The 125,918-nt window shown below is 43.9% G+C and overlaps 1 protein-coding gene and 1 pseudogene across 3 annotated transcripts; one reads left to right on the top strand and one right to left on the bottom strand.

Moving 5' to 3' along the window:
* The first annotated feature begins 31,349 nt into the window (after nucleotides 1-31,349).
* Nucleotides 31,350-32,946, top strand: LOC709672 (E3 ubiquitin-protein ligase ARIH2 pseudogene; annotated as a pseudogene).
* Nucleotides 32,947-68,193: 35,247 nt separating this feature from the next.
* Nucleotides 68,194-125,073, bottom strand: HSPA4 (heat shock protein family A (Hsp70) member 4). 3 transcript variants are annotated; one of them, XM_078005174.1, is made up of 19 exons: nucleotides 124,120-125,073; nucleotides 111,993-112,050; nucleotides 109,481-109,621; nucleotides 106,490-106,612; nucleotides 103,349-103,448; nucleotides 102,549-102,682; nucleotides 99,763-100,007; nucleotides 89,244-89,320; nucleotides 87,566-87,717; nucleotides 86,955-87,061; nucleotides 86,425-86,558; nucleotides 84,777-84,958; nucleotides 83,382-83,471; nucleotides 79,932-80,084; nucleotides 78,547-78,672; nucleotides 75,543-75,650; nucleotides 72,707-72,826; nucleotides 70,587-70,748; nucleotides 68,194-70,379 (listed from the first exon to the last, which is right to left on the bottom strand). In XM_078005174.1, the coding sequence occupies exons 4-19, from the start codon at nucleotides 106,601-106,603 to the stop codon at nucleotides 70,176-70,178; spliced, it is 2,208 nt and encodes a 735-aa protein (XP_077861300.1). In that variant the 5' UTR covers nucleotides 106,604-106,612; nucleotides 109,481-109,621; nucleotides 111,993-112,050; nucleotides 124,120-125,073; the 3' UTR covers nucleotides 68,194-70,175. The 3 variants fall into 3 exon arrangements, with proteins under 3 accessions (XP_077861300.1, XP_014996262.2, XP_001106968.2); XM_015140776.3 differs by having other exon boundaries at nucleotides 124,696-125,073; XM_001106968.5 differs by having other exon boundaries at nucleotides 124,730-125,073.
* Nucleotides 125,074-125,918: the final 845 nt, after the last annotated feature.

Below are 125,918 nucleotides of genomic sequence, written 5' to 3'. Positions count from 1 at the left end.
GTGAAACCCCATCTCTACTAAAAATACAAAAAAATTAGCCAGGCGTGGTGTCATGCTCCTTTAGTCCCAGCTACTCACGAGGCTGACACAGGAGAATCGCTTGAACCCTGGAGGTGGAGGCTGCAGTGAGCCAAGATCACACCATTGCACTCCAGCCTGGGTGACAGAGTGAGACTCTGTCTCAAAAAAAAAAATTTTAAATAGAATTACCATATGATCCAGCAATTCTACTTCTGGGGATAAACACAAAAGAATTGAAAACAGGGTCTCAAAGAGATATTTGTACATTCATGTTGACAGCGGCATTATTCACCATAGCTAGAATGTGACAACAACCCAAGCATTCATCAGTAGATGAATGAATAAGCGAAATGTGGTATACATACTATTCAGCCATAAAAAGGTAAGAATGCCAGGCACGGTGGCTCACGCCTATAATCCCAGCACTCTGGGAGGCCGAGGCAGGAGGATCACTTGAGCCCATAGCAAGACCCAGTTTCTACAAAATAAAATTTTAAAATTAGCCAGGTGTGGTGGCATGCACCTTGTAGTCCCAGCTACTCGGGAGGCAGAGCTGGGAGGATTGCTTGAACTTGGCAAGTCGAGGAGTAAACCATGATGGCACCATTGCACTCTAGCTTGGGTTACAGAGCGAGACTCTGTCTCAAAAAACAACAACACAACAACAAAAGAAAAGGTAAGAAATTCTGATATATGCTACAACATGGATAAACCTTTAGACCATTATGTTAAGTGAAATAAGCCAGTCACAAAAAGACAAATACTTTATGATTCCACTTATATGAGGTCCTTAGAGTAGTGAAATTCATAGAAACAGAAAGTAGGATGGTGGCATCCAGGGGCTGTGAGGAGTGCTAATGGGATGTAGCTTAACAGGTATACAGTTTCACTTTTATCAGATGAAAAGTTTCTGGGAGAAAGATGGTGGTGATGTTTGCACAACATTATTAATGTATTTAATACCACTGAACTGTACATTTTAAAATGGCTAAGATGGTACATTTCATGTTATGTATATTCCAACATATTTTTAGTTGGGGAAAAAATTACCATGAATCCACCACGAATCTGGAAAAAAACTATTTCAAAATTTTAAAAAGGAAAGAAAAGAGAAAACACGATGAAGTTGCAGTTTCAAGATGATGAACTAAATCAAGGATAGTCTCCCACTCCTGCAACAAATCTATTCAAATACTGGACTAAATTTTAATAATTACTATATACTCATGCTCAAAACAAGAAGGGACACTCTGGCTGACCACAAAATGTAAGGAGTCCCTGAAAGACAAAAATAAAAGAAAGCGGCAAAGGAATGCCATTGGCCAGGAGAGAGAGAGAGAGAGAGAGAGAGAGAGAGAGAGAGAGAGAGAGAGAGAGAGGAAGGGAGCAAGGGAGGAAGGGAAAGAAAAAGAAAAGAAAATGATGGTAAAACACAAGATGTTTCATGCTCACAGTAGAAACCCAGAGCTAGAGAAGGCTTGGGTCAGAGGTGACTTAAGAGGGCAATTATCATAACAGGCAACAAACAAGCGCTAAAGGATTCTCCATTAAAAATAAGCACTCAATGACAGATCTCCAAACATTTGAGGACTGTCTACGACATGAAGGAGACACAAACTCACCAAACAGGAGAGCTCAAAGGAAACAGAGTCAATAGCATGACTGGATCAGAATCTTTTACCATAAGAATATTTTATATGCTTAGAAAAATGTGGGAGGATACAACATCCATTAAATAAAAAGAATAGGCCATGAAAAAAGAACCAATCTCAATAAAAATTGAACTGTTGATATTAAAAAGATAATAAAAGCGCTGAGTTGCAGAATGAACACATCTAAAGAATGAATCAGAGGCCTAGAGCTCTTCCAGAACTGGTCATCAAGGAATAGAATGATAGAAACTACCCAAGATAATTAGCAAAGGAAAAGAAGAGGGAAGAAAAACAAACACCTCCCACAACAGAAGATAGACATGTGTCTGCAGAATGAAAGGGCCCACTAAGTGCCAAAATAAATAAATCACACGCACCCAGCCCTACTAGGCATGAAAACTCATTATACGGCTTCTATGGTTAAGACAGTAGAGTACTGGGCATGACTAGACAGATCAACAGAAGAGAAAACTCAGTAATAAGAATATTTAGTTTACATTAGGACAGTATCTCAAATCAGTGGGGAAAGATAGGCTTTAGGGACAAAACGGAGTTGGTGCACTAGGATAGTCATGGAGCAGAAGATAAAACTGGGTCCATCCTTTACACCAAACCCCAGAATAAACGCCAAACAGATCAGAGGCCTACAAGTTAAAAAATGAAACCATACAAATATTAGAAAAAAACACAGGTAAATATCCAACATGATGACTGGGAGAAAACGTTCCTTCATATAATTTAAAACCTAGAGGCTATTAAAGTAAAAAAAACAAACATAAACTTGACTACAACTCCAACTAAGTCAAACTTCAGCAAAAAATCAATTGCTCCTCTATATTAGCACTAACCAGTTTTATAGTAGGAAAGATATCAGTACCATAATGTGCCTTGGCATTCACCTAGTAAGAAATGTGCAAGAAATAGTATCACTGTAAGACTTCACTGAACAATAATGAAAATGACCCAGAGAGAGAAACCATTTTCGAGAACAGGAAGTTTGTTATAATAATATTTTCAGCTCCCTTCCAATAATCTAAACATTCAATGCAAACACAATCCCAATACCAAAACAAGATTTGCAACGACTTGCATAAGGTGATTCTAAAATGCACATGAAAATGTAAATATGTGCAAGTAGCAAATAACTGTTTTGAAACGAAGAGAGGAGAATTTGTTCTACCAAATATCAAAACATGTTATGAAACTATCGGCATTAATATTGTTTGGTTTTAGAGTAAGGACAGATGGACCAAAGAAATGTAATTGAGATCTCAGAAATGGGTTCATGTGTAGATAGCATCACTTCAAGTCAGTGGGAGAAAACTGGACGTGTTAATAATGGTATTGAGGCAACTGACTCTCTATTTTTGAATAAAATTATGTCCCTACACACTATTCTCAAAAATAAATTCCAGATAGATGAAAGAACCTAAACATTCCAAAAAGTCAAAGCTTTAGAAGACAATATAAAGTTTGAGAAAATCTTCTTAAATCACAAACAGGCCAAGTGTAGTGGCTCATACCTATAATCCCAGTGCTTTGGGAGGCTGTGGCAAGAGGATCTCTTGAGGCCAGGAGTTCAAGACCAGCCTGGGCAACACAGCAAAACCCCTACCTCTACATAAAACTTTAAAAATTAGGCAGGGCATGGTGGCTCACACCAGCACTTTGGAAGGCTGAGACAGGTGGATCACCTGAGGTCAGGAGTTCGAGACCAGCCTGATATGGTGGAGTTCAAGACCACCAACATGGTGAAACTCTGTCTCTATTAAAAATTCAAAAATTAGCCAGGCGTGGTGGCACACACCCATAATCCCAGCTTCTCGGGAGGCTGAGACAGGAGAATCGCTTGAACCTGGGAGGCAGAGGTTACAGTGAGCCAAGATAGTGCTACTGCAGCCTGGGTGACAGAACGAGACCCCATCTCAAAAAAAAAAAATTAGCTGGCTATGGTGATGTGTGCCTATAGTCCTACCTCCTCCAGAGGCTGAGATAGAGGGATCGCCTGAGACTAGGATTCAAGTGAGCCATGATCAGGCCACCGCTCTCTAGCCTGGGTAACAGAATGAGACCCTGTCTCTAGAAACATACATAATAATCACAAATAGATGTATATAAAGAAAAAATAATAAAGTTGACTAAAAATGTAAAATTTTGGCAAAAAAAAAACAACATAAGCAACACAAAAAGTCATGCTACATACTGGAAAATATGTATGTATCATACACATAACTAGGTATCCAGTCTATATGAAGATCTCCCAGGAAAAAAGAGAACCCAGTAGGAAAGTGGACAGACAGGTAATTCATTAAAGAGGAAAAACACATAGACAATAATGTGAAAGTATGTTCCTTGCCTCTTCCAGCTCCTGGTGGTACTGGCATTTCTTGGCTTGTGGCTGCATCATGACAACCTCTGCCTCTGTGGCCACATTGCCTTCCCCTCCTCTACTATGTGGTACCTCCCTCTGCCTCCTTCTCATGAGAGTACTTATGATTACACTGGAGGCACACCCAAATAATTCAGGATAATTTCACCTCAATTATATATCTCACCATATAAAATCCATCCTTTAGTTATGTGAGGTAATATCCACAGGTTCCAGGAATAAGGATGTGATTATCTTTGGGTGGTGCATTATTTAACCTAGCACAAACTGGTTCACCCAGTTTTCTAGGTGTAGGGTAAGGTTAATAATAAAACTATCCAAAAGAGTTATTATGATAATTGCATTAGTTAATACACTTGGAATAGTGCCTAGCACACAGTAACTGTTCGAGAAATAGTAGCTGCTACTACTGGCAGCAATAGTAGTGAAGAATGTTTTAAACAAGGCACAAAAATTTCAAACCATTAAAAAAATTAATTTTAAAAATTCAACTCTGTTAAATTCAATTTATCTGCATAATAAAGAACACTATAAACAAAGAAGTTAAACTTCAGAATGGAAGAAGATATTTGCAATACACCAACAAAAGATTAGTGTCTATAATATATAAAGAATTTCTACACATCAATAAGAAAAAGACAACCCTACAAAAATGGGGAAAAGATTTAAACAGATAATTAGCACAGAAGAAAACCTAAACGGCCAATAAATATGAAGCAATGTTTAACCTAACTAGTAATCAGAAAAGTAAATTTAAAATTGCAATGAAATACCATTTCACATCTATCATGTTGGCAAATCACAAAAAACTGTAACGATGAACCTATTATTGGCAAGGATGGAAAGCAATGCTGAGAGTATAAATGGTTAAACTGATTCACAAATCAGTCCACACAGAATGTTCATCAACGTCTGTATCACATTTTATCAAAACTAAAGCAACACTGATTACAAGATGCATCGTTATTCTACATACTAAGAATAAAACTTTCAAATACTTGTAAGGTATCATAATAATATCAGAGATGATAAAATGAGGGGGGAAAAAAGTACATCTCAGACTATATAAAGTAATAGTGAAAAAATTAGAAATAACCTAAATGTTCATTCATCACAGAAATGGCTCAATAAAATGCACTATACATTTGTACAATGAAATTCTTATAGCAGTTAAAAGAAATTTATCAAAGAAAAGATACTGCAAAGTGAAAATAGCAAGATGTAGAATCATACACAGTTAATATTTATGTACACACACACCCAAGAAATCACACCAAACTTTTTTAAATTACCTTTTATGATAGATAGATTGCATTAAAGTCTCAATTTTTCATATTTCCCTGAATCCATGCCCTCTTGCAGTGCTGCCCATACTGACACTGGGCTTAGCTATGTATTTGCTTTGGCCAATGGGGCAATAGAAAACTTGGCATAAGCGGAAGCTTGAATGACCACTTGGCATTGCCTTATCGTTCCTGTCCCTGAAAAAAGGGAATCTAGGAGTCTTTAAAACATGTCTGACATGCCCAGAGCAGCAGTGGTTACGTCTAAAAAAGATAAAGTTCTCAAAAAATTATGGGTGTGGCTTTTGACAAATGGCATTAAATGCAATGAGAAGCCTAGAAAACCCACAATGTTTCTGAGGATGTTCCATTGTCATAAATGCCCCCAGCCTGAGTAGAAAATACTCAAAATGAAAAAAGGCCTGTGGACAGGAAGAAGGCTGAGAAGGACATTGCTTAAAGGGCGTATTTTCTCTTCAGAAGTGGGCAAGGAGGATAATGGAAAAAGAAGGACACCTCAAAGGGTGAAGTCAAGGGCCTTGGAAAATAGTGGATTTGAAAACTTCATAGAAACTAGAAGCCCTCTTTCAAAACAAAAAAAAAAAAACGAAGGAAAGCTACTCTGAGTGAGCAGAATTGGGTGTTCATCAAGGGATATTCACCACCCCTGTGGTAAGGGGTATCTGCAAGTGAAGTTCTTCCCAAAATAGGGGATCCTGACAATGTTTTCCAAGCTAGATTGTAGAATTGCTATGACAGTGATGCAATGTACCTCCCACTCTTTTAAGTGGGAGTATCTATTGCAATTTTCCTGTCCCTGTCTCACCACTGTATGTTGGGAGGGGGAGATAAATTATCTTTTTAGTTCATAGGTCCCCAGATCAAGAGAAATTGTATCCAAGGAGCCACAAGCAGAGCTGATACAGATCATGAGATGCTAGGCTTCAAACATAATTATGTGTTTGGATAACCTTTTGGGGATCCTAGAATGGGGGTGAGAATATTTTGCATATGGGAGGGATATGGTTAGTTGTGGCCAAAAGTGCACAATGGTAGACTATATTAGTGGCCCCAAAGTTTCATGCCTCCCTCTATCTGTGCCTTTTAGTAGTATCATTGCACACTAACTCTGTACTTAACCATATGACTTGCCTTGGCCAATGGAACAGAGGCAGAATTGACGCAAGAAGGGTCAAAAAGTGCCTGAATGTTTCTTGGACTCAAATGATTAGAACATTCCCAGAATACCCTAATGGAAAGATACGAAAGATAAGAGCAGGAAAGCAAAGTCGTTCCAATCCAGGCCGTCAGACCAACTACACTACAGGCATCCAGCTAGCTGACCAAGGTCATGATGCATGAGTAAGGTCAGCCCAAATCAGTTGAACCACCCAGCCAACCTGTAGACTCATGGATAAATGATTGTCATTTTAAGCAACTAAGTGTTGGGGTGATATGTTAAGAGACAGAATGGTATTCAAAGGGGACTTTAACCTTACCAGTAATTTTCCTTTTTAAAAAAGATAATTAAGAATAATAAGACAAGCTGGGCACAGTGTCCCATGCCTAAAATTCCAACATTTTGGGAGGCCAAGGCGGGTAGATGGCTTGAGTTCAGGAGTTCGAGACCACCCTGGACAACATGACAAAACCCCTTTGTTATCAGTCCATTGTCACACTGCTAATAAAGACATATTTGAGACTGCATAATTTATAAAGGAAAGAAGTTTAATTGACTCAGAGTTCTGCATGGCTGGGGAGGCTTCAGGAAACTTACAACCATGGCAGAAAGCGAGAGAGAAGCAAGGCACCTTCTTCGTAAGGCAGCAGGAAGGAGAAGTGTCCCATCAGATCTCATGAGAACTCACTATCACAGCATGGGGGTAACCACCCCCATGATTCAATAACCTCCCACCAGGTCCCTCCCATGACATGTGGAGATTATGGGAACTACAATTCAAGATGAGATTTAGGTGGAGACACAGCCAAACCAAATCACCCATCTCTACTAAAAATACAAAAATTAGCTGGCTGTGGTGGCACTGGCCTGTAATCACAGCTACTTGGGAGACTGAGGTAGGAGGATTCGCTTGAGCCTGGGAGGTAGAGGTTGCAATGAGCCAAGATGGTGCCACTGTACTCCAGCCTGGGCAACAGAGAGAGACTCTGTCTCAATAAATAAATAAATAAGATGTAAATTACTTGTGTGACTAAAGATTCATTTTTTAAGCAGCAAAAGCTACAGATAATTTTTTAGAATAAATAGAAATGCCCAAAACATTATAAAAAGATGCTTATCCTTACTAGTATTCAGTCAAATGCAGATTAAAATAGGTGGATCAATTGCGACTCATCAAATTGGAAAAAAAAAAAAAAGAATAAGGTTAATAACATTAAATATTTATGAAGGTATGTGGAAACAGAAACCCCAAAAAGTGCCAGAAGTATAAACTACTGTAGTCACTTTGTCTATGTCTGATTATTCAAAGACAAGAAATTTCAAAGCTTAGTATCCATTCGGCACTAAAAATCACCAAAAAATATTGTGCTTCTACCACATCTCCTACCAGACTAAGAAGTAACTCTCAAAATAAAAAACAATACACATGAAGATCATTTCACTGGAAAGAATATACAGATGGCAAATAAGCCCAAGAAAGATGTTCAACATCATTAGCCATTAGGGAAATGCAAATCAAGATTACAATGAGCTATCACTATAGCTGTTAGAGCAGTTAAAATAAATAGTGACAATGCCAACTGCTTTTGACAAGGAGGTGGAGAAACTGTATCTCTCTCACATTGCTCATATAGCCACTCTGGAAAGCAACTTAGCAATTTCTTTAAAAATTAAATATATACTTATCATATGACTCGCAATTGTGTTTGACCCAGAAATCAATGAGAAATAATAAAATATCCATATGACACTTGAACATGATTATTCATAACAGCTTTATTTACCATAGCCACAAATTAGAAACAATAAAAACCTCCCTTAATACAATGATGGTCAAACACCCATACCATGGAATACTACTCATCAGTAAAAAGGAATGAACTATTCATACATGCAACAACTTGGATGGAGCTCCAGGACATTATGCTAAGTGAAAAAACCCATCTTAAAAGGTCACATACTGTATTATTCCATCTACATAACATTCTCAAAATGACACATTTATCGAGACAGAAAATAGATTAGTGGCTCCAGAGGTTAGGAATGGCTGAGGAAGAGGCATGGGTCTGACTCTAAAGGGGTAGCACCAGGGAGATCTTTACAGGAAGGGACTAGTTCTGTATCTTGATTGCACTGATGCCTACAGGAATCCACACAACTGACAAAATGATATTAACCATACAATACATCATACCAATGTCAGTTTCCTGGTTTCAATCTTGTTCCATAATTATGTAAGATGTGGCTGGGTGTGGTGGCTCACACTTGTAATTCCAGGACTTTGGGAGGCCAAGATGGGTGGATCACCTCAGATCAGGAGTTCGAGACCAGCCTGGCCAACATGGCAAAATCCCATCTCTACTGAAAATACAAAAATTAGCCAGGCGTGGTGGCAGGTGCCTGTAATCCCAGCTACTTGGGAGGCTGAGGCAGGAGAATCGCTTGACCTCGGGAGGCAGAGGTTCCAGTGAGCTGAGATCATGCCATTGCACTCCAGCCTGAGCAACAAAGTGAGACTCCGTCTCTAAAAAAAATTCTGTAAGATGTCACCACTGGGGGAAATTGGATGATGGGTACACAGGACTTCTATGTACTGTCTTTGTAACTTCTTGGGACTCCATATTTCCAAATAAAAAGTTTTCAAATTTAATGAATAAGAGCAATACTAAACCATAAAACATATACTAAAATAAAATCACTTATTTCTAAATTTTCTGATGGCAGAATTGTAGATTATGTCATCAAAAATGACTCCTCAAAATTAAGAACCAAAAAAAAAAAAAAAAAAAAATGAATCCTCATTTTTTGGTGTCCCTGCTGGGCTGAGTGGTGGTCAGAGCACATGTTCACTTAGTTTATTTACCACATGATAGCCTAGGCAGGCAGCTTCTAGAGTAGTATTTTTTTTAGCTTTTGGTTGAAATCTATTCATTAACTGTGAAATAAAGTTGGTGTACCTGAAAGTGACGGGGAGAAAGGAACCCAGGTGGAAAACACTCTGCAGGATATTATCCAGGAGAACTTCCCCAACCTATCAAGGCAGGACAACATTCAAATTTAGGAAATACAGAGAACGCCACAAAGATACTCCTCGAGAAGAGCAGCTCTATAATTGTCAGATTCACCAAAGTTGAAATGAAGGAAAAAATGTTAAGGGCAGTCAGAGAGAAAGGTTGGGTTACCCACAAAGGGAAACCCATCAGACTAACTGTGGATCTCTTGGAAGAAACTCTACAAGCCAGAAGAGAGTGGGGGCCAATATTCAACATTCTTAAAGAAAAGAATTTTCAACCCAGAATTTCATATCCAGTCAAACTAAGCTTCATAAGTGAAGAAGAAATAAAATCCTTTACAGACAAGCAAATGCTTAGAGATTTTGTCACCACCAGGCCTGCCCTACAAGAGCTCCTGAAGGAAGCACTAAACATGGAAAGGAAAAACCGGTACCAGCCACTGTAAAAACATGCCAAATTGTGAAGACCATCGATGCTAGGAAGAAACCGCATCAACTAATGAGCAAAATAGCCAGCTAACATCATGACAGGATCAAGTTCACACATAACAATATTAACCTTAAATGTAAATGGACTAAATGGTCCAATTAAAAGACACAGACTGGCAAACTGGATAAAGAGTCAAGACCCATCAGTGTGCTGTATTCAGGAGACTCATCTCACATGCAGAGACACACATCGGCTCAAAATAAAGGGCTAGAGGAAGATCTACCAAGCAAATGGAAAGAAAAAAAAAAAAGCAGGGGTTGCAATCCTAGTCTCTGATAAAACAGACTTTAAACCATCAAAGATCAAAAGAGACAAAGAAGGCCATTACATAATGATAAAGGGATCAATTCATCAGGAAGAGCTAACTATCCTAAATATATATGCACCCAATACAGGAGCACCCAGATTCATAAAGCAAGTCCTTAGAGACTTACAGAGACTTAGACTCCCATACAATAATAATGGGAGACTTTAACACTCCACTGTCAACATTAGACAGATCAATGAGACAGAAAGTTAACAAGGATATCCAGGAATTGAACTCAGCTCTGCAACAAGCGGACCTAATAGACATCTACAGAACTCCCCACTCCAAATGAACAGAATATACATTCTTCTCAGCACCACATTGCACTTGTTCCAAAATTGACCACATAGTTGGAAGTAAAGCACTCCTCAGCAAATGTAAAATAATAGAAATTATAACAAACTGTCTCTCGACCACAGTGCAATCAAACTACAACTCAGGACTAAGAAACTCAACCAAAACCGCTCAACTACCTGGAAACAGAACAACCTGCTCCTGAATGACTACTGGGTACATAACAAAATGAAGGCAGAAATGAAGATGTTCTTTGAAACCAATGAGAACAAAGACACAACATACCAGAATCTCTGGGACACATTTAAAGCAGTGTGTAGAGGGAAATTTGCAGCACTAAATGCCCACAAGAGAAAGCAAGAAAGATCTAAAATTGACACCCTAACATCACAATTAAAAGAACTAGAGAAGCAAGAGCAAACACATTCAAAAGCTAGCAGAGAGCAAGAAATAACTAAGATCAGAGCAGAACTGAAGGAGATAGAGACACAAAAAACCCTCCAAAAAATCAATGAATCCAGGAGCTGGTTTTTTGAAAAGATCAACAAAATTGATAGGCTGCCAGCAAGACTAATAAAAGAGAGAATAATCAAATAGATGCAATAAAAAATGATAAAGGGGATATCACCACCGACCCCACAGAAATACAAACTACCATCAGAGAATACTATAAACACCTCTATGCAAATAAACTAGAAAACCTAGAGGAAATGGATAAATTCCTGGACACATACGGTCTCCCAAGACTAAACCAGGAAGAGGCTGAATCTCTGAATAGACCAATAACAGGCTCTGAAATTGAGGCAATAATTAATAGCCTACCAACCAAAAAAAGTCCAGGACCAGATGGATTCACAGCCAAATTCTACCAGAGGTACAAGGAGGAGCTGGTACCATTCCTTCTGAAACTACTCCAATCAACAGAAAAAGAGGGAATCCTCCCTAACTCAGTTTATGAGGCCAACATCATCCTGATACTAAAGCCTGGCAGAGACACAACAAAAAAAGAGAATTTTAGACCAATATCCCTGATGAACATTGATGCAAAAATCCTCAATAAAATACTGGCAAATCAAATCCAGCAGCACATCAAAAAGCTTATCCACCATGATCAAGTGGGCTTCATCCCTGGGATGCAAGGCTGGTTCAACATACGCAAATCAATAAACGTAATCCAGCATATAAACAGAACCAAAGACAAAAACCACATGATTATCTCAATGGATTCAGAAAAGGCCATCTATTTTCCTCAATAGATGCAGAAAAGCTGTTGACAAAATTCAACAGCTCTTCATGCTAAACACTCTCAATAAATTCAGTATTGATGGAACATATCTCAAAATAATAAGAGCTATTTATGACAAACCCACAGCCAATATCATACTGAATGGGCAAAAACTGGAACTATTCCCCTTGAAAACTGGCACAAGACAGGGATTCCCTCTCTCAACACTCCTATTCAACATAGTGTTGGAAGTTCTGGCCAGGGCAATCAGGCAAGGGAAAGAAATAAAGGGTATTCAATTAGGAAAAGAGGAAGTCAAATTGTCCCTGTTTGCAGATGACATGATTGTATATTTAGAAAACCCCATCGTCTCAGCCCCAAATCTCCTTAAGCTGATAAGCAACTTCAGCAAAGTCTCAGGATACAAAATCAATGAGCAAAAATCACAAGCATTCTTATACACCAATAACAGACAAACAGAGAGCCAAATCATGAGTGAACTCCCATTCACAATTGCTTCAAAGAGAATAAAATACCTAGGAATCCAACATACAAGGGATGTGAAGGACCTCTTCAAGGAGAACTACAAACCACTGCTCAGTGAAATAAAAGAGGACACAAACAAATGGAAGAACATACCATGCTCATGGATAGGAAGAATCAGTATCGTGAATATGGCCATACTGCGCAAGGTAATTTATAGATTTAATGCCATCCCCATCAAGCTACCAATGAATTTCTTCACAGAATTGGAAAAAACTACTTTAAAGTTCATATGGAACCAAAAAAGAGCCCATAGAGTGAAGACAATCCTAAGCAAAAAGACCAAAGATGGACGCATCACGCTACCTAACTTCAATCTATACTGCAAGGCTACAGCAACCAAAACACCATGATACTAGTACCAAAACAGATATACAGACCAATGAAACAGAACATAGGTCTCAGAAATAAAGCCACACATCTACAACTGTCTGATCTTTGACAAACCTGACAAAAACAAGCAATGGGAAAGGATTCCCTGTTTAATAAATGCTGCTGGGAAAACTGACTAGCCACAAGTAGAAAGCTGAAACTGGATCCCTTCCTTACACCTTATACAAAAATTAATTCAAGATGGATTAGAGATTTAAATGTTAGACCTAAAACCATAAAAACCCTAGAAGAAAACCTAGGTAATACCATTCAGGACATAGGCATGGGCAAGGACTTCATGTCTAAAATACCAAAAGCAATGGCAACAAGAGCCAAAATTGACAAATGGGATCTCATTAAACTAAAGAGCTTCTGCACAGCAAAAGAAACTACCATCAGAGTGAACAGGCAACCTACAGAATGGGAGAAAATTTTTGCAATCTACTCATCTGACAAAGGGCTAATATACAGAATCTACAAAGAACTTAAACAAATTTATAAGAAAAAAACAAACAACCCCATCAAAAAGTGGGCAAAGGATATGAACAGACACTTCTCAAAAGAAGACTTTTATGCAGCCAACAGGCACATGAAAAAACGCTCATCATCACTTGCCATCAGAGAAATGCAAATCAAAACCACAATGAGATACCATCTCACACCAGTTAGAATGGCAATCATTAAAAAGTCAGGAAACATCAGGTGCTGGAGAGGATGTGGAGAAATAGGAACACTTTTACACTGTTGGTGGGACTGTAAACTAGTTCAACCATTGTGGAAGACAGTGTGGCAATTCCTCAAGGATCTAGAACTAGAAATACCATTTGACCCAACCATCCCATTACTGGGGATATACCCAAAGGATTATAAGTCATGCTGCTATAAATGCACATGTACACGTATGTTTATTGCCACACTATTCACAATAGCAAAGACTTGGAACCAACCCAAATGTCCATCAATGACAGACTGGATTAAGAAAATGTGGCACATATACACTACGGAATACTATGCAGCCATAAAAAAGGATGAGTTCATGTCCTTTGTAGCGACATGGATGCAGCTGGAAACCATCCTTCTCAGCAAACTATGGCAAGAACAGAAAACCAAACACCGCATGTTCACACTCATAGGTGGAAATTGAACAATGAGAACACTTGGACACAGGAAAGGGAACATCACACACCAGGGCCTGTTGTGGGGTCGGGGGACTGGGGAGGGATAGCATTAGGAGATATACCTAATGTAAATGATCAGTTAATGGGTGCAGAACACCAACATGCCACATGTATACATATGTAACAAACCTGCACGTTATGCCTAGAACTTAAAAAGTATATTTAAAAAAAAAAAAAAGTTAGTGGCTGGCAACCAGCATTTGTTCTGAATGGAATAGAATAGAGTATTATCAGGAAAATAATCAGAATGTAACACAGGTAGTGAAGACAAGTATAGTTTCTTGAAGTTTTGTTTTTTATGTGGCTGTGTCCACTGGATCATTACATAAAATGTATTTCTTACTAGAGATTATCAAAGATATTTTCAGAAAACCCTGTCCTAGAACAACACCTTGCCTTGTGCGCAAGGAAGTGTGTACACTTCCCATAAAGCGTTCCATTAAAGAAAATGAGGAATGTAAACCTCCATCACCAACAGGGGAACAGCTAAATGAACCACGGGGAGGCCACCCCAAGGAACACCATTGCGGTCCTTTTCATTGCTGCCATGACAAATTACCAACTTAAAACAACACAAATGTATTCCTTTTCAGTTTTGGTGCTCAGAAGTCACTGTGTGTCTCCCCAGACTAAAATCAAGGTGTCTCCAGACTGTGTTCCTTTCTGGAGGCTTGAGGGGAGAATTCATTTCCTACTGATTTGTTCTTTTTCTTGCTGGCTGCAAGCCGAGAGCCATTCCCAGTTTCTAGAGGTTGTTGCATTACTTGGCTCATGGCCCAATTCCTCCATCCTCCAAACAGCAGGTCCTTCTCCCATCGCCTCTCTGTGACCCACCCTCTGCCTCCCTCTTCCACTTTTAATGCCCCCATTGATTAGATTGGGCCCACCTTCATAATCCAAAATAATCTCTTCCTCTCAAGGTCCTTACCCATAATCACATTTACAACGTTCCTCTGCCATGCAAGGTAATATATTCACAGGTTCTAGAGGACTGGGTGGCAGAGTGGATTATTCTGCCTACCACAATCCTGAAGCTGTTTTTTAAAAATAAGAGAACTTTAGATACTGATAATATGGCTGGATAGCCAAGAAATTTTGTTAAATGAAAAAAGCAAGTTTGTAGAATGTATAGATTACCTCTCCTATTTTTAAACACACATAAAACATACCCATAAATACTATGAATTTTCCATGGGTATTTTTGTATTTATGTAAATACATAGAATATACCATATATGTATATATGTATAAATATATTTGTACTGTACCTTTTCTATGTTTAGATACACAAATACTTAAGATTGTTTTACAAGTGCCTATCATAATCAGTACAGTAACATGCTGTACAGGTTGTAGCCTAGGAGGAACAGGCTGTATCATACAGCCTAGGTGTGTATTAGGCTGTATCATCTAGGTTTGTGCAAGTACACTCTATGATATTTGCACAATGATGAAATCACCTAATGACGCATTTCTCAGAATGCATCCCCATCCTAAGTGGTGCATGACTGTATATATGTTTGAGAGGCTTTTTTTTTTGAGACGGAATCTCACTCTGTTGCCCAGACCGGAGTGCAGTGGCACTCTCTCGGTTCCCTGCAACCTCCACCTCCTGGGTTCAAGCAATTCTCCTGCCTCAGCCACCCAAGTAGCGGGGATTACAAGCATGCACCACCATGCCCAGTTAATTTTTGTATTTTAGTAGAGACGGGGTTTTACCACATTGGCCAGGCTGGTCTCAAACTCCTGACCTCAGGTGATCCGCCCACCTCGGCCTCCCAAAGTGCAGGGAATACAGGCATGAGTCACCGAGCCTGGCCTGGGAGATGTTTTTTTGTTTGTTTGTTTGTTTTTGAGATGGAGTCTCGCTCTGTCGCCCAGGCTGGAGTGCAGTGGCATGATCTCGGCTCGCTGCAAGCCCCGCCTCCCAGGTTCACACCATTCTCCTGCCTCAGCCTCCCAAGTAGCTGGGACTACAGGTGCCTGCCACCCCACCCAGCTAATTTTTTGTATTTTTAGTAGAGACAGGGTTTCATGGTGTTAGCCAGGATGGTCTCGATCTCCTGATCTCGTGATCTGCCTGCCTCGGCCTCCCAAAGTGCTGGGATTACAGGCATGAGCCACCGCGCCCAGCCCTGGGAGAGGTTTTAAAGGAAGTGACACCTACCAGCACCTGCTGGTTTCCTGTTGTCTTTACTAGCCATGAGCTCAGTCCAATATTTAAGATCCTCTATCCCCTCCTAGTTGTGGCAACTCCCAGGCTCTCATGGTTCCAACCCTCAGGAAGGACAATCGTTGCCTTGGACAACCTTGCCTGCAAAGGGCAAAAAGACCAAGAAAGAGCCCTCCAAAATGGTTCTGACCTGAACAAATGCAGTCAAAAGTGAACTTCGTCCCTCGCACACTACTTTCCTGACTAAAGAACTGGCCTACCCCTCTGTCTAGTGCCTGGGGTGTGACCACAAAGATGACCCCTCCATCAGGATCCTCTACACAATCTCTTCTAGGCAAAGTCCCAGGGCCTGATCTGTGACACAACATTTAGGAAATGTCTTCCGGCAGGGCGTGGTGGCTCACGCCTGTAATCCCAGCACTTTGGGAGGCTGAGGCAGGAGGATCACGAGGTCAGAAGATCAAGACCATCTTGGCTAACACGGTGAAACCCCATCTCTACTAAAAGTACAAAAAATTAGCCGAGCATGGTGGCGGGTGCCTGTAGTCCCAGCTACTCGGGAGGCTGAGGCAGGAGAATGGCGTGAACCCGGGGGGTGGAGTTTGCAGTGAGCCGAGATTGCGCCACTGCACTCCAGCCTGGGAGACAGAGCAAGACTCTGTCTCAAAAAAAAAAAAAAAAAAAGAAATGAAAAAGAAAAAAAGAAACATCTTCCTCCTCATGCTCCCTCTGCTCATCTCTGGTGAATATGAAATTTGTGCTTGAGCCAGGTGCGGTGGCCTATACCTGTAATCCCAGCACTTTGGGAGGTCAAAGTGGGTGGATCACCTGAGGTCAGGAGTTCGAGACCAACCTGACGAACATGGTGAAATCCTGTCTCTACTAAAAACACAGAAATTAGCCGGGCATGGTAGCAGGTGCCTGTTATCTCAGCTACTCAGGAGGCTGAGGCAGGAGAGTTGCTTAAACCCAGGAGGTAGAGGTTGTAGTGAGCCAAGATCGTGCCATTGCACTCTAGCCTGGGTGACGGAGTAAGACTCCGTCTCAAAAAAAAAAAAAAAAATTATGCATGAAATTCCAATTCCTTTTGAAGACATTCATCAGCTCCTGGGCATTTTCTTCTCTCCAATTCCATGCTCTGATTGTGACACCTAAATTGATTTCTCTGGAAATTACAGGTATTAGCTGAATCTCTGTTGTACTCCCCTGCATCAGATGGTGTCACACTCCAGGCTGGAGAGACGTCCTGGTTCTGCTGCTCATGGGCCTGGCTACCCAGCCTGCATGTGGCACTTGGATGAAATTTGATTATCAAATCTGTATCTCCCACCTCAGACATGAGCCCCAGAGGATTTTCTGTCTTAATTATTTTTGCTCCCCTTGTTTTCAGCTTCAGGGCTGTGGGAACATTTTCTTTCTACCCATGATCGTTTTACTGAGCTCCAAGAGAAAATCCCCCTCACTGCACCCAGTCCTCAAATATCCCCAACCTGGTACTTCGTTAACCCCTGGAAGGGGCCAGGCACCAGGATACAGGCCCAAGCTTTGTGGTTCCCAGTCCAGAAACAGGGACATAACACAGGAGAGATGCATGCTGGGGAAGCTCAGGCAGAGCTTGGAATACAACTTCCTCAGGAGGGGGCCCTGACAGCCCCCAACAAAAGAGCTCTTTAGGTTTAGGAACACCCATCCCTACAAGCCACCCTGCTCTAGACACTCTGGCCTCCTGTCAGGGCTCAGGAGCCTAGGCCTTGCCCCTCACAGATACTAAGGCAGGACAAGGACACTGAGGAAAGCTGGGCCTTCCCACCCTAGCCAATCCTCAGCCTGAAGTTCAGCCCCTTTGCACACAGAGACCCACCGAAGGCCCTAGAGAGCCACCAGAAAACTCCAAGAGAAAAAAGTGGGGCTACCACAGCACTGATAGGACTGAGAGATTTTTTTGAGCCAGAGAAGCTGAGGAGCTGGCAAAGACCAATACAGAGCTAGAGAGGACGGAGGGACACCAAGGAGGAGAGGGGCCCAACTGCTAAGGGCATCCTCTTAAGGGAGACTGGGGAAGCTGGTGGTATAGGAAGTTAAGCGAGGACACAGGGAGCAGAGGCCAGCTGTCTGCACACAGCACCCACCTCTGGCAATCACCTTCCTCTAATCATCTTCTCTTCTCTGGGATTATGATTTGCAACAAACTTGGACCAGCTAAATCCATGTCACTTTTTTTTGTTTTTAATGGAGACAGGGTCCCACTCTGTCACCCAGTCTAGAGCGCAGTGGTGTGACCATAACTCACTGCAGTCTCGAACTCCTGGGTTCAAGTGATCCTCCCGCTTCAGGCTCCCGAGTTGCTGGGATTACAGGCACGTGCCACCATGTCCAGCTTCTTTTTTTTTTTTTAATTTGAGACGAAGTCTCGCTCTGCCACCCAGGCTGGAGTGCAGTGGCTCACTGCAACCTCCGCCTTGCAGGTTCAAGCGATTTTCCTGCCTCAGCCTCCCGAGTAGCTGGGATTACAGACACCCGCCACCATGCCCAGCTAATTTTTGTATTTTTAGTAGAGACGGGGTTTCACCATGTTGGCCAGGCTGGTCTCGAACTCCTGACCTCAAGTGACCCTCCCGCCTCAGCCTCCCAAAGTGTTGGGATTATAGGCATGAGCCACCACGCCTGGCTACCCCAGCTTTTTAAAATTTTTATAGAGATAAGGTCTTGCCATCTTGCCCAGGCTGGTCTCTAGCAATTCTCCTGCCCCTCCCAAAGTGTTGGGATTACAGCCATGAACCACTGCACCCAGCCTTGTCACTCTCCTTTTCAGCTCTTATAATCCCAGAATTTACTGAATCCCAGGGCCCAAGTCAAGCAGCCCCAGGAAACACCTTCACTCCAGTGACTAAGTTCTTCTTTAGCAACCTGGCGAGGACTGCATCACTCTGAAACAAACTGACAGTGTGACATGGGACAAAGCTCCCAGGCCCAGTAGGGCTTTGGAGATTCTACCTCTTCAGTCCCAGGGCCCAGCCCCGACCTTGGAGGAAGGAGCTGAACCACCAGTGTCCTCCAGCACCATGGTCATAGTTATATAGATGCTCCCTCATGGGGGGCGGGGGGTGTCTTAACACAAAAAGGGCAGAGCTCTAGGACGTCAAACACAAATGCAAGTTGGTGGGGACAGTGTTTCAGGGTAATGGGGAACTTTTCTGATGCCCTTGCAAACCTCACCACAAAGAGCCATGTACCTCTATAGGCTTGGGTCCAGGTAAGAGGAAAGCTAGCGACTGAGTACAACTTCTTTCCAGGCCAACAACACTCTCTGAGTTTTAGCAAAGTCATCTGCTATAAGCCTGCACTGCCTGCCCTGCAGGCCCACTCCTTGCCCTACAGACCAAGACATAGCTCCTGACACCAGGAAGGGGGTTCTCGCAGGAGAGTGGAAGGCCAGATGCACACATATGCCACCATCCCCTCAAGTCTGGGGATATGCCTGAGGAAGCCCTCAAAAGGAGATACGGGCTTTACAGATGAGTGGCCACACTTCTGTTGTGAGTTACTGTGAGGACCACTGCAGGCCCTAATGGATTCCATAACCGGAAATCCATCTCTTAACCAGTCAAGTGTTACACCAAAGAGTATCCCTGTGGCTACTGGGCAATTGAATTCTTGACCTTCAGTTCCACTTTACTAGAGCAAGTCACAGCACATTGATTTAATATATGAATACATAAGGAAGAATAAGATGAAATATGGAAATATTTGTCAAGATAAATAAGATTTTGCAAAGCTAGACAAACTAGATAAGGATCTTTTCAATATTTTTCTTGCTTTGGCTCAAACTATTTTTCTTTTTCTCACTTTTTCTTTTCCTTTTTTTTTTTTTTTTTTTTTGAAATGGAATTTCGCTCCTGTTGCCCAGGCTGGAGTGCAATGGCGCCATCTCAGCTCACTGCAACCTCTGCCTCCCGGGTTCAAGCGATTCTCCTGCCTCAGCCTCCCGCATAGCTAAGATTACAGGCATGAGTCACCATGCCCCGCTAATTTTGTATTTTTAGTAGAGACAGGGTTTCTCTACCTTGGTCAGGCTGGTCTTGAACTCCCGACCTCAGGTGATCCGTTTGCCTCTGCCTCCTAAAGTGCTGGGATTACAGTCATGAGCCACCGCGCCCAGCGCCTTTTTCTTGTTTTAAGAAAACTACCTACTAATGCTTTTGAAAAGAGGCAATATATCAGACACACAATGGAAAAGACAAAAGAAAAAAGAATTCTATGGCTAACCAGCAAACAAGGCTCCTGTGTCCTGAGAAGGAAGCATATCTGTTGGCATGACAGGCATTCCAGCTGCCTTTGCCACCATTCCTCAGACTTCTCCAGAATCCACTAAGAACAAAATACCCATGAGAGAGACCCCAGGAGACAGAACACAACGGGAGTTCGACAACCATTGCATCTTGTTTCCATTGCCAGTTTCCTAACCCCAGAATAGCCAGGCCTGAGAGGCAATCCTCTCAAGGGATCCATAACCCTGGCTGTTTGGAAGATAAATGGAAAGCTTTGGGAGCTTAGAGCACTGTCATCAAGAGTGGTGAGAGCTGAGTGATCACCCATTCTCCTCCATGAGACCAGAACTCTGCATCCAAGGGGCTGTGAGGGAATTTTCCATAATCTATATTATAAGAGGTAATGATATGGTCACAAGGCCAGGCCAGAGAGGCAAAATGGTTACACAGCAAACAAACAGCAGAGCCTGACTTCCAGGCCCAACTCTCCCTCTGACTCCACTCACCAGGGATTTTGCATATAAAAACTAGCAGGACTGAGATAAAGTGGAAACGGAAGGACACCTTTAGACACTTTTTAAAAAAGAACAACTTCTGCAGATCCTGGGAGCTCTGAGAGCAACTTGCGCCCTCGCAGGGCTGCTGCCCAGACAGTTCTCACACCATTATCTGATAAAATGTGTTCAATTGGTAGCAGATTACTGTCTCCAGGACTCTGGATTATCTGCCCATTAAATCAGATTGCTAATAAAGAAGTTTTAATGTAGAGTATGAATCTTCAAGCAGTAACTGCTTACCCCAAGTTCTTATACTAAATACTCCACAGTGAATCTGCAAGCAAAAGAACATCTGTCACAGCAGCAGCTTTAGTCAACATTAGACAGCTGGGCCAATCCCCAGGCCCCCAGCAGGCACAGTGAGGCCTCCATGGCCATGTACATACACATGCCCATGTGCATACGGCCCTGCCTGCTGAGGAGCACACAATTGATAGTATAGGGTCACCCAGACTTGCCACAAGAAGTCCTTTGTTACCTGCCCCAACCACACCAAACATTTCTCCTTCATGGTTGTATTGCCAAACACCTTAAGCAGGAATAACCTGAGACAGAAGAGTCTTCCCCAAGTGGGGAGGCACACAGCTGCCTGGAACGCCCTGCTGAAGATCTTTTATTCGATCACAGAATGGTCTCAGGATAGGAATCACGGATGATTCTAGTCTGGAAAGAAGAAAGAATATAGAAACCAGAGTCTGCCTGGTAGCACATGGGAGACTGCAACCCAAATTCAATGTGTATTAGCAATTCTAAGTCGCCACTGAACTAAAACTATACCTACTCTATACTTAACATTCGTGTTATGCCAGGCCTAGTGGTGAGCACTTGCTTTGTCTCATTTTGTTTTCACAACCACTCTAGGAGGTTGGAATTGTCACCTCCAACTTACAGATGAGGAAACTGAGGCCCAAAGAGGTAAGTAACATGCCCTAAGTCACAGAGCTAATAAGTGACAGAACCTGAACTCAAATCTAGCTCTATCTTAATCATTCACTGCTTTGTGGCAATTACAAATTTATAGACACATGTCTCTAAGATGCACCTTTGGGAGAGGACTCAGTAAAGGAAAGAGACATGAGGGGCTCTGACTTTCCCAAGCTGCATGTCAGTCCTCTGTTCACAATGATGGACTGTGCTGGTCATGCTTCTTCCATGTCAAGACCTCACGATGGAAACTTGAACTCTGACCCTGAGACATCACCAAGGACTTTCCCTGGATGGCTGGATCCCTCTTGGTGCTTTTCATTGAGTTCTTTATGTAAGATCCAGGCCCGTCACACAGTATTTACATCATAATTTTCTCACCCACCACACGAAACAGATAACAAGGCAGAAATAGGATATCTCTGTTTCATTTCAAACTGAAATAACATTTGTAGGTTTAGGAAAATTAAAATTCACTTTGCTCACAGTCCCCCAGCAACCACAACAGGAAACAAGGAAGACTCACAGCTCACACGTGCAGCCAGGAATCCCAGCTGAGGAGCAAACTTCAGAAGGAAACAAACTGAGTCGTGACCTGAACTCACTGAATTTCAACAAATACCCATTTCTGTGCAACACAATACACTTCCCCCTCAGGGAGCCAAAGTGCAGCCTCTGAGCAGGGGTGATCGGCAGCCTCCTCCCCTTTCCATCCCTTCTCTATGGACCCTCCATATACATCTATTCCCAGAAGTCCATGTGTTTGGGCGACCCTGTGAGCACAGGAGCATGGGGACTCGGGCACATGCCAGTCAAAATAGGCAGAGAAGGGGCCATGTACTGTGATTTTCTCCAGGGTTCAGAGGCTATGGAGGGAATTCATCCCACTTACCGAATAACAACTATGTGCTAGGCATGGTGCCAATGATGGGGGCTGCAGCCGTGAATGGGACCTGGGTCTGCCTCACACAACCCCTGAGCTGGGAGGACGGAGGGACCAGTGAGCAGATGCCAGCAGCGCAGTGTGATCAGAGCTGGGGTATAAGACACACGGAACACCCTGGGAGGATGCTGGATACCACACCAGGCAGAGGAGGGGCACCCTGGCAGAACCAGTGAAGCTTCCTGGAAGAACTTCTCAGCCAAGACTTGAAGAATTATAAGTTAGCTCTGCAAAGCAGAAGAGACAGTGAGGGGCCAGTGTTCTTGAAAGAAGCACCAACATGTCCAAATGCCTGGAAGCCAGGAAGGCTGTGGCCCACTCACAAAACTAGAAGCAGCTGCTGCAGTTGGTGTGCAATATGGGAGGATTTACCCTCCACGTGCTCGTTCCATCCTGAGCCCTGACAGGATGAGGAACGCAGCCAGCAGCCAGCACATGGCCTTCGCAGGGGAAGCAGGCCTACCGCAGCCTGATGGCAGGTGTCCAGCCTTCTCTGAGAACGACCTCCTTGTGATGTTGTTACCAGAAAGGAGTTCCAGTCTAGACCCCAAGAGAGGGTTCTTAGATCTAGCACAAGAAAGAATTCGGGGCGAGTCCATCTTGAAAGCAACTTTATTAGGAAAGTAAAGGAATAAAAGAATGTCTACTCCATAGGAAGAGCAGCCACAAGGGCTGCTGGCTGCCCATTTTTATGGTTATTTCTTAATGATGTGCTAAACAAAGGGTGGACTATTCATGCCTCCCCTTTTTAGACCATATAGGGTAACCTCCTAACGTTGCCATAGCATCTGTAAACTGTCATGGCGCTGGTGGGACTGTAGCAGTGAGGATGACCAGGGGTCACTCTTGTCGCCGTCTTGGTTTTAGCGGAGTTTGGTCAGCTTCTTTATTGCAACCTGTTTTATCAGCAAGGTCTTACAACCTGTATCTCCTGCCGACCTCCTATATTATCCCATGACTTAGAATGCCTAACGGTCTGGGAATGCAGCCCAGTAAGTCTTAGTCTTATTTTTCCCAGCTCCTATTCAAGACAGAGTTGCTGTATCTTCTGCCGACCTCCTATATTATCCCGTGACTTAGAATGCCTAATGGTCTGGGAATGCAGCCCAGTAGGTCTTGGCCTTATTTTACCCAGCTCCTATTCAAGATGGAGTTGCTGTGGTTCAAATGCCTCTGAGAACGTTCTGGGGGTCCAGAGGTGTTTCCAGCCAGCCTGCCCAGGTCTGTATGCCATGAGGAATCAGCATAATGAGGACAGCAGACCTTGTCATCAATGAGCACTTTGGGAACTGGGGTGAGGTAGAGGTGACATTAGTGTTATGAAATTTGGCCCAGGCAAATTCCTGGAGATAGAAAGAATAGTAGGGGCCACCAGAGAGTGGGAGAGACTGGAAATTTACTGTTTAATATTAATATGTACAGAGTTTGTTTGAAATGATGAAAAGGATCTGGAAATGGATGGTAGTAATGGTTGCACAGTGTTGTAAATTTGCTTCATGCTACTTAATCTTACACTTCAAAATAATTAAAATGGTAAATTTTATGTCATTTTAGCATGATTTTTTCAACTGGCCAAAGCAAGGGACTGCCAGTTCTTCGTGGTCTCCAAGAACAGTGATCTAAATGCTCATCAGATAGATACAGGTTCAAGTCCATTATCTGACACATGGTAGGTGCCCAACACATAAGAGTAATTATTGTTACTGTTATTGAATTTATGTGTTTTTTCTTGTGATCACCTAAGTTATGAATCAGTCTATCTGGTATTAATGTTCCTAAAGTGCTGTTAGAGAGTTTCTATTACAATTAAGTATTAATTAACTTAATGATCATCGTAGAATCCCTATTACAATTCCACATCATGAGTTTTCCAATTTCAAATTCAGTTCTCCTTCCATTACGTACTTCCATCTCTCACAATAAGCTGTTTACCCTTTCAATTATTTTCATTCCAACCACTGTGATCACTGTACTTAAAATTCAATCAGGCTTCTAATTTTAAGCATCTTTTTTTGTGTATCGCGCCAACAATTGACAAGCGTCCTGAATTTAACATCTGTTCCCAGCAGTAAATGGTTTTAAATTTGAGAACTGAAAACATATATGAGGCAATTATGAGCAGTTCTCACACTGTGATTCATGGCTGTGCATCAGCAACTTCTTCCATGACGGCAACAGTTCTGATAGATGGGGCCTGCAGCAGCAGTGTTTGTGCGACAAGAAGGCTAGACAAGCTGCTCGGACATCCCACTGCCAGAAGAATGCCTTCAACTAGCAAAACACACAACCTACTATGCACCAAGCAACTTGCTAAACATTTTTATAGGCTCTCTCCCATTTGATCCTCAAGTAAGATTTCCCCAGAAATATGAGTAAAAATAGGGTCTCTGGGGCAATCTCTCATGAGGCCAAACAGCCCTCTCTGGGAGTGACAGGGCCTCACTCCTGCCACTGCTGCCCATGTCCAGGGCCTGCTGTTCAGAAGGATGGTGGCTGGGAAGAATCCAGCCGGAAGCTGTCTTGGATACTGGCCCCCAGCTGGGCTCATGGATTCTGGTGTGAATTTACGGAAAGAGGGGATGCAATTAGAGCAGAAGGTACTTTTACTCAGATTTGGGAGGTGACATGCCAACTGAGACAACAGTGGAATCATAAAGTGTATAGAAAGAAAGCAGGAATTTGGCCTCAATCAGATGCTAATTATACTTAGATTGATAAACTGTGAAGGGAAATAAGTATAAATATGATAAATACATTAAGGATGACTGAAATTTTCTTTTTTTGAAATCAAGTTTCACTCTGTCATCCAGGCTGGAGTGCAATGGCACGATCTCAGCTCACTGCAATCTCCGCCTCCTGGGTTCAAGCGATTCTCTTGCCTCAGTCTCCTGAGTAGCTGGGACTGCAGGTGCACACCACCACACCCAGGTAGTTTGTTGTATTTTTAGTAGAGATGGGGTTTCACCATGTTGGCCAGGCTGGTCTCAAACTCCTGACCTCAAGTGATTCGCCCACCTTGTCCTCCCAAAGTGCTGGGATCACAGGCGTGAGTCACTGCGCCTGGCCTAGGATGTCTGAAATTTTCAATTAAGACTTTTACTATTTGCAGCTCTGTAGGACAGGCTCTCTTAACACCCCAGCCTTCCTCTGGGCCTTCCAGAGCTGCAGCTCCACAACTCAAAAACCTTTCCATATCACCAGCCTCTACTCAAAACCCTTCCACATCACCAGCCTTCAGGCCTTCTCTGCCTTGAATGAAACCTGGCTTTCCACAGTGGATGCCACCTCCCCAGGGCCCTCAGGGATGGGAAGTGGAGTCCCTGTCCTCTCTGCTCTTACATCATTACTTCCCCACCACCAGGACCCTCCTCACTGTGTTGTGAGGAGGGTCATCTGAGACTTGGGCACCTGGTGCCCACCTTCCCCTCCAGCCTCAGTCCTTCCTTCCTCCTAGGCAACCAACATCCACATGGATGGCCCAACCTGCACCCTGACCTTCACTTCCTTCACCACCTGTATTAGTCTATTTTCATGCTGCTAATGAAGACATACCCGAGCCTGGACAATTTACAAAACAAAAAGGTTTAATTGGACTTACAGTTCCACATGGCTGGGGAAGCCTCACAACCATGGCAGAAGGCAAGAAGGAGCAAGTCACATCTTACATTGATGGCAGCAGGCAAAAAGAGAATGAGGAAGACACAAAAGCAGAAATCTCTGATAAAACCATCAGATCTCGTGAGACTTACTACCACGAGAACAGTATGGGGGAAACCACCCCCGTGATTCAATTATCTCTCAACGGGTCCCTCCCATGACATGTGGGAATTATGGGAGTACAATTCAAGATGAAATTTGGTGAGGACACAGAGCCAAGCCATATCACCACCTCACTCCAGTGTCCTTGCTCACTCCATCTTGGCCGCTCAGCATCCCATCTTGGACTTTGTCATCCAACAATAATACTCCCCTATCAGTATCATTAATTCAAACCATGCCCTCCCTTTCGAGCTTGTTAGACTACTGCCACACTGGACAATCACTGACCACTCTAGACCCTCCAGTTCTTTGTCTTTTCTCTTTCTTCCCGGACCATCAGTGCAGGTACGTAAGTACCTCATTTAATTTGAATGCTTTTATTGTTTTATCAGTAAGTATAATGCCAGCTTTGACTTGGGGTACATGTGTAGATTATTTTCTAAACTCGCCTTAAGAAATCATATCAGTCTACAGAGAGGGAGGGAGGGAAGGCCTTCACTGACATTTGAGCAAAAATCTGAAAGGAAGTAAGAGTGCGAGCCACCTGGCTTTCTGGAAAGAACTTTACAGGCAGTAGGAATGGTAAGTCCTAAGGCCCAGAGATAGCAGCAGGCCTGGCAAGTCCAAAGGACACCAAGGAGGCCAGCATGGCAGGGGCAGAGAAAACAATGGGAAGATGAAGCCAAAGACACAGAGCAGGACGGCAGGAGGACAGGGGCATGGAGGGCCTCCGAGCTGTGGGACGGCTGGACTTTAACTCTGATGGGAGGGAAGCCATAAGAGGGTTTGAGCAGAGAAGTGCCATGATGCAACTTGCATTTTGAAAGGCCCACTACACCTGCTGGGTTCAGAACAGGCTATAGGGCAGGACCAGGGCAGAAGCAGGGATTCCAGGTAGGAGGCTATGATAATAGTCCACATCAGAGACGGACAAGGTGAGAGAAGCGGTAAGATCTACTTTGAAGATTATATTTGGAAGACAGAACTGACTATGCAAATAAACAGAAAGAGATAAAACAGAGATGAAAGAAATGTCAGTGAGAGCTAGGTCAATAGGCAATAGATAGAATGATGTAGGTGCATACATATACCTGAGTGAACATCCACAATTTATTGAGTGAAAAAGCACATCAGTATGTATGATTCTACTGACATGTTTTCAGTGTACATACATCTAGCATAGGAAGGTATTTGGAATGATACACACCCAACTGCTGACAGTGATTTCCTCTGAGGAATAGGATTAGCAGGGGCATAGGAGAGGCCATCATCTTTTACTTTATATGCATTTTTGGTTTAAACAATGGGTGTATACTAATCATGCTGAGTGGAACAGGTCACTGCCAGTGAGCACCACTCCACAAGAGGTGTTTAAGCCTGGGCTAGATGACCTCATCATGGGTAAGTCACCAAAGGGAGCCAGGCCAGGCGTCGTGGCTCACACCTGTAATCCTAGCATGTTGGGAGGGCAAGACAAGAGGATCACTTGAGCCTGAAGTTGGAGATCAGCCCGAGCAATATGGCGAAACTCTGTCTGTACAAAAAAATTTTTTAATAAACTGGGAGTGATGGCACAGGTTTGTGGTGCCAGCTACTTAGGAGGGTAAGGTGGGAGGATCACTTGAGACCAGGAGGTCAAAGCTGCAGTGAGCATTGTTCACCACTGCATTCTAGCCTGGGTGACACAATGAGACCCTGTCTCAAAAAAAGAAAAAAAGGGAGTGGTGGAGAGGGGTCGAACATCTAAGGGTATATGGCATATTGAACCTAAAGATTCTCTCCAGTTGTAGGCTTCCTTCCCAAGCTTGCAGAAATCCTTTCATCTCTCTGAGCTTCCATCTCCTCCCTGGCCACACGGGGATGACAGTACCTGCCCAGTCAGAGGCTGCAATCAAGTGCGTGAAATGTGCAGCAGAGGGACCGGAGCACATCAACACTCAGTAAGGAACAGCCTCCTTCCCCTCCCCAACAAGGTCTCCAAGGACGACCAGGAGGAGAGGCGGCTCCAAAAGACTAGAGGTGCCCTAGCGCTCCAGGGAGGCAGGAAGGTTCCTGGGCTAAAGGTATGCTAGCACACATACCCCAAAAAGAGAATGTGTCTCAAAGGAAAGAGCAGAGCTGCCTCCCCAAGACCCACTCCAGAAGGTGGCAAAGAGTAATGTAGAAATACCCCTACTCCGCCAGGAAGAGCGCATATGGCTGACCTCCCACCTGAAATTCTAAGTCAAGGTCAGAAGTTCCTGATGATTTGTAATTTTCCTCTCTTGGCTTGCAAGAAAGCCATGGGGAAAGGGAAAGAAGAGCTGAATGCTATTTATCTAAAATCACTGATACTTCTTGAGAAGCCATAAAATGTGCATGCTTCTGCCAAATGGATGTTGAAAGAGCTTTGATCTCCATTTTGGCCGGAAATGATCCGTTCCCTTCCTAATGCAGATATATGGTTTTTGTGCCTCAACTCTGCCCACTCAGATGCACAGCACATTCTTAATTATTTTGAAATGATTTAAAATGGAACTATAAATCTATGCTTTGACATGACATGGTGATTTGACCCCCAGACATATCATAATGGGTTATTAACAATGCTTCCCAAACCTATTGAAACTTTTTTCCAAAGCTATTCACTAATTAATAGCTGTTCACACAATGATCATTTCTGAGTAATTATGGAACTGTGCCACATTATTTTGGGATAAGAACGTAATTATGTCCATAAAAATTATTTGTATAGTTTTTAACCTTCTGCCAGAAATAAATGAGGCTAATCTGAGGGTAACACAAACTTCGTGACAATACCTAGAGGTTGTCTCCTTCGCAACACTTACTTCCCAAAGCTTACTTTCTAGCCCAGGAAGTTAGAATTTGACCTTCAGCTTTTCCAGAGCACCTCAGATTAGATAGCACCAAGGAAGTACCTGGGAGGCGGGGCTCAGGACCTTCCTGCTTTGCCCCTCCCACTGTACACCATCGGGCTGCTCCCCTTGGCCTCTGCCTGCCCCTCCTCCCCACCTCACCTTCCAGCCCACCATTCTGATTGTGCCCCTCACCCCTAGGTTACAGAAGCCCACCAGCCTGCCTAGACTCCTATTTACAGGGCCTATGCCTCACTTGCTCTGACTGACTGTGGCTTGCTGGAAAGTGAGCACTCCTCAGGCTCTTCTCTGTGTCCAGCAGAGCCCATAAAGCTGGCCAGAAGGCCACCCCCAAGCAGAGGAGTATGTAGAGAGTATGCTTAGTTCACACCTCCATTTGAGAAGCAAGAATGGATGAGGGAGGAGGGGTATTGCTCTTTTGCAGCTAAAGATTCCCTTTTGCTGAGAATATCTTAGGGGGATATGGGGTAGAGGGAGGCGCCTTCCTGCCTTCCCAGTGAGAAGCCTCTCCCAGGTCCTGGGAGTCCCCTGCCTCAGAGATGGGTAAATCAAGAGGTCCCAAATCCATGGGACAAACTCATACTAAAGAAATATTGCTCATCATTTATGTGAAATTCTAATTTAACTGGATATCCTGCATTTTATCTGGCAACTCCCAATGATGAGACGAAGGCAGGTGTCCACCTTCAGGGCCTCTCCTGGCCAGCCCACAGGGCCCCCCCTCATCCCTAAGGCAGAGTCTGATGCAGTCACCCTCATGGTCAGCAGCCACAGCTCACCTATCCTAGGCTCAAGCTCAGAGCTTTCCAGGACCAGAAGTTCAACCTCACCTAAAGTAACTGTCTTCTTACCTCAACCCCTGTCCCAAGACCTCCTCCACCCAGCCCCCTATCCCAGTGACTCATCTCCTGCCCTAGCGGTCACCTTCTCCTCCTCCAGGAGCCCGCCTGTCTCCCCACCATCATGCTCCTGCCTGCGCATCTCGTGATCAGAAGGCCTCACTGCCCTGAAGGCTCAGGCCTGGGAACAGGGAGCTCAGTGGGGATGGTCCCTTACACCAGTCACCCACCACCAGCTCCAAGAAAGAATTCCGTTTGAACTGTATGGTCGGTGGTCGTGGGTGGGTGAGGTGGGGAGTGGCAATAGCAAAAGTTCACCTTTGTAGACAATAGAAGACCTGTTGCTTACTTCTTTCTGTCCTTATGAGGTCTTCCCTGAAAAGGAGGCTTCTGGCAACTTCTCACCTGTTTCCCACAGTCATTTTTTCATTTGCCCAACGAATAAGTATTGCGCCCCTACTATGGCCAGGAAGTGTTCTAGATGCTCAAGAAACTTCATAGACTGAAAGAACAAAGTCCCTTTCCCCTTAGCATTTACTCATGGAACAATCCAGAAACACCAAAACACAGCAGCAAAACAGTCACAGGTCAAACTGGGAGCCCAATTCTCGCTACCTGTCAAAAAAAAAAAAAAAAAAAAAAAAAAAAGGCCAGGGGCGGTGGCTCACGCGTGTAATCCCAGCACTTTGGGAGGCGGAGGTGAGCGGATCACGAGGTCAGGAGATTGAGACCATCCTGGCTAAGACGGTGAAACCCTGTCTCGCTTCTGGAGGAAGCAGCGCGGGTTTGACCGGTGTCAGCCCGCCACCTCCGCCGCCGCTTCTCCCCAGTGTGGTCCCTCTGGCCCGGCCTGACCCGGTCTGGCTTGTCTGGGCTCAGCAGCCGCGAGGGCGCAGCTCCCGATGGAAATCCTATTACGTAGAATACTTGGGTGACATCTGCCTGAGAGATCTCCAAGAATTACAGAAGACAAAAATACTAATGCATTTGAAAAAGCAGCAGTTTTGTGGGGAGGGGGAAAAAGCAACTGCTTTCCTGATCTGTAACTTGGCTAGATGCTAAGATGTCGGTGGACATGAATAGCCAAGGGTCTGACAGCAATGAAGAGTACTGTGACCCAAATTGTTAGGAAGAGGAAGAAGAGGATGAAGACCCTGGGGACATAGAGGACTATTACGTGGGAGTAGCCAGTGATGTGGAGCAGCAGGGGGCTGATGCCTTTGATCCCGAGGAGTACCAGTTCACCTGCTTGACCTACAAGGAATCTGAGGGTGCCCTCAATGAGCACATGACCATCTTAGCTTCTGTCCTAAAGGTATCTCATTCAGTTGCTAAACTTATATTAGTTAATTTCTACTGGCAAGTTTCAGAAATATTGGACAGATTCAAGTCCAATTCTGCTCAACTGCTTGTTGAGGCTCGAGTTCAGCCTAATCCATCAAAACATGTTTCCACATCCCATCCCCCTCACCACTGTGCAGTGTGTATGCAGTTTGTGCGAAAGGAAAACCTACTCTCTCTGGCCTGTCAGCACCAGTTTTGCTGCAGCTGCTGGGAGCAGCACTGCTCAGTTCTCATCAAGGATGGCGTGGGCATGGGAGTCTCTCATATGGCTTAGGACTGTCCACTCCATACACCAGAGGACTTTGTTTCCATTGCTTCCCAATGAAGAATTGAGAAAGAAATACAGGCGCTACCTCTTCAGGGACTATGTGGAGAGTCATTACCAGCTCCAGCTGTGCCCTGGTGCAGACTGCCCCATGGTTATTTGGGTACAGGAGCCTAGAGCTTGCCGAGTACAATGCAATCGGTGCAACGAGGTCTTCTGTTTCAAGTGTCATCAGACGTATCATGCACCCACAGACACGCCACAATCCGGAAATGGCTCACAAAGTGTGCAGACAACTCTGAAACAGCCAACTACATTAGTGCCCACACTAAAGACTGTCCCAAGTGCAACATCTGCATTGAGAAGAATGGAGGCTGCAATCACATGCACTGCTCCAAATGTAAACATGACTTCTGCTGGATGTGTCTAGGAGATTGGAAGACTCATGGCAGTGAATACTATGAGTGCAGTCGTTACAAGGAGAATTCTGACATTGTGAACCAGAGCCAACAAGCCCAGGCGAGGGAAGCCCTCAAGAAGTACTTATTCTACTTGGAGAGGTGGGAAAAACCACAACAAAAGCTTGCAGCTTGAGGCACAGACATACCAGTGGATTCACGAGAAGATTCAGGAGAGGGTCATGAACAATCTGGGGACATGGATCGACTGGCAGTACCTACAGAATGCTGCCAAGCTCTTGGCCAAGTGTCGATACACCTACCCATATGCATATTACATGGAGTCCGGACCCAGGAAGAAGCTGTTTGAATACCAGCAGGCTCAGCTGGAGACTGAGATCGAAAACCTCTCACGGAAAGTGGAGCGTGCAGACAGCTATGACAGAGGGGACTTGGAGAACCAGATGCATATAGCAGAGCAGCGGAGGAGAACCCTGCTGAAAGATTTCCATGACACCTAAGTTGGGATGTGGATGTGCCGGAGTGAGGAAGATGTGGCTGCAAGGTCTCCCGGCTGCCATACTGCATGCCACAGGCTCTGCCTTTCATGACCCCAGGCGACAGCCAGGGCCCCACTCCTGAGAGACACTGGCAACACCTCTTAGTTGATCTCTGTTTTCTTCTCTTTTCACTTTCTGTTTCTGCCAGAGTAGAGGCCATATTGAACTGGCCTCTTTTCAGGACTTTTATTTCCCCCTGGATGGTTGTTGGGAGGGAGGGAAAGTGTTTTCTGAATGGCTATTAATAGTACTAGATCATTACAACTTATGTAACTTTCAAAGGTTGTACAATTATACAAAAAAAAAAAAAGGCAAACTATAGGATAACACAGAGCCCTTTTTGAAAATAACTTGGCGTTGGAGTATTTTACCCTCTAGCTGTTTTACTTAGAATGTAACATATGCTGCCTACCCACCTCAAAATGTCTGTACTGCAAGAGGGCCCTGGGCCTCTGTTTCCAGATTCACATTTGTCTGGCCAGAGTTGGAATCCCAAAGGAAGAGCATGGGTGGCAGATGGTAGGGAATTGAACTGGCCTGTGCAGTGGGCACGGAGCACAAGGAGTCACAGCACGCCTCCTGCCTTACCATGGCAGTACGGAGACAGTCCAGAGGCTGGCCTTCTTGCCACGGGGTGTTGTTGTCTCTGGTGGTGCTGCATGTCTGTGGCTCACCTTTATTCTTGAAACTGAGGTTTACCTGGATCTGGCTACTGAGACTAGAGCCCACAGCAGCATGAGGGTGGGCCTGTGGCCCCCCAAACTAGGGGCCGTAGGTTCATCACAGTGTTTCCTTTTGTCTCCTAAAGATAGGGATCTACTTTTGAAGGGAATTGTTCCTCCCAAATAAATTTGCTTTATCTTGGTAAAAAAAAGAAAAAAAAAAGAAAAAAAAGAAACCCCATCTCTACTAAAAACACAAAAAACATTAGCCGGGCGTGGTGGCAGGTACCCATAGTCCCAACTACTCAGGAGGCTGAGGCAGGAGAATGGCATGAACCCGGGAGGTGGAAGTTGCAGTGAGCCGAGATCACGCCACTGCACTCCAGCCTGGGCAACAGAGCGAGACTCCATCAAAAAAAGAAAAGAAAAGAGAAGAAAAGAGACGAGACGAGATGAGGCATAACACGTATTGGATTGAGAGCATTAGATGACTTCAATAAAAGCAGAGAGGAGCTAAGTAAATTAATTCAAAAATAATAAAACAGGCTGGGTGCAGTGGCTCACGCCTGTAATCCCATCACTTTGGGAGACTGAGATGGGTGGATTACTTGAGGCCAGGAGTTGGAGACAAGCCTGGCCAACATGGTGAAAGGGTCCGTCTCTACTAAAAATACAAAAGTCAGCCAGGCATCGTGGCGCATGCCTATAATCCCAGCGACTAGGGAGGCTAAGGCAGGAGAATTGCTTGAACCCAGGAGGCAGAGGTTGCAGAGAACCTAGATCACGCAACTGCACTGCAGCCTGGGTAACAGAGCGAGACACTGTCTCAAAATAAAATAAATAAAATAAAAAATAAATAAATGAAACAGATGAAGGGAAGACTTAAAAATTATGAGACACTTCACTGTTATTTGCTAACGAATTTGAAGATCTCAGTGACAAGAATTTCTGTGGGAAAATATAAATTCTCAAAATTGACCCTATAAGGCTTTTTAAGACCAATAATCAAGAAAAAAGTTGAAGATGTTACCAAATATTTACTTCCGCAAAAGACTCTAGTTCCAGATGTTGAATTAGCTTTCAAGAACTGCTAATTTTTGTCATATAAACTGTTCTACCACATTGAAAAAAGATGCACAGTAATCGAGTTTATGTGATGAAATGATCATAACTGTTACACCACAATCTGACAGGAATAGGCAAAAAAAAAAAAAAAAGAAAAAAATCCCATGGATCCTCCTCACTTAGGAAAATAGCTGTAATAATCCTAAATAAAATACCAGAAATAGAATTCAACAGACTATTAAAAGAATAATACAGAGCAATAAAGTAAGGTTTATCCCAGGATTGCAAAAATGGTTTAGCATTAGGAAATTATTCATATCAGGGCATCAATCTTTCTAATGATAGCCTTCTGCTTAGACTCTTGTTAAATTCAACATCCATTTCTCATGAAAATTCTAAAAACTGGGAATAGAATGTTGCTTGCTGAATATCATAAAGTATATACTGTATAAAGAATTTATCTGGCCAGGCACCGAGGCTCACGCCTGTAATGCCAACACTTTGGGAGGCTGAGGTGGGTGGGCCACCTGAGGTCAGGAGTTTGAGACCAGCCTGGACAACAATGGTGAAACCCCATCTCTACTAAAAATACAGAAATTAGCAGGGCGTAGTGGCAGGCGCCTGTAATCCCAGCTATTTGGAAGACTGAGGGAGGAGAATCGCTTCAACCCAAGAGGCAGAGGTTGTAGTAAGCTGAGATCGTGCCACTGCACTCCACCCTGGGTGACACAGCGAGACTCCAACTCAGGAGAAAAAAAAAAAAAAAAGAACTTATCTTCTGTGAGGATACTGCTTACATCAAGTGAGTGTGTATTTAATTATGACACTAACAATGGGAGGGAAAAAATTTTATATATAATTTTTCCTTTAGTTATTCTAAGGTACATTTGTTTCACATTTGCCATCATTGCAATAAGAATATCTTTCAGTCAATGTGTATGGTTAATATTAAGTAGCTTTTTCCTCTCCCCACTCCACCCTCCAAAAGCTGTTATTAAGTTGGTGCATCTTATAAGCAATAGCTTAATTTGAGAAAATAAGATATATCTCAAATGAACAACTCACATCACACATACCAAAACAACACTGTAGTTTTGAAATTAAAATCAGGAAAACACAAGGATGTTCATCACCACCACTATTATCAAACACTGTTCAGAAAGGCCTGATCAATACAGTAACATAAAAATAATACTTGGGGCGCGCCCAAGATGGCCGAATAGGAACAGCTCCAGCCTCCAGCTCCCAGCGTGAGCAACACAGAAGATGGGTGATTTCTGCATTTTCAACTGAGGTACCAGGTTCATCTCACTGGGGTGTGTCGGACAGTTGGTGCTGGTCTGCGAGTGCAGCCCGACCAGTGAGAGCTGAAGCAGGGTGAGGCATCGCCTCACCTGTGAAGCACAAGGGGGAAGGGAATTCCTTTTCCTAGCCAAAGGAAATTGAGACTCAAAACACCTGGAAAATCGGGTAACTCCCACCCTAATACTACGCTTTACCAAGGGTTTTAGCAAACGGCACACCAGGAGATTACATCCCACACCTGGTCCAGAGGGTCCCACGCCCACAGAGCCTCCCTCATTGCTAGCACAGCAGCCTGAGATCTAACTGCAAGGTGGCAGCGAGGCTTGGGAGGGGCGCCCACCATTGCTGAGGCTTAAGTAGGTAAACAAAGCCGCTGGGAAGCTCAATTGGGTGGAGCCGACCACAGCTCAAGGAGGCCTTCCTGCCTCTGTAGACTCCTACTCTGGGGACAGGGCATAGCTAAACAAAAAGCAGCAGAAACCTCGGCAGAGGTAAATGCCCCTGTCTGTTAGCTATGAAGAGAGCAGTGGATCTCCCAGCATGGGAGTTGAGATCTGAGAACGACAGACTGCCTGCTCAAGTGGGTCCCTGACCCCTGAGTAGCCTAACTGGGAGACATTCCCCACTAGGTGCAGACCGACACCTCACACCTCACACAGCAGGGTACGCCCCTGAGACGAAGCTTCCAGAGCAAGAATCAGACAGCAACACTCACTGTTCAGCAATATTCTATCTTGTGCAGCCTCCGCTGCTGATACCCAGGCAAACAGGGTCTGGAGTGGACCTCAAGCAAACTCCAACACACCTACAGCTGAGGGTCCTGACTGTTAGAAGGAAAACTAACAAAGAGAAAGGACACCCACACCAAAACCCCATAAGTACGTCACCATCATCAAAGACCAAAGGCAGATAAAGGTGCAAAGATGGGGAAAAAGCAGTGCAGAAAAGCTGAAAATTCAAAAGATCAGAGCTCATCTCCCCCTCCAAAGAAATGCAGCTCATCGCCAGCAACGGAACAAAGTTGGATGGAGAATGACTTTGACGAGTTGAGAGAAGGCGGCTTCGGTCGATCAAAGTTCTCAGAGCTAAAGGAGGAACTATGTAACCAGCGCAAAGAAACTAAAAACTTGAAAAAAGAATGGATGCATGGATAATTAGAATAATCAATGCAGAGAAGACCTTAAAAGAACTGATAGAGATGAAAACCATAACACAAGAACTACGTGACAAATTCACAAGTTTCATTAACCTGTCAGGCCTCTGAGCCCAAGCCAAGCCGTCGCATCCCCTGTGACTTGCACATATACCCTAAGATGGCCTGAAGTAACTGAAGAATCACAAAAGAAGTGAAAATGCTCTGCTGTGCCTTAACTGATGACATTCCACCATAAAAGAAGTTAAAATGGCCAGTCCTTGCCTTAAGTGATGACATTACCTTGTGAAATTCCTTTTTCTGGCTCATCCTGGCTCAAAAAGCTCCCCCACTGAGCACCTTGTAACTCCCACTCCTATGCACCAGAGAACAACCCCACTTTGACTGGAATTTTCCTTTACCTACCCAAATCCTATAAAACGGCCCCACCCTTATCTCCCCTCATTGACTCTCTTTTCGGACTCAGCCCGCCTGCACCCAGGTGAAATAAACAGCCATGTTGCTCACACAAAGCCTGTTTGGTGGTCTCTTCACATGGACGCGCATAACATAACCAACTCGATCAACTGGAAGAAAGAGTATCAGCGATTGAAGATCAAATGAATGAAATGAAGTGAGAAGAGAAGTGTAGAGAAAAAAGAGTAAAAAGAAATGAACAAAGCCTCCAACAAATATGGGATTATGTGAAAAGACCAAATCTATGTCTGATTGGTGTGCCTGAAAATGACAGGGAAAATGGAACCAAGTTGGAAAACACTCTGCGGGATATCATCCAGGAGAACTTCCCCAACCTAGTCAGGCAGGCCAACATTCAAATTCAGGAAATACAGAGACCACCACAAAGATACTCCTCAAGAAGAGCAACTCCAAGACACATAATTCTCAGATTCACCAAAGTTGAAATGAAGGAAAAAATGTTAAGGGCAGCCAGAGAGAAAGGTCGGGTTACACACAAAGGGAAGCCCATCAGACTAACAGCAGATCTCTCAGCAGAAAGTCTCCCAGCCAGAAGAGAGTGGGGGCCAAAATTCAACATTCTTAAAGAAAGGAATTTTCAACCCAGAATTTCATATCCAGCCAAACTAAGTTTCATAAGTGAAGGAGAAATAAAATCCTTTAGAGACAAGCAAATGCTTAGAGATTTTGTCACCACCAGGCCTGCCCTACAAGAGATCCTGAAGGAAGCACTAAACATGGAAAGGAACAACAGGTATCAGCCATTGCAAAAACATGTCAAAATGTACAGTCCATCGGTGCTAGGAAGAAACTGCATCAACTAGCGAGCAAAATAGCCAGCTAATATCATAATGACAGGATCAAGTTCACACATAACAATATTAACCTTAAATGTAAATGGACTAAATGGTCCAATTAAAAGACACAGACTGGCAAACTGGATAAAGAGTCAAGACCCATCAGTTTGCCATATTCAGGAGACCCATCTCACATGCAGAGACATACATAGGCCCAAAATAAAGGGATGGAGGAAGATCTACCAAGCAAATGGAAAACAAAAAAAGAGCAGGGGTTGCAACCCTAGTCTCTGATAAAACAGACTTTAAACCATCAAAGATCAAAAGAGACAAAGAAGGCAATTACATAATGGTAAATGGATCAATTCATCAGGAAGAGCTAACTATCCTAAATATATATGCACCCAATACAGGAGCACCCAGATTCATAAAGCAAGTCCTTAGAGACTTACAGAGACTTAGACTCCCATACAATAATAATGGGAGACTTTAACACCCCACTGTCAACATTAGACAGATCAATGAGACAGAAAGTTAACAAGGATATCCAGGAATTGAACTCAACTCTGCAATAAGCGGACCTAATAGACATCTACAGAACTCTCCACCCCAAATCAACAGAATATCCATTCTTCTCAGCACCACATCACACTTATTCCAAAACTGACCACATAGTTGGAAGTAAAGCACTCCTCAGCAAATGTAAAATAATAGAAATTATAACAAACTGTCTCTCAGACCACAGTGCAATCAAACTAGAACTCAGGACTAACAAACTCAATCAAAATCGCTCAACTACATGGAAACTGAACAACCTGCTCCTGAATGACTACTGGGTACATAACGAAATGAAGGCAGAAATAAAGATGTTCTTTGAAACCAATGAGAACAAAGATACAACATACCAGAATCTCTGGGACACATTTAAAGCAGTGTGTAGAGGGAAATTTATAGCACTAAATGCCCACAAGAGAAAGCAGGAAAGATCTAAAATTGACACTCTAACATCACAATTAAAAGAACTAGAGAAGCAAGAGCAAACACATTCAAAAGCTAGCAGAAGGCAAGAAATAACTAAGATCAGAGCAGAATTGAGGGAGATAGAGACACAAAAAACCCTCCAAAAAAATCAATGAATCCAGGAGTTGGTTTTTTGAAAAGATCAACAAAATTGATAGACCGCCAGCAAGCCTAATAAAGAATAAAAGAGAGAAGAATCAAATAGATGCAATAAAAAATGATAAAGGGGATATCACCACTGACCCCACAGGAATACAAACTACCATCAGAGAATACTATAAACACCTCTACACAAATAAACTAGAAAACCTAGAGGAAATGGATAAATTCCTGGATACATACACTCTCCCAAGACTAAACCAGGAAGAAGTTGAATCCCTGAATAGACAATAGACGAATAGCAGGCTGTGAAATTGAGGCAATAATTAATAGCCTACCAACCAAAAAAAGTCCAGGACCAGACGGATTCACAGCCAAATTCTACCAGAGGTACAAGGAGGAGTTGGTACCATTCCTTCTGAAGCTATTCCAATCAATAGAAAAAGAGGGAATCCTCCCTAACTCATTTTAGGAGGCCAACATCATCCTGATACCAAAGCCTGACAGAGATACAACCAAAAAAAGAGAATTTTAGAACAACATCCCTGATGAACATCGATGCAAAACTCCTCAATAAAATACTGGCAAACCGAATCCAGCAGCACATCAAAAAGCATATCCACCATGATCAAGTGGGCTTCATCCCTGGGATACAAGGCTGGCTCAACGTATGCGAATCAATAAATGTAATCCAGCATGTAAACAGAACCAAAGACAAAAACCACATGACTATCTCAATAGATGCAGAAAAGGCCTTTGACAAAATTCAACAGACCTTCATGCTAAAAACTCTCAATAAATTAGGTATTGATGGAACGTATCTCAATAAGAGCTATTTATGAAAAACCCACAACCAATATCATACTGATGGGCAAAAACTGGAAGCATTTCCCTTGAAAACTGGCACAAGACAGGGATGCCCTCTCTCACCACTCCTATTCAACATAGTGTTGGAAGTTCTGGCTAGGGCAATCAGGCAAGAGAAAGAAATAAAGGGTATTCAGTTAGGAAAAGAAGAAGTCAAATTGTCCCTGTTTGCAGATGACATGATTGCATATTTAGAAAACCCCATTGTCTCAGCCCAAAATCTCCTTAAGCTGATAAGCAACTTCAGCAAAGTCTCAGGATATAAAATCAATGTGCAAAAATCGCAAGCATTCTTATACACCAGTAATAGACAAACAGAGAGCCAAATCATGAATGAACTCCCATTCACAATAGCTTCAAAGAGAATAAAATACCTAGGAATCCAACTTACAAGGGATGTGAAGGACCTCTTCAAGGAGAACTACAAACCACTGCTCAGTGAAATAAAAGAGGACACAAACAAATGGAAGAACATACCATGCTCATGGATAGGAAGAATCAATATTGTGAAAATGGCCATACTGCCCAAGGTAATTTATAGATTCAATGCCATCCCCATCAAGCTACCAATGACTTTCTTCACAGAATTGGAAAAAACTGCTTTAAACTTCATATGGAACCAAAAAAGACCCTGCATTGCCAAAACAATCCTAAGCCAAAAGAACAAAGCTGTAGGCATCACACTACCTGACTTCAAACTATACTGCAAGGCTACAGTAACCAAAACAGCATGGTACTGGTACCAAAACAGAGATATACACCAATGGAACAGAACAGACCCTTCAGAAATAATAACACACATCTACAGCCATCTGATCTTTGACAAACCTGACAAAAACAAGAAATAGGGAAATGATTCCCTATTTAATAAATGGTGCTGGGAAAATTGGCTAGCCATAAGTAGAAAGCTGAAACTGGATCCTTTCCTCACTCCTTATACGAAAATTAATTCAAGATGGATTAGAGACTTAAATGTTAGACCTAAAACCATAAAAACCCTAGAAGAAAACCTAGGTAATACCATTCAGGACATAGGCATGGGCAAGGACTTCATGTCTAAAACACCAAAAGCAACGGCAACAAAAGCCAAAATTGACAAATGGGATCTCATTAAACTAAAGAGTTTCGGCACAGCAAAAGAAACTACCATCAGAGTGAACAGGCAACCTACAGAATGGGAGAAAATTTTTGCAATCTACTCATCTGACAAAGGGCTAATACCCAGAACCTATAAAGAACTCAATCAAATTTACAAGAAAAAAACAAACAACCCCATCAAAAAGTGGGCAAAGGATATGAACAGACACTTCTCAAAAGAAGACATTTATGCAGCCAACAGACACATGAAAAAATGCTCATCATCACTCACCATCAGAAAAATGCAAATCAAAACCACAATGAGATACCATCTCACACCAGTTAGAATGGCAATCATTAAAAAGTCAGGAAACAACAGGTGCTGGAGAGAATGTGGAGAAATAGGAACACTTTTACACTGTTGGTGGGACTGAAAACTAGTTCAACCATTGTGGAAAATAGTGTGGCGATTTCTCAAGGATCTAGAACTAGAAATACCATTTGACCCAGCCATTCCATTACTGGGGATATACCCAGAGGATTATAAGTCATGCTGCTATAAAGTCACATGCACACGTATGTTTATTGTGACACTATTCACAATAGCAAAGACTTGGAATCAACCCAAATGTCCATCAGTGACAGACTGGATTAAGGAAATTGGCACATATACACCATGGAATACTATGCAGCCATAAAAAAGGATGAGTTCGTGTCCTTTGTAGGGACATGGATGCAGCTGGAAACCATCATTCTCAGGAAACTATCGCAAGAACGGAAAACCAAATACTGCATGTTCTCACTCATAGGTAGGAATTGAACAATGAGATCACTTGGACACGGGAAGGGGATCATCACACACGGGGTCCTATTGTGGGTGGGGGGTAGGAATAGCATTAGGAGATATACCTAACGTAAATGACGAGTTAATGGGTGCAGCACACCAACATGGCACATACATATATATGTAACAAACCTGCACGTTGTGCACCTGTACCCTAGAACTTAAAGTATAATGTAAAAAATAATACTTAAAAATGTAACCATTAAAAATGAGACTAAAATCATTTCCACGTATTCATTCATAAGATTGTATTTCTATAAAATTCAAGGTCATTTAATCTAAAAAACTATCAGAACTACTAAGAATAGAGTTCAGTACCACGGTTATAAATAAATATGTGAAACTAGCTGGCAAAGATGTGCTAAAACATATAGACCCATACGCTGTTCATAAGAATTTAAGTTGGTACAACCATTTTGGAGATAGTATCTGAGGCCGGGCACAGTGGCTTATACCTGTAATCCCAACACTTTGGGAGGCCAAGGCGGGAGGATCACCTGCACTGGAGTGCAGTGGTACGATCTCGGCTCCCTGCAACCTCCACCTCCTGGGTTCAAGCTAGTCTCCTGCCTCAGCCTCCCAAGTAGCTGGGATTACAGGTGCGCACCACCACACCTGGCTAATACATACACACACACATATATGTGTGTGTGTGTGTGTGTATATGTGTGTGTGTGTGTATATGTATGTGTGTGTGTGTGTGTGTGTGTGTGTGTGTGTGTGTGTATTCAGAGTTTCACCATGTTGCTCAAGCTGGTCTCAAACTCCTGGGCTCAAATGATCCTCCCACCTCAGCCTCCCAAATTGCTGAGATTACAGGCATGAGCCACCGTGCCCAGCCCTGTTGGAGACTTTGATTCCTGGAAAGGGAGAGCTCTTAAGAATAAATCCCCTTTGCTCCCATACTTTCCTTTCCTCCTTGGGATTCTACAAACAAGGATGTGATACTTGGCACTGTGGGAGCTGTTTTGGGCCATGATGGGACACTCTGTCAACACATTGGAAGAGAGAAAGCACCTGAGCTTTTGACGATATCACTGAGCCATTGTTCCAGCCTGTATAGTTTTTCCTCTAAACTTACATCTGAACACATAGTAGGTATCCACTATTCATAGACAACTGGCATCTTTTTAATAACTCCTTGATATTTTGGCAGTTTCATGAGTCCTACCTTCCTGTACCACAAAGTCAAAGCCCACTTATCAGACAACCTTACTCTACACTGAGGACAAGTGTCGCAGGTTCTGCCAATCAGACCCATCCATATGGATGGAACGGGAGATGAATTGACAGTCATGTGCAGGCAGCTCAGTCTTCTAGTAGTACGATGTTGGAGAAAACTGGTCTTTTTAGAGAATCTATGGCAGAGCTTCTAAAGACCAGCCCTGGGGTCATTCGTGCCAGGCAGCAGGTCGCAGCAGCAGCGATATTTCACTGGAAAGTCCCATAATGGGGCAGAGCACTCATCCTAGCAACATCATTCCTTGCTGTCATATCCCAACCTGGTTCTTTGCACCCATCTCCCCAAGTGGCTAAGTATCTTCTATGAAGACTCCTTTCTCCTTAAACATCTACGTCTAAGAAAGTGGATTCGCTCATTTACAAATAAAAACCCTAACCTATAATTTCACCTCTGGCAATCTATTTCAAAGAAAATAATCCAAAACCTAGATAGAGGCCTATACATAAGGATGACTACTGCTATATTACCTGTAATGGTGGAAACAAAATTAAAACGTGTCCCACAATGAGATACTTATTAAGTAATTTGTAATAAAGTCACTTAAAGTCTCTATTATAAAATGTTTGTAATAACATGGAAAACTGCTCAGACAATAGTGCAAAATCCTATGTAGTCTGATTCGCCACATTAATAGCAACAGCAGCCCCATAAGCGTTTCCCCTACTTGGGTGATGTATTCCTCGTATTTGTCACATAAGTGCCTCCTGTGGGAAACACCTTAAAGGGATGACTCACCCAGCCCGTGGGTCATCCCATCATCCTGAGAACTGCCTTCCCACACCACAAGTGTGGGTCACAGCAGCCATGTGTGCACCTCAGAAGCACATCTCCCTGGCCAGAGGTGACAGGACCTATTACCTGGGAAGATTACCTGCCCCAAGGTGGGTCAGTGAGAATCTTCTCCAGGTAGACTCAGTTATTAACTTCCTTGTGTGACTGGAACTAAGGGCCAAGTAGAACTCAAAGAGTGTGGGATGGCCATCTTCCCCCTTATGGCCAGAGAAAGCTGGTCTACAGAGAAAAAAAGAGGGGAGGAGAGAGAAGAGAGCAAGTGGAAGGGGGGAGAGAGAGAGAAGAATTGAAGAGAGGAGAAGGAGAGAGCAAGGGAGCAAGTGAGGAAACTGACAGCTGTCCAGGTTCTAGTCTCAGCCCATTCCCGAGTTCCAGCTTCCTTCCTGGTCTTAGGCTCTGAAACCAACACCTATGTCTTTATAATGATTTTTCCCATAAGTGGGTTTCTGTTACTCGAGGACAATTTTCTAACATATTTCTAAAGGTGAAATCTCAGGATGCCAGGAGCACTCTGAGGGCACCTCATTCAGCATCCTGACTTCTCTCCATCTCAGCCTTCACCTTCCAGAGGCTGCCACTCCTAGCTCAGCCTGTACATCCAAAAGGTAGAATTACCCCCACACGCGTTTGGCCAAACCAGCTTGGCCGGCTCCCTTCATCAGACTGATCAGGGTGAGAAACAAGAAGAGAACAGGAATGAGCCAGAGTCTAAATCATCTGCATAAGGATGGACTTGACTTTGCTGGAAGGAAAACAAAACTGTGGAGCTGGGAGTTGTTTAAATGGTCTTGGCCAGAGCCAGAGAGAAGAAAGCCAGCCCAGAGATTGAGCATTTTGAAGAGAAAGCTGAGAGCTCAGCAGTTGCTAGAAAATTCAGGCATCAAGGAGATAAACCAGTAAGAGAGAACATTTAGGAAATTTGCCAAATAACTCCCCATTGGCAACCCCCCTAAGGAAACCTTCAGCAACACTGTTCATGACCCTCGCAAGGCTTCTAGGGCCTTGTGCCTTTCCTTTGGATGTTTAATTGTACTGAGATTGCATTAATAAAAGAAAGTCCAGTTTTCTTTCAATTATACAGTAGGGAAAGTGATTTGTTTGCTACTTAGAGTATTAAAGATGAGATTTGGTGGTTGTAATCTTAAAAATAAGAGGAAAGGGAGGTAGAGAAAGGTTTGGGTATCTCCTGAGAAAAGTACTGCTGGCAACTACACATTCAGACTACTCCCCAGCATGCAGAACAAGCTGTGGTATGCAGAAGAGCTCCAGCCATCCTTCTGCATCATTTGCAGTGGAACCTCTCCAGGAAGCTTGTTTGAAATACAATTCAATTAATGGTGATGAGTTGACTGCTGATCACAACAATTAAAGCCTTTGCAGATGCAGAAAATTCAGGCGCCCCCACCCACTGTCCTGGGCAGTGATGCAGCCTCACTAGCTAACAATGAATGACTGTTCTCTCCTCTGTATTGTTAGGATCCCTGTCACTAGAGAGGCTATGAGCTTCCCATCCAGCACCCACTCCTGCCACCTCCAGAGAAACCACTCAAATCCAGAAATGCCAAGGCAGTACTTTCTTCTGAGACTCATTTTCTCCAAAGGAGACTTGAGCTTTCCATGTGGCCTTCTAGGACATGAAAAAGGAGAATGGGCTATCAGAGAAAGGACTTTCTGAAAGGTCATAGTCATGTGTGTACATGTGAAGGCAGTTATACTCCAACAAATTCAGGGATAGGGTTGTAAAAAGAAATCTCTTTCTTCTCTCCCCTATCCCATTCATTCAGAATCCTTCCAGTCGCTTTCTCTTCTCTCTTCCTCTCTCACACTCTTGACTCCTTGATTATTTGGAGAATCCTGTGATGTTTGTATAAAACAATGATTGTCATAAAGAATTCCCCACACATCATCTGCACCCTCATACACATGTCCCAGCCTGCCAACCTGCTCTCCAACCCCCAGAATGACAGAGGTGGCCCACCAGGGAGCTGACAGTTCTAATTAGGGAGAGAGACTTGATTAGCACAGCTACAGCAATGAGAACTCTCCAGAGAATCCAATGAAAGCCTGGAGAAGCTCCAGACATGTCTGAGCAAAACAAAAAGAGTTAGGGAAAGTTGCTGCATGCTGAGCAGAAGAGGTAAAATGTCCTTAACAAACTTTGACCAATGCTTGCTTGTGTTGGGATGAGCCCCTTCATTCTTTTTCCATCCTCCATCAACCTACCATTCAATTATCTACCTGCCTAATCATCCATCTTCCTTTTACCCATCCCATTTATTTATCCATCCATCCATCCATCTTCCTTTCATGTATCTGCCCCCAGATTCACCATCCTCTATCTCCATCTACCCCTTCATTCATTCATCTTTTCACCCAGCCATCCATCTGTCCATCTCTCTGAGCCTTATCCAGCCACCTTTCATCCAGCTGCACTGTCTTTAGTCTCTATGTTCCATTCATGTCCTTTAAAAACCATCCTGCCACCTGTCCACCTATCCATCCAGTCAGCCTACTGTATGCAAGATCTGTGCCAGGTTTTGTGGCTATAAGAATGAATATGAGCTGCTCCCCATCCAGAGAGACCTCTGTCTAATGAATAGGAGCCTTTATGAATAAAGGCCATGCAGTAACCTTCTCTGTAGGCCTGAATATGTCCTCTGTCTGGGATCCTCAATACTTTTTGGTTGTCCCAGCCCCATCACTGTCTGGCCCAGAGACAGTTTCCTAGCAGACTCAGAAAACAGAAGAGGGGAACAATCACCCATGTGGGGCTGCCATTAACTGAGTGCCCAGCCTCCCAGAGCAGCTGCCACTCAAGTGCCCAGTCTAGGCAGGAGGAAGTCCTCTTTGGAGATGCAAAGAGCTCTTCATCTACAATGCTTCCTCCCTTCAGCCTCTAGACCAGCACTGTCCAATTGAAATATAGTGCGAATCACATTTAATTTTAAATTTTCTAGTAGCCATGTTAAAAAGTAAAAAGAAACAGGTTAAATTATAATACTATATTTTATATATATTTCATTTCATTCAACCCAATGTATCTAAAATATTATTTCACCATGTACTCAGCTTATATTTTTTGTACAAAGTCATCAAAATCCAGTGTGTATCTTTATGCTTACAGCACATCTTAATTCAGTCCAGGCACATTTCACATGCTCAACAGTCACATGTGGCTAGTGGCTACCACACTGACCAGCGCAGCTCTAGACCCTACCACCACTATTTTAAGTCCAGACCAAGACATGAGGCCACCCTAACCATTTGGGACCTTTTTGAACTGACATTTGCTAACTATTTGCTTGGCAGCTAGTCAGAAGAACAGCCAAGCACCATGGCAAAGACAGAAAGCAAAGGGTACTGAAGATGACTCACAGGACCTCCACTGTCCTGAGCAACTAAGGTCTAGCCCCAGATTTGCACACCCCCCTCAGCAAAGCCCAGGCCCCACAGTTGCCAGGCTGGCCTCCTCCAGGCATTCTAGTCACCCTCCATGTACTGAACTTTGCCTCTCAGAAGGCTATCCCCCTCCCTAGAAGCCCCTCAAGGTCATCTGTTCCAGCCACTTGCAGAGAGAGCTGTTCTGTCACCACAGTCTTCTCCCTCTTCTCGCATGATCCAAGCAGGGTTAGCTCCTCTCAGCAATAAGGCTCCAGGACACTACCCAGCAAGCTTGCCTCTTCACTAGCTTCACTACTGCTCAGGCAGAGCTCCTCTGTCAGGCAAACCTTTTCTTCCCCAGGACCAGCAGAGAAGGCAGGGAAAACACAGAGATACCTATCCCTGGGACAGACTGTCCCATTCTGTGTACCTGGTGCTCCCATGACTTCATCAGACTCTCACAACAGCCAGGGGGCAAGGAAGATGCAGGTTACTATCACATTCTAGAGATGAGAAAACTGAGGCTCAAAGGGGCTGAGTGATTTACCCAAAGCCACATATGGTATCAGTAAAAGTGATGCAGTAGATGAAGTCCCAGGTTACCCACAGCCCACTCTGTGCCCCTTCCCTCTCTCTCTTTCCCACAGGCAGCCCCTCTAGATAGGGAATTAGGCTGAAGAGGCGGGTCTCAGAGGGGCTCCTCCAAAATCCCGAAACCATTCCATCCTGAAGACAGGCCCAAGAGGAGGAGCCCCATCTGAGTTATCATTCAAGATCTCTTGTCGTCAGGTCCCACCCTCCTCCCACTCTCTCTCCCTCAAAGAGCACCCTCCGGCAACTGCACCTGCCCACTGCCTTCAACAACAGCAGGACTTCACACCTCTGCACCCTTGCCCATTGATGTCCCTTCTGCCTGGACTGTCCTTCCTTCCCTTCCCTTCTCTGCTTAGAATAGTTCTTACAGCCTTCAAGGCTCAGCCAGACCCTTAGCTCAGTGGAGTGTTGTCAGAGCCCCAGGCAGAATGATCACTGGCCCACATTCTGTCCTATGAACAACATACTTGATGGTACTCAAGTCTCAGTGCCCTTCTACACTCTGAGCTCTGCAGAGGACAGATGTGGAACCTATTACCCCAGCAGTGTCCAACAAGCACATAGTAGAGACTCAGAAAATGTGTATTAAATAGCCATGTGTGGCCGGGCATGGCGGCTCACGCCTGTAATCCCAGCACTTTGGGAGGCTGAGGCGGGCAGATCATCTGAGGTCAGGAGTTCAAGACTAGCCTGGCCAACATGGTGAAACACCATCTCTACTAATAATAAAAAATTAGCCGGGCATGGTGGCAGGCGCCGGTAATCCTAGCTACTCAGCAGGCTGAGGCAGAAGAATCACTTGAACCCAGGAGGCAGAGATTTCAGTGAGCCAAGATCTCACCACTGCACTCCAGCCTGGGCAACAGAGTAAGACTCCGTCTCAAAAAACTTTAAAAAAATAAACAGCCATGTGGTCACTGTGGCAGCACATATACTAAAATGTCAGCTGGGAAGCTCATGATGCACAAATAGCCTGCATCATGAGAGGTCTGGCTGTGCTCCAGCCTCCTTCCGTTTCTCTGGACTCCCATGTGTCTGCGGACGTAGCTAAATTTGACTCCCAGTCTTGGTGCAGCAATGCCATTGGGAAACTCCTGCATACATTCACACATGCAGGGACCCTTTTCAAGTGATTTTCCATTGGGATCCAATTTCCATCTTTAATCCTCTGTCTCCTTTGCTACAGAATTCCCATGAATCTCTAGCAGCCTCCACACACACCCTCACGCTCCAAGTGACATCCCTTGGTTCCGTATGGGGGATATCAAATGTCACAGGTAATTTAGTTTGCTCAAGAGCATATTGGGAGATTATTTATCTGTGTTCTCTAGAAAATGAAGGCTGTAGTAGATCTCACTGATTATATTACCCCACTGAGAGGCAGAAATAATCCTGAAGGTGGCAAGTTAAATCACTGCTTTGAAATTTACTAAAACAAAACTAATACCCAAAGAAATGTTTTCTCTGCCATTTTATAGCAATTTCACCATTAAACTGTCTTTGATTGCAATTCATAACAACGAATAAAGCAAAGCAAAAGGATATCTTCAGCCTGCCAAAAAACTTATTCTGAACACCACTGATTTTTTAGTGGTGTTAAAAAATCAAATAAGAAAGATAAGCAAAACACTGGGCATCATTTCCAGAATAGCCACAGCCCACCCAAAAGGGTGAGTGGTAGTGAAGAGGGTCACACTGCATAAGCAAACTGTTCTCCTCATCATTCCTGTTGCCCAAAGGAAGCCCCGAGTCCTCTTGGCTGAGTCTGAAGCCTGGATGTGTGTGTTCTTTCTCGTCGTTACCCACACACGCACCCCACCCTTCTTGCTCAATTAACTCAAGGTCATCTTTCAGGTTCTCAGCTTAAACATGCCTTCCCATGGTGGAAGGCTCTCCGCCCGTGTACATTTTCCTCACGGCACTTGTCAGTTTACAGCAATGCTTTCATATGTGTGGTTATTACGTGTCTGTCCCCAGTAGAGTCCAGGGGCCATAGCATCTATTTTGCTCATCATTCACCTTCAGTGAAAAATTATTGTATAAATAAACAATGAATAAGGACAAGATCAGGGTCTTAATGTCATAGGCCAAGCAGTCTTTCTCAGAGGCAGCACATCCTCTCCCTAACACAGCCTAGCAGTCAGTCCCCAATGGCCCAAGACTGACCCTTGACACCAACCCTTCATTTATAACTCCCTTGAGTGAGACTGGATGTCTGTGATGGTTGATTTTAGGTGTCCACTTGACTGATTAAGGGATAGTCAGATGGTAAAGCATTATTTCTGGGTATGTGAGGATGTTTCCATAAGAGATTGGCATTTGAATCAATGGACCCAATAAGGAAGATCCGCCCTTACCCAATGTGGGCAGGTGCCATCCAAATGACTGAGGGCCTGGATAAAACAAAAAGGCAGAGGAAAGAGGAGCTCACTCTCTCTCCCCACTGGAACTGGGACATCCATCTTCTCCTGCCCTTAGACATCAGAACTCCGGTCTCTCTGGTCTTCTGACTCTGGGACTTGCAACAGTGACCTGCCAGTTTCTCAGGCCTTGGACCTCAGGCTGAGAGTTGCACCATCAGCTCCCCTTGTCTGAGGGTTTTCAAATTCAGACTGAGCCATGCTACCAGCATTCCAGGGTCTCCAGCTTGCAGACAGCCTGGAGTGGGACTTCTCAGCCTCCATAATCATGTGAGCCAATTCCCCTAATAAATTCCCTCCCATATTTCTTTTTTCTTTCTCTTTCTCTTTCTCTCTCTTTTCCTTCCTTATCTCCTACTGGTTCTGTCTTTCTGGAGAATCCTAATGCAATGGCTCAGGGCCACTTATCCACATCCTCAGGAACGTACATCCCAGCACTCTCCCAGGCACACTCTTGAGGCCCCTCTAAGGAACACCAGTGACCGTAGGATAATTAGCATTAGGCATTTCTCTAAGAAATCTGGGGTCCACTAAACCAGAACCACCTACCCACCCATGGGCAGCTCCATCTTCCCTTACCTGTCCCCACCCACACAGGCAGCCCTCATCTTGCAGGCCCCTCAACATTCTTCAGAGAAATATATCATCCTTAAACAACTCCCTAAAGCCTAAAGTGCATGGAGAAATGTTTCAGGGTGACCCTGGCTGGGCTCATGAATGGCAGGCTTCACAGCCTGGAATGATGGCCCCCAGGTATCCACCTGCTGAGACATTGAGGCCTCTCCCAGGAGAGGACTTGTCCTGAGATGGAAAGGGCCAGGCACAATGAACCGGACCCAGAGACAAACCTGGCAATAAGAAAGGAGGCATCACCAGCTCTGTCCCTGGTGATTCAACCTGGGCGCAAGAAAGGAGAGAGCTAGAAATTGAAACCTAAAAACCTCTCTCGTGCAAACACTGCAGTGCTAAAGGACCCCAAAAACCTGGCTACAGGACCCCACAGCTGAATCAAACACAAATAAGGAACAGGTACCTTTCTACTTCTGCATGAGCTCAGGGCCACATGGGTGAACCTCAAGTACACTAGAAAGTGGCTCCAGGGAGAGATGACAGTGCCCTTCAGAACTGGAGCCAGAGTCAGCAGGGCCCATGGGACCTGCCAGTGCCCAGCAGACAGGACCTGGAGCAAGGAGAAAGAACACAACTGAGACACCGCCATGGTCCCCAACTCAGCCTGCCTATGAACATACAAAGGAATCACAAAATGTTGGGGGAAATTGTGCTGGGCACTGGTTCCCAAGGGGGCTGAGTATCAGGGAACAGGTGTGAATATGTTGAGTCAGGACAGTTTACACCCCTGGTTACTCTAAAAATTTTGTAAAATCATAATGGCCCCCAGAGACACAGGCCTTCCAAATCTAAATCCAGAGAGACAGGTTTATGGATCATTATTAAACTGCTGAGAAAAGGTATAAACCAGTAGAATATTAAACATAAATCAAACAAATGAAGCTGCGGTCCTCTTAGTAATGAGGAGGCTTGGACGTGGGCCAGCAGCCCCTAAGTCTTGCGAACACTGAGTTCAGAGTGGGGGAGAAGAGACAGGGAAAGGTGAGGGCCTGAGCTTCACTCCCGTGGGCTCCTAATGCAGCTCTCCCCAAACGCTCTGCCAGTGGACCTCAAGCTAAATAGAAGGCAGAAATGGGAGTCTTGTTCATAGCAGGTAGTGAGTACATATTTGTGGAGTGAATGCTGTGTTCTAGTAGTTGCATGCTCTGACACCCCAGCCAAGCAGGGAGATAGGAAGGGGGTAGAGGATAGAAGGGGAGGGAGGAAGCGGGAGAGGAGGAGGCCCCTCCCCTCCAATAAATTGTTATTTGGCCAGGCTGATCTATTGACGAAGCAGAGTCAATGACAGTAGATGGGATTTTCCTGATTTGGAATTTGGATTGAACCCCAAAACTCAGGACACTGGGAGGAAAGTCCCACTCTAAAAAGAGCACCTAGGTCACCTGAGCAGAACTTACTAAGACGTGGCCAAGTGGGCCCTTCATCTAGCCACCCTGTCACCCCTCCTGCCTGCAGAAGAGAGGCTGGAGACACTCTCCAGCATTTTTAACACTTATGTTATAAAGAGGGAATTCTTAGGAAGGGGCAGAGTATTGCAGAGTGTCCCTTGCCAGAGGGGGACAAGAAAAGGGGTGCAGCTCCCACACCTATGTGGGTGCTTGAGTATCACTCATGACAGGCAGGGGTGCCAAGAGGGGAGACTCCAGTTCACCTGCCTAGGTGGTTCCTGAACTGTGGAATTCCAGGCCTGGTGCTGCCACAGGCCTAAAAATATGGCAGATGGAGAGGGGAGAGGAGATAATAAGACAGAATGTCTATTTCCACACAAGACTGAGGCTCTCAGAGGTCACATGAAGTGTCCAAGATGAGGTAGCCAAAGTGGGCTCAGCCTCCTGTCTCCCTGCTGCCCAGGAGGCAGATACCAACACCTGAGTGTTCTCCCAACACGGGCCAGGCACACCCTGAGGGCCACACTGCCAGCCCCTTCTCCCAGTCACCCCTCAGGAAAACTGGACACAGGCCCATCTTCCAAAGTACATGCCATCCTTGCCCCAGAGGCCCCTCTCTACTCATCTCCCAGGGCCAGAGCACCAGGCTGGGCTGCAGTGGACACCAGGGGGAAAGACCAGGCCATTGTGCAGACCTGTGTGGGAATCCAAGCACCAGAGGGCAGAGCCGACAGTCCCTAGCACTCCCCACCCCGCACACAGGGGCGGGTCTCCTTTTCTGGCAGACAGCCTTTGTGAAGGGCAAGGGAAGGCCAGGCTGACTTCTGCCCCCCGCCCCATTTCACCTTCACCACTGTGACCAAGATGCTCCTGCTACAGCAGAGCTCGGTGCCAAGCCTGAGTGGGCAGAAGGGACACCCTTTTGTTTTATAAATCATTTTCCTGAGAGAAAGCATAAAACTGAACCAGAGTATTTGAGTTAAAATAATTCGAAATGTTTTGACCTAGGACTGTCAGCAGGAAATGAACAAAGTTCAGGCCTCAGAACAAGCCTCTCTGCACCTGAGACCAGGCTAAGCTATTCACTGTGATCACCTTGGCACCATTGGTTTATTCAGTGAGCATTTATTGAGCACCCTTGATATCCTGGAGTAGAGCAATAAACAGGTTAGATGTGGTTCCTCCTGGAATTTATAGTCTAGCCGCTGCAATACCAGTAACGAAGTATAGACTGTGATCATAATAGCTCTTATTTCCTGAGCACTGACTCTGCGGCAAGCATGATTCTCAGCATTTTACATGGATTAACTCATCTAGTCCTTTAAGGGAAAGTCCTGTTATTATCTCCACTTTATGTATGAGGCGCAGAGGGACTAAGTAGCTTGTCTGAGGTCACACAGCCAGTGAACGGGAGATCAAGAACAGCCACCCCAGGTGTGTCTAGGTCTAAGGCCTTCCTCTCAGTCCCCTCACTCTGCGCTTTTTGTGATAGGCCCTGTGAAGGAAACGAGGTGACAGGAAAGAGCCATTGGTGAGGCCATTCTTGCGGTGGGAAATCAAGGAAAGCCTCTCTGGGGAGAAACGGAGACCTGAAGGAAGTGAGGTAGGGAGGCAGGAGAGTGTGTGGGGGGAGCCTTCCAGGCAGTGGAAACTGCTACACAAAGCCCCTGACTCAGAACCAAGCATGGGCATGTTCAAGGAATAAAAGGCAGGCTCAGGAAGCTGGAGTCCAGGGGAGCAGGAAGGCAGTGGGTCGGGGTGAGGCCAGACCCAGATCTCCTTGTTGAAGAGGGTGGGTTTGATTCAAAGCACACCAGAAGCCACTGGAGAGCATGCTCCGAGTCACTCGGGTAGAAGGCAGGCTTGACACTGAGTCACCCTTCCTCCCCTACTGGTGAGGCCCTGGCCTGTTCCAGGCCCTTTGAGATCACACAAGACAAAGTCTTATTGCTGGTGGAAAACAGAGGCCTGGCGCACCTTCCTGGGCTGTAACAGGAAAAAGCGGGCACCTTTCAGGGTAGTCACTCCCAGGGGTGATCACAGGCTGAGGGCAATACTGCACTCATCCTGGGGGTGAGGTGGGGGACATGCGGGTTTATTTCTTGGGTGAGACCAGAGCTCCAGCTGCTAGTGAGGATGCCTCTGAATCCAGCTGGCAGACAACGTGGCAGAAGCTCTCTGCCAAGCTGGCCTCTCCTGCCACTAATTTCCTATTTGGGACCAAAAAAACCGTCTTTTCCCTCCTGGACCTGCAAGGACCTGAACGCGAATTACACCAGTTTCTGGCTGTGCCTTGAGACTCAAGGCTTCCCTGGGCAGTTTGGAGTTGGGGGTGAGAAGATACATGGATACATGCTGATCCCAGGGAAACTGCGGGTGAATTTTTTGGCCTCGGGGGATCCTCACCTCTCATGCCAAACACTGACAGGGTTTGCCCCCACACCCTCAACGTAGCTGGGCACTGGGCCAGGACATGTTGGGGTGGAGAAGCAGGCTCAAAAAAAAAAAAATGTTCCCTTGAATGTGAATAATACTATTAATAACAAAAAAAGTACATTTACTGAGTGAGACACTGTTTCATTTAATCTTCACAATAACCCTATGAGATAGGTCATATTCTTACACTCACTTTACAGAGGAGGACATGGAGCCCCAGAGGCGGTAACTTCCCCAAGGTCACACAGATGGCAGAGGCAGGATTTGAACCAGGCCTCATGCAACTCAAGAGGCTGTGTTTTTATGCCTCACCAAGAGGCCCGGATTAGGTTTATCTCCCACTGAATGCCAACGCCTCATTTAACCTCATGAACAAGAACAGCTAACACTGATTTAGTGCTTAGTAGGTGACAGGTGTGGCACTAAGCATTTGCTACGCATTATCCTGTTCAATCTTCACAGGAGGATTCTATTATTACCCCCAGTTCACAAATGAAGACGCTGAGGTTTAGAGAGGTTAATTAGAGGCTCCAGGGCTGGGTCACAGGGCAGTGGGGATGCAGGCTCAGGGCTGTCTTAGCTACACAGCCAGGCTGTGTGTTTGCTGCTGGGATCCCATTACCCTCAGGTGCTCTGGGGCAGACTGGGATTCCTCATCACCCCACCCAGGGAGGTCAGTTGGAGCATTTGACCTCATGAACAGGAAAGCTGAGCCTGTCTCTGGCCCAGGCTGAGAGCAGCCATCCTGGGACATTCACCTCCCAGATTAATTGCTCTAGCTTCAGCTCTTCCAGGCAGCCCAGCCAGCCAGGCTGTGCCAAGGCCAATAAACCCAAAAGAGAGGCCCCAAGCCAGACAATCCCTCCCCCCAAACCCTGACGCTCAGGCCTGCAGACCAATTGGTTTCCCATTATCCTCCTGTCTTGTGAGTGCCCCACCATATAAGTAAGGAAGTAAGCTGGGCCAGACCCTACCCCAGCCCTCCTTAAGAACCACCCACCCGTGGGAGTTCCCTGCAGCCAACCACAGCCCACACTAGGCCTTGCTCAGCACCCCTGAAGGAGTGGAGGCAGGCTGGTGGGCTGGCAGATGGACAAGGGGTCGGGCAAAGGGCTGCAGGCATACCAGGACCACCTAAGGGCTAGAATGAGGCCTGCAGAGCTAGCAGGGACACCGCCCACTCTCCCAGCCCTGACACGGAGGTACAGTCAGCAACTTCCCCCTCCTGATAGGCCCACACCTGGAAGCCACATGGAACTGTGGGTGAAGCAGCTCTGTTGGTCCCCCAGTGCTCCTGCAGACAGCCATCTGCTTCTCCAGCTATTTGGTTCTGCCTTCTCCTTTCACTTCCCTGGTACTAATATCCCACTTGCCAGGTCTCTCCATGTGCCCAGACAGTGCTGAGCCCTCACACGTGTTCATGTTAATCTCCACAATCACCTCAGGAAATAGGAGTATTATCGTCATCTCCATTTTTACAGATATGGAAACTGAGGCACAGAAAACATAAACGCTTTGCCCATCATCACCCAGCATACCTGTGGTGAAGCCAGGATGAGACCAGGCCTATCCAATTCCAAAGCCTTCCACCTTTGTCCTGCCGAACACCTCTGCACCCAAATCTCCCAAGACCGACCCCCAGGGCAGGTCAGGCTGTGGGAACAAACCCTCAGCACTTCCTTCCCAGGAAGCACACCTTCTAGCTTCTCTCCCGCTCCCTCCTGCCCCAAGGGCTTCTTGAGAAGTCGAGGCTCCCTGGGTTAGAAGCTCTTGACTGCCCAGGAAAGCACCGATGCATAGGTCCTAACTTAGACACTTCAAGCTCCCTGGCTACAGTGTGGCAGCATCAGGCTCCCCAAATGTTGTTTACTAATAAATCCCTGAGAATTTATAATAAAGTTGATGGGGCCTAACTGATGGGCCCAGGACAAAAGGGACCCAATTACCCAACACTCTCTGCTACGATCTTAAAACAGATGTTCGAGTGTGTAAAATTATGGCTTGTGGTTGGAAACCGCAGATACAATTCCAACCTTCCCTTTTATTGCCACTCATAAATGTTAAATGCGACAAGCTCTACATCTGAAATTCAGTTGTTGCCATTTTGTCCCACGTTTCTGAAGCCAAGGCTACATTTTAGAGTTGATGTCCTCGTAATTTACTCAACTCCTGTGAACATGCAGAAAAGAACCTTGCACAACACACAGCAGAGGACAGACACGCAGCAGAGGCCAGGCCACCCGCAGCTCAGCCCTGACCACCCCAGTACCGGGAGGAGAGGTAGATGGGGTCGCCAGCCCCTGTCTTTCAGAATTTACAGATCAAGCGATGCAAACCTGGACCAGCAAGCCAGGCCCCTCCCACCCCTCCAGAACCCAAGTCAGCCTAATTCTTGGCACGTATATACAGGCCAGGTAGGAAGGTGGGTTCATGAACATTTGGATGTGATTTGCATACAGGTTCTCTGGAACTTTCCCAGGACTCCCATAGTGGAGACTCCAGGAAGGCAGTCATGCAACCAGCTCTGCTCCCAAGCCTCCTCACAAAACTGCCCATCGAGGAACTGGGGGGACACGGAGGTAGGGAGAACAGTGAAGAGTCTGGGAAGGTGGAGCTGCCCCAACAATTCTCAACAGTTCCTTGGCATCCTTCCTCAAGCCCAGAGCCCTTCCTCTCAGGGCACCTGTTAGGTCTGCTCCAAGGGTGACCCTGGAAACCCTCAGTCAACACGGCCCTGCCTGAGCATGTGTGCCCTGGAAGTCCCCAAGAAATCCACAGGCAAAGGGGTCTGTAATGGTTTGTGTCCCCTTAAAAAATATATGTTGAAGTCCTAACCTCCAGCACGTCAGAATATCCCCTTATTTGGAAATAAGGTCTTTAGAGTTAATGAGGTCATTAGGGTGGGCCCTAATCTAGTCTGGTGTCCTTATAAAAAGGGGAAATTTGGACACAGGGACCTGCAGAGAGGGAAGACTATGTGAAGAGACACGGGGAGATGGCTCTCCATGAGCCGAGAAATGCCTGGGACTACCAGAAGCCAGGGGGGAGGTATGAAGACGATTCTCTCACAGCCCTGAGAAGGAACCAGCCCTGCTGGCCTCTTGATCTTAGACTTCCAGCCTTCAGAAATGTGAGAGAACAGACTTTTGCTGTTTAAGCCGCCCAGGCTTGAGTACTTTTTTACGACTGCCCTGGGAAACCAGTACACTCACTATCACTGGGCCATCTGGCACTGACCACACAGCTTTGCACTTGGCCCACTGCAGATTCAGGGCAGAGGCGCATCCACCCTAACATGAGGCTGCACTTCCAGGGCCCAGGAGGGGCCCTAACAAAGTGTCCACATGATTCCATGGTTTTGGTGAAGTGTAAACTGGGCCATTTTAACACAAATAGGACTGAAGAAAAGCGAAGTTTACTCACCGTCAGGTCTATGAAAGATAAAGAAGGCCCAAGAAAACAGTATGAAGGGGACATCCCCACGGCCTCTACAGAAACCCTTTAACACACTGCCCAGCTTCTCCCCCAAAGGCCCAGTGTGAAAGGGAGGTAGGGATGTCAATCCACATTTTCACCAGGAGGAGAAAATGACCAATAATAGCACATGTAGGTCCACTAGAAACAAAGCGGGCGCTAAGTAGAAGACACACAGGGACTGACCTGAAAGAGCAGCATTCGTGTGTCCTTCCTTTTTTTTTTTTTTTTTCCTGAGATGGAGTCTCGCTCTGCCGCCCAGGCTGGAGTGCAGTGGCATGACCCTGACTAACTATAACCTCCACCTCCCAGATTCAAGCAATTCTCATGTCCTAGCCTGCGAGCAGATGGGATACAGGTGCGCAACACAACTCCCAGCTAATTTTTGCATTTTTAGTAGAGATGGGGTTTCACCATATTGGCCAGGCTGTTCTCAAACTCCTGACCTCAAGTGATCCAACCGCCACAGCCTCCCAAAGTACTGGGATTACAGGTGTGAGCCACCGCCCCCGGCCCCGTGTGTCCTTCCTAAGAACAGTAGCCCTACTATCAGGCCCTGACCCTGCTGGACTGTATCCTCTGCCATCAGGGATGGACCTATTCTTCTTTCCTATTTGCTTCAGAGAAAAGGTGAGGTCACGCATTGTCTGGGAGCTGCCTTGATCGCTGCTATTATAAATGGGGGCCAACCCTTCCAGGAACAGGTCAGCCCCAGAGCTATTTTACAATAGAATGTGAGACACGAGAGAGGCTGGTTGAACAAGGATAACAGCCAGCATGTCTTACAGTGAGCATCTGAGCCCCCTAGTCCTGCCCTCATCCCAAACCACCTGCATCCTCACAAAAGCCTCTCTTCCTGCAAACCCACCCAGTCCTTCCCCTTCACCCTCAACTCCCTGTCCCTTTAGGGCCAGGCATTGGAGGAGGAGGGCTGTGTCCTAGCTTTAAAACTCACCATGGCTGTCCAGGCGTGGTGGCTCATGCCTGTACTCCCAATTACTCAGAATGCTGAAGCAGGAAGATCACTTAGAGCCCAGGAGTTTGAGGCTGCATTGAGCTATGATCATGCCACTGTCCTCCAGCCTGGGCATAAGAGTGAGACCCTGCCTCCAAAACCAAACAAAAACTCACCATGGTTTACCAATACCCTAAGGAAAAAATCCAGGCCCTTTGTCTAGGTACAAATGAAGCCTTCATTTGTCTCAGTATGAAAGATACAAGTGTTCTGAGCTCCAGGAATTCCTTCCCCCAAATATTTCAGGCCTCCTTGAGATGTTGCTTACATGGATGACTTGGCTGCTGTGTCTGACAAGGGGTGCCAGGCATCAGCAGGTTCCACAGCCAGGCCCCAGAGCCGCAAGCAGCCCGCAAGCTGCGCTACACCTGCTCAACTCCCTGACCCATTCTCCTGCCTATTCAAGCGTGCCACACTCAGGCAGCAGTGACCCCCAGCAAGGGTGCCTGGGCCTAAGGCATTGTGACTTGGGGGCCAGCTCTCTCCATGCCCACACCCAGATGCCTTCAAGCTGCGGGAGCAGGGGTAAGGATGCCCTCCTCCCTCCTGTATCATGAGGCCAGATTCCTCCCTGCCAGGCACCCCTTGCCCTTTCCTAGAATCTGACTTTGCTTGTCATCACCCCATCTCTGATGGTGTCTATCATCTTAAATTTCACAAGGCCCCCTTTTCAAGAGCAGCATCCTCCCAACTCCTATATCAAGTAGTGACTGCAAAAAGGTGGGGGAACCTTTTATGTGACTTCACCCACTGACAGCATCTGTGCTGCAGGCCCTGGCTAGCATCTTGTCAGCCTTCTCTGTCTCCATTCTCTGCCCTGAGCTTTCCACTCCGACTACTGGTCGCTCCTTGCACGTCTGTGGTCCAGCCGTCCCCTCTGCCTCCAGCTCCCTCACCAAACCCTCTCTCTACTCACTTACGCAGCCGACACACATTCATCCTTGACCCCCGCGCCGCTCCTGGCTACCTCCTCAGGCTGCTCCCTAGCTCCTTGTACTTCTCTTACTGCTACCTTGCACACTGATTGTTAATTATTTACTTGCAGGCCCTGCTAGATTAAGAACTGGCCACTCAGAGAATGGTGACGAAAGGGACCAAATAAGCCAAGAAACGAAGTCCAGGCTCCCCATTTGTCGTAACCGCTGGGTCCCCTTCAGTTGCCACAGCACTTGAGGCCAGAAAGTCCTCAGCTCCCAGGTGAAGTCCTCCACCAGCAGCCCATTCCTGGGGGTGAGTGCCATGACAGCCATGCCAGATTGTCAGGCGCCACTTATTCTGTAAACTCAAATTAACAGGAAGCAATTTCATTAACAGATAGTGCTGCTTGAGGAGTTAGCTCCAATTAAAGGCTTATTTTTAGTGCCCTTAAAAGCTGTGTGGAGCAAGCTGAAGCGCTGGATCTGATTTGATGGAAACTGACTGACATGCATGTTTCACCTGTGGACATGGGAGACCCCGAGGCCTTTCCCTTGGGCTGTGAGGGCCCCTCCAAGTCACAGAGCCATTCTCCACTTTGAGGACAAGGGTGGAGAGGGGCAGACAGAGGTGCAGCTTGGCTTGTGGGTGCCATTAGAGAAGGGACCTCAACCTGGCAAATGCCTCCTCCACCCTGGGGAAGCTTTCCACCTGGCCAGGAAAAAGACACATGTGGATAAAGAAGTCACAGACTTGCCAACTACCCGGTGAGACCAGGGAGCCAGGAGCACTGTGGAGATAAGCCAGTTGCCCGGACAAGAACCACTCCGCATACTAGCACTGGCCACAACCAAGCTAGAGCCAAGTCACATAGCCCACAAGACACAATGTCCTGTGGTCAGAAACAGTTCCAGAGAAATACCAAACTTTCCTTGGCATTTCTTCAGAAACACTGTGCCTCTCCCTCTCCTCACCATTGTACTCAGCCTCGCTCTTTCCACCTCCTGCCCACAACCTCCATCACCCGCAGCTGTTTGTGATGTTAATCAGCAGTCCCAGTTATTTCTCCTTTAACCCGTCACTCAGACTCTCTATCCACAGAACAAAAGCAGCATACTCATCTGGGAGCTTGTTAGAAATGAAACTCCAGGACCCCACTGAAGACCTGTGGAATCTGAAACTTGGAGGGCGGGCCCAGTCGTCTGTGTAACAAGGTCCCCAGGGGATTCAGATGCACACTCAGCCGCTGCTTTACCTCAGAGGAGAGCCCGGGAGCTGGTCCACAGTGAGCGTCCTCCCACCCTTTCTCCTCCGCCTCTCCTGTGTTGTCTCTTCTGCCCATTTTCTGGATTGGGCATTATAGAAATCTGGAAAACAAGATGACCAAGACAGAACTTGTAGACAGTAATGAATGCCAAGAGGCAATCCTCTTCAAAGGAAGGAGGGAACCCTCATACACCAAGAAATCTTGTCTTTTTTTTTTTTTTTTTTTTGAGACAGTCTTGCTTTGTCACCCAGGCTGGAGTACAGTGGTGCAATCACGGCTCACTGCAACCTCTGCCTCCCAGGTTCAAGCAATTCTCATGCCTCAGCCTCCCAAGTAGCTGGGATTACAGGCACCCGCCACCACACCAGGCTAATTTTTGTATTTTTAGCAGAGACGGGGTTTCACCATGTTGGCCAGGCTGATCTTGAACCCCTGACCTCAGGCAATCTGCCTGCCTCAGCCTCCCAAAGTGCTGGGATTACAGCATGAGCCACCACACCAGGCCTTGTCTCTTTTATGCCATGCATATTTGGCCTCTCCACCACAAGTTAGGCAAGGAAACAAAACTGGGCCTGAGGAGCCTCACACGGAACCCAGGTATTCTGAAGCTCTTCCTCATTTCTCTGCAACAGATGTCCAGGATTCAGAGGCAAATCGCTGCTTTCTAGGAGTCTCTATCCACAGCTACAGAACTCCACCTTGAACAGGGTTAGTGTGTTGTTCCTGCTCCTTGCTGAGGCTACTAATGGGATCACACGAGGCTGAGTCCATTGGAGTGGCTCAAGTCAAAAGGAACAGAGGGACCTCCGTTCCTCCATCCAGGTGGATTCATGTGTCACCCCAGGGACAGGAAGCAGCACTCCCTCCCCACCCAGGGACTATGACCAGGTCACACGGGAGGGCGGTACATCTTTAGTTCTTAGGTTGACTTTCTACCTTGTTCCTCTGGAGCCTGGGCTCCTGGTGGGATAAGGACAAGAAAGGCCGGGAGGCTGCGGTAACTCGGACTGCTGATGTCTGGGTCAGCTACTCTGCACTTTAAAGGGCAAGTTACACACCTGTTGTGAGCAATACCTTTATTCTTCCTGTCTTCAGTGCCTTCCGCATCCATCATCTCACATGCCGGACAGGCCTGCTGTTACCCCCGTTTTACAGACGAAGGAACTGAGGGTCCTATAGGTTGTCTTTCTCAAAGCACAGTCCATGATAGGCATCTCCTGGGAACTTGTTAGAAACGACTCTTCGCCAGGTGCAGTGGCTCACGCCTATAATCCCAGCACTGTGGGAGGCCAAGGCAGGTGGATCACGAGGTCAGGAATTCAAGACTAGCCGGGCCAAGATGGTGAAACCCCATCTCTACTAAAACTACAAAAATTAGTCAGGTATGGTGGCAGGTGCCTGTAATCCCAGCTACTTGGTAGGCTGAGGCAGGAGAATTGCTTCAACCTGGGCAGCAGAGGTTGCAGTGAACAGAGCTTGCACCACTGCACTCCAGCCTGGGTGACAGAGTGAGACTCCATCTCAAAAAAAGAAAAAGGAAAAAAAAATGGACTCTTCAGCCCCACTCTGACCTGCTGAATCAGAATCTGCATTTTAACAAGATCCCTAGGTATACTGAGAAGTACCGGGCTGGGATCTACCCGAGGTCTGGGATCAGTCCAAGATTCTTCTTTTCAACAGTGATGCCATACTTTGGGTGGTAAGGACCTAAGAAGTCAGTAGCAAAAGGCCTACTTTCTTGCTTGAGCCCCTGCTTGCTAGCTTGAGGACTCTGTTAAACCATACTTATTTTGCTTGTAGCTACCCAGAGGAAGAGGTGGCTGGCTGTGTTCTCCAAACTTGTGGGACTCCTCAAGGAGTGAAGTCTGATCTACGCACGGAACCAGCCACCACGGCAAAAGAAGAGCGATGGCGCCCCCATGTGGCAACACAAGCACCGCAATTTCACACAAGACCAAATCAGAATTGGCCGGAGGGGAACATCAGATTCTTAGGGAGTGTGACTCCAACTAATGCTATACTCAGGGCGACTTTTTGGAAGGCAAAAGCCCCATAGTCTAGCCCCATAGTCTACACTTTCCAGAAGTGTAACACTCTTCAAAACAGTTGGCATCAACATTCTTGGCTCTGCCATCCACCCATTCTGAGAGACTCTTTCCTCATCCCCAAAAATGGAAGTTCGGATAAGAGGACTTCAAGAGGAGTTCTACCGTTTTTCCCCTCATTGAAAATAATATAAAACAATAAAATACTGCATTTCCGCCTTCAAGTATTCACTGAGCGCCTTCTCCATTCCCTGTTTCATGCCAGGCTGCAGGCAGGCAGCCGTAACCCAGGCAGAGTCCCTCCTTCAGTTGTGGGATGTAGAAGGACAGGACCAGTCACAGAGGAAAGACCTTCACTCATGCTGGAGCCTCCTTTGCCACCGCATGGGCCCTTTCAACTTTCCTAACCCACACAGCTCACTGGCTCCTCATGGTAACCTCACGGCAACCTCACATGGGTCCTACGAAGCCCCCCGCCAGCACTCCTGAAAGGTGCCCTATAATTGGAACCATCCTTTTGTGGAGTATATACTGACCCAGTTCATCCTTAGAAATGCTTTGCCGGGATTTACATCCTGGAAGCTGGGCCACTGACTGGTATTCCAACACCATCTGTTTCCAGCTTTCTCTTCTGCAAGCATTAGCTGAGTCTAATTTAAATAATAGATATTTTAAAATACGTTTTTTTTGTTTTGTTTTGTTTTGTTTTGTTTTTTGAGACGGAGTCTCGCTCTGTCACCCAGGCTGGAGTGCAGTGGCCGGATCTCAGCTCACTGCAAGCCCCGCCTCCCGGGTTTACGCCATTCTCCTGCCTCAGCCTCCCGAGTAGCTGGGACTACAGGCGCCCGCCACCTCGCCCGGCTAGTTTTTTTTTGTATTTTTTAGTAGAGACGGGGTTTCACCGTGTTAGCCGGGATGGTCTCCCGATCTCCTGACCTCGTGATCCGCCCGTCTCGGCCTCCCAAAGTGCTGGGATTACAGGCTTGAGCCACCGCGCCCGGCTAAAATACGTTTTAAAGTTCATGTAGAAAAAAAAAAAAATGTGAGACCTCCAGTATGTGGTAAGGGTCTGCTTACTTGTGATAAGAAAAGCACTTGAAGTGCGTTCTGTCCCTCCACTGATCCAGGACTCCAAATCTAATAGTCCACCTGGCCCTTGAAGGATGTAAACCCAGACACACTAGTGAACAGGCCCGATAAAAACACAGCTTTCTGAATTCTTTTCTGTGTTGTTTGAAGCTGGCGAATGCCACTTAGGAAGTGAGAGTAAAGAGTCTCTCTACTCTCCCTGTTCTAATGACGTGTGCTGAAACTGGACGAATAAGGTCAGGATTAGCCTGGCACTTGTTCATGGATATTGAGCAAATCTGGAAAGCATTCTGTATTTTTTTCACATCCTCTGAGGTCTTTCCCTCCCTGATCCTCCAAAAATTTACACCCTCCTTTATCTTCCCAAATGTGCTGCTTGTACCTCAACTTGGCCATGTTCCCCATTTGCCTCATAGACTGATGCTTAAGACGTCACCTCTTTAGCTTCTACACTTCTTGCAGCATCTGCTCAAAATAGCAGTTCACAAAAACAGTGGCATTCCAGGTTAGAGGGTCATGGCCCAGGGCTGCCCCAGCCAAAGCCAAGTACATCCAAGGAATGTATTGGCAATTCCAAGACTCCCAATAGTCTCAACTAAGTGGTGGGAACCATCCCCATTTACACACAGGACTGTGGGCACAGGACACTGCCCAACCTCCTTTCTCACAGACTGATGCCTCCTTTCAGAGAGGCCAAGCTTCTTGACCCTCACCTCAAGCCCCTTCAACCCACCCAGCTCCCACCCTCCTGAAGAATCTAACCCTGCCGGCCACTGCCACATCTCACATCTCTAGCTCCCTTCCTCCCAACATGCTTTATGCATCATAACTCCTCTCTGGCAGTTCCTTCTTTCAAAGCTTCTACTTTCCTCTTCCTAACACATCCAAACACAAGTCTTCATCCCGTCAACCAGGAACACAACTCCAGCCCCAAAAGCTTCCATCCACACCCACCTGGAGCATCAATGTCTCAACCCCACCCAGGAAAACTTCTCAATCTAAACTCCCACCACATCTCCAATGACTCCTCAAGACTAGAAGCTCCACATGTACAATCATATCCTGTATTCTAGGTTTGAAACCTTGGAGCCATTCTTCTTAAAACACACTTCTAGTTTTCTTAACATTATAAAATTCCTAAATGCTTTTATTAGTGACAGGAGGTGGTGGGGGGTGGGGGCGTGTCTCCCCATGTTGCCCAGGCTGGTCTTGAACTCCTGGACTCAAGAAATCCTCCCAACTTGGCTGGGATTACAGGCATGAGCCACCATGCCTGGCCCTAAATGCTTATTGTAGAAATCTTTCAGGCCAGGCACGGTGGCTCACGCCTGTAATCCCAGCACTTTGGGAGGCTGAGGCGGGTGGATCACGAGGTCAGGAGATTGAGACCATCCTGGTTAACATGGTAAAACCCTGTCTCTACCAAAAATACAAAAAAAATTAGCCAGGTGTGGTGGCGGGCGCCTATAGTCCCAGCTACTCGGGAGGCTGAGGCAGGAGAATGGCATGAACCTAGGAAGCGGAGCTTGCAGTGAGCCAAGATAGCGCCACTGCACTCCAGCCTGGGCGACAGAGCAAGACTCTGTCTCAAAAAAAAAAAGAAAAAGAAATCTACAATCACCCACAATCCCACCCTAAAAACCACTTCATCTGGGAAAATCATTCTGGCTTTTTTATTGCAAACCCATTTAATGTTATTTCCAAACATGAGAAGCTATGTAGTTTTATAACCTACATTCTTGTGTAAAAATGTAGGCCAGGCATGGTGGCTCACACCTGTAATCCCGGCACTTTGGGAGGTCAAGGCGGGCGGATCACAAGGTCAGGAGTTCAAGACCAGCCTGGCCAATACAATGAAACCCCGTCTCTACTAAAAATACAAAAATTAGCCATGCGCGGTGGCGCATGCCTGTAGTCCGTTACTCAGGAGGCTGAGGCAGAAGAATCACTTGAACCCGGGAGGCAGCGGCTGCAGTAAGCCAAGATCCCGCCACTGCACTCCAGCCTGGGCGACAAAGTGAGACTCCATCTAAAATAATAATAATAATACACACCTTTCTGTTAAAGCCACTTGAAATTATTGAAATAGATCAAGTGTACATATAAGTACACTATCAAAAGTCAGATCAAGAAAGAAGGATCACCAAGTCTCACATCATCTTGTCACTACTCCACAAAGAGTAACTACTATCCCAACTTCTAAAGCATGGTTTTGAGCTGGAACCATGCTTACATCCTCCCTCTTCCTGCAGGTACCAAAACCAGCCATTTTCCCCTTCATCTGGCTGTCCCCTCAAAGGTGCACCAAGTCCCACTACCTCCAACATCCCCCAGGCCCCCCGCAAAACATCCCCAGTGCCCCCGCAAAACAGCTCCCACTGCCCCACAACAGAACCCTGATCTCTCAGCCCCCCACCTTTTATGGAGACAGGGTATCACTTTATCACCCCAGCTGGAGTTGCAAGGGCGCAATCTTGGTTCACTGCAGCTTTGACCACCTGGGCTCAAGTGATCCTCCTACCTCAGCCCCCCAAGTAGCTGGAATCACAGGTGCACACCACCACACCCAGCTATCTCAGCTCTTTCTACCACATCTAACAATTCCCCTACACAAACCACTTAAATGTTCAAACCTACTAGAGACACATTTCTTAAGACACGTGGCTACAATAGGCCCTGTTGGTAGGCCCTGGCAGGTAAGCCGCTCCTACAGCCAGAGGAGTAGGACTGTGTAAGGGGCATGACCCAGGGAACAAGACCCCAACCCCTCCTCATCTAAACCCATGCCTTCTCCAATTAAGGTCTTTTTCACTGGCTTCATGCCCTTTAAACACCCATCACCACCATATATATACACCAACATACATTCCACACAGCCACACCACATATCCAGTGGCCGCAACTGTTCTAGGACTCTGGGCCGTGCTGTTCTTTGGCCAGGTATCAGTCCTAGCACTTACCTTTATGCCATAACCCTCACCTTCTGCTAACAAAACCCTCAAAGTAAGGCCCAGTCACAGGAGCAAGACAAGGATTCCTAACACCAAAGGAACTGGGCCAAGACTCAACTGGAGTACAGAAAAATCAGCAACATTTTCTTACAAAGTAGGCAGTGCTTCAGCTGTTACTCTTCAGGCTGGAGGTCTTCAACAGATGCTAAGTGAAATTTAGCTCAGGGGGTTCCTACTCCTAGAGAACGTTATTATTGAAAACACACACCTCGCCCCGCCCACACACACACACCCACACACCCACACCCACACACACCCAGCAGCCTTCATTATGGAATTAAGGAAACCATTCAAGTGTAAGACAGGTTTACTTTATTAATTTTTCCTAAACTTGTCTCATGTTTACTGAATGATTTTCTTAGTGTAAGAATGTGACCTGGAGCTTTAACAAATCAGTTTGGATAACGCAACCTGGATAAATGCTTGTCTCTACACAAGCCATCAATTACCTCTCTCTGTCCTGGCCTCCATGAAAATCCAACTGGTCTTAAAGTCTGTCTAAGCAGAGAGCAAGTAGACCACATCATCTTGTTTCAACTTCAAATTCACCCCATCCCAACACCCACACCCTTCCCCCACCACACACACACACACCAAAAAAAAAACAAAAACAATTTTTTTTTTTTTTTAGAAGAAATGGCCATTAAGGACTTGGCCAGTTGTACAAGGGTTGGCTTAATCCTGCAGCCAGCACTTTTAAAATAGCTATTGGCTTCACAGCAGGCCAGCTGGAACTCTTGAAGCATGACAGTTAGAGAACAGAGATGTGCTAACAACAGGGCCTTGTTGCGGTGCCACGAGGCTTCCATGCGTGCTTACACACCAGTGTAAGTATACTTTCCCCTTCCTCCTCCTAAGCAATTTTTCTCTGTAGCACTTGAGAGCCTGTAACACTCAAACTTTTCGATGTATCTAGAGATGGACAAACGCTTAATTCTAACTATGCAACATATCATCTTATTTCTAACAACATAGGCCAAAAGTAACAGAGAGGCACTCTGTTATACAGAATATCAATTTTTACAAAGATCCAAAACATTACCAACAAGTCTTTTAACAGTTTCTTAAAGCAGGTACCAACTCTGGCCTCAAACACAGGCTTCCCTTGGAGTTTCCAAAATGCCTCACTCCTGTCAACACTGCCCCAAAAAGCAGTCAGAGGAATGCTTTGGTATACCTGACACTGGCCACACAGTTAAGAATGAGGTGTTGTTATAACATCAGGCACCACACTTCTTTAACACTAATTTCAGACTCATCCAGTACAATCCAGTGTATCTTAGTTTTTTTCTATCATCTGTCAGCTGCTTAACATGTACAAATTGGCAGGTTCATGATAGATATTAACACAACACACAAGTGATTGTGAATGAGCTAAAAAGAACTTTTAACTCTTGTCCTAGGAGTTCAAGCTATACCTCAAAATTATACAGAACATCTCCCACCTGAATAAACAGGCCAGGATACAAATCTTTACACCAAAATTAACAAGGATTTAATTCCTCAGTTAAATTTACCATGGCTATCTCCAACAGTATATCTACCCAATTCTAATCTTCTGAAAATTATTTAGACCCTGATGATTGGGGTATTCGTGAACAAACTTTCAGAAAGAGCCTCCAGGTTTAAAGCCCTCAGTTAACAACTTACTCTAGGCAAGGGGGTCTATTTTCCCAAGAGAAGTACATGGCATTTATAATGGGAGCCCTTTTATTGGGAGATAGGGAACAGAACACAGGTGAGGGTGAAGGTGAAATATGAAGACGTTCAGAGCACACCTTTGTTCCTCTCCCGTGTTAATCCATGCTGTGCCATGCTCCAACCCTCACAAAGAGGGAGACCCCATCCCCACACCAGGCAGGGAGCCTTTAGAGCTATCTCCACAACAGATTTTTAAAGCATAATTAGAGCTCCTGCCATGTAAGTCATAATGAAAAGTCTGCCGGATAGCTAGAGCTGTAGCTATAGCTCAACTTTCCAAAACAAACTTATTCTTGTAGACACATGGTTAAACATAAAGGAGTGAAGCATTAGCTCAGTAAGACTAACTGGGCTTCTAAATAGTACCATTATGAAAAAGATACAATGCACTTAATTTCTGTATCTAACTATTTAGAAGTCAAAATGCTCCATACATTACCTATTTCCCCTCCCCGAAAATCCCCTAAAAACTGACTAAGAAATCTTCAGTATTCACTTGCTCTAGTTGATATTTAGAACAAAGTTGACAACTTAAAGCTTTATAATAGTCTGTTTTAATAGAAACAAGTGTTGGAATCAATCAATGTCCATCTCAGGAAGCTTCTTGTCTGACTCCGAAGGCACAGCTGTGTCTGTACCCTGCTCAGCAGCCTGGGGACCTGGGTTGTCTCCTTGTCCATCCACTGGTCCATTCTGCTCTGCATTTTTTTGTTCCTCTTTTGGAGGTTCCACTTTGGGTTTAGGCTTTGAAATTATAGGGCTACAAATACTTGTCAGCTCCTGGAATGGGTAAGAAAGAAAACCGTGGTTTCTTATAAAATTAACAAATTTTACAAGACATGCTAAACCCAAATCCACCCTCTCCCACCACCCAATACTCAACCTAGAAGCTAAGACACTATAATAAAGTTCCCTCCTAAATGTCACTTGAGGACTATTAATAATAAGGCTGTCAAGAAAAGACTCTTTAAAAAAGTCTTAAATTACCTTAATTTTAGCTTCAATCTCTTTTGACTTGACAACTGGATCCATGGTCAAACTCTGCTTGTTCTGCAGATTTAGCTTGTTATTCATCCACTCCATTGCCTCATTTGTGCTTTTTTCTACCTTCGTCATGTCAGCAGCATCCAAATGATCATACTGGTCCTCCTGCAACCAGGAGATAGTCAGACAAGTGCTAACAGGGTGATACCCTCCCTCCCAGCAAATATTGTCTAGTTTCTGCCATTTTTCAAAAACTTATAATCTTTCAAAAAATAAAGCATATTTAGCCTCACAATCTGAACAGACATTATTCAAAAGAAACCTAATCCCAATTTTTCAATACACTCAGGATAGATTTAAATTTTAAAGGCCAAGAAAATTCATAAGGTATCAATTAAAAGGCTTCAACAAGATAAACAGCAGTACCTGATTTATACAAAATCTTATGAAGATAATTTCACAATGCAAAAAAATTACATTAGATATGACAGCTGAAGTTTTCAGCATGCTAGTTTGGAACCAAAACTATAATTAATACTGTTTTTAAAAGAAGGCCTTTCATGTGAACCTGGGAGGCAGAGCTTGCAGTGAGCCAAGATCACACCACTGCACTCTAGCTTGGGCAACAGAGCGAGACTCCGTCCCAAAAAAAAAAAAAAAAGAAGGCCTTTCAGGCTGGGTGTGGTGGCTCACGCTTGTCATCTTAGCACTTTGGGAGGCTGAGGCAGGAGGATCACTTAAGCCCATAACTTCAAGACCTGGGCAACACGATGAGCCCGTCTCTACAAAAAATACAAAAATTAGCCAGGCATGAGGGCCACATGCCTGTAGTCCCAGCTACTCAGGAGGCTGAGGCAGGAAGGTCACTTGAGCTCAGGAGGCTGAGGATGCAGTGAGCTATGATCACACCACTGCACTTGAGCATGGGCAACAGACTGAGACCCTGTCTCACAAAAAAGAAGAAGAAAAAAAAAAAAAGGCGGGGCCTGATGGCTAATGCCTGTAATCGTAGCACTTTGGGAGGTCGAAGTGGGTGGATCATTTGAGCTCAGGAGTTCAAGACCAGCTTGGGTAACATGGTGAAATGACATCTCAAAAAAAAAAAAAAAAGACAACCCCAGTTGGGTGTGGTGGTACATGTCTACAGTCCCAACTACTGAGAAAGTAGCTGAGGCAAGAGAACTTCTTGAGCCAGAGAGGTTGAGGCTGCAGTGAGCCGAGATTTTACCACTGCACCCCAGCCTGGGTGACAAAGTGAGAACTTGTCAAAAAAAAAAAAACCACAAAAGCTCAATTTATCACTCAAAGTTTCTTACACTAACAATATGTCAAGAACCTGGGGTATAATGGAGGAACTTTATACTCCAAAGTCTGAACTTTGGAGTCAGACTTCTGGCTAAATGACAGTTCTCCCAATTTAGTGACCCTGAATGTTGCTTAAGGAAAATGAGGCTTAAATAAGTTGGAATTTATCTATATATGTTGACACCACCCCCTACCTTATAAAGGTACTGTGTGCATAATTACTGGGCCTCAGGTGTTCTTAGAAAGACCAGGATAGAGCATGTTAAGTCAAACACTAATGAAAAGGAAACTGAACAACACTGTTCAATTCCAGATTCCACCTATTAAAGAGATATAGCAAATCCTATGGTTCTTATTAAGAAGTTTTAAAACATTCCACATTACGTTAATATCCAAAATAAAAAGTGCTATTAAACAAGTTAATGAGAACAAGAGAAAAAAATGCTATGTAAATGCCTCAGAAGTTAACTTTAAAGGCCAGGAGCAGTGGCTCACGCCTATAATACCAGTCAGCACTTTGGGAGGCCAAGGCAGGTGGATCACTTGAGGTCGGGAGTTCAAGACCAGCCTGGCCAACATGGCAAAACCCCATCTCTACTAAAAATACAAAAATGCGCTGGGCGTCATGACGCATGCCTGTAATCCCAGCTACTCGGGAAGCTGAGGCAGGAGAATCAGCTTAAACCCAGGAGATGGAGGTTGCAGTGAGCCGAGATTGTGCCACTGCAGTCCAGCCTGGGCAACAGAGCAAGACTCCGTCTCAAAAAAAAAGAAGTTAACTTCACTAAAATAAGAGTAGGAAAAAGAAAAAAAGTTACCTTGTTTTTAAAAGAGCTGATTATTTTCATATACTGTTGGATCTGTTTCCCTAGTTCTTCAAATAATTTTGGTCGTTCTTCAGATTCCTGGAACCGTATCTTAATAGGTTGACCTAGATTCTTAACAAAAGAATACACAAAGTCTTCATACGGCAGTTCGACGATCCAGAGTACTGATTCCACTAAGATTGGTGATAAAGTACATTTAATCTCCGTGTGCTACATATAAGAAGTTAAATATATTTCTCCAGGCCTTTGGAAGTATGAAGCTACTTCAGGAGGGGAATGAGACTATACCTCAGTACTGTTCTATGTGGTATCGCTTCAATTTGTCACCTGAGCCCTTATTCTCAAAACACAGCAGGGAGACTACCAAAAATTAGGTGCCGCCTAATATAGATACACAGTACTAAATATAAAGTATACTTGCCAAAAATAAAAAGTGCTTTAATTTAAAATTTTAAACACCTGAATCTGATGGAGCCTCTAAATGTAACCATCAACTTGACAAATAATATTAAATACCACCATGGAGGTGAAAATCAGCAAAATCCAACTACAGGAAGATCCTACAGGACCAATGATCCAATTTCCTCATAAAATAAATAAGGAAAGGGTGGGGCAACACGGTGAAATGATGGAAGAAGAACTACAGACACAGTTATAAGCAACATCAATAAAATCTATGAGCCTTATATGGATACTAATTCAAACACAAAAATCATTTATGAAATAACTGGAACTTGAAAACTTAATACAACAGCGATATTAAGAAATGCTTGGTCAGGTTCCATGGCTCATGCCTGTAATCCCAGCACTTTGGGAGACCAAGGCAGGAGAATTGCTTGAGTCCAGGAGTTCCTATGCCAGTCGGGGCAACACAGGGAGACCCTTTCCCTACAAAAAAATTAAAACAGGCCGGGCGCGGTGGCTCAAGCCTGTAATCCCAGCACTTTGGGAGGCCGAGACGGGCGGATCACTAGGTCAGGAGATCGAGACCATCCTGGCTGACACGGTGAAACCCCGTCTCTACTAAAAAATACAAAAAACTAGCCGGGCGAGGCGGCGGGCGCCTGTAGTCCCAGCTACTCGGGAGGCTGAGGCAGGAGAATGGCGTAAACCCGGGGGGCGGAGCTTGCAGTGAGCTGAGATCCGGCCACTGCACTCCAGCCCAGGCGACAGAGCCAGACTCCGTCTCAAAAAAAAAAAAAAAAAATTTAAAACAGCCAGGCGTGATGGCACACAGCTGTAATCCTAGCTACTTGGGAGACTGAGGCAGAAGGACCGCTTGAGCATGAGGTCGAGGCTGCAGTGAGCCATCACCACACCACTGAACTCCAGCCTAAGTGACAGAGTGAGACTCAAAATGGCCCAGTTCCACAAGAAAGTAATCCAGAGCTAAAATTAAAGAGAAATGTGAAAAGTTCATTCTTGTGCATCTGCAACCTTTTCCAAACAAACGGCCTCAATTTTATGTAATTCTTTGCATTTTTAATCCTAATGTTAAAAGATGAGATGCTTTAAATACAAAACCAGATGCTGTGGCCAGGCGTGGTGGCTTCACACCTATAATTTCAGCACTTTGGGAGGCCAAGGCAAGCAGATCACTTGAAGTTAGGGGTTCGAGACAGCCTGGCCAACATGGTGAAACCCTGTCTCTACTAAAAATACAAAAATTAGCTTGGCATGGTGGCACATGCCTGTAATCTCAGCTACTCTGGAGGCTGAAGCCTAAGAATCCCTTGAATCCAGGAGATAGAGGTTGCAGTGAGCTGAGACCGCGCCACTGCACTCCAGCCTGGGTGACAGAGAAAGACTCTGTCTTATAAAAAAAAGAAAACCTGGCCGGGCGCGGTGGCTCAAGCCTGTAATCCCAGCACTTTGGGAGGCCGAGACGGGTGGATCACGAGGTCAGGAGATCGAGACCATCCTGGCTAACACAGTGAAACCCCTTCTCTACTAAAAATACAAAAACTTAGCCGGGCGAGGTGGCAGGCGCCTGTAGTCCCAGCTACTCGGGAGGCTGAGGCAGGAGAATGGCGTGAACCCGGGAGGCGGAGCTTGCAGTGAGCTGAGATCCGGCCAATGCACTCCAGCCTGGGTGACAGAGCGAGACTCCGTCTCAAAAAAAAAAAAAAAAAAAAAAAAACCACCAGATGCTTTGCTTTTACTGAGAATCCAAACTACATAAACAGAAACAGCCCTGCCCCAACTGCATTCCCTGTGCCTTTAGGGAAGGTACTAAGTCTTGCTAGTCTTTGTATCTCTTGACACCAAGAATGCACTAGACATCCAATTCAGTGAAGTATTATAAACCTAAACTCAATTTTCAGAAAAATCATTTTGTTATTACAAGGTTCTAAAAGTGAGAATGACAATGAGCCTAAGTCATAAAGGGTTTAGTTAATCAAACATCATTTTCAGTCTGTCTTCTTTACTTGAGAATTCCTCCCAAATCTGAGGTCCTCAGAGGAAGCTTCAACAAGGGTTCTGGATACCCCTACTCTCAAGAGTCACTTACTTGCCGGGCGCGGTGGCTCAAGCCTGTAATCCCAGCACTTTGGGAGGCTGAGGCGGGTGGATCACGAGGTCAGGAGATCGAGACTATCCTGGCTAACATGGTGAAACCCCATCTCTACTAAAAATACAAAAAACTAGCCGGGCGTGGTGGCGGGCGCCTGTAGTCTCAACTACTTGGGAGGCTGAGGCGGGAGAATGGCGTGAACCCGGGAGGCGGAGCTTGCAGTGAGCCGAGATCACGCCACTGCACTCCAGCCTGGGAGACAGCGAGACTCCGTCTCAAAAAAAAAAAAAAAAAAAAAAAAGAGTCACTTACTTTTAATTCAGCCAACTTATCGACATAAACTTGCTTTGGCTGGTCTTCTCCATCCTCATACAACCAATTTTCAGTATCTTCTAGTTTCAAAGTAAAACTGTTACGATCCTAATGATAAAGAAAATATTATAATTAGGTCATTCAAAAATTACATCCCAAATACAGTCAGAGGCATAGAATATAATGATGTGGCTGGGCGCGGTGGCTCAAGCCTGTAATCCCAGCACTTTGGGAGGCCGAGACGGGCGGATCACGAGGTCAGGAGATCGAGACCATCCTGGATAACACGGTGAAACCCCGTCTCTACTAAAAAATACAAAAAACTAGCCGGGCAAGGTGGCGGGCGCCTGTAGTCCCAGCTACTCGGGAGGCTAAGGCAGGAGAATGGCGTAAACCTGGGAGGCGGAGCTTGCTGTGAGCTGAGATCCAGCCACTGCACTCCAGCCTGGGTGACAGAGCGAGACTCTGTCTCAAAAAAAAGAATTAAAAAAAAAAAAAAAAAAGAATATAATGATGTATCTGGGATTTGCTTTAAAATACGGACGGCAGCCAGGCGTGGTGGCTCACACTTGTAATCCCAGCACTTTGGGAGGCTAAGGCACGTGGATCACCTGAGGTCAGGAGTTCGAGAACAGCCTGGCCAACATGGTGAAACCCTGTCTCCATTAAAAATACAAAAAAAATTACCTGGGCATGATGGCGGACACCTGTAATCCCAGCTACCAGAAAGGCTGAAGCAGGGGAACGGCTTGAACTCAAGGGGCGGAGGTTGCAGTGACCAAGATGGGGCCATTTGCACTCCAGCCTGGGCGACAGAGCAATACTCCATTTCAAAAAAAATAAAATAAGATAAAATACAGGGGGAGGAAGGAGATGGGAGACATAGAAAACAAGGCTGGCAAATGTTGGTCCACTTGATAGGTATGGGGGGTTTTATTATATTATTCTCCCTGCCGTGGAGGACTTTGGATAAGTTAAAAAATTTCAGAATTAAAAACTGCATTTAAAAGCAAGTGTGGCCGGGAACAGTGGCTCATGCCTGTAATCCCAGCACTTTGGGAGACTGAGGCAGATGGATCATCTGAGGTAAGGACTAGCCTGGCCAACATGGTGAAACCCCATCTCTACTAAAAATACAAAAATCAGCCAAGCATGGTGGAGCACGCCTGTAGTCCCAGCTACTAGGGAGGCTGAGGCAGGAGAATCGCTTGAACCAGGGAGGCGGAAGTTACAGTGAGCCAACATCATGCCATTGTACTCCAGCCTGGGCAACAAGACCGAAACTCCATCTCAAAAAAACTAAAAAATAGTAACAACTGAGTTAAGTACCCATCAACCAATAAGTAAATAAAGCAAAAGTAGTAGGCTGGGCGCAATGGCTCATGCCGGTAATCCCAGCGCTCTGGGAGGCCGAGGCAGGCAGATCACGAGGTGAGGAGATCAAGACCACCCTGGCTAACATGGTGAAACCCCATCTCTACTAAAAAAACACACAAAAAAAATTAGCCGGGCTCAGTGGTGTGTTGGGGGCCGCACCGGGGGTGGTGGAGAATGAAAGAACACACACAAAGACAAAGACACACAGAGAACATGGCGGCCGCACTCAGCGCCTCCGCCTCACTTTATTTATACTCCATAAACCTCACGTCAGCAGAAAGAATGCAATGCAAAACAAACTTTCTTTTCCCACATGTAACCTTCTACTCAGTTCCTTGTTTCTATGCTTTTTTTTATTTGCCCGCCTTCTTGGCGCCTACAGGAGTTCATTAAAAGTTCAACTGGAGATGCTGTCCTTGAGCCCTATCTATTCTCAGCATACTGTTTTCAAAGGCCCCTGCAGTGGTGGACACTGTAGTCCCAGCTACTCGGGAGGCTGAGGCAGAAGAATGGCGTGAACCCAAGAGGCACAGCTTGCAGTGAGCCAAGATCGTGTCACCGCACTCCAGCCTGGGCAACAGAGCAAGACTCTGTCTCAAAAAAAAAAAAAAAAAAAAAAAAAAGAAAAAAGAAAACATGGTATACACACCACGGAATACTACTGAGTCATAAAAAGGAGCAAAGTAATGTCTTTTGCAGCAACTGGATGGAGCTGGAGGCCATTATTCTAAGTGAAGTAACTTGGGAATGGAAAACCAAATACTGTTATGTTTTCACTTATAAGTAGGAGCTAAGCTATGGGTACCCAGAAGCATACACAGTAATATAATGGACTTTGGAGACTCAAAAGCAGGAGGACAGAGTGGGGTGTGGGATAAAAAAACTACATCTTGGGTACAACGTACAGGACATGGATGACAGGTGCACCAAAATCTCAGAATTCACCACTATATAATTCATCCATGTAACCAAAAACCACCTGAACCCAAGAGCTATTGAAAATTTTTTTTTTTTTTTTTTTTTTTTTTTTTACAATAAACAGGAAAAAGTGAGCTTTAACAATTTAAAGAAAAATACAGGCTGGGCACAGTGGCTCACGCCTGTAATCCCAACACTTTGGGAGGGCAAGGCAGGCGGATCACCTGAGGTCAGGAGTTAAGAGACCAGCCTGACCAACATGGAGAAACCCCATCTCTACTAAAAATACAAAATTAGCCAGGTGTGGTGGCGCATGCCTGTAATCCCAGCTACTCAGGAGGCTGAGGCAGGAGAATTGCTTGAAGCTGGGAGGCGGAGGCTGCAGTGAGCCGAGATCATGCCATTGCACTCCAGCCTGGGCAACAAGAGCAAAACTCTGTCTCAAAAAAAAAGAAAGAAAGAAAGAAAAGAAAAATAGCAGATAAATAACAATATTCAAATGTGTCAAAAGTGATCTGTGAACATGATGCACAAAGACCAAACTTTGCAAAACACTGTGCTAATAGACAAATATATAAAATTTTGTGCCCCCCCAAAAAAACTTTTTAATAATTCTATTATACACATATAGCTGCAGATTTCCCTTCTAACCCATTTAAAGATGTTCACAGAAGACACACAGTAGTTAGGCATATTGCGGCAGACTTACATCTTCACTCACAAACTTCTCATATTCACCACTAAGCTTGTCTCTCATTTCATATACATATTCCTCCACTGCATTCTTAGCATCATTCCGCTCCTTCTCCAGTTTATCCTGCATGATCATCTTACCCTGAGAATAAATATTATGTATAAATTAATTAGACATTAGGACAACCGAAATCATTTCCTCTTAAATACCAATATAATTATAAAAGTAGAGCCGGATGCGGTGGCTCACGCCTGTAATCCCAGCACTTTGGAGGCCAAGGCAGGCGGATCACGAGGTCAAGAGATCAAGACCATCCTGGCTAACATGGTGAAAGCCCGTCTCTACTAAAAATACAAAAAATTAACCGGGCGTGGTGGTGGGCACCTGTAGTCCCAGCTACGCAGGAGGCTGAGGCAGGAGAATGGCGTGAACTCAGGAGGCGGAGCTTGCAGTGAGCAGAGATCATGCCACTGCACTCCAGCCTGGGCCACAGAGCCAGACTCCATCTCAAAAAAAAAAAAAGTAGAGGCTTTCTTCCCCAAATCCTTTTAGTTCTGCAAGTCACATAACAAACACAAGTGGAAAGACTAATCCTTGACAGACTTTGAATATCAAAAAGAGTTTTGTGGGTGGGATTAAAAAAAAGAACAATAGAAACATCAAGGTATAGACACCCAAAAGCAAAATTAAAGAATTTAAGACAAAGAGAACTTTTAAAAGCCTCTTGTTTTTAAAACATCTATTAAATGAAAAAACCTATTGTTTTCAATGTCACTAAGTGATATCCTCTGCTGTATTATTTATTATGAGACAACAAAAATCAAATTCATTCATGCAATATAAATGCTGAAGTTTCTATAAGACAAAACTATTCTAAGATCCAGTGCAAACCTGGAAAGAAACCTCATAGACAAAAATTAATTCAATAAATGTGCTCACAAATCCCAAACCTTGCATCTCTCAATAAGAGTTACTATATTTACATACTGACTGGCAACAGAAAGGAATAAGCAAAATACTGCCACCATCAATGCTATGTGATTTCTCCTACTGATCAACTTTCATGACCGCCAACCTCAAATATCCCAATCTCTAGTGAACAAATATACCCACGTATTCAAAAATGAACAATACCTCCCCTACACCAAAGACATTATATGTCAAAATTTTCACAACAGAGCTTCTAGCAATACAGACATATTAGTACCACCATAGAAGAACTGAAATAACATGGGATCTATTGCTTCAACTTGCCCTTAAAATACCATGCAAAAGTCTAAATTATTTTCTCGAGGTCCAAACAATCAAAAATGCATTAAGTCACTCAACGCAGAGTCTGAATACTATAGTAACGTTAATTTGTTAGTAGCTCATTGTTCCAATAGACTTTAAATAACCACCTCATTTTCAATGTACAAGTTGAGCATCTCTCTGTCTATCTGCCATAATAGCTGATTCTCAATTGGCAGGTCCACAGTACTGGTCTTCACTTTTGCCTTCTTGGCTTGGGGTGGTTGGTCCATCTTTTTATCCTTTGATCCAGCTTGAGAGGTCTAAAACAATAGAAATCATTAAGAACAAACACACATACAGACTACCTTAAACTTCAAAATGGGTCATGTTTGAAAAGCTGTTTTTGCTTTTTTTACTTCGTTCTCTTTTGATGATGATCTAAGTAACTTAGGACTACCATAACATCTAGAAAATAAAAACTAAGTCAATACGATGAGGTATCTAGAGCAGTCAAATTCATAAAAATGGAATCAGAATAGTGGCTGTCAGGGGATGGGGGAGGGGAATAATGGAAAGTTATTTAATGGGTATAGAGTTTCGGTTTTTCAAGATGAAGTTCTGAAGACTGGTTACACCACAATGTCTATATACTTAACACTACTGAACTGTACATTTAAAAGCAATTAAGATGGTAAATCTTACAAAATACCTCTCTCCTATAATCCCATATCAATATATAATCACTATTAAAAATTTTTCTCCTACTTTTAAACATATAGACATGCAAATGAAGTTAGTGGGGAGGAGGGTATGAAATTTTTACGGATCAGTAACATATTGGTAATTTGATTTCTATACTGTCTATAACTATTTACATTCTGACAAAGAGAAAACTCATTTCACTGCACCCTATCCACAAATGAGAATTCATTTAACATCATCTCACTGTTACTCAGTATGACTTTCTTTTAACCTTTTTCAGACACTTACAAGCCATACTTAATTATTTCCTCAAACTGCCTAGTAATATTTTATCCACTGTTCTTTTAGGATTGCAGTGTTTTTTTTCCCCACAAACAACTGACTCTTCTAGTTTGTTTGTTTGAGATGGAGTCTCACTCTGTAGTCCAGGCTGGAGTGCAACAGCACGATCTCGGCTCACTGCAACCTCTGCCTCCCGGGTTCGAGAGATTCTCCTGCCTCAGCCTCCTGAATAGCTGAGATTACAGGCGCCCGCCACTACGCCCAGCTAATTTTTGTATTTTTAGTAGAGATGGGGTTTCGCCATGTTGGCTAGGCTGGTCTCGAACTCCTGACCTTAAGTGATCCACCTGCCTCAGCCTCCCGAAGTGCTGGATTACAGGCGTGAGCTACAGCGACTCTTCTAAGTTTTTTCTAACTGTATTATTTGTCTATATGTAAGTTTTGACTGTCAAATATATCCATATCTTTTCCTTTGAGATTACTTATGTTGCTTTCATACTCTGAAAGCCCTTCCTCATCCACAGATTAGAAAAATATTCACTTCAAGCTTTTTCCTTTTCAACTTTGAACCTTAGAATTCATCTGGAATTCAATTTATTCTATGATAAAGCAAAATTTTAATGTCATTTCCCACCTCCTATCAAACTAACTTAAGTCGGCTGCTGAAATTTATCTATCATTTCTATTTCATTTGCCTTTAGAAGCAATACTATGCAAAAGGCACTTTAGTTTCTGAGCCATCCAAGGAAGCCTAGATAACTAATACCTCTAGAACCCCACACAGCTCAAGGGCATTGGGGAAGGGGCTGTCATTTCTCCCTTCTCTTCACCCACCTTCCACAAACACATAGGAGAACAAGTCTTTGTCTCTGCCACTGCTGCCCCCATCCCACCCAACAACATAAAGGGTCTTCCATCTTGAAAAAGGCCTGACCCAACTAAAGAATCTGTAAGCACCATTTCCTTTCCATTTTCTTTTTTAATATTACTTGCACAGCTAAAGGAAAGCAATTAAATTTTGTTAATTGACATGAAAATATATAACAGACTTAAGCCACTTTAAGGTTCTGTCCAACTTTTTTAAATGCCACATTTAAATTAGAAATTTTTTTAAATCAGAACTTTTTAAAATTAGAAACTCCTAAGATGGCAAGATTATACACTGTAATTTTATAAATAACTTAAAAGATATTTTCAATGATAAAATTTAAACATGACAACTAAAAACTAAATAATAGGTTGTAAAGGATTCATTCAAAAATGTTACTACTCTTTTTGAAATAAATACATTATTTACATTATTCACAAAATACATTTAAATCCATTATTCCATGATTTAAAATAACTTAAGATGCAGTCTTGCTCTGTCGCCCAGACTGGAGTACAGTGGCACAATCTCAGCTCACATAACCTCCATCTTCCAGGTTCAAGCAATTCTTATGCCTTAGCCTCCTGGGTGGCTGGGGCTACAGGCATGTACCACCCCACCCGGATAAATTTTGTATTATTAGTAGAGATGGGGTTTCACCGTGTTGGCCATGCTGGTCTCAAACTCCTGACCCCAAGTGATCCACCCACCTCGGCCTCTCAAAGTGCTGGGATTACAAGTGTGAGCCACTTAACCAGGCCCCATGCCTTTTTATTAAAAGATGTTATTTTGGCTGGGCACAGTGGCTCGTGCCTGTAATCCCAGGGTGCCGAAGCGGGAGGATCACTTGAGGTCAGGAGTTCGAGACCAGCCTGGCCAACATGGAGAAACGCTGTCCCTACTAAAAATACAAAAATTATCCAGGCATGATGGTGACCCCTGTAGTCCCAGCTACCCGGGAGGCTGAGACGTAAGAATCACTTGAACATGGGAGGCGGGGGCTGTAGTGAGCCGAGATTACGCCACTGTACTCTAGCCTGGGCAACACAGCTAGAGTACATCTCAAAAAAATAAAAAAATTAAATATTAAAAGGCATGGATTATTGATAATTTTGAAAAAATTTTCAGTTTCATTATTGTTTATCGGTAATGAATTAAATTATGGGTAGAATGACTTAGTATAAGCCATTCAGAAACCAGCATAAATAAATCACTAGCCTAGTAAAACTAGGCTTCCTGAGTGCTTTCTTCCCATGTATAAACCAGGAGAGAGTTTAAAGGCCATCTTGCAAATAGCACACTACAAATATCACTACAAAATCTTGCTAAAAAAATTGTTCAAATAAATTGAGTTTCTAAGTATAACTATCTTTCAAGACACTGCCCCTCAGTCAAAACCATGTACTTTAAAAAGCCTGCAGTGCATACTCTAAAACACAACTCAGCCGGGCGTGGTGGCTCACACCTGTAATACCAGCACTTTGAGAGGACAAGGCAGGTGGATCACCTGAGGAGTTCAAGACCTGCCTAGCCAACACAGTAAAACCCTATCTCTACTAAAAAATACAAAAAAAAATTAGCTGCCATGGTGGTGTGCGTCTGTAATCCCAGCTACTCAGTAGGCTGAGGTAGGAGAATTACTTGAACCCGGGAGGTGGAGGTTGCAGCGAGCCGAGATCATGTCACTGCACTCCAGCCTGGGCAACAGAGTGAAAGTCTGCCTTTAAAAAAAAAAAAACAAAAACCAAAAACATACAATTCATACCTCCATTTCTTCAGACTCTGCCTTATTTTCTGCTGGTGTCTGCTGCTGTTGTTCTTCAACATGTGGTTCCTCCTGGTCCACTTGCATCTTCTGAAAAACAGGTCAAATTAAATCTTGCAATTAGGAAGACTAAACAACCTTCATTACACATTGACAAAGTCACATGGTTATGAAATTTCTGCTGAATTACCAGCAATCAGAAGGCCTATGCTTAAATTCCAGGTAGGCCACATTACCTATAACACAGAAATTTTCCGCTCTGGATCTTAGTTAATACATCTGTACAATGAGGATAACACTTGCCCTGCCTTACCCTTACATAAAGAAGAATGACTGTGGAACTGCTTTGTACATCATTAAGTACTCACAGTTCACCATGTGGCATCATTTAATACAATCTACAAAATATAACCTGAAGAGAGCATAAGCTTCTCCAGGCTTCCTCAAAGGTATTTTCTCTCAAAAGTTCCAACTTTTTCAAATAGTTCCTAAGTCAGCCTCTCTTCATCCTCAAAAGTATGACCACTGCATGCGCTCAGGGAGGTGAACACGTTAAAATTACAAAGCCTAAGAACAATGATGAAAGAAGAGGTTTGTGGAGAGCCTGAACCAGTGGCTTCTCAATGCCTGCAACATATTAGAATGACCTGAGAGGCTTTTAAAACTACTGCTACCTGGGTCTCAGCCCAGACCAACTCCAGTAAAATCTGTGGGAATGAAACCCCAGCATTTGTAGCTTTGTTTTCCCAGAGGCAGGGTCACACTCTGTCACCCAGGCTGGAGTGCAGTGGTGTAAACAGGACTCACTGCAGCCTCGACCTCCTAGGCTCACACAATCCTCCTGCCTCAGCCTCCCATGTAGGTGGGACCACACGTGTGTGCCAGCACACCTGGTTAAATTTTACTTTTAGTAGAGATGAGAGTCTCACTTTGTTGCCCAGGCTGGCCTCAAACTTCTGGGCTCAAGCAGTCTTCCTGCCTCAGGCTCCCAAAGTGCTAGAATCATAGGGAATCTGTAGTTTTATAAAGCTTTGATTCTGATGCACAATAAAGACAACACCCAGTGCATAACTCCAACAAATGAGTGTACAATCTATTCTACTTTTGAAAATAATTAACTGAGACTCAGAGCATTCAATAACCAGAATCAAGAATAACTCAAGTTGAGAAGTATAAGATCTGAAAGGAGAAATCAACTGTGTTCCATTTCTATACAAATTCTGCATAAAAATCTACTGCTGGTTCACTTATATTGGGGAAAGGGCAAACATATAAATCCACTCTCACTCAGCAGCTCTGTCACAACGCTCCTCCCTTGCTACCAAGTCTACTTGCTATAATTTCTAGCCAAGTCACCTCTGGGCCATCACAAATGGTATACAATGTCTAGATTACCTCTTCTTCCTTTGCATTCTGATCTGTTTCCATTGGCTCCTCATTTTCCTCAGATTTGTGAACCTCCACTAAGGATGCACTGGACACACTGAAAATGCCATGGACATTTACTCGAACTTTGACTTTCACTTTTGAACTGGAGCCATCAGACTGAGGAGTGACTTTCTGAACTGAAAACTGAGCTAGGGACATACGAGAGACAAAAGAACACATAACCTAAGAGGATGAATTCAAGCATGAATATATGCCTACACTGTTACATTATGTCTACTTTTCAATGATAGCTCAGTAACATGATGCTTAAAATAAGCAAAATGGGTCCTCTTAGAATCTTATTAAATCATCAGATTTCTTTCTTCTTTCAGTCTCTTATTATCCTGCCCCAATTAAGAACTCAAATATCTCCCAATTCTTTCCTTTCTTCCAATTTCTTTCTATTTATCTTTAAATGGTACTTTCAGATTAATTCCTAAAACATATTTGTCACATTCTCTACTGAAAAAACAAAACAGAAAAAAAAAATGATTCCACACTGCTTGTCATTTCTCAGTAAATTGCCATTTCTAGATCCAGTTACTGTACAAGCGTTTTATTTACATTTTCTTCATTCCCAGAACTCTGAAAAGTATGAATTATCACTGTTATTCCTGGTTTTACAGATTTACAGATGGGGAAAACAGAATAGGTTAACTTTCCACAGCTTCTAAATGCCAGATACTCCTAATTCTTTACCCATATATTCTAGGTCTTTATAGTATAACTAGTTTCTCTCTCTCTTCTCAACTAGTATTATTTCCAGAGTTTCTCAGAGTCTATAAATACTCTAGATAACACGGTTCTGAAACCTAGGATGCTTTGATATTGTATCACCATCTCCTAATAATTTTCTGTATACATCTTTTTTTTTTTTTTTTTTTGAGACGGAGTCTCGCTCTGTCGCCCAGGGTAGTGTGCAGTGGCATGATCTCGGCTCACTGCAAGCTCTGCCTCCTGGGTTCACACCATTCTCCTGCCTCAGACTCCCAAGTAGCTGGGACTACAGGCACCCACCGGCATGCCTGGCTAATTTTTTTTTTGTATTTTTTTAGTAGACACCGGGTTTCACCGTGTTAGCCAGGATGCTCTCGATCTTCTGACCTTGTGATCTGCCAACCTAGGCCTCCCAAAGCACTGGGATTATAGGCATGAGCCACCACGCCTGGCGATTTTCTGTATACATCTTATAACTGTATGTTAGGGTCCAAATTGAATTTCGTTAATTCCTTACAGTATACAGCCCCACCTTATACACAAGTTGTAACTACAATGTGCGTTAACCAAGAAAAACTGCCAATACGATGGGAGATCCAATTAAATAATAGCCATTTGGCTGGTTCTAAACCTGTTAACGAGACTGGAAGAGGTTTTCTTTTGTAATCTAAAGCCTCTAAATTTCAGAATACCGTACTTGTTCTTTCTACTACGCCAACTCTCCAAGTAGATAAGCTCTTTTTTTTTTTTTAAATGAAGACAGGGTCCCACTACATTGCCCACTACGTGATCTCGAACTCCTCGGCTCAAGTGATCCTCCCACCTTAGCCTTCCAAAGTGTTGGGATTACAGCTGTGAGCCACTGTGCCTTTTTTTCCTTTAAATTCCCAACGCTTACCTATAGCAGGATCTGGATAAGGCAAATCCTGAGGAGAGCTGTAGTAGGCCTCAAGAGTGAAAGGTTCCTTTCTATAAAATGTAAGGACTTTAGAGAAAGGAGCAGCATGATTTTTGGAAAAGACTTCACAGTCACTGAATGGAGGAAAAAGACAAAAAACAAATTCAGGATATTCCTAACACTTTTACCCATGTGTTCTAGGTTTGTAATTATTGTATAGTGTTAGTTTCTCTCTCTTTTCAAATGGCATTATTTCCAGATTATAAGAGTTCCCAAGAATCTTTATATATAAAGTCAGTAAAAAAAGGAAATACGTCAATCTGCACATAAAAGGCACCAAGGATTTCAGCAGAATCAAGTGTGATAAACTAAATAAGGACACAAATTTACTCTGACTAAAATAAATGATCACTTTCCTTCATGCACTATGATAAAACGTTACGGATTTATGTAAACTGAAATGAAGAGCAACATATTACTCAGATCTAATAGTCAACTTTAGGTATATAAATGATTAATAAACATGATACCTTGACCCTTCTTCAGCTGGAGAATTCCATCTCAGAGATATTGGATATGGTACTACATCAGTGATAGAAAATTCTCTGACTTTGAAGGCAGGCGATAAGATGGCGCACTAGAATAATTTTCAAAAATTCCATTTAACAAGTATAGACATTATAAACTGAATAATATCACTAAACCTACAAATGACTTCAGAAATCAATGGTCTTTTTAAAATATTTACATTAGTAATTTAATGGTGTCTGAACAGTTTCACAAACTTCTATCATGTCAATCCCCTATATAATCTAGCTATTCCTTACTATTCCTTATTTTTCTATTAACCCCAACCCTTATTTAATTGATGTACACTATTTCATACAGACATAGGTAACAGGCCAAATTCTAGTCATACTTCAGGCTCAGAGTTACCTATGTTTCTAGTCAATTAATTCATCTTATGTGCTATAGAGTACAATTACTTTTAGGAACATCACCTCTATTTTAAAACAAAGGTTTTGGAATCTCAACACCTTGAAATCACCCTGAGCTAACCCCAGGTTATTAGATACATAAACCACTGCCATCTTGTTACCATGATTTATAAACGGTTACCTATAAAAGAAAGAATATTCACCTGCAATGCACAGCCTCGAGTGACAGCTTCATCAGCATTTAATGTTGTACTAAGTTCTTTACCAAAAAATTTGCTGATCTTCTCTTTTACCGCAGGGATTCGTGTAGCACCACCAACTATCTCCACTGCATAAATATCTTCTTTCTTTAACTCTATTTTTAAAGAATTAGATTTTTTTAATTAAACGAAAGAACAGTAACATCTTACCACGATGAAACAACTCAGATGTGTAACAAAACTCCTCCACTCCCTCACCCACCTCCACAACACACATATACTCATGCCCACACTCACAGAGGCATGTGGCATCTGGAAACAAGTAGGTGTTTTAATTCTTAAAATAATGGGGGAAGGGTAGCTAGTGGGATTTAGGAAGTGAGGGCCAGGAATACTCAAATGTAATGCAGTGTACAGGTACTGAATTTCTCACACAATATCACACAAAGAAGTGTTAAAACATCAACAGACCAAACAAATATGTTAGCCGTCAGGAAAATAAGAGGGCCTCAAAGCACTGAGTTACTCTGACCTGACATTAAAGGAAAAAAAAAGGAGAATCACATCCAGCTACTCCAGTGTTCTAATCCAACACATAAACATAGTCCACATTAAAACACAGATAGAGGCCAGGCATGGTGGCTCATGCTTGTAATCCCAGTACTTTAGGAGGCCAAAGCGGGCAGATCACCTGAGGTCAGGAGTTCAAAACCAGCCTGGCCAACGTGGTAAAACCCCATCTCCACTAAAAATACAAAAATAAGCCAGACGTGGTGGTGCACGCCTGTAATCCCAGCTACTCAGCAGGCTGAGGGCAGGAAAATTGCCTTAACCCAGGAGGCAGAGGTTGCAGTGAGCTGAGATTGCACCACTGACTCCAGCCTGGATGACAGAGCAAGACTCTCATCTCAAAAAATAAAAATAAAATAAAATAAAAAATAAAATACGGGTAGAGTTTCTTCGTATCAGAAAGAAAGAAGATGTGTATCAATGATCTGCTGTTGCTCATAAAATATTTCTTAATAACACCTGATTTCCTTGTCACATTTTATCTAACAACCATTGATAATTTCTTGAGAAGGGCTATTTAAAGAAATGGCTTTTCCCAATGTGGAAATAAGCCTATCTGCCATCATCACTAATTAAAAAGGAAGGCCTGTGCCAAGCTGACAGTATATCTCAACACTCTGAAATAGCAATCAACGCAACAGTGAAGTGCAGGTAAATGGTTTGTCAAAGATTTTAGGAAAATTAGTATATACTCCTAAATCAGTCACCTTTTACCCTGAGACAAGATTAAAGCATTAAGTAAGTATGTGGTTATCCCTTTGCTGCAGCTCTCATCCAGCTAGGGAAGAATTCACTGACAGAAAAGCTTACAAGACTACCGTATCAGCATCGCAAAAGACAATTTTTACCACCATTAAATAATTGTGAGGCTTATATCTAACTTTCAGTCTGAATTCAGTGTCTTGGAGAAACTTCTATTAGATTTCCCTAGACGTTTCAAAAGATTACTTTGGGCAGGGGGAAGATACAGATTTTTTTAAAGCTTAATATATACTATTGAATTAGTTCACACAATAAAAATTTGTATCGCTGCTTGCAAAGCTAAGATAATAAATAACAATTTCCAAAAAGTCTGAGATACGCAAACAAATTCAATCACAAAAATACTTACTGGTTTGTTCCAAAACACTACGAAGTGGTGGCTCCACTCTAGCTAAGAGATCATTGCACATCTCCAGAAATTTGCCTCTATTAAAAAACATAAAAACAAAAAAAAAAAAAACACAGTATATTAAATCACATTCCACTTGTATGTGGAATAGATGGCTATAACAAAAAACAGTTAACAAGTGCTGGCAAAATGTGGAGACACTGGATCCCTCATACATTCCCAGGTAATAGAAAATGAAAATGGTGCAGCCACTTGGGAAAAGTGTTTGGCAGTTCCTCAAGATGTTAGAGAGTTAGCATACGATTCAGCAATTCCATTCTAGGTATACAGCCAAAAGAACAGAAAACACATGTTCACACACCAAACTGGTGTATCAATGTTCACAAGCAGCCGAAACAACCCAGATGCCTATCAACTATATGAAGCAATACAAATGAATGAATACAATAAGAGGAACTGATACATATTACAACACATGAAAACACTATGCTGGGTTAAAGAAGTCAAACAAGAACACAAATTTATGTGAAATATTCAGAATAGGTATATCCAGAGAAAGGAGACGAGTGGCTACCAATGACTAAAGGGAAGAAGAAGAGATGGGAAGGACAGCTAATGAGTACAGGGTTTTACTTTTCTTTTTTTTTTTTTTTTTGAGACAGGGTCTCACTCTATTGCCCAGACTGGAGTGCAGTGGCACGATCTTGGCTCACTCTCACTGCAACCTCAGTGAGCTCCCAGGCTCAGGTGATTTTCCCACCTTAGCCTCCCAAGTAGCTGGGTCTACAGGCATGTACAACCATGTCTCTTTCTTTTATATTAATATACATTTTTAGGTGTTTTAGGTTTACAGAGAAACGAACATGACAAGAATCTCCATATATCTCCTCCTCAGCCCCAGCCCAGTTCCTCTATTAACATCTTGCATTAGTAAGATACATTTGTTACAATTAATGAGTCAATGGTGATAAATATGATAGTTTCTATTAGTGTTTTGTGAGTTTTAACAATGTGTAAGTATTCACCACTTCAGTAACATACAGAACAATTTCACTGCCCTAAAACTCCCCTGTGCTCCAACTATTCATCCCTCCCTGCTCCAAACTCCAGGTAACTAACTGTTTTATTGTCTGCCTAGTCTTTTTTTTTTTTTTTTTTTTTTTTTTTTTTTTTTTTTTGAGTGGGGGTTGGGGTTTTTTTCAGATGGAGTTTCAATCTTGTTGCCCAGGATGGAGTGCAGTGGTGCAATCCCAGCTCACTGCAACCTCCACCTCTCGGGTTCAAGCAATTCTCCTGCCTCAGCCCCCTCAGTAGCTGGGATTTCAGGCATGCACCACCACACCCGGCTAATTTTTTTTTTTTTTTTTTTTAGTAGAAATGGGATTTCACCATATTGGTGAGGGTGGTCTTGAACCCCTGACCTCAAGTGATTCACCCGCCTCGGCCTCCCAAAGTGCTGGGATTACGGGCATGAGCCATCGCACCCGGTCGTCTGCATAGTTTTGCCTTTTCCAAAATGTCATATAGTTGGAATCCAACAGTATATGCAGATTTTTCAAATTGGCTTCTTTTACTTGGCAATATGCATTTAAGGTTCCTCCATGTCTTTTCACAGCCTGATTGCTCACTCATTTAGGGTTTAAGATGTAATGAAAATGTTCTAAAATTTAGTTGTGATGATGGCCGCTGAGCTCTATGAAAACACACACACAAAAAAAAAAATTCTTTTTTTTTAAATCACTGAATTACACATGTTAAAAAGGTGACTTCTAGTTGGGTGCAGTGGCTCACGCCTGTAGTCCCAACACATCAGGAAGCTAAGGCTTGAGCTCAACCAGGAGTACAAGACCAGCCTGGACAACACAGCAAAACACCATCTCTATAAAACATACAAGAAATTAGCCGGGCATGGTGGCGCACACCTGTAGTGTCAGCTATCCAAGAAGCTGAGGCAGGAGGATCACCCGGACGAGGCTACAGTGAGCCATGATCAAGCCATGGCGCTACGGTGAGCCATGATCAAGCCATGGCACTCCAGCCTGGGCAACAAGGATCCTTTCTCCAAAAAAAGGGGAAAAGGAGGTGACTTTATTAAATTACATCTCAACAAAAAATAGTAGGCTGGGCGCGGTGGCTCACGCCTGTAATCTCAGCCCTTTGGGAGGCCAAGGCAGGCAGATCACCTCAGGTCGGGAGTTTGAGACCAGCCTGACCAACATGGAGAAACCCCGTCTCCACTAAAAATACAAAATTAGCCGGGCATGGTGGCGCATGCCTGTAATCCCAGGTACTTGGGAGACTGAGGCAGGAGAATCGCTTGAACCTGGAAGGCAGAGGTTGCAGTGAGCCAAGATCACGACATTGCACTCCAGTCTTGGCAAAAAGAGTGAAACTCCATCTCAAAAAAAAAAAAGAATAGTAAAGTATAGAATACACCCACCAGAGCATGCAAAACTTAAGGACTGCTAACATCAATATTGGTGAGATGTGTAGCAACCAGAGCTCTTACATGTTAGAAGTTTAAACTGTTTTACTTCTAATAGAAAAAAAAGCTGAAGAGTCACTGTCCATCAATAACCACAAAGCTACAATGGCATAGTAGTTAGCAATACAGAAGAACAAATGGCACGTGGAACAAACAAATGAATCTCAATTTTATGCTGACTAAAAAAATGCCTCACACAAAAAACTACATACTACATGATGCCACTTACAAGAAGTTACAGAATTGGCAAACTTAATCTACAGACTGAAAAATACAAAAAGCACATCAGTGGTTACAGAAGCCTGAGGAAACATTCCAACATAATGGTCTATTTCATAATAAAGGCATTAGTTACAAAGATATGTGTATGTTGAAACTCAGTATATAAGCACTTAAAACTTGAGTGTGTCATTATATAAAAATATATCCAAAAACAACGAATTCTGGACAATATGCAAACTTTAGTATTTGAGGAGAAGTCTACATTTATAATGTCCGCAATTTAAGTTTCTGGAAGAAGTACACAGATGCAATTTACTTTGAGATATGTTAAAAACAAAATTGAGGCCAGGCCACGCAGTGGCTCACACCTGTAATCCCAGCACTTCGGGAGGCTGAGGTGGGCGGATCACCTGATGCTGGGAGTTCGAGACCAGCCTGACCAACATGGAGAAACCCCATCTCTACAAAAAATGCAAAATTAGCTGGGCGTGGTGGTGCATGCCTGTAATCCCAGCTACTTGGGAAGCTGAGGCAGGAGAATCGCTTGAACCCGGGAGGCGGAGGTTGCAGTGAGCTGAAACCGTACCATTGCACTCCAGCCTGGGCAACAACAACGAAACTCCATCTCCAAAAATAATAATAATAATTAAAAATTGATGGCTTTATAGGATACATGAACAAATATGTAATAAAACAAGTACAGTAAATGTTAGCAGTAGAACCTAAGTGGTGACATAAGGACATTCACTGTAAAATTCTTCCAACTTTGTTTCATGTCTGAAAACATCTGAAATCAAAATTGTGAAAAGCAAAGGAAAAGACTGTAAGAAGATAGCAACAGCAGTAGAGGTTTTTGTTGTTGTATTTGTTTCGTTTTGTTTTTTTGAGACGGAGTCTCACTCTGTCACCCAGGCTGGAGTGCAGTGGCACAACCTCAGCTCACTGCTACCTCCGCCTCCCAGGTTCAAGCGATTCTCCCGCCTCAGGTTCCCGAGTAGCTGGGACTACAGGTGCACACCACCAAGCTCGGATAATTTTTGTGTTTTGGGGGGTTTTTTGGTTTTGGTTGTTTTTTTTTTTTTTTTTTTTTTTGGTATTTTTTTGAGACAGAGTCTTGCTCTGTCACCCAGGCTGGAGCAGAGAGGCACTATCTCGGTTCATTGCAGCCTCCGCCTCCTGGGTTCAAGCAATTCTCCTGCCTCAGCCTCCCGAGTAGCTGGGATTACAGGTGCCCACCACCACACCCAGCTAATTTTTGTATTTTTAGTAGAGATGGGGTTTCACCATGTTGGCCAGGCTGGTCTCAAACTCCTGACCTCAGGTGATCCACCCACCTCGGTATACCAAAGTGCTGGGATTACAGGCGTGAGCCACCACGCCTGGACGGTAGAGGTTTTTTGATAGTTTCTTTTAAAAAAGTTTAATTGCAATACAATTTACATGCTATAGAATTACCCATTTAAAGTATGTAATTCCCGTCTGGGTGAGGTGGCTCACACCTGTAATCAGGTGAAGGGTGGCTACGCTCAGGAATTTGAGACCAGCCTGAGCAATATGGCAAAATCCTGCCTCTACAAAAAACACAAAAATTAGCCAGGCATGTCGGTGAACACCTATACTCCCATCTACTTGGGGGGCTGAGGTGGGAGGATCTCTAGAACCTGAGAGATTGAGGCTGCAGTGAGCTAAGATGGTACCACTGCACTCCACATTGCATGACAAAGTGAGAACTTGCCTCAAAAAGAAATAAATAAAATAAAAAAGATAAAAATAAAGATGTAATTATTGACTTTTGGGCATGAGGTTTTGGTACAAAAATATTCTTAAAGTATACAATTCAGTGACTTCATATATACAAAGTTGTGCAAGCATTGCCACAATCAATTTTGAAACATTTTCAGTCTAAAAAAGAACATTTTCATCCCCCTTAACTGTTACTTTCCTCAACTCCCATAGCCCTAGGTAACCACTAAATCTACTTTCTGTCTATAGATTTGCCAATTCTGGGCATTTCATATAAATGGAATCATACAAAATGTGGCCTTTTGTGACTTCTTTCATTAGCACGAACTTTTCAATGTTCATCCATGTTTTAGTATGTATTTGTATTACATTTTTTTCAATTGCCAAAAACATCCCATTGTATGGACAGAGCATGTTTTCTTTACCCACTTCATCAGTTGATGAACATTTGGGTTGTTTCCACTTTTTGGCTATTATGAGTAGTGCGATGAACATTCACATATGAGTTTTTCTGTGGACATGTGTTTCCATTTCTCTTGAATATGTATCTAGAAATACAATTGCTGAATAATGTGATAATTTGATGCGGATTTTTTTGGTTTTGTTTTTGAGACGGTTTCCCTCTGTCGCCCAGGTTGGAGTGCAGTGGCATAATCATGGCTCACTACAGCCTCCATCTCCTGGGATTAAACAATCCTACAACAAAATTAGGTAACGACATATGCCCACAAACCTCAAAATACATATAGGCAGAGACAAACCACCCACAGTTACAATTCCTGCTTAGTATCAGCTCTGTGCAAAATAAACAGAAGGAAACAAAAGGGTATATAATTGGCCTGAAAACTCCAGAATAACCTAACTCAGAGGGCCAAACTGAAAACAGAAGCTGAAATCAGCAGGGGTTGGCATGTTTCAAAACAAGTATAAAAGGCCCTAAAACGAGGTATTCAGGGACCACAGCAAACTGAGCCCAACCTAAAGTTACCTTCAAAGAAAAAAGAACGACACTGAAGAAAAACTACTGATTAAAAAATCCAAACTAAGCAGGACAACACAGTAAACATACAAGAAGATAAGAGGGAGGGAAAACATATCAGAAAGTTAAGCCACATTTTTAAAACATTTCACAAAAACAAAAGAGGAACTCACACTTATAAACCCTGCACTTTGAGAGGCAGAGGCGGGTAGATGACTTGAGGTCAGGAGTTCGAGACCAGCCTGGCCAACATGACGAAACCCCATCTCTACTAAAAATACAAAAATTAGCTGTGTGTGGTGGCGAACACTTGTAATTCCAGCTACTCAGGAGGCTGAAGCATAAGAATCATTTGAACCCAGGAGGCAGAGGATGAAGCAAGCCGAGATCATACCACTACACTCCAGCCTGGGTGACCTACTGAGACTCTGTCTCCAAAAAAAAAAAAAGAACAGGCAAATCTAGAGAGACAGGAAACATACTGGTAATTGCCTAGGGTACGGAGGGAAATGGAGAGTAAATGCTAATAGGTACAAGGTTTCTTTTTGGGGTGATAAAAACATTCTAGAATTAAACAGTGGTCACAGTTGCACAACCTTGGAATTGTACACTTTAAAATAGTAAGGTTTTATGGAATATGAATTATATCTCAATAAAAGTGATACAGGAAATGAAAGAACAAATCAGAATCAGAAAAACCTAATAAGACAGGCAAGGAAGATCCAACATAATTATGTAGGAATTCCCAAAAAAGAAAACCGCAACACTACAACAGATAATATAATTCAAGAAAACTTAAGAAAATTTAATTAAACTTAGATTTGTAATGTCAAACTATATAACAAAAAGGCACACTATGTACCTGGAAAAAAAACTGATGCAAAATAATCAACATCAAAACATACTGTAGTAAAATTATTGAGCTTTCTTTTTTTTTCTTTTTGAGACAGGGTCTCACTCTCATTATCCTGGCTGGAGTGCAATGTGGTATGATCATGGTTCGCTGCAGCCTCGACTTACTGAGCTCAGGTTATCCTCCCACCTCCGCCTCCCAAGTAGCCAGGACTACAAGCGAATGCCACCACATCAGGCTATTTTTTTGTATTTTTAGTAGAGATGAGGTTTTGCCATGTTGCCCAAGCTGGCCTCGAACTCCTGAGCTCAAGCCATCCGCCTGCCTCAACGTCCCAAAGTGCTAGGATTACAGGTGTGCGCCACCACACCCAAATGGACTTTCAAGAAAAAAAAAAAAAATCAAAAACATTTGGGCATCTAAGCAAAAAGAACAAGTGACAAATATCTAAAAACTATGCTGTCACACTTTGACAGCAATGTTATACACCAAAAGAAAATAGATTGTTACTGGCTGAACGCGGTGGCTCACACCTGTAATTCCAACACTTTGGGAGGCCGAGGCGGGCGGATCACAAGGTCAGGAGATCGAGACCATCCTGGCTAACACGGTGAAACCCCGTCTCACTAAAAATACAAAAAATTAGCCAGGCATGGTGGCAGGCGCCTGTAGTCCCAGCTACTCGGGAAGCTGAGGCAGGAGAACGGCGTGAACCCGGGAGGCAGAGCTTGCAGTGAGCCGAGATCGTGCCACTGCACTCCAGCCTGGGTGACAGTGCAAGACTCTGTCTCAAAAAAAAGAAAAAAAAAAATAGATTGTTTCTGCATTTAACACACTCAACAAGATAAGAAAAGCTAAGAAGGTTCTATCCAACTACAGTGACTTTTAAGTATAAACATGGCAAATTGTCATCAACATGCAAGAACTTAAGGAACGCTATTCACATGTGCTATCCCTTAGGAATCTGCAGGAGAATGCACTTCCAACATCAAAACAATGAATTAACACAAAGCTACTAGTAATCTACTAAAATAATCCAAAAAATTGAAAATAAGTGCTGACAAAGATGTGGAGAAACTGAAACCCAGTACAGCGCTGGTGGGGTAATCACTGAGAAATACAGTTTGGAGATTCCTCAAAAAGTTAAACATAGAACTGCTGTATAAGCCAGCAATTCCACTCCTAGGTATATATGCAAAAGACCCGAAAACACGTACTTGTTCAAAAATGTCCACAGCACTATTCACAATAGCTAAAAAGTAGAAACCCAAATGTTCATCAGCAAACGAATGGATGAATAAACTGCGGTATTATCCACACAAGAAAATAACATCTGCCCAAAAAAAAAAAAAAAATTAAGTACTGATACAGAATGTGGATGAACCTCAAAAACATTACACTGAGAAGTAAGAACAAAAGAAGTCAGACACATATTACATGACTCCGCTTATATGAAAAATACAGAATATATAAATCCACAGAAACAGAAAACAGGCTGTTGATCACCAGGGACCAGAGGTAAGGGAAAACAAGAAATAATCACCTACTGGGTATGAAGTTTTATTCTGGGGTGACGAAAATGTTTTTCCATTACACAGAGGTGGCCATTGCACAACCCTGGAAATGTACTAAATTCCAGTGAATTGTTTACTTTAAAATGCTTAATTTTATGGTACGTGAATTTCACCTCAAGTTTTTTTTAAGTGAAGAAACCATTAATTAAAAGAAATATGCTGTCAAAAAATCCAGTTTCATCAATTTAAACAAAGGTGAATGTTAAAGACTAAAAGGCACGGTTATCTCACACCTGTAACCCCAGCACTTTGGGAGGCTGAGGCAGGCAGATCACTTGAGTCCAGGAGTTCAAGACCAGCCTGGGCGACATGGTGAAACCCTGTCTCTACAAAAATACAAAAATTAGCCAGGCGTGGTGGCATGTGCCTGTAGTCCCAGCTACACAGGAGGCTGAGGCACGAGGATCATTTGAGCCCAGGAAACAGAGGGTGCAGTGAGCCAAGATCACACCACTACACTCCAGCCTAGGTGACAGAGTAAGATCCTGTCTCAAAAAAGCAACAACAATCACACTAAATGAAGATTATAATGTAGAACATATAAGAGCTATGTATTCTGATGATGTAGATACAGTAGAACTTTTTGGGGTTTTTTTTTTTTTGAAGACAGCGTCTCACTTTGTTGCCCAAACTAGAGTACAATGGCACGATCTCAGCTCACTGCAACCTCTGTCTCCCAAGTTCAAGCGATTCTCCTGCCTCAGCCTCCCAAGTAGCTGGGATTACAGGCGCCCGCCATCACACCCAGCTAGTTTCTGTATTTTTAGTAAAGACAGAGTTTCACCATGTTGGCTAGGCTGGTCTCAAACTCCTGACCTCAAGTGATCCACCTGCCTCCCAAAGTGCTGGGATTACAGGAGTGAGCCACCACGCCCCACCACAGTACAACTATTTTTATTTTTATTTTTTTTGAGACAGAGTCTCGCTCTGTTACCCAGGCTGGAGTGCAGTGGTGCGATCTCAGCTCACTGCAAGCTACACCTCCCGGGTTCACACCATTCTGCCTCCGCCACCCCAGCAGTTGGGACTACAGGCGCCCGCCACCACACCCAGCTAATGTTTTGTATTTTTAGTAGAGACGGGGTTTCACCGTGTTAGCCAGGATGGTCTCAATCTCCTGACCTCGTGATCCACCCGCCTCTGCCTCCCAGGGATTACAGGTGTGAGCCACCGTGCCCGGCCACAACTATTTTTAAAAAACAGCACACAGGCAAATTCAGTTTTTAAAAAATTTGAACTACTTAGTAAGTATCTACTTAGCTCTTACAAACGTGTAACATTTCACTAACAATTTCTGAAACATATTGGCTTACCTCCAGACTTCATGGAACACACATACACACACACAAGACTGCTGCTTAACAAAAACGAAAGCCATCTCTTGCAAGTAGGGGGAGAGGTGACTAAAAATTTGGATACAAGGCAACAATAAACACCATTTCAATTTTTTTACGGATAGCTCAGGCACACGTCTCCAAATACACCACCAGTCTTGCCTAAATTCTACCAGTAGAGTTCACAGTCAAAAGAACATCTTACTCCCATCATCCAAGCAACCGAACCAGGCAACAGTAACACTCTGGGTGTTTCTGAGGATAACCCCGAAATGTCAATTACCCAGAATTCTTGCAGCACTATACAAAAAGAGCTGTCACCCTCAAGTGAACCCAATCTTTCAAAAAGAAAAATTTCAGGCTGGGCGCAGTGGCTCACACAGGTAATCCTCGCACTTTGGGAGGCTGAGGCGGGTGGATCACCTGAGGTCAGGAGTTTGAGACCAGCCTGGCCACCATGGCAAAACTCCGTCCCTACTAAAAATACAAAAAGTAGCTGGGCGTGGTGGCAGGCACCTATAACCCCAACTACTCGGGAGGCTGAGGCAGGAGAATCGCTTGAACCCGGGGGCAGAAGTTAGAGTGAGCCGAAGTCGTGCCACTTAACTCCAGCCTGGGCAAAAGAGCAAAAACTCTCTCAAAAAAAAAAAAGAACAATTTCTTAATCACTGGGTAAATTCTTTTCAATTTAATTCTGCATTATAGCCCTTTGACCTGATTTTATGGAAATTTCATGTATGACAAATGCATATGTAAAGAATTACCAACATGTTGGAATATCCAATTAATCAGAACAAAAACATGAGTCTACATTATTAGAATAACCAGACCCAACTTTTCATAGAAAGCAGGGTCCTGAATGGTTTCTAATTTTTTTTTTTTTTTTTTTTTTTTTTTTTTTTTTTTGAGACTGAGTCTGGCTCTGTCGCCCAGGCTGGAGTGCAGTGGCCGGATCTCAGCTCACTGCAAGCTCCACCTCCCGGGTTTACGCCATTCTCCTGCCTCAGCCTCCCGAGTAGCTGGGACCACAGGCGCCCGCCACTTCGCCCGGCTAGTTTTTTTGTATTTTTTAGTAGAGACGGGGTTTCACCGTGTTAGCCAGGATGGTCTCGATCTCCTGACCTCGTGATCCGCCCGTCTCGGCCTCCCAAAGTGCTGGGATTACAGGCTTGAGCCACCGCGCCCGGCCCCGGTTTCTAATTTTTAAAACAGAACCAAAATTATCATATAACCCCCATGATAATTTTAATAACAATTAGTCAATTTAAGGTTAACATATGTGGAGAAAACTCACTGAACATTTTAACATCAAAATAGTAATATACTTACCTATTCATAGTTCCAGATACATCAACATCATTCATAAAACATTCAATGCTCAAAGGGAGATCTGAAGCATTTGCACTCATCAATTTCTTGAGTTTCTCACACTCCTGAGAGAGTCGTAATAATGCACGGATTTTGGACTTAATGTCTAGCTTGTATTTCTTCCCAAATTCTTCACAGAAGTGATTTACTAACACTTCATCAAATTTTCTACCTCCCAATGTTGGGTCAAATGCAGTGGCCAGAACCTCAGGGAAAAAATGAGAATTAATCTAACAATGAACCAATCAATTCTGAAACAGATGGATATATATTTACCTGGTAAGTTGCTTATTTAAAAAAAAAAAAAGAGGGAGGGTTACATTAAGGTTAAAACAAGGCAATGTATACATCAGTTAATCCTTATTACGACCACACTGTAAAAATAGGTACTATAATCCCCAATTTACAGATAATGCTACAGACCTAGACAGATGAGATAAACTGCAGTTCACAAAGCTACTAAGTGGTAGAAGTGGAATTCAAAGCCAAATCTCCTTAATTCCAAAGTCCATGCCCTCCCCACTACACCAGTCTGACTCCCAATAGCAGTTACATGTCCAAGGTAAAATATACTAACGTGTCATGTACATACTTCTAGTCTACTCACTATCACAAAACTGAGTAATACCAAAGGCTCAACTCTCTGCAGCTTACTACCAAAGGATCTGTTACAGCCTTAGCTCACAGCAATGTTTCTATTTAACCTGGAAGTCTAATTAGCCTGGGTTACCCGTTTTCAAATCTCTAACAGATTAGAAGCAAACTAGATCTAATTAGATTCAGTAATAGAAGTTAGGCTAAATAAGTGATGACATCCTTATGAAGGAATAAAACCAGTAAAAACAAACTCTTCAAAGAATGCTAAACGTCATGGGGGAAATTTTCTTAGTATGTTAAACTGAAAAAAAAAGACAGGACACAGAGCTAAATATAGTGACTCCAGTTGTTTTCTTAGAAAACTAGAATGAAATACACCAAGAATGGTAAGATTGTAAGTAACTTTTATTTATTTATTTATTTTTATTTTTTTTATTTTTTTTTTTGAGACAGGGTCTCACTCTGTTGCCCAGGCTGGAGTGCAGTGGCACAATCTCAGCTTACTGTAGTCTGAACCATCCAGGCTCAAGCAATCCTCCCACCTCAGCATCCCAAGTAGCTAGGACTACAGGCACACATCACCATATCCAGCTAATTTCTGTATTTTCTTTGTAGAGACAGCGTTTCGCCATGTTGCCCAGGCTCTTCTCAAATTCTGGGCTCAAGCAATCCCCTGACCTCAGCCTCCAGAGTAGCTGGGACTACAGGCACAACACCACACCCAGCTAACTTTTGTAGAGACAGGGTTGCACCATGTTGCCCATACTTTTCTTTACACATAAGTGTTTTCCAATTTGGGGAGATTTTTGTAATGATTATTTTTGTAATTTAAAAGTAATCAAAAGGATTGGAAAACTGACAGGTAACAGGTGACACTGAAGGACAATTTAGAAAAACAGAAGCAGATGGCTACTAATATACATCACTCTGATCCAAAGCCAGGCTAAATTATGACCAGAGTCTTCTGCTTAAAAAGATGAAAGCATAGCATAGATCTTAGAAATTCTATTAGTGATTAAAGTTTAAACACTGAGAATTACATTTGGCCCACCACTTATAGCTGTAAAAAAGCAAAATCACAAATCTCTCATTTCCCAATTATCTAAAAGATTCGCTTTCCTTTTATTTAAAAACAAAACCACCTAAAAACAATATAAACCAGAATATAAAGTGGAAATGTCTATTTTTCAAAGAAACAAGATCATAACAAATAAAGTCTCAAAATGCCTCCAAAATTACCAAATATTTAGTTTGGGGTAATCCCTCTCCACCAATCTCCAATGGATACAAGGGGTTCAATTTAGACTTCAGCACCAAGTATTTTAATATGCATTTCAAATAATTAAAGCAAACACTTGAGAAATCCTTGGTTATTCACCAAATTCTAGATAAACTCATCTAGACAGACAGAGAATTTTATACCTTACTGTGGAACTAGCATAAACCAGCAAACTCAACTGTGACAGAGATCACCCTCTGGCCCCTCCTTACCTTCCATACTTCTGTGTGTACAAAACCGCTTACACTTTAGGCTTTCTAGAAATCTATAATTTCCAGTCCAGTTTGTTTTGGAATCCAAAAGAAACCCCTTTTCCAGAACACTCAAAACCTCAAGAGGACAGAGCACCTGTACCACCCTCTCAATCCCCATTGTAAAATTCACCAAGGAACTACATGTTAAAAAATCCTCCTGCTGGGCATGGTGACTCATGCCTGTAACCCCAGCACTTTGGGAGGTGGATCACCTCAGCCAAGGCAGGTGGATCACCTCAGGTCAGGAGTTCAAGACCAGCCTGACCAACATGGAGAAACCCCGTCTCTACTAAAAATACAAAATTAGCCAGGCGAGGTGGCACATGCCTGTAATCCCAGCTACTTGGAAGGCTGAGGCAGGAGAACCGCTTTAACCCGGGAGGTGGAGGTTGCAGTGAGCCAAGATCACGCCATTGCACTCCAGCCTGAGCAACAAGGGCAAAACTCTGTCTCAAAAAAAAACAAAAAGAAAGAAAGAAAAAAAATCCTCCGAATAACCCTGTAAGGTATGCATTATTTTTCCCATATTGTAAAATGAGAAAAAATAGTTGTCCCTCAAAATTTCATAATTACCATATAGTAACACAGTCTTCTGGGGAAAAGAAAAACATGCTTACTTTCAGTTTTCCTCTATTAAATGCACATACAGAAACTTGATAAGCAGAGTGGCCCATGTCTACAAAAACTACATTTCTTGGTTTCTCTTCTAAGGCAGGAAGATCTTGCTTATAGATTCCATATGCAAGAGCAACTACAGAAGAAAAACACAAAAATTAAACGTAACAACATCTAAGTAAATAAGATTCATTTAAGCAGGAAAAAAGAGGTTTTATGTATAACGAACGCAACTACATGTGTTATGTTTTAGAAATCAAATTCTTTATAAGCACTATATAATTTATTCAAGAAAAAGATTATCTTCCAAGAGTTAAATACTGACATTCACTTAGACTTCCTTATAGCTGCCAATGGACTCTAGCACAATTTTCCCCAAGCCATTTCCCCCATTTTCCAAATATATTTTCCTGGATTTCTTCTACCCCTATGCTATGTTTAACATCCCCACATGTTCTGTCCATGAGATGCTGCTTAATGTTCCACTCCTCTGACTCTACCAGTCCACAAGTCTAAGAGAAGACCAATCTTTAACCGAAAGCACTGTTCCACACGCTAAGTGTGCTCCTTCCCCAAAAAGCATGTGGTTAAATACCAAAATGCATGCTATAAGGGTACACAAAAAGGATTGGTCAGATTAATTCTTCACATGTGACACAGTGTCCAAAAACACAATGACACAGGTGGTAAGCAAGAGTAGCAATGCTGAAAGCAAAATAAAGAGCAAGAAACCCTAGAGTTTTAAAATTTCACAATCTTCAATATTAACCAAGTCAAAAAATTAATCAATGGTCCTCCTTACCTGCAGTGGTTTCATTCATTAATCGCAAGCAATTAAGACCAGCAATCTGTGTTGCATCCATCACTGATCGTCTTTCTGCATCAGTATAGAAACAAGGAACCTACCAAAAAAAAAAAAATGAATGTTTACTATATTATAGATTCTAATTTTAGTTAGTAAATTCCAAGAATGCCATCAAATACCTACAGCAATTTATTCTGTATATGATCAAGAAAATATTTCAAACTCGTAGGGAAAAGTTAGCGTATTTAGTGTTAGCGTTAGGATACACAATAGCCATACCATTACCTTACATACACAGATTACATGGCAGACCAAAATACCAACAGCTAAAGTAGTGACTGCAGAGAAGAGTTAATATAGAGGCCAGAAACTGCTATCCTTAGAAAACGCCTGCTTGCATGTTGGTCCTTGCCTGGCATCTAGGATCTTGATTCACAAACAGTTCACTAAATCAACAGAAAAAATTTCCCTAAATGATTAAGAGTGGCTCACTGTACCTAAACTGTTTATACAAAAATGTAGCTTGTGCTGACTACCGGCTTTCCTTCTGGGAATCTCGAATTTTGGTTCATGCTAGGTATAGGGTACCAATGTGACTGACCCCCGATAAAAACCCTGGACTAGCCACGCACGGTGGCTCTTGCCTGTAATCCCAGCACTTTGGGAGGCCGGGGTGGGTGGATTACCTCATGTCAGGAGTTTGAGACTAGCCTGGCCAACATGGTGAAACCCCATCTCTACAAAAAATACAAAAAAAAAAAAAAAAAAACCACTAGCTGGGTGTGGTGGCACATGCCTGTAATCCCAGCTACTCTGGAGGCTGAGGCTTGAACCTGGGAGGTGGAAGCTGCAGTGAGCCAAGATCATGCCACTGCACTCCAAGCTGGGAAACAAGAGCGAAACTCAGTCTCAAAAAAAAAAAAAAAAAAACCCTGGACCAGGCTCAGGCAGAACTCCTGTGGTAGAGGGCATTTCACCCATATTGTTACAACCTGTTGCTGGAGTTAAGCACATGCTGACTCTGGGAAGCTTGTGCCTGGTTTCCTCCAGACTCTGCCTCATGTGCCTTTTCCCTTTGTTGATTTTGCTTTGTATCCCTTCACTATAATAAATCTTAGCATGAAAATAGCTATATGCGGCTGGGCGCCGTGGCTCACGCCTGTAATCCCAGCACTTTGGGAAGCCTGTAATCCCAGCACTTTGGGAGGCCAAGGCGGGCGGTTCACAAGGTCAGGAGATGGAGATCATCCTGGCTAACATGATGAAACCTCACCTCTACTAAAAATACAAAAAAATTAGCCGGGCATGGTGGTGGGTGCCTGTAGTCCCAGCTACTTGGGAGGCTGAGGCGTGAACCTGGGAGGCAGAGCATGCAGTAAGCCAAGATCACGCCACTGCCCTCCAGCCTGGGTGACAGAGCAAGACTCCGTCTCAAAAAAAAAAAAAAAAACACAAAACAAAAAACGAGAATAGCTATATGCTAGGGCCTGTGAACCCTCCTAAGCAAATTACCAAAACTCAAGTGTGATCTTCAGGCCCCGCCCAAACATGACTCTTACCCAAAACCAGAAAAGACACTTAGGCATTCCAATATTTTACTCCCACACAGTGTAATGCAGGAGCAAAGCTAGGGGCACTAGATGGAGGAATGGAAACAAATCTGGGAGACCAATGGAGAGGCGAGGAAAGGTAGGAAACATCTAAGAAATACAGCATCTGGTGTATCAGCCACTGGGGAATCAAGGTCACTGAATCTGAGCTTTTTAAAGGAACATAGCATTTTTATTCTTCTATAAAGAATAAAGCCCATTCCCAGAATGGTGTACACAACTATAATCCAATTCTTTCTGACAAATGTCAATTCTACTTTACGATAACCAAGGACCAAGGAATCCGTCAGGCAGCAGACTCTGGGGTGAAAAAGCCACCTAACAGTCCATGCTTTGCCAATCAATGCACCAACATTAAGACAAAAGAGGCCACAAAACTAAAGTATCAGGTAACAATTGCAGAATGAGGAGATTCGGTGGCAAAGCCAACGTAACCATACATATTTCAACAGTCCCTAAGGATTCCGCCATACTAAAGCACAAAGCTACAGCAGCCAGGCTTTCATCTTAACAGAGATATGCAAAAGATAAAGTCAATTGCTGCCATGTCTTTCTGTTTTTTGGATAATTTTTTTGAGACAGGGTCTCACTCTATTGTACAGGCGAGAATGCGGTGGTGTGATCACAGCTCACTGCAGCCTCAAACTCCTGGGCTCGAATGAGCCTCCCAAGTAGCTGGGACTACAGATGTGCGCCACCACGCTTTTTTTTTTTTTTTTTTTTTTTTTTTTTTTGTAAAGACAGGGATCTCATCGTGTTGCCCAGGATTGTCTCAAACGATCCTCCTGCCCTCGCCTCCCACAGTGCTGGGATTAAACCACCAAGCACAGCCCTTGCCTTTGTCTTTAATGCTAGATACCAACAGCAAATACAAATAGAGAACAAGTGCCATTTACAATTGGGGGTATTCAGCTAATTCAACAAATGAGTGACTACCCTGTGCTATGCTAGGCACTATGCTAGGTGGTGAAAAAAATCCAGGAAGAAGTGGGCAGGCTGAGATGAATGTACCTTGAAGAACAGAAGAGATTTAAATAGGCAGAATAACAAAGGAGGCCTGAGCAAAAGCTAAGCAGCAGAAGAGAGTAAGAAAATGAAGACTAGTTTCATAATTTTTTTTTTCTTTGAGACAGAGTTTCGCTCTTGTCACCCAGGCCGAAGTGCAATGGCACCATCTCGGTTCACTGCAACCTCAGCTTCCCAGGTTCAAGCAATTCTCCTGCCTCAGCCTCCCAAGTAGCTGGGATTACAGGTGCCCACCACCACACCCAGCTAATTTTTGTATTTTTAGTAGACATAGGGTTTTACCATGTTGGCCAGGCTGGTCTCAAACTCCTGACCTCAGGTGATCCACCCACCTCGGCCTCCCAAAGTACTGGGATTACAAGCGTGAGCCACTGCGCCCAGCCTGACAAATTTTTTAAATAACCATTACAACCTGAGACAAAAAACTTTACTTGAAATTAGCAGCTTTCTTCTCTCTGCTTCTTCATGCAAATTCCCAATAATGTATAGGGATCAAACTCACCGAAACAACACAGTCAACTACAGGCTTCTTAAGCACACTTTCGGCTGTCTCCTTCAGTTTGGACAAAAGCATAGCAGTCACTTGCTCAGTGGTAAAATTTCGCTCTTCCTCCATATATGTCACCTGCAAGAAAACAACAAAAACAACAAAAAGGCTTAGACTTATTGTATTTCCTTCTTCATGTCCTAGTCCTAAAAGCTAAAATGAATAATGCCTCCCATTATCAACACAACATTATCTCAAGAGGGGGTTGAAAAAAAGCTAGTTTTGCAAGTAATACCTTGAAGGTCACTTTTAGTTTTTTTTTTTTTTGGAGGCAGGGTCTCTCTCTGTCACTCTCTCTCTCTCTCTGGAGTGCAGTGGCATGATCACAGCTCACTGGAGACTTAACTTCCTGGGTTTAAGCAATCCTCCTGCCTCAGCCTCCCAAGTAGCAGGGAGCAAAAGCACACGTCATCACACCTAGCTAATTTTTTTCTTTTTTTTCCTTGTAAAGACAGGGTTCTTGCTTTGTTGCTGATGCTGGTCTCAAAACTCCTGGCTTCAAGCAATCCTCCTGCCTCGGCCTCCCCAAGTGCTGGGATTACAGGCATGAGCCACCACACCTAGACTATTTTAGCTTTCAACCAAACACGATACTTGGAGATGAAGGACCACAATGTAAAACGACAAATCTTAAGAAAAGTTCCTTTGCAAAGGCAAATCAGTGTAGCTCACCATAACCCACACTGTCCCTCCATAAAGAGGCTGCTGGTAGAAACTATTTTACTATCTGACATACTATGTATATTTTAATGTGTTTACTGTTTATTATCCATCTCCACAATTAGGATTCAATCTAGTATGAGGACATGCATTTGTCTGACTGTTCACTGCCATAGCTCCAGCACCTAGAACAAGACCTGGCACAATAAATACTGGTTGAATTAAATAATAAAAGACAGGCTGGGTGCAGTGGCTTACACCTGTAGTCCCAGCATTTTGGGAGGCTGAGGCGGGCAAATCACCTGAGGTCAGGAGTTCAAGACCAGCCTGGCCAACATGGTGAAACCCCCTCTCTACTAAAAACACAAAAAATTAGCTGGGTGTGATGATCCATGCCTGTAATCCCAGCTACCAGGGAGACTGAAGCATGAGAATAGCTTGAACCCAGGAGGCGGAGATTGCAGTAAACCTAGATCTTGCCACTGCATTCCAGCCTAGGCGACACAGCGAGATTGTCTCAAAAAATAAAATAAAATAAGTAACAATAATGAATGAACAAAGCTTCAAGATAAAGCCCTATTCCAGATAAAAGTCTGCAACTTTGGTAACAGTTATGAATTTTAAATGTTGAAAGACTGCCTAAAATAATCCCATCCCATCCCACATGCCCATATTCCCCAATTACAATCCAGAATAGAACATGTTGCTCTCTTCTTTTAGCTGCTGCCCTAACTCAGCTTGCGTGCCACCTTCTCACTCCCCAACCCAACCACAGTTTATTCTGGTTTAGAATTGAACAGCTCTTACTATATTGCATGATAAAGACAGGGAAATATCCCTCCTGGTGCCCTTTCTAAATTATCTCTTTCTTTCCTGCTATTTGCCTAATTCTGAGGTCAATTCCTCCACTTTTAGACTTGCATCTACTTGTTTCCCAAATCTTCTTCCTAGTCTTTTTCTTCTTTGGTTCTTGCAATGCTTATGACTAAATCTGCCAATACTTATCCTATTTCTTTTGTAACTAGTAAGTACTGCCCATTTCTTCACCTCCCTTTTTAACCCCTTTCTCTTTCCTGTGCTTCAGCTTCATCTTTTACTATCCCATTCAAACTGTCCTTAATTACCACAGATATTTTAAGTAAACCCAGTCATCATTCTTTAGTTTTCAGAATTTTTCACTTCTAAATACAACTAAATTAACGGCTACACTACAACAGTAGACTACCTTCTTCTCATGGTTCTCAACATCTCCTGGCTTTCCAGCCTGTTCTCCTGATTCTTGGTCTCCAAAACCAAATATCGCCATAAACTCACCTGCCTGGAAAGCCAATCACGCCCCTACTCCCCCCTTGTGGATTCCTCTTACTACCTCTGAGTACAAGAAAGGCAAATGTGTCCACCCTATCCATCTCCCAGCCTCTTACCTCTTTTCTGTGATCAGTTCACTGCATACTTCACAGAGACTCCACTAGATGTACCAGAGATAAAGACCAAACTCACTTTTCCTCAGAAGAACATCTCTTTCTAAATTAAGTCCTATATCCAAGAGTATGTCCATCTATTTGCTAGTGACTTAAAACTGTGATTCCTGCCGGGCGCAGGGCTCACGCCTGTAATCCCAACATTTTGGGAGGCCGAGGTCGGCGAATCACAAGGTCAGGAGTTCGAGACTAACCTGGCCAACACGGTGAAACCCCATCTCTACTAAAGATGCGAAAAATTACCCAGGTGTGGTGGCACGCGCCTATAATCCCAGCTATTTGGTAGGCTGAGGCAGGAGAATCACTTGAACCCAGGAGGCAGAGGGATTACACGCCTGTAATCCCAGCTACTTGGTAGGCTGAGGCAGAAGAATCACTTGAACCCAGGAGGCGTGAGCCAGGATCACGCCATTGCCCACCAGCCTGGGTGACAGAGCGAGAGTCCATCTCAAAAAAAAAAAAAAAAAAAACTGTGATTCCTTTGCCTGCTCTTCCAGAAGTCATTCCCTAAAATCACGCTAAAAAGGCCACTGCATCAGTGAGCAAAACAAGCAGCAATGGCAGTATTAACTTCAAATCATCACTATCCAGGCATCCAACCCATATTAAGAGCACCACCCACGGCTCCCAAACAAAATCCAGATCATTCAAAAAATGTCAAATAGTCTTCACCAGAAAAAAACTTTTCCTAAGCATCTGTAAGCATTTTCACTACAATCTGACATCAGAAAGGTACAGATAGATATTGAACCGATAAAATATAATACTGCATTTTAATTATAAGGCATTAACTTGACAACCTTACCTTTATACCTGTTAATCCTGTGGGCAACTGCACAATATCATATGCAAGGTTAGATTTTTCTGCCTCCACAAATGGGTCAGAGAATGCTCGGCCATGGAATCTTTTAAATCCTTGGACTGTGTTCTTGGCATTCGAAATTACCTAAGAGAAAGAATATCAAAGAGTGGAAAAACTACTAATAATTTTTTTTTTAATTTCAACAGCCTCATATTAAATTAGCAACATTTTAACTTTATACAGTCTCCTTGGTTTCAGTTTCTTCAGACACTAAACTTTTCTAAATGGTGCCCACTAGCATGTGAAGTGAGGGATGAGGGATTTGCATGGGTCTCAGAGCGGCAGGGCTAAAAACAGAGCCCTGCTCTTCCTATATCCCATGAAGTCAGGTCATTACACTTGTATAAGTATTTTCTGTTCTTAAATTTCTAGTAAACATTTCCATAAAATAACTTGTAGCCTTTAAAAGTTGCCCATAGTTCATGGCTGAAAGTTTCCAGGAACCAACTCAGCAATACATAAATTGATTCAGAAATTCTAGTTAAGGCCGGGTGTCGTGGCTCACGCCTGTAATCCCAGCACTTTGAAAGAGGCCAGGGCCTCATTTGAGGTCAGGAGTACGAGACCAGCCTGACCAATATGGTGAAACACTGTCTCTACTAAAAATACAAAAAATTAGCCGGGCATAGTGGTGTGCACCTGTAATCCCAGCTATTCAGGAGGCTGAGGCATGAGAATCACTTGAACCTAGGAGGTGGAGGTTGTGCTGAGCTGAGACAGGGCCACTGCACTCTCAAAAAAAAGAAAGAAAGAAAGAAAGAAGTTCCAGTGAAACAAATTGCTCATAAAAGAAAAAAATATACTAAGTACACAAAAATGAACACAAAAGGATATTGGGAGACTATTATTTGCAACAGCAGATGCCTAGAAACAACCTAAATGGTTAGTAACAGAGAAATGCTTAAATAAATTATAGTATATTCATACAATGAAATATATAATACGTAAAAGTTTTCAGAAGGTGGTAAGACAAATGTCTATATGATTTTCGAATAATGGTTGAACAAGTGATTTTCAAATTCCTTACACTTTTTTATCTATGTTTTCTAATTCCTCTAGAATAAGCTATCACAATTTATGAAGGGAAAATGCTGACAAAAACATTCAAAAAATTCCAGAATGACCATGACCTTCTGCTTAAGATTTACAGGCTCCTCCTCCCAATGTAGGAGATGTAAAAAGCTCCTGTATCCCCTAGATGAAAGGGAACACACAGAAGTCCTTTTGTGAAACAGATGAGGCCTCCCAAATCATGTCTTCCTTGAGTAAGCTGCCAAACAGAAACTCTGTAACACAATAACTGTATCAACCTAGAACTGGGCAGCCAGTTTAGTATAGTAACTGTTTCTCAATCATGAAAAGCAAGTTTAAAAAACAGGAGCCATCGACTCAAATTTCAGAAGGAAAGAGATCTCAAAATGGTTCAATATTGTCTACCTGCTATCTCCTAAAAAATCTCTAACACTGTGAAAATGAACTATAAAACATCCAACTTAATTAAAACCAATTGGCCAAGTACCACTTTTTTAGGCTAATAAATTTTAAGCCCTGCCCCATTCAAAAACAGATTCACCCTATAGGGTTGCTCCAGGTTGAACCATAAGAAGGTCAAATATGCAACTCTTTAATTTTACAGATACCTCAGACACTTAGAATACAGAACTCTTGGGGTTCTGCTGCTCTGGTTATTCAGAAATCAGCAACTACATCAGGTTCCTGGTTTACAGAGTAAACTAATGGCAAGTCCTTTGATGTATTTCTAGAGATATGCTTTCCTTCCTTGAGAAACTTGATTAATAAGATCAACACTTACCTTATATATGAGTAAGATGAAAGGCCCAACAAGACAGACTTAAGGAGCATGTAAAATATCAAGGAACAAGCAAGCCTTGCTTAACAAGATCTGGACAAAATACACCCTGGCAGTTTGCATTAAACAGATTATACTGCTAATGCTATTTTAAGGCTATGTGCTTCTCACTGACGCAGTAGTCCCTGGGTATCTGCAGGGGATTGATTCCAGGGCACCCCTTGAATTAGACCAAAATCCACAGATGCTCAAGTCCCTATACAAAATGACACAGTATTGGCCTATAACCTATGCACATCCTCCTGTATACTTGAAGTTGTCTCTAGATTACTTATAACACATAATACAATGTAAATGCTATGTAAATAGTTGTTACACTGGATTGTTTTTATTTGTATTTTTTATTATTGCAGTGTTATATTTTTTCCCAAAAATATTTTTGATCCACAGTTGTTTGAATCTACAGATGCAGAACCCATGGAATTCTGAGGGCTGACTGTCCATGAGAACAGAGAACAGGTGTGTATGTCAGTTGTATACCCAGGGTCTACCAGTGCTAGGTACATAATGGGCATTCAACTACTTGCTGAACACATGGATGAACAGAAGAAATAAGTCAGTTTAGGAAAAAAAATGAAACTTTACCTGACTTTTAGCTGCTGCTCCAATTGAACGATTCTTAGGACCAAAAGAAATGCAAGCCCTGGAAGACAAAACACACACTTTAAGAACTAAATCTTCCTGCAATAATAAATCCAAAAGCATAGCAGGCAAGATCTGAGTGTCAGCTAAAATGTCATATATTTTAATGGTACAAATCTATGATTTTGACCTTTCTATTGAGTAAATCTGTCCATGGAACGGGTTGCCTCTTACAACTGAGTCCTGTCATTTACATGCTGGAGCACAGGTCTGATGTGATAACTACCTGTAAGAGAGGTGGACTAGACAGTCTCTACCATTCTCTAATTATTTTTCAAGTCTCCTGTTCAAAATTCCAGTATAAAATAATGTACCCTCATATCAATGTATCAATTAACGTTTTTAAGACAGCTCATAACTTCACCAAGAATATAGTCTACAAACCCTGAAAACAATTCTCGCCTTATTAAATAAGTAAAAAAGTAATTTTTCCAAAACTAGTTTCCAGGCACTCAATTTTATTATTTTTTTAAGAGTCTCACTCTGTCGCCCAGGCAGGACTGCAGTGGCCCTATCTCAGCTTACTGCAACCTCCACCTCCCAGGTTCAAGTGATTTTCTTGCCGCAGCCCCCCGAGTAGCTGGGATTACAGGCATGCACCATCACGCCCAGCTAATTTTTCTATTTTTAGTAGAGACGGAGTTTCACCACGTTGGTCAGACTAGTCTCCAACTCCTGACCTCAGATGATTCACCCATCTTGGACTCCCAAAATGCTGACATTTAGGCGTGAGCCACTGTACCTGGCCAGGACTCAGAATTTCTGACAAGGAACTTCATCCCCACTTTTGAACATTCTTCTAAATCACCAATTCATACAATATCTCCTGATTTAATCTATTTATTGCTTCTTTTAGAAAGGCGAAACTGAAACCTGCTTGAAGGTTAAAAGAAAAAACGCCGTGCTTATGCTCAAAAAGCGCGGTGGCTCACGCCTGTAATCCCAGCACTTTGGGAGGCCAGGGCAGGCAGATCACGAGGTCAGGAGATCGAGACCATCCTGGCCAACATGGTGAAATCACATCTCTACTAAAAATACAAAAATTAGCTGGGCGTGGTGGCACGTGCCTGTAATCCCAACTACTCAGGAGGCTGAGGCAGGAGAATTACTTGAACCAAGGAGTCGGATGTTGCAGTGAGCCAAGATCGCACCACTGCACTCCAGCCTGGTGACACAGCGAGACTCTGTCTTTAAAAAAAAAAAAAAAGGCATTAATAAGTAAATTTTGGCCGGGCGCGGTGGGTCACACCTGTAATCCCAGCACTTTGAGGGGGCCGAGGCAGGTGGGTCACCTGAGGTCAGGAGTTTGAGACCAGTCAGGCCAACACGGTGAAACCCTGTCTCTACTAAAAATACAAAAATTAGCTGGGCGTGGTGGCATGTGCCTGTAATCCCACCTACTCAGGAAGCTAAGGCAGGAGAATTGCTTGAACCGGGGAGTTGGCGGTTGCAGTGAGCCGAGACCACGCCACTGCACTCCAGCCTGGCAACAGAGCGAGACTCTGTCTCAAAAACAAAACAGACAAACAAAACAAGGCATTAGTAAGTATAAGTCAATTTTGGCCAGGTGCGGTGGTTCATGCCTGTAATCCCAGCACTTTGGGGGGCCGAGGAGGGCAGATCACCTGAAGTCAGGAGTTCGAGACCAGCCAGGTCAACATGGTCTGTCTCTACTAAAAATACAAAAAAATTAGCTGGGCGTGGTGGTGGGCGCCTATAATCCCAGCTACTCGGGAGGCTGAGGCAGGAGAATCACTTGAACCTGGGAGGCAGAGGTTGCAGTGAGCCAAGATCGCGCCACTGCACTCCAGCCTGGGCAACAACAGCAACACTCCATCTCAAAAACAAAACAAAACAAAAAAGCGTAAATTTGGCTGGGGGCAGTGGCTCAAGCCTGTAATACCAAGATTTTGGGAGGCCAAGACAGGTGGATCACTTGAGTCCAGGAATTCAAGACCAACCTGGGCAACACGGTGAAACCCTGTCTCTATTTAAAAAAAAAAAAAAAAAAAAAAAAAAACACACAAGGCTGGGCACGGCAGCTCACTCCTGTAATCCTAGCACTTTGGGAAGCCAAGGCAGGCGGATCATGAGGTCAGGAGATCAAGACCATTGTGGCTAACACAGTGAAACCCCGTCTCTACTAAAAATACAAAAAAATTAGCTGGGCATGGTGGCAGCCGCCTGTAGTCCCAGCTACTCGGGAGGCTGAGGCAGGAGAACAGCGTGAGCCCAGGAAACGGAGCTTGCAGTGAGCCCAGATCTTGCCACTGCACTCCAGCCTGGGCAACACAGCAAGACTCCACCTCAAAAAAAAAAAAAAAAAAAAAAACTTAGCTGGGCATGGTGGTGAGCACCTGTAGTCCCAGCTATGGCGGAGTCACAGGGTGGGGGTGGCTGAGGCAGGAGGATCACCTGAACCCACAAGGCTGAGGCTGCAGCAATCTGTGATCATGCTATCGCACTCCAGCCTGGGAGACAGAGCGAGCAAGACCATAGTAAATAAATTTATCCAGGGTCATGCAATCTGAAAGCAATGAAGTCAGGACTGTAGGTGATGTCTAAAGCTTTGACTCTTATCCTCGCTGAACTCCTGATTCTTCCAAGTCAACAGAGTAAATAAGAGCTCTGGAACCATACTGCCTTGGTCCAAATCTGACTAAATTAGATGACCTATTAATTTGGCAGAAACATAAACTTAAGAGCCCTGTGGAAACTGGTAGAATGCTGGGCCTCCCTGGGCTTCAGTGGTCCTTTACAACCAATGGCGAAGAACCCCTGCGAGCCAATCTCCCAGGGCAGCTACAGGAAGCCACACCTTCTATTAAATGACAGGAAGAACAAACATGGTATACCCTAGGACCTCATCAGAATTCCTCCAAATCCTAAGCTTTTGGGCCTAGAAAGTGCTGGGAGTAGCCCCTCAAAAGCAAGGGTGTCAAGCTCTGCCTTTCTGCAACTATGTCACCAATCACTAAAACAAATAAAATCTGTTTTAGACACTAGATGCAAATAAACAAAATCCTCAGTACCAAGTAAATGTCACTCCTCTCAAAGCCTATATTGCCCCTTAGGAAATTGCCCAAGGCAATCTTACCCACTTCCTCCACCTCAAAAAGGCTGCCTAGCATAAGCCTAACAATTGGCACACCTCCATCTTTCTAAATACCACCAGATCTAAATTTCTAAGGTATATCCCACCATAACCCCAATCACAACATAATGAAACAGCAATGTTACTCATCTTCCATTGTTTCCTGCAGCCCTTTTTCAAACCTTTATCTCCTCAAAACAATTACATTTCCCAACTTTCCTGCAAATCCTGCTGTAGGGTTAATTTCCTATTCTACATCAGTAACTCTGAAACCGTCTTGCTTCCAATTACCTTCCTAACAAAACCAACTACCAGCAAACAAAATATTCCTTAATATGGAACCTAAGGCTTCTCCCAACCCAATCCCTTTTCCAGCTGTATTTCATCCACACAATCAACCCAAGTTGAATCAAGTATCCCAATCTTCCTACTTTTCTTATGTCACTTTTTACATCTGAAATGCCCAGTACCTTCATGTATTCTCTAGAAATGCCATCTATTTTGTCTGTAAAGCCTTCTCACCCCACCCCGACCCCCAAATAAAAAGTAATAATTTGCCGGGCGCGGTGGCTCAAGCCTGTAATCCCAGCACTTAGGGAGGCCGAGGCGGGTGAATCACGAGGTCAGGAGATCGAGACCATTCTGGCTAACACGGTGAAACCCCGTCTCTACTAAAAATACAAAAAATTAGTCGGGCGTGGTTGCGGGCGCCTGCAGTCCCAGCTACTCAGGAGGCTGAGGCAGAAGAATGGTGTGAACTCAGGAGGTGGAGCTTGCAGTGAACGGGGATCACGTCACTGCACTCCAACCTGGGTGACAGAGCGAGACTCCGACTCAAAATAAAAAAAAAGAAAACATGCATGCATTGCATGTGAATGTATTGTTGTTTAATGAAGCTTTTCAGTTATGTGTGCGTGTACCAGGTCTTAATGAAAAATGTAAAATCCGAAGTCTTCTGTTACAGATACATGCTGTCTAATGAAGCAGCCATTAGCCACATGTGGCTATTTAAATTTAAATTATTTAAAACTAAATAAAATTTAAAACTCAGTTCTTACAGTCAAGGTTGCAGTAAGCTATAATCACGCCACTGCACTCCAGTCAGAGTGACAGAGTGAGACCCTGTCCCAAAAAAAAAAAAAAAAAATACTGTTTCACCTACTGGAACTGAAACCCAGTCAGCTACCTTTAAAATTATCTATTGATGTGGGATTTAAAAAAAAAAAAAAAGTACTACTTCCATTAAAAAAGGACAACTGAAAACAGAGTATGATCAATTTGCTGAATTGGGTCAATATGTAAAACAGCACCAGGCGTGCTGGCTCACTCCTGTAATCCCAGCACTCTGAGAGGCCGAGGCAGGCAGATCATCTGAGGTCAGGAGTTTGAGACCAGCCTGGACAACATGGTGAAACCCGTCTCCACTAAAAATACAAAAATTAGCCAGGCATGGTGACGCGTGCCTGTAATCCCAGCTACTCAGGGGGCTGAGGCAGGAGAATCACTTGAACCCAGGAGGCAGAGGTTGCAGTGAGCCGAGATTGTGCCACTGCATTCCAGCCTGGGTGACAGAGTGAACTCCGTCGCAAAAAAAAAAAAAGTAAAACAGCACAAATTGAAGGATTTTGAAAACTAAAAGCTTACATAAACCTAATATTTAAATGAGATGAATACTCAAAAATAATAACTTGAATATTAGCGCTAGCACTAGAACCTAATTCAATGCTTTTTACTACAAGTTTACCGTAGAAAATTAGAAAAGTATGAAGAAAAAAAATAAAAACTATATATACTTCCACAACCCTCCCCCCACCACAGAGGGCCACTATTAACATTTAGGTAAATACTCCTATGTAATCCTAATAAATCTAGTAAGTCCTTAAAAAAAAAAAAAGTAAAACTGATATACCACTATCAGTTTGCTTCTCCTCAATAAACGCTCTGAAAAGTCTTCAATGGCTGAATTATTCCTTGAGGATTTTGACATGGAATAAGCATGACAAGAACATTCAAAGGAAATACATCTACTACTTTCCAGTCAACAAGAACTTTCAAATTTTGCACAGTCTACATCCCTGATCCCTATCCATAGCAGGAATCCTCTCTCATCCAAGCAGGTCAAGCTTCCTTGTTTCATAGTTCTCATTACAGAGCCTTCTGTGCCAGGTGGTGTGCTAAGCAGCCTACACTTGATAATCCTAAATTCTCTGAGAAATGGGATTCGTATAGGGGAAGAGCTGATTCAAGTCAAGTCAATGTGCCCAGAAACGTATTAGAGTCTATGATTCAAAATTAGGACCATCAGACTCCAAACTCCATGTATACATACATTTTGGGTTTTTTTCTGGTTTTGAGACAGGGTCTCACTCCATCACCCAGGCTGGAATGTAGTGGCTCCATATCTGCTCACTGCAACCTCCACCTCCCAGGTCCAAGCAATCCTCCTACCTCAGCCTCCCAAGAACCTGGGACTATAGGTGTGCACCACCATGCGTAGCTAATTTTTTTTTTTTTTTTTTTTTTTTTGAGACAAAGTCTCACTCTTGTCACCCAGGCTGGAATGCAATGGTGTAATCTCGGCTCACTGCACCTCTGCCTCCCGGGTTCAAGTGATTCTCCTGCCTCAGCCTCCCAAGTAGCTGGGATTACAGGCACCTGCCACCACACCCAGCTAATTTTTGTAGTTTTAGAGACACGGTTTTCCCATGTTGGCCAGGCTGGTCTCAAACTCCTGACGTCAAGTGATCCACCTGCCTCAACCTCCCAAAGTGCTGGGATTACAGGCATGAGCCACCGTACCCAGCCTCTTTTTTTATTATTATTGTATTATTGAGACGGAGTCTCGCTCTGTCACCCAGGCTAGACTGCAGTGGCATCATCTCGGCTCACTGCAACCTCTGCCTCCTGGATTCAAGCAATTCTCCTGCCTCAGCCTCCTGAGGAGCTGGGACTACAGGCCCGCGCCACCACGCCCAGCTCATTTTTGTATCTTTAGTAGAGGCAGTGTTTCACCATGTTGGCCAGGCTGGTTTCAAACTCCTGACCTCAGGGGATCCACCCACCTCAGCCTCCAAAAGTGCTGGGATTACAGGCGTGAGTCACGCCTGGCCAATTTTTGTACTTTTTGTAGAGACGGGGTTTCGCCATGTTGTCCAGGATGGTCCCGAACTCTGGAGCTCAAGTGATCCCCCTACCTCAGTCAGCATCCCAAAGTGCTGAGATTACAGGTGTAAGCTACCACACCCGGCCCTGTTTTGTTTTGTTTTTGTTTTTGGGGTTTTGAGATTGAGTTTCACTCTTGTTGGCCAGGCTGGAGTGCAATGGCGTGACCTCAGCTCACTGCAACCTCCACCCCCCGAATTCAAGCAATTCTCGTGCCTCAGCCTCGAGTGGCTGGGATTATAGGCACGCACCACCACACCCAGCTGATTTTGTATTTTTTAGTAGAGATGAGGTTTCACCGCGTTGTCCAGGCTGGTCTCAAACTCCTGACTTCAGGTGACCCGTCCACCTCAGCCTCTTAAAGTGCTGAGATTACAGGCATGAGCCACCGTGCCCAGCCCCGTTATGTTTTTTAAGAGACGATTCTCACTCTGTCGCCCAGTCTTGGAGTGTAGTACTCGATCACGGCTCACTGCAGCCTTGATCACTGACCCAAGTGATCCTCCCACCTCATCCTCCCAAGTAGCTGGCATACCACCACAGCCTGTTAATTTTTTAAATTTTTTGTATTTAAAAAATTAAATATAGGGTCCAGGCTGGTCTCAAACTCCTCAAGCAATTCTCCTGCCTCGGCCTCCCAAAGTGCTGGGATAACAGGCATGAGCCACCACCGCCAGCCTTAATTCATTCCTACTTCTATACGTCACTCAAACTATCTGAATCCTTTATTCCATGTATTATCTAATCCTATTTGTTCAAGTCTCACTCCAGCCTTTCCTCATCACTTTAGCCTCCACTGCTTACATCTCCTTTGAACATATTTTAGGTCTGTATCACACAGCCTTGTCCATAACTGGACTCATTCTATTTACTGCTGCTGATGTTATTCATATTTTAACTACATTGATTACAACTAGACAGCAGGAATCTCTATCTTACACTTCCTGTATACTACACACAATGCCAAGTCGATGCTGCTTAACTCCTAAGAAGTACTCATACATTTGCTGTTTGACTGATATTGCTTTTCCTCCATTCCAAATTGCAGGGAGTTAATTCAAATCAAGTTTAAGATCTCTCTGTTCTAATCTTTAAGTCCTAGAAATTACATCCTTTTTCAGCCAGAGAATATCACTGTTTTCCCTTTCTTAAAAGAGACTATTGACCAAATATTTATGCACATTCTGAGAGGATATTATGAACAGCTGCAATTGGCACAGATCCTTTAAAAGGTATAGTTTCGATTTTATAGTGTATGTATAGCTGGGCGCGGTGGCATGCATCTATAGTCCCAGCTATTTGGGAGGATGAGGCACCAGAACTGCTTGAGCCTGAGAGGCGGAGGTTGCAGTGAGCCAATATTGCACCAGTGCACTCCAGCCTGAGCAACAGAGTGGGACACTGTCTCAAAAGAAAAAAAAAAAAAAGCATGCAGAACTACTCTCAGGATATTACAACAGCTGTTGCTCTAATTCACTTTCTTCAACAATTGGAGAAAATGAGCTTTTCAGAGAAACCGCAATAATTAGACGATCAAATACAACTAATAGGCAAAACTGGAATGGAAATAGAGACATTAATCAGAGTACTCTCTGGTTACTGCATTAGCCATGGACTAGAAAGTACCAAAAAGGGCTGATACCAAACAGACCAAACAACTCATACTTTTGAGATTTGCAGTTCCTAAAAACACAGCAAATTCCTCAGTAATTAACCTTTGCACTTTAAAAGTACACAGTTGCAGAACCCAAAAGGTAAACTTCCATAGATTTCAACTTACTGTCCTAATCTCATAAAAAATTAATAAAAAATATAATATGTAATAGTATCATTAGCAAATACTTTGGTAGTATTTACTGAATCCCAGGCACTATTCTGAGCACTATGGCAAGAAAAAGGTATGAGTTATAGTTTTAACTCATTATAATTCTCATAATCTCCAATGAAGTAGAGAAATCACATCTGTTCCTACTGCAAATTAATCCCTTATATTTGTGTAAAGAATTCTGGCAATATTACTGAAACTTTAAGTATATACAGTATATCCCTTACCCTAGCAACTTCACCTCTGGAAATCTATACAACAAAAATAAAAGCATTAACATTGTAACATAAATATGTAAGGCTACTTATTGAAGAACTATTGGTAACAGCAAAAAATTAGAAATAACCTGTTTGAATAAAACATGTTAGAGCCATAATATAGAATTTTACAGGACGGGCATGGTGGCTCACGCCTGTATTCCCAGCACTTTGGGAGGTCAAGGCGGGCAGATCACTCGAGGCCAGGAGTTCGAGACCAGCCTGGCCAACACGGCGAAACTACGTCTCTCTAAAAATACAAAAATTAGCCACGTGTACGTGCATCATCACAACATTGCACTCCAACCTAGGTGACAAAGCGAGACTCTGTCTCAAAAAATAAATACTGGATCACTTCCCACCGCACCTAGATAAAAATCCTTATTATTATTTACAAGGCTCTGCCTAATTCCTCAGATTCATCTCACAGCATTCTCTCAAGCAGCTGCAAGAGTCGTGGCTGCTCTTCAATATATCAAGCATGCAGCTCTTGCTGCTCAGGTCTTTCCCACTTGCTGTTCCTTCTGCCTGCAACAACACTTCCTCAAATCTACTGTGACCTCCAAGGTAAAATCCTACTCATCCTCAGGTCACAAATGGTATTTCTTTCAAAGCACCTCCTATCCAACTTATTTTTGAGACACAGTCTCGCTCTGTCACCCAGGTTGGAGTGCAGTGCATGATCTCGGCTCACTGCAACCTCTGCCTACCAGGTTCAAGCGATTCTCCTGCCTCACCCTTCAGAGTACCTGGGACCAAAGGTGCCGGCCACCACACCTGGCTAATTTTTGTATTTTTAGAAGAGACAGGGTTCCACCATGTTGGCCAAGCTGGTTGCGAACTCCTGACCTCAAGCGATCCTCCTACCTCAGCCTCCCAGAGTGCTGGGATTATAGTCATAAGCTATCATGCCAGATCCTTCCATCCAATTTAAATTAGACCAGCTTATTCTATACTCTCACTGTATTCTGTACTTTTCCACCTTGCCCTTTACCACATTAATTACTATATATTTTTGTTTAGCATTTGGTTTAATCCACCAGCCATGTCCATAATAACATGATCTTATTTGTTCACGACAGTACCTCCAGTCCTTAGAAAAATGGCTACCACATCAGAGGCACTCAACATCTGATAAAATGAAGGAAGCCTAAATTGGGTGGAAAATCAAGGGTCTCTTCTGGATGAGACTCCACTGGCTCCTCAAAAACCTAATCCAGATTGTTACATCGACAATCTGAAAACGAGGTACTTCCACCATAGCAAACCCTCTAAGAATTGCATCTCATTTCCAATCTCACATTAAAACAAACCCACAACACGCAGTCTTTTTGTATGTATGAGCTCCGAATCCCTTCCTCCATAACCGCTACCAAAAAAATAAAAATAAATCAACCTTCCTGCTACCATTTTCTATTTAGCCCAAGACTCCAACACAGAGTAATCAAAGTGAATCAAAGTCATACAGTTCAGAAATTACTTGAAATGTATGGCATGCCTGTATGTCAATGAAAACTAGGAAAGAAAATATAAAGAAAACATGTAAGGAAAATTAAAGTATTTAAATGGAATTTTCTTATCACAATTTCATGGTGTATGGGGTCATACATCAATGTCTTTGAGGCAAATTTTTTATTTGAAACAACTCAGTTTCAAATACAATTCATGGTATAATTGTTGCAGCTACTGTCTTTCTAAAAGAAAAACAGAAGCACGGGATAATAATCTAAAAGAAAGGATAGGAACACAGTTCTTCCCAATACTTGGGATTCTCTTCCTGTGCCTCCTTTGGAGCTAAAGTGTGTTCAATCACAGGGCAGGAAAGGACCAAGCCACTAAATACATTAACTCAGCGCTTTAGCCTTTTCAGTTCCTTGGGGGAGACATTTTACAGACCCAAGAAAACACGGATCCAAAGATATTCTCAAATAAATACTAAATTGCTTAAAAACAAACTTTAATGCTTAAAAAAAGAGCACGATACACTTCCCTGGAGATACAAGTTAGACTACCTATTGTTAAAAAGTACAAATAGGGAAAATAGACTGCTAAAGGGCACAGGGCTTTTGGGGGGAGTGATGAAAATGTTCTAAAATTGATTACAGTAATGGTTGCATTGTTTTGTGACTACACTGAAAATGATCACTTCAACTGGGTAAATTGTATAGTATATGAATTAAACCTTAATAAAACTGTGCCGAGTGCAGTGGCTCACTCCTGTAATCCCAGCACTTTGTAAGGCCAAGCTAGGCGGATCACTTGAGATCAAGAGTTCAAGCCCACTCTGGCCAACATGGTGAAACTCCGTCTCTACTAAAAAAGACAAAAACTAGCCAGGCGTGGTGGTGCACACCTGTAATCCCAGCTACTTGGGACGCTGAGGCAGGACAATCGCTTGAACCCAGGAGGCAGAGGCTGCAGTGAGCCGAGATTACGCCACTGCACTCCAGCGTAGGGAGCAGCGAGACTCCTTTTCAAAAAAAAAAAAAAAAAAAAAAAAAAAAAAGACAAGACACCTTAATAGAGCTGCTAACAAGACTAAACTCAGCAAAGGGCCAGCAAACTACAGTTTTGGTTTCTGGGATGAGTTTTCAGGGGAAGCACCTGGGTTAGGAGGTGGGGAGGGTGCAGAAATTTGACAATCAGAAGGGAAATGTGAGACTTCTGAACAATCTAGTTTGGCTGAAACCTGCTGAAGAAATGTGACAAAAATTCAGGGTGAAAATAATGGACCTTAAAATTGAGTCCCTGGGGCCGGGCACCGTGGCTCACTCCTATAATCCTAGCACTTTGGGAGGCCGAGGCAGGAGGATCACTTGAGGTCAGGAGTTCAAGACCAGCCTGGGCAACTCAACGAAACCCTGTCTCTACTAAAAATACAAAATTTAGCCGGGCTTGGTGGCACGAGCCTGTAATCCCAGCTCCTCAGGAGGCTGAGGGAGGAGAATCGCATGAACCCCAGAGGCCGAGGTTGTAGTGAGCCGAGATCATGCCACTGCACTCCAGCCTGGGCGACAGAGCGAGACTCCACCTCAATCAATCAATCAGTAACAACTGAGCCCCTGAACAGGGCGCGGCAGTTCATGCCTGTAATCCCAGCACTCCGGAAGGCCGAGGCTGGAGGACTGGTTGAGTCCAGGAATTCGAGACCAGCCTGAGTGAACATAGTGAAACCCCATTTCTACTAAAAATGCAGAAAATTAGCCTAGCATGGTGGCACAGGCCTGCAATGCCAGCTACTCAGGAGGCTGAGGTGGGAGAATCACCTGAGCCAGGAGCCAGGGAGGTCGAGGCTGCAGTGAACCAAGATCGCACCACTGCACTCCAGCCTGTAGCCAGAGTAAGACTCTGCCTCAAAAAAAAAAAAAAGAATTGAGACCCTGAATGGAAAATACAGAACTTCTTACAAGGTTTTGTCTAAGAACATGACAATGGATTAAAATGTATCTACATGTATTCGAAAGGCAGACTCTTTTACTGTAACCAATGAATGACCTGAGTGACTCACCATTTTTTAGAGCTATGTCTGTGCTGGTCCCAAAACTTACTATGGGTTCTAGAAGTCAACGAGGGCCCTTGAGCCACTAACAATAGTGGCCAACACGCTGGTTAGAATGCATTATCAGGAAAGTGCAACCCTATTGAGGGGTTAACGCGCACAAAACAGAGGATGACCCAATATAGTACAATACCCCGAAATAATGTGGAAAACAAAAGCGACTGTAAAGTTACCGTAAGAGCACCGGTTTTATTAAATTCCTATCCGTGCCACCCCAATCTCAAGATCCCGAGTCCATCCGGAATCCGAGCCTGAGGCTGCTCCAGCTCGCTCTCTTCCGGGCGCTGCCCCGCCCCCACTCACGTGGGACGCTGACCGCTCCACGGTCTCGAGGCTGGCAAGCCCCAGAACCCGTTCAATTCAACTATTATTAAGCGCCTGCTGTGTGCAAAGTTCTGAGCTCTCTGTTGGACTCACAAGACTCAGTACGACCTGGGCCTGGTCTCTGCCCTCCAGAAAAGGACCGCGATCCGTTTACATCCTACGCCTGCAGTCCTTCCAGTTCCTATCCGTGCCCTCCGCTGGTCCGCGTACCGGCCAGAAGCCTTCCTTAGGCCGGCTGGTCACCGGGGAAAAGGCCTCGCGCTTAGCACACACCCACGCTCATAGTGGGTCGCGGCCCCTAGTGTCCTAGTACCCAGTGGGGGTCCCTGACCCACCGGGACCTCGGCTTGGAACGGAGGAGACTCCTCGGCCCGCGTTCCCCAAGCAGCGAGGGTCCCAGACTGGAACAAGCATTAGCTCCTCACCCCAGTGCACGCGGCCGGCCCGGCCCACACTTACGGCGTGCAGCGGTCGCTATACTCATTAGCGATAGTCTCGATGCCGCCGGCGCGGGCCACAGCGACGTAGCAGCTCTGGAAGCCCAGGTCTATGCCCACCACCGACATGGCGCTGGCTACTGCTCGGGCTCGGGCCCGGGTCCGGCCACCGAGACAGGACACGGACCCCGGCGGGGCTAGCGCGTGGAAAGCAGGCCTCTTGGGCCGAGGCTACTGAGGGGCGTGCGGCGTCCACGCGAGCGCCTAGGTCCTTCCAGTGGGGACTGCAACCGAGACCGCTCCTCAGGCCGGCTCCGGCTCAGTGGCCGCAGAGGAGGCGCCGGTAGCGGGGGCGGAGAAGATCTCGAAAGATCTCGTTGCGACGAGAGCTGAGCCGCAGCACGAGAACTACGAAAGAACGAAATGTTCTCGCGATATCCCGGCTCAAACGCTTTTCCCCTTCAGGTCCCGTCCCCCGTACGTATGAATACGTCACGTCCTGGCTCGAGAACCTGGGAAAGGACTGGGTGGCTAAAAGATGGCTGGGAGGTGCAATTGGCCAACCGAGCCTGCGCGTGGAACCCGCGGCGCTGCACAGCTGCATGGAAATGTGGAGGACCTCCCTTTCCCGTAGAAAGTAGGCGAGCCGACTTGAGGGACTATACTGAGGAAGCGCTGCGGCCTACTTCCGCCGTTTTTTTTTTTTTAACTCTCAAAGACACTTCCGGTAGTGGGGTGTCTTGCATTCCATCTTGTCGGGCGCCTGGAATGAGACGCGAGCTGTTCTGCAGATCCCACAGGGTGCTTTCTGTTCTTATCCCCGGTAGGGGAGAAGGCCGCCGTTGGAACGCGGCCCTTATGTCCTGTTCTGTCAAGAGTCTAAGATCACACCCTCACCAGCGGAGGGAAGGAGCCCACTCCCAGCCACACCACCTTGTTTTCTTTCGCTCAGCCTTGTCGCGCCGTTCTCTAAGCCACTCGTGTCCTTAGATCAGATTGAGGGGCCCGCAGGACTTAAGCCTTTAATCCCCAGCACATTCCAAGAACCTGCCCTGTGGTAGGCCCTAACCTGGATGCAAGGAACATAGGCAAGTGATACGCTGCCTGGCCTGAAAGGTCCGCTCAGACCTTTATATGAAGCTAATAAATCTTAAGCTTCAGGACCCTTCGCTTGCATGGCCTCCTGGGAGAACAGGTAGTTGCTGAGAGTT

Source organism: Macaca mulatta, chromosome 6 (assembly GCF_049350105.2).
Source record: "Macaca mulatta isolate MMU2019108-1 chromosome 6, T2T-MMU8v2.0, whole genome shotgun sequence".
In the NCBI taxonomy this organism is placed as follows: Eukaryota; Metazoa; Chordata; class Mammalia; order Primates; family Cercopithecidae; genus Macaca; species Macaca mulatta.
This window is presented reverse-complemented; position numbering and strand designations above follow the sequence as displayed.

Excerpts from the sequence above, each read along its gene's own strand:
- HSPA4 (XM_001106968.5), bottom strand. The coding sequence starts at position 124,836 with ATGTCGGTGGTGGGCATAGACCTGGGCTTCCAGAGCTGCTACGTCGCT. Across the intron at positions 87,718-89,243 it reads TAGTGTTTTGGAACAAACCA|AGTTAAAGAAAGAAGATATT; the intron begins GTAAGTATTTTT and ends CTTTAAAAATAG. Across the intron at positions 83,472-84,776 it reads AGAATGCAAAGGAAGAAGAG|AAGATGCAAGTGGACCAGGA; the intron begins GTAATCTAGACA and ends CCTGTTTTTCAG.